Source organism: Zophobas morio, unplaced genomic scaffold, assembly GCF_036711695.1.
Source record: "Zophobas morio isolate AGI-343-1 ecotype UQ-CSIRO unplaced genomic scaffold, CSIRO_AGI_Zmor_V1 ptg000024l, whole genome shotgun sequence".
Taxonomy (NCBI): domain Eukaryota; kingdom Metazoa; phylum Arthropoda; class Insecta; order Coleoptera; family Tenebrionidae; genus Zophobas; species Zophobas morio.
Window position 1 is genome coordinate 11,793,621 of NW_026972129.1, and position 105,699 is coordinate 11,899,319.

At 33.3% G+C, this 105,699-nt stretch overlaps 6 protein-coding genes across 8 annotated transcripts; 1 reads left to right on the plus strand and 5 right to left on the minus strand.

Moving 5' to 3' along the window:
- Positions 1-6,593: 6,593 nt before the first annotated feature.
- On the minus strand, positions 6,594-8,785 carry LOC135135111 (cilia- and flagella-associated protein 100-like). Its single transcript, XM_064064104.1, has 3 exons — positions 7,409-8,785; positions 6,974-7,359; positions 6,594-6,871 (listed from the first exon to the last, which is right to left on the minus strand). Exons 1-3 carry the CDS (start codon positions 8,743-8,745, stop codon positions 6,642-6,644), a joined length of 1,953 nt encoding a protein of 650 aa, XP_063920174.1. The 5' UTR covers positions 8,746-8,785; the 3' UTR covers positions 6,594-6,641.
- Positions 8,786-26,081: 17,296 nt separating this feature from the next.
- On the minus strand, positions 26,082-29,091 carry LOC135135093 (uncharacterized). The gene is made up of 2 exons (XM_064064075.1): positions 29,036-29,091; positions 26,082-28,910 (listed from the first exon to the last, which is right to left on the minus strand). The coding sequence occupies exon 2, from the start codon at positions 28,908-28,910 to the stop codon at positions 27,291-27,293; it is 1,620 nt and encodes a 539-aa protein (XP_063920145.1). The 5' UTR covers positions 29,036-29,091; the 3' UTR covers positions 26,082-27,290.
- Positions 29,092-37,226: 8,135 nt separating this feature from the next.
- LOC135135187 (ADP-ribosylation factor-like protein 4A) lies at positions 37,227-57,089 on the minus strand. Its single transcript, XM_064064190.1, has 2 exons — positions 56,885-57,089; positions 37,227-39,321 (listed from the first exon to the last, which is right to left on the minus strand). The coding sequence occupies exon 2, from the start codon at positions 39,184-39,186 to the stop codon at positions 38,572-38,574; it is 615 nt and encodes a 204-aa protein (XP_063920260.1). The 5' UTR covers positions 39,187-39,321; positions 56,885-57,089; the 3' UTR covers positions 37,227-38,571.
- Positions 57,090-60,512: 3,423 nt separating this feature from the next.
- LOC135135094 (mediator of RNA polymerase II transcription subunit 29) lies at positions 60,513-76,849 on the plus strand. 3 transcript variants are annotated; one of them, XM_064064077.1, is made up of 5 exons: positions 60,513-60,641; positions 76,065-76,198; positions 76,261-76,322; positions 76,379-76,463; positions 76,517-76,849. In XM_064064077.1, the coding sequence occupies exons 1-5, from the start codon at positions 60,638-60,640 to the stop codon at positions 76,727-76,729; spliced, it is 498 nt and encodes a 165-aa protein (XP_063920147.1). In that variant the 5' UTR covers positions 60,513-60,637; the 3' UTR covers positions 76,730-76,849. The 3 variants fall into 3 exon arrangements, with proteins under 3 accessions (XP_063920147.1, XP_063920148.1, XP_063920146.1); XM_064064078.1 differs by lacking the exon at positions 60,513-60,641 and adding an exon at positions 75,908-75,987; XM_064064076.1 differs by lacking the exon at positions 60,513-60,641 and having other exon boundaries at positions 75,947-76,198.
- LOC135135061 (methanethiol oxidase) lies at positions 62,893-67,424 on the minus strand. The gene is made up of 6 exons (XM_064064005.1): positions 67,226-67,424; positions 66,902-67,053; positions 64,262-64,459; positions 63,744-64,210; positions 63,142-63,693; positions 62,893-63,092 (listed from the first exon to the last, which is right to left on the minus strand). The coding sequence occupies exons 1-6, from the start codon at positions 67,236-67,238 to the stop codon at positions 63,044-63,046; spliced, it is 1,431 nt and encodes a 476-aa protein (XP_063920075.1). The 5' UTR covers positions 67,239-67,424; the 3' UTR covers positions 62,893-63,043.
- Vha26 (Vacuolar H[+]-ATPase 26kD subunit) lies at positions 74,053-75,654 on the minus strand. Its single transcript, XM_064064158.1, has 4 exons — positions 75,499-75,654; positions 75,212-75,387; positions 74,988-75,156; positions 74,053-74,641 (listed from the first exon to the last, which is right to left on the minus strand). The coding sequence occupies exons 1-4, from the start codon at positions 75,529-75,531 to the stop codon at positions 74,339-74,341; spliced, it is 681 nt and encodes a 226-aa protein (XP_063920228.1). The 5' UTR covers positions 75,532-75,654; the 3' UTR covers positions 74,053-74,338.
- Positions 76,850-105,699: the final 28,850 nt, after the last annotated feature.

Here is a 105,699-nt window from a genome sequence, read left to right on the forward strand (position 1 = left end):
AAAATGTGAAAATACCCACGTTTCTACTTAATTATGATCAAATAAGAATAATAATAATCTTATTCAAAACATTTTGTTCTATTGTGGCTTAATTAATAATTTTACTCTTCTGTTTCGAGGAAGCAACTCATTCAAATTAAACAAATTTCTACGTGATATTCTTTCGATGTATAAACATAAACAGTCTAAGTTAAGCATCTACACTGATAATAACACACTCTTTTCTGTTGGTTATTTGATTTGAATACATTTCATATTGTGTGTATGTATATCTGCGAACGGCACCTCCTTGGACTTTGCATGCCCGTGGGGCAGGAGGTTCGAGGTGTCATTTACACCACTGGTTTTTACTGTATAAAGGTTATCAGAAAACACAAATTTTCTGATTTTTCAAAGAAGCGGAATTTGTTGGATTGTACTTCAATTTTTTAATTTTTTTATTTTCCGTCAATTTATTAATCAGGTTCACTGTGACTTTACAACTCGTACATGAAACGTCGCTTCTAACCTTACTTATTTGTTTTCTTACTTGTTGTTGCTCCCTGGATAAATTTCTACAATAAAAGTGGTTCTTTTCACAGCATTATTTGCGAATTGGAACTGGTAGATTGAGTCGTGTTTTAGAAATGGGCAGAAGGGAAAAGTTGAATGAGAGTACTCAATTCAAGCGGCTTGGTATGAATTCTGGGAAGAATTTCCCAACAACATCGAAGACTATATATTCATTTTTGCAACTCATTAAAACGATGTGTGACAAAGTTCCGAAAAACCTCGCCTCTACAAAAAAAGGAGGCAAATGGTAGGTCGAAAGTTAAGGAGACTCCAGAAACTATTGAAAATGTTAGACAGATAATGGAATTAGCGTATGGAACTTCTAGCTGGAAAATCAGCTAGAATCGACCATTGTCATATTTTTGGACACCTTTGATGATAAGAGGTGGTTTATCCTTTGAAGGCAATCATGGTAATACTTACACTTATGTATACAGTGTAATTCTCTTCAAGATAACGTAACCGCTAGATATCAGCAAAAAATAATTTTGGCAGATTTTATACCACAACTTCACGACAATGAAACGCAAGTGGGTCATTTTCAGAAAGACGAGGCTACAGGCATTCGCATAAGACCATAATAGCAATGTTACGGGAATTTTTTAACAACCGGATCTTTAGTTGAAATATGTACAGAGAATATCTCGTTCTCAAAATCTTGTAATCTTACTTAGTTAAAGAATACAATTCATCGAAGATCATAATTTGGAAGAATTAGGGTTAACAATAACATAAGAAACTAACGAATTAAACAATATGCAATGTAGAGATTTGAGGCAGTTATATGAAGGGCTTATATGTATATGCTTAAAAAAACGGGCAACATTTTCAGCATTTACTGTCATTTAATCTTTTTCTTGTAACTTTATACAATTTTATTAAAAATTAAAAACTGACCGCCATTTTTGCTTTTACATTTGTCATGCTAAATATCTTTGAAAGGATGACTCCATCACAAATTCATTTGATCGCCCGATATAACCTTATAGGTATATTGGGGTGATTTAGATTTTTTTCTACCAGCATTAAAACCATTCTGCATGCCCTTTTTGAAATGCTAACAAAAAGTGAAGTGTTGATTTGAAAACAAATTGCAAGAGTACTACTACACAAGAACTTTAACGTTCCAAAAATTACCAATTAAACTTTGTCACCGAAAACACAAATGTTTACCTAAAAGCTGCAATAATATTTGTGTTTCTAAAAAAGTACACTAATATTAAAGATAAATGTCAAATTTTATGTTCGACCAATCTATTTGACCTTGACTTTTTTTTACTTTTTGTTTATTTATTTTAATCAAATACGTCTAGAAGGGAGTGTTTATCAGAATTTGTCAATTTGTTGAGTGTGTGTATAAATATTTAAGTGCTATCTTGTGGAGCCAACTATTACATAACGGGTGTTCAATTGAAAAATCAGAAACATAACCTGTTATATGTTATAAGAAAGGACATGCCGTTTGTGTCAAATGAAATTCCAACGCCTACTCTTAATGAGTTTTCAATAACTGAACACCCGTTATTTGCATGTCACTCACGAATCTGGCAATTTATAGAAGGTATTAAGAAATATTTGCAACAAGATTATTGCGTTTTTGTAACATGTTCAATAGGTACTATATGACGTTGTAAAGCCCTACATACTAAAGTTAAAAATTGGCCTTATTATTGTATTACGTCTTCTGTTGTTTCTACTGGAGGCTATGTGCAGTGGTCAGTGATGTTATCGTATTTGTTACAGTTATCTTATCTTAAAAGTGTCAAAATTAAATATAGCATCTTTTAATTTGTGAAGTTTATAAGATATACAAGTGATCCATAAAGTTAAAAACCAAGGAACAGAATCTCTTGTATTATCAACACTAACACAGCATGCAACAAAAATGAAATGTTTTAGTATTATTTTTAGATGAATTCAGTTTTAAACTTGCGTATCCATTCGGCAACCACTTACGAACCTATAACGTAAAATTTCTTAGCTACATTTTACTTAGTTAGTTATTAGTTAATATTCCAACACAATCTACTTCACACATGTTGACAAATTTCTAACCAGTGTAATAGATGTTGCGCTCGCTAACAGCATCGCCAATATATAACGTGTTTACTAATATTCGCCTATTCTACATAATGTTGTCATAAGTATTTGGGCCACCAAAATTTAAGATTGTGGAAGACATATCGTGCGTCTACCTCTTATAACGTAGAATGACAATGACAGCTGAACATCCAGTACCAACTAGAGGACGATTTTTACTAATCACAAATTTTATCTACTATTTATAAATTACTAAATATTAAAAGTAAAGAAGAAAGTATTCGTTTCATGCATTTTCGAAAAACTTAATTTTTTAATTTTTTTTTAATTATGTTAACACGTCAGTTCTATATGATTAGTGTCGTTTTCTTTTTTTTAATATCAAAGTTAATTTGTTTATATACACTACATAATAATGACCCAATCTTGTGTGTATAATATTATTTTGTTATTTTTTAATATAGGATATTACAAAAAATACTACGCAAATAAGTTTGTCCATTATTTAAAATATTCACCTAATTTACCTAAAATTCTAAGGATGGAGGAGTCATGATTAATATTACATTGTAGATATAAAAAATGATATATTTATCCCTCCAAAATATCGGTGACGTCACCTCAAAAAAATATATTAGCTGAACAATTTGTGATTCTTTAAAACTGTGTGTCAACGTGTCTCAGAATTAGTATGAATGAATCGAACAAAACATTGATTAACTGAAGAAAAGTATATGATTTGTCTGAAATTTTGGAAACATGGCATTTTATGATTTACATTATATACATACATTTACAGTATATTATTTCAGTCAATTCGTGATGTTATTTTAAATAAGATTCTGATGCCAACATATTTGCATATACCTAAACATAAATCATGCATTGTCAGAAAGTTGTATTCGTGGATAATAAATTTTGGTGTATCGTACAGTGACTGTGCGATAACAGTAACAATAATACATAATATGAATTTATGCTTAATTTGATAAGGGAATAAGTATTGTACATACCTGCTACGTTGCACGTTTGTAAAAATTTTTAGTAGTTTTGACACTTCATAACCTTTGTTAATACGGTTAAAATTAAATTATGTTTTCTATATACACATTTATTTTAAGTTAAGATAATAAATACAAAATTGTCCTTAGCACCACATGCACAATGAAAATAAAAAATCTGAACGTTTACAAATATCTGTAGCAGAATATGGTGTACCAAAACATGTTAAAACAATTGATAGTCGTTTAAAAAAACAACTGAGGGCTCTGAAAGTTTTATGTTTAGAAAATTATCTTACGAAAAATAATGTTTTGATCTTTTAATGCATGATTAGGGCAGATAACCCGAAAAATTTAATAGTTTCGCTCAATCAATTGTTATTATTGGATATTAAATTATTACTAATATTTAATCACATCATTAATTCAACCAGGCAATCAATCGATCATATGATCAAATTCACTCAATTAAGTGCTCAGATCTTTGATTAATCGCACATTAAATTTTAATACGAACTAAATATTCGTTAGGGACCTTTGCGGCGCTTTTCAAAAATGTTTGCTTAGGTAACTGAATCAGAATGACTTATAAGGTCTACATTTTTTTTTTTGTAAAATCGGCTGTGAAAAGTTTAATAAAAGTTGCGATGTTAGGTTGTTACATGTGTAATTTTATGTGAATTTCAGTTTACTATTTCAACATTATTAACTGATAAAATTGATAGTTTCATTTTGCTTGTGTAACGTGTATACATGAGATAATTAAAGCACGGACATCAGGGGGCGTAGCTCAGATGGTAGAGCGCTCGCTTAGCATGCGAGAGGTACCGGGATCGATGCCCGGCGCCTCCAGAACTTTTTTTTTTTTATTTTAACAAATAATTTAAGACACATACTATAATGTAAGTTTACTTACACTTGTTTCATGGAAAACACATATTTTTAGGAAGCTAAAAACTTTAGATCTGATTTTTGTTTTAATTACTTGAGATATAACATAATTAGATAGTTAAGAAATTTGTTGTATAGTTAATTGGTTCCTGAACATGAAACGTAGCTACGTAAGAAGAACCAAATAAATTCAACGATAGAGTAGCTATTTGTACAACTATTCTATTTCAGTTTATTTCTGATGAAGCGTGACCGACTTAAAAAAAATCGTTTGAGAGAAAACCGGGAAATATTTTCATGCAACTTCATTTTAACAACAAAATAAATTGCTAGAATTTACTTATATTGATTTATTAAATTAAACTGAGAGTACGAGTATTTGGCAAGCAAGAGTCACTTGTAAAAAAATATTTAAAAGTATTTTTTCTACCGCCCACGTTTTTTGGTTTTCTAATAGAGCTATTAACGCACGCAAATGACGTCACAGCAGTTCGTTAATAGCGGAAAGGCGTTCTTTAATAGATCTGGTGTAATTTAGATCGGTAAGATTGGTAGCAATGACGAGAAATGTCAGGTGAATGTCAGTGGCAAATCTAAACTTAAAATTTCCCACGTTTCCGGACGCGTAACTTCTTCGCAAGACATTTTAACCAATTTTAAATTACGAAAATTCGAATTGATTCGAATTACAATTGTTGTTGTGAAAATTCGAACCTCAAATATTTCGTGGTTAGTGTCAGACCAATCCATCACCAACCACGACAAAAGTCCCCAGATTAAAAAAAGTGCAAATTTTAATTAAATTTTGGGAAAAAACGTGTGCGGTAGAAAAAATAGTATAAATAACTCGTTCATAAGGCCATTGAGGCACTCATCCTTTATATAACTCGCGGCTTCGCCGCTCGTTCTATAAACTTGGATTCGTGCCTCAATATTTGGCTTATGAAACTCGTTCTTTAATATACTATTAAAATACAAAGGTTTTTAAAAAGTGTTCATTTTCTTTAAAGTCGTATATAAAAGCAAACAATCAGTGAGAAATAAGAGAACTACTAAGTAAAATTAAAAGTGTAGAACTACCATATGAGCGAAAAAAATCTCTAGCGAGCTTTGAAATTTAATGTTAAAAATGATGTTGGCAACACGAACGCGGTCCTTGTTAAGCTTGACAGTTACGGTCAAATAATTGTCAAATGGATGGATAGCTGCCGTGATAACATCATTATTTTAAAAATGAATTTCAGGACCTACTAGAGGACTTTTTTCGATCATTTAATATTTATTTTGTAGTAGCTACTGCACGGAATTAAAACTTCATACAGATCTTTCCAACTTACATTTGGTGATTTTAAAGTATTTATTTATTCCGATTTCATTCTTACTTATGTTGCACACAAATATGATGCATTTATGGTAATTTTTTTGAACAATTTAAATCGAGTAAAAATCTAAATTATTAAAATGTTAAACTGACTGTTATCAGGTTATCATAGTGGAATTAAAAAATCATTTAATGTCTCGTTAATATATTTGAGATAATATGTGTTTTTGTACAGACAAGAATACATGGCAGATAATTACTGCTATAATCAAAAGAAAATTATTTGAATGTTAAACCAACATTTCATTCAAAACAATAATTGTTTATTTAGTTTAATGTAACAAATTAAATTACTTCATGTACACAAAAATTGTAAGGAACCTCGTTTATAATTATAAATTTACAAAACCTAAATATCTGCAAAAGGGTAAATTAATACAAACATTTATTTTTAATACAAAAAAAGAGAAAAGCATAATTTGTATGTGATAGCCACAACCTTTATTTTTATGCAGCATATCGTTAAATTAGGACAACCACAGGGGTAACATGAAAAAATGAGTTCAACAGGTAACGATGCATAATATAAATTATTGTTCAAATGGCGGACATCCGGCCATGTTCCACCGGAACCAGGAAACAATACAGAATAGCGAGGTCGTGTATCAGTACTGTATTGTCACGTAACGCTATTGCTGATACGAGAATGTTTTCAAATATCAAAGTAAATTTTTATTTAGCTTGAATGAAGCCAGATGTATCTCGTTCAGTGATATTGATATTTGCAATCAACTTAAATTTTTTTATTGTGTTTTGATAAATTGAGTATAATAAATTTAGTCATGCAGACGAAGTTTAGATACTTTTTCTGTAGTTTGTTTACTTTCCTGTTGTTGGGTTTCTTGTTCTTGAGGCGAAATATTAATCCCATAATCTTCTAAATTGTCCGTGTATTTGCAATATTCTGAAAAGAATTCAAGAAATTCTTTTTCTTCTTCAGTCAACATTCTGGGTTGTGGAGGCACTGGTTTTGGTGGATTTACAGGTGGTGATCTCCATTTAAGTTCTGCAACCAACAAATATTTAATTTGTACGCCGCAACAATGTTTAGTAGCGAGTATCAGTAATAATTAAACGACAACAATCGAGAAAATTGACAAGTTAATACCTCTACCACCTCTTCTATGAGGAGGTGAAAATACTTTCTGCAGTTTCTGGTAGAGCATCTCAAATTCTAATAATTGTCTGGCTGCCTGTTGCGCCACCTTCATCATTTTAGCCTCTTCTCTGTAGCAACTAACTTCCAATTGTGCCACTTGTTCTGATGGCATTTGATCCAAACTAATAAGTTCTTCGCGAAATTTCGATTCAATCATTTTCATCATTTCGCTCATGGTTAGATTAGCATCGTTTGGACCGATTCGCGTTTCGTATACATCTTCGACAAAAACGTAAAGGTTTAAGACTTCTTCGGCAACGACTAAATTCTTGAATTGGCCGTTAATTAGTTCGAGGGCTAATTCTTCCAGATATCTGGCACGTTCCTCTTCCCAGCTAATTAAAATATTTCTAATTTATTCATACAATACAGAAATGCACTTACGAAATTCCACCAGCAAGTTTGTCAATAAGTTCTTGAAGAGCGTTGATTTCAGCGTTAAATAATTCCTCAGCTCTAGCCATTCCTTCTTTTACGTTTTCCAAAGGAGCAGCTAGTTCTTCAGAATGTAAGAGGGAGTTCAGATTTTGTAATTCCATAAACCTAAACACGTCGAGGAGCTGATTTGGATCAGTAAAATAAAGAGCTGGTTCTTTTTGTTGAGCACAGTCGTTCCTAAATTGGGTAATGAGATCTTCCAGAGACGCGGTTTCGTCAGTCACGTTTAACCTATATTTGGCAAAAATTGAAGACACCTCTTGAAAAGCAGTTAAGTCTCCCTCTTGGATATAATAGTAATCGTACTCTTCCCTCCATGCCATTGGACTTACCAAGTAAAGAAATCTTTGATACAGTTTACAGCTTCTCCACTTTTCCTCGGTGCTGTACAGAATTGATTTTAACGCCCCATACTCCCTTGATAACTTTCTATATTCTTCATATTTTTCTTGAGCTAACATTGCTTCACGATCAGATTCTTTTAACAAGTTCATGGATGCTGTATGATCTTTATACAAAAATTCCTCAAACGTGTTAACATACGTTTGATAATTTGCTCTGATCCTGTCGATTTCTTTCTGCTCAAGAATTAAACTTTCATCTATAAGCATAATGTCGTCACCTCTGTATCCAGTAAGAATTTTAGTTTTTAAAACTTCGCGAACAGTTGCAATATATTTTCTGAGCCTTAACTTTTCAGGTATAGGTCTTCCTTCTACAATCGTAAAAAACTCAGGATCGACATCCGTGACCATTTTAGCGCTCTTTACTTGAGGTTCCTTCACATACAATCTGTTTAACATATCAGCCTGTTGCCGAGATTTGTAATTGTGCCTTTCATTATATTTATAGGACAGCTCCTTTCTTCTCAATTCTGATCTCCACGCCTTTGTCATCACTTTGTGTGCAATCTCCTCTTGATCTTTCGGATAGACAAAGGGAGATGGCTCGTTAAGGAGATCTCGCTGATTTTGATCATTGATTCCGCAGCCACTTGTAAAATATCTCGGCTTGATTCTAGGCAGTTTTACTGGTTCCTTGGTTCTGTGATGGGGTTTCGGTTTGGGTCTCACATCGAAGCGAAGTTTCTTTGAACGTGTGTCAAAATTTACTTTGAGAGATTTATTTTGTGAAGATTCTGCGCAGGATAAAGTGGCACCGCTCGAGAAAAGGTTAGGATTTTCAGAAAACCACAAACCACCCTGATTTTTTTCCGGTTCGAAAACCGGACACTCTGCATACTCTTCCGTTGAGTCTGCTTGTTTTTTCTGTTCTTCTGTCATGCTAAAAAATCACGAAAAAAGTCACACGTTTACAAGTGCAAAATTTTGTCAATCTGGCGTTGCTGTAGGCGGTTGCTATAGAGATAAATTATTTAATCGATACTTCTTATTCTTTCATATTATGATGTGAAATAAGGTCGTAAAACTATACAACACATGTCTCATCAGGAAATGCATTTATCGTTTTCCCAAGGTTTCTCAAGTATTATGTTTCCAGTAAACTAAACTAAAATTACTTCTGTTAAAAGTGTCTTGTTTAATACGACAGTTGTTTTTCACACGAACTCTTTAATTAAACAGGCGCAAGAGACACTAATTTGGGACGTTTTAAACAAATTGCCCATTGCTGACTGTTACGGAATTCATACGTATAAAATTTCTCTTGGTGCCTTAAGGAAGCGAATTTGTGTATACTGGGAACTTATTAGTGCCTTTGCGTTATCAGATCTTATGCTTGGATGTGGCTGGGCGTTATTTTATTATCACTCTCAAAGAACGTACCTTGAGTTGTAAAACTCGTAATAAAATCTATCGATAACTAGTTTAACTAGTATGGTGTTATTATGATATTAATACCACGCACCAACAATAATTACGCAACTTTTATTTTAAAGGATTTTACATAAAACCGTTGGTGTTAAAAATCTGACAAGTTATTTACACAACACTTCCCTATTTGTTTGCTAATGCTAATTGTCAGTAATTTGCTCACAAGTTTTATTATAAGCTATAACCTGTAACGAATTTTTTTTCGCATTTTGTAGTAATAATAATTTTAAAGACGTCTCAACAAATTTAAACTTAAGTTGTGTCTTAAATGTTACGCCTGATTAGAGTTGGCAGAAGTTAAGAAATACCACATTTTTCATGTTTATCGTTATCGTCTATAACTCTACATGTCGTTGAAACAACTGCTGGGAAGGTAAAATAGTAAGCAAACCACAACGTAATTGTATCGTGTAGCTTAATAATGTACTTTTACGTTTTAATTTAAATTTTACAGTTTAAAGCAATGGTTACACACATTCTTCTTTGGAATTTGGATTTCTTTAAAAATATGATAACGTCATTTGAAAAAAAAAAAAAATCATTAAGAGCAATGTCTTGACATGGCGTGTGGTTATAATATGCTTATTATGAAAATAATTACCAGCTTATTTCAGAAATGGTTTGCCAATTTCGTTGAATCATTAAGAATACAGTAATGTCACCATTACACATGTATAAATTAATATATTTATCTGCTCAAACAGGTTACAAAGTTACAAAATGTTTTCCTAAATTTCACAAAAAATATTTTTTCCAAAAACTGATACTATTTTGACTTTCATATCAATTTGTTGATGGTCTTCATAACTAATCAGTGAAATACGGTTTCTATCTACAATAAATCCATAAACTAGCCTTTCAAACTGTTTGGGGTCATCGAAGTTCTGAACATGTTTCTTAAATTTATTACAAAATTTATAACAAAAACATCTGTTTTGGAATATTAAAAATTTACAGATTTATAGTGTCATGATTTTTTTGTAATTTAAAAATATTTATTCCTTGTCAGAATATTATTACGTGTAAGCTATAAAAAGTTGGTAAAGTCAAGTGGTTTTAAGGCGGCAAAAGATTTAGATAATTTTTACTTCCCCAGTAAGTGGCGACTTTCATGTTGTCTTGAAATTTCATGACCCCTAGAATCTGTCAATCTGTCTGTGTCAATTTTCATTATATAGATAATCTCCGAAACCTAGACCGATTGTTGTCAAATTTTATACGTATTTTAGAAACATCGTGTAGATGGTAAAACTTTTACCAAATTTGTCTAATCACCCCTATCACTATAGAGGTTATCATAAAAAATAAAATCTGGACATGTTGTACTCTAGAGGCGAGGAAAGTTCAGTATAAACATTTTCGACATAAAACGGAATCTGCATCTTTCAATAAACGTAAGTACAAAATTTCAAAAAATCGGCCGAAAAATAATTGAGATATAAGCACCGAAAATCTTAGGTGGAACACCCGGTATATTTAAATGTATCAAACGCAGTAAACAAATGTTTATTTATTTATTTATTTATATTTATTTATTTATTTATTTATTTATTTATTTATTTATTTATTTATTTATTTATTTATTTATTTATTTATTTATTTATTTTAATATAAAATCCAGTTCTAAATGTCACTATTTTTATCTTTTTTAGTCAGTATGTACATGTAAAGCCTCACTAAGCAAATTACCCTTCGAAAAGACTGTTTTATAAATATTGAGAAAGCAACAGAGATGGAAACAACAAAAATGCGCCAAGGGTACCTAAACCTAAAATTATAAAAATTGGTTGAAGGTTATTTCAGCAGAACTTCCCGCGCTCCTGACATACAATCCAATAAATTATGCGTTTATGACAACCTCCATACATTAAAAAATATAAATAAAATGATAGAATGAATAATAGTGTAAGGAAAAAAAGGCCCATGAGATCTTCCCGTTCGAAGTCCGAAGTGGCCGACTCTTACCACTGCACCAGCGAATGTTCGTACGCGAGCTCTGGTTATACTTATTAGTTTATTAGTATAAAAGATTGTCATACAGTTTCAAGGCAGATTCATAGACCACAAGTACAGTGGTACGTTGTCTATGTAAAATTTAAATTCTACTGAATATGAAAAATATTGAAACATTATCATATTGTTGGTGGGGATGATTCGACGCATTTTGGTTAGCGTTTTACCATCTACACGACATTCCTAACACATAATATATTAAACAATTGGTCTGGTAGTTTCGGAGATTGTCTGTCTAATAATAAGACACAGACGGCGACAGACATACAAACGGAAACGAGAGACCTATTTTTTCATATTCTAGGGGTCATGAAACCTAGAAAAAACGTGAAAGTAGCCATTTGCCGGATGGTTATAATACTGTCTTAGCTTACCCAGAGGTGTTACGATGTATATATATTTTATATATGAATCCATTGATAGACACTGAAATTCAATTTTGGATGATTTTAGAGGAAAACGCTTGGAAAGTTATCAGATAAGAAAATAAAAAATGTATACGACATTTCTGTACCGACAATGTGAACATTAGCGATTAGAGAAGCTTAAAGTATAATGTTTTATATATAAAAATATTTAACCAGGTTTGCTTAACTCTTTTAGTGCTAAAGTTCAAACAAATTTCGAATATTTTTGGTTCATGCATCTCTAAACGACAAAAAAAAAACTACAAGGTAGAGTCATAAAATTTTGCACATTTTTGATAGGATTTGTCTAGCAATCTTTAAGTTTTTCGAGAATGTGAATAGATAACTTTTGATTAGCGATTATGCGTGCTCACGATGACTTAAGCCGTTTACAAGGTTTCGGAGCAATCGGCTTTTTATTTTCTAAGATACATTTTTAAATTTTCTTTTACAATTTTGAATTTTAAACGGGCGTTTTAGTGCAAGTACAGAAAAATATTATTTTATAAAATTTAAAGTTACTTAGCAAAATTTTGAAACGACTTCGTCTAAAAATAATTAATAATTACTTTTCTCATAAAATTGCCAACAAACGGACAATAGCAGAAAGACAGACAGACGACAAATTGACGGAAACAGCAGATTTATTTTCATATATACTAGGAGCTATGGAACGTTAAGAAAACATGAAATTGGCCATTCGTAAAATAAGCCCTGTTATAGTATTTTTCTAGATCGGGAAGTAAAAATATAGATTTATTTTAATATTGTACGTAACAGTCGACAATGTGAAGGCAACAACCTCAAAAACTTTTAACGCCACTTTTTCTTACACATTTTTTGATGTACTAAATACCCTAAACTTTTGCAAACGGTGTCAAAAAGTAGTACATCGGTAGCTCGCTTTTAATGTAACCGGCACGCGCGAATTTAAATGATGACGCCAACATCGATTAAAGTTTTATTAGATGTTTTTCTAATGTACTGAACATACTTGTCAAATCGGAATTTATGTATTTATTATCTGCAAATAATTTTCGCATTCGGGAACAGTCAGATTAGAAATATTGATAGCTAATTATGACATTAAAAATAAAAAAAAGCTCCCGCGCACATAGGCGGAAACTTTCTCTTTGAATTAATTAAAGTTAAATAGATATCTTAAGCCCATCCCCCTCGTTTAAAAATCGGATTAACTAATTTTCGACTGGATCAATAACCTCCCTAATGACAATAATAGGCAACAGATCCTCTCTAATAAAAGAAGCAACGACCGCGCACAGAGCCGTAACTGGCTTATTTTAAGGCTTGCTTTTTCCTTATTGGATTTACTCTTCTTCGTTCCTCCAAAAAACTGAAACCCACTTATAAACGTAAATGGTACGTAATCTGTACAGAATTAGCTTTGCCTGAAGTCATTTCGCCTTGACATTTTCATCGAATTTTTTGTTATCATTTTCATTGAACTAAATGTGTAAGTATAATTTTTCTTTGGAGCTCACATAATTTTGTGCCACAAAAAACTAGAAGAAGAAAATCGACGTAGATATGGCTGAATTCAACGCCACATGAAATCTAGATATTCACAAGCCGATAAAGCGTCAAATAATAAAAGCTCGTCACGTTTTTTTTTTTCGGCCGTTGATATGAAATTGTTTTCCGGCAGTGTCGATGTCAGCTGTTGCCTGTAATAAACAGCGTGTTTATTTTAATTTTAACTGCAGCTTTTTGACATTAGAACGAGGAAAAGTAGCTTTGTATCTTGCTTTGATAAACGACCTGCGATGGTGTTACATAATACACGTGTAGATGTCAAATTCACATTGAGTATAATTTATTTTGTTTTCACTTCCTTTAAAATCTAAAGAGTGTAAATAAATGAAAGGATTCAGATGGAATACTGCTGGTGCTGAGAGCATACGCGAAGAAATTATTGTTCGTGGTTTGTTCAACTTGTTTGATGGATGGACTTCATGAATTACAATGTGATTATCGATCAACTGTAAATAGGTAATACATAACAGCAAAAATTGGATTTAACGGTCAGGCAGCGTCAACAATAAAAGGGGAATATTTATCATATCTTATGAAAATATTATAATACGCAAAACGAACACAAAGGGGCATTGTTTGGTAGAAACGGTCGATCGGTTGGAAATATTTTTCTTGCTCTAATAATCATCTATTTACAAAGTTTTTGCATAAATTTGCCTGCATTAGGTTTAATTAGTCGCAATAAATGAACGCCAAAGAGAAGAGGAAAAAAATACGCCGAAAGATCCAAGTTAGATTTGTGGGTAAAGCGACGCATTATTGAGGCCCCCTTATACTATTTGCATGAGGGTGTTATTTTTAGATTTACTCAGAGGGTTGTTTACTTTGGCTGTGCCTCGACATTTCTAGTCTGAATTTATTTGTCTGCGATTTTTTTTGTATATAACGCCGTTAAAATAAGGCGGAGGAAAGTTCTCAGTTGATAATAGAATGGCTTCAGGCTGGTGTACTTTACATAAACCTTGGAAATCTCTGTTATGAACGAGTCGAGGGTATTTTTTAAAGAAAATAAACAATTCTCCTAGACGGAGTGTAGCCGCAGGCGCTACTCTACTTTAAAGTGTTTTAATGCTCCCCTTTCTAATCAAAAATTTACATTTGCAAGATGGGGGAATTAATGTTCACCAACTGGTGACAAGTTCGCAGCAAGTGTATCTATATTTGCTTTTATTGATCATAAATTTAGATACGGCTTAAGATAGTGGTAATTGCTTTGCTTTCAATGTTACAGCAGCTTTGAGGAGAAACTTAGTTGTTGGCAGTTTCGGAAGGAAAACTTTGTGCTGAAAACTGTTATTAGCGACAAAGTAAGTTTGTTGTTTTGTACTTAATCGAAATTTCTTAAACAACTCGAAAGTAGACGCGAGAGACGTTTTTATGTCAAGGAGTTGAGCTTTTTGTTTGCATATGATCTAAGTTATTCTCTCGTGATAGGATGGCTTTAATTAAATACATTTTTTATGGACTGAAATGTAACTGAAATGAAGGGAGTGCTTTAAGATTATTTTATCTTTAACATATAAAAAAATGGGAGAGTGGAACCAATCAAAAAACTAATGTAAAATTAAAAACTGTTCTGAACAGTGGATCAACCTAGATTTTTTCGTGCTTCTGTACTTGTGGTTTATGAATCCATCTTCAGTTTTAACCGTAAGCGTCCATATTTTCCTAAAAAATCAAAATCACACTTTTCTTACACTTACACTAGTATGTATTATCTGTATTTTTTCTTCTAAAAAACTGGATTATTTGACTGTAGTTCATGGGCTAGGGAAGTTCTGTCTAATAACATGAGGCCAATTTTTTATGTTTTAATTTATTACACATTAGGCTCTGTGTTTTTTTTGTATCAATGCATTACAATTTATTTTTAAATTTTTGTAATTCAATTTTTATGTGATTAATTACAGTTAAAATTTTATCAATTTTATATGCTGGTGTATTAATAAAATAATAAAGTTAGTGACTTAAAATAGTTACATCTAAAAAATAGTGCTTCGTTTTAAAATCACCCCCTGTATATGAAATAAATTAAACAATAAGAATTTTGTAACCTACAATTCAGAAACTTCAGTACAGATCAACACAAATACAATCACGACAATATTTATTGTAAGAGATTTATATTGACATTCAATTATAGTTTAAGAAAATTTTCACAGTTTCGAATTTTATCTTTCGCAACAAAATTTGCGAACGTAAGTTTTTCATTTTTTAAAATTTTAATTCTATGACGAGTTTGCAATTTACTTTCAGCTACATTTTTAAAGTTTCCGTTCCAATTTTTTTAACAAGAAAATTTGGAACAACTACCGAGGAGCATAAAAATAACCGTTGAAAATGTGACACCTACAATGTTAAAACGGCGCACAAATCTGTCTGGCAGCAGTACAGAAAATTCTGTTACGAAAGAGATTGCAAATAAAATCTGTTAATAAAAATCCGAACTATATTTCGACTGAATTTTGCAAAGGACGGATTCATTTTAAATATAAACTGAAATCTTATTGGCCATAAAACTATAAGCTTTAAAATTATATTTCTACAATGCACGCAACTATGTTGCTAAATTAATTGATTGTTATTATTGTAATAAGTATTGTACACGTCATGACGACATTTATAAATAGTTTTTTTATCTGTAGAAAGTTTTACTTTTTTAATTCTTTCTTTGTCTCTTGGACAAATCAATGCAACCAAAGACACATAATAAAAATCGACATCCGAAAAACGACCGTGTTACAATACCCTCACTTGTCGTTTTGGAACTAAAAATTCAAAATCAAAATATGCTTTGTTGTCTCGGTTAATTTGAAAAGTGGTGCAATGCCACTTCGAGACAAATTCAATATTATTTTTTTAATTATTCAGATTTTTGCAAGTGACTTTATTTTTCATCCTATATTAAGAGGGGAGACGTTAAATTTTCAAGAAATTTACCGACTTTTATGATTTTTGAGGTAAAAATCTTGTGAAGTCAAATTTATTTTTACGTAATTTCATCTTTTTATCTGTGAATAGGCTGTCTAGGTCAAGACTAATAACATAATCTTTGTATACGACAGATTGTCTCCTGATAAACTGTATTTACTATTTTATGAAAACACATTTATCTTAATTTATTTTGAAATATACGATAATAAAAAATACACTGAAGTAGGAACACATTTGAGTTTTTGTGTACATTATTATTGTTACAAATACAGGGGTTAAATAATCTCTTGATTGAAAAGTATTTTAATACTCTATCTGGATTTATTATTTTAAAATTTGTCTTCCACTTGTTTAAAAAATCTATGAAATTATTTCGTGTTTAGCGTTTATAAAACAATGTTTGTTTGCTTTAACATACATGTAACACTGCTCTACTGTGAAAACGATGCTACCAACATGTGTTTTATGGTTCTTAATGACACCTAACCATACTAAGTAAGCACCTCCTTTTAAATGTTAATTATTTTGTCACTAGTCAGCACACATTTTAAATTTATTATGATGAACTAACTACACTAATTAATGAGCTTTCACTTTATAAGGTGTACAAAATGAGTTCCACTGAATTCCATGGAATAGTAAATGCTGGTGTTCTTTATATACTGAAATGATTTTTTCTTTTAATTCTTCCAAAGATTCTGGGTTGATTATGAAGATCATTGATTTAAGGCTCCCCCATAAAAAATCAAGTCGCGTTCAATCTGGTAACCTAGCTGGCCGTTACACAGGACCTCTTTTTTGCCAGTCCACTGCCCCGGAAATACATTATATAAAAACTGCCTTGTTGAAATATGAATTTATTTTCTAACAAATTTGGATCTTGCTGACGGACTTCAGAAATACGCTGGTAAATCTAGTTTTTGCATAATATCTAGATAAATGTTAGAGGACAAATTTTCCATTATAAATAATCCTACGATATTGTCACCTAAAATTCCACTCCTACACGGAGTTTTTGAAGTCGTTGAGTATGAGCTTCGCAACAACCAGTTTCATAAATTTGTTCTTAAAGTCCATCATTTATTGCTATTTTAAATTTTTCTTCAGATGATTGTTATTAAAATTATGAACAGTAGCTCTGGCATAGTTCCCATTTTTATTTATACCTAATAAAAAGTAATAATCAGTAATTAATAGTAAGTCAGTAAAATTGTTTTAAGACTCTCAACACCGACAAGATGTAAGTATTATGCTAAACCATTCGATCCCTTTGTCTGTCAAAATTTTTGTATGGGAGCTGCCGGAGTGAAGGGGGGACGTGACAAACTCAGGTCCGGCATGAAAATGTGTCGTCCTAAAAATGGAATTTGACCTGCTTTTGGAAAATTCGCAAAATCAGTTGAGTTATTTTTTCTGGATAAGATTTGCTAAACAGAAATTTCATGTTTTTCATCTCGCATGATGCACATATTCACTAAGCTAAAACGGGCTCAAGACATGAAAATCTCTTTATTCCCGCAATGCACACAGCCAATGAACACAATGAAAATGTAAAAAAATGTTTAAAAAATAATTATCGACCTTTTCAATTTTGAACTGCTTCTTTGATAAGTAATAATAATAAGTATCCATAGAAATGTCAATGTATGTGTGTGCAAAATTAAAAACTAAAAACATTATTTTAACCTTGAGATATTTTTACTAACCGTCGTTCCCACATTTCTAAATAGTTGTAGAAAATAAATCTGTTGTGTATGTACCTATTTTTATACTTTATCTGCACTGTACAAAAGGCTTCGTACAACAGTAGTGAACGAAAACACTTCGCAGAATTGTGTTGCAACGCTGAAAATAGATATACTTACACTACTAATCTATTCTCATAATTGCAGCTAATACAGATGTAATTATAGAATTTCCTTTGTCTCTAAGGCACAACCGAAATACCATGTGTTAATGGTAACAATTTTTTGAAATGACGTCATACAATTTTTGGTGTGGATCAACATATTAATTTTAATACCACATAAAACCAGTCATAAGCTTACGTTCGCAGAATTTTAAGAAAATCATATTTATTTTCATTCTTTAGTGGTGGGCGGATCAATCGAAATCAGTTCACACATAAAAATAACATATTCGAAACAGATACAGAGACAAACTAATAACTGAAACCAATAAAAATATACAATAGTTATTTATGTGTTAAGGGCATAATTGAGATTATGGAACGCGGGAATGCCCGACGAAGGAATATACCACAACTGATCTATCAAGTAAAATTATAGAAGGTAAAACAATCAGTCTCATCGAGTACTATACTCTTAAAAAAAAGGTAAGTCGTTACTAAGGTACCTGCTGAATCGGAGTCACTACCACAACTGATCTATCAAGTAAAATTATAGTAGGTAAAACAATCAGTCTTATCGAGTACTATACTCTTAAAAAAATTGGTCTAAAGAGTTTAGACAGTACTTCCCTCGCTGTCGGAAACGTGACGACTGCATGTCTATTATGTTTTTTTTTCGCAGTAGATTTCATTTTTTTTTAGTCACCCGGTATGTGCAAATTCAAAAAATATGAATGGAATGATAAATTACAAGTACAGACTCATCATATTTTGTATATTATACAAGGTGACTGCGAAATACATGCAAAAAAAAAATGGGGAATAGCTCACAATATGATTATGTCACTGGGTAAAATTCACGGTCCTAAGTAGTAGCAGTGTCTAGAAAAAATTATTTGAAATTCGATGTAAATTGTTGTACGCGCCGCTGGACTGTTTTGTGACCTACATAATTACTACAATGAATGGAACAGAGCGAGTCGGTTAAAGAACCAAAAAAGTTACTTTATCAGGCACTTTTTTAATCGCAACGTGAAAAACACGAAAAGGGCCAGTTAGCATCGAGCGGTCGGTGAAATCGGTTTATGGTGCAGTTTTCCCATGCAGATTGTGTCGATATGGTAATGGGTGCATCAGTGGTACAGCATCTCCGAGATCATGGTACCTTCAACCTCAAACTCACGATCGTGGCCGTGATAGGACAGAAAGAAGAAGTTGGATTTTCACAGCTTGTAGTGCATCCTACATTAAAAGAATACGGCCACATCCATACCATGTTGACAAAGTGCACGGTTTGGAGCCCGCTGATTGTCCACCTTGTGTAACTCACTTTTTGTCCGATGGAACTCCACGTAGTCGTCAACAAGTACGATTTCAAGAGACGGTTTTCGATAAATGTGTAACAGTTGGATGAAACAGTTCGTTTGTGGAAATCAACAGTGTCCAGAAATTATCGAAGAGCTTCAACAAGTGAAAGTGACACCCGCTACTCCGGTGTTTTTTTACCTATCAACAAACCTCTTGCGACGCTCTGACGCCTGTATTGCTAGTCAAGGACAACATTTTCAACATTTCTTGTAAAAAGGTAGTAGCATTCTAAGTTGCTCTTATTTCTGTTCCAATAAACAACGTAAAATCGTTGTGACAAGGACCAAACATCCGTCAGAATCAAAATTACCAAAAAACTTTCACACTGACCTTTAACGATGAATGAGTAAATGAATGAACGAATGATAAGCAGCAAAAAGTCGGTTTTACTTTTAATTGAAACTGAAAGTGTTTAGGTCGTTTTTATTCAAACGTTTTTCCAACTCTGTTTACAAGGTGGCTCAGTGCCTTCGTATCGAGGGTGGTTCATGGGGGTTTTGCCCCATTCGATTTTTAATTTCTTTTTTCTATATTTCGGCTCTACTAGGGTGGGGGATGCCGTGGTTAAAATATTTGCACTTATTTCGCAGTCACCCTGAGGTGACTGCGAAATACATGCAAAAAAAAAATGGGGAATAGCTCACAATATGATTATGTCACTGGGTAAAATTCACGGTCCTAAGTAGTAGCAGTGTCTAGAAAAAATTATTTGAAATTCAATGTAAATTGTTGTACGCGCCGCTGGACTGTTTTGTGACCTACATAATTACTACAATGAATGGAACAGAGCGAGTCGGTTAAAGAACCAAAAAAGTTACTTTATCAGGCACTTTTTTAATCGAAACGTGAAAAACACGAAAAGGGCCAGTTAGCATCGAGCGGTCGGTGAAATCGGTTTATGGTGCAGTTTTCCCATGCAGATTGTGTCGATATGGTAATGGGTGCATCAGTGGTACAGCATCTCCGAGATCATGGTACCTTCAACCTCAAACTCACGATCGTGGCCGTGATAGGACAGAAAGAAGAAGTTGGATTTTCACAGCTTGTAGTGCATCCTACATTAAAAGAATACGGCCACATCCATACCATGTTGACAAAGTGCACGGTTTGGAGTCCACTGATTGTTCACGTTGTGTAACTCACTTTTTGTCCGATGGAACTCCACGTAGTCGTCAACAAGTACGATTTCAAGAGACGGTTTTCGATAAATGTGTATCAGTTGGATGAAACAGTTCGTTTGTGGAAATCAACAGTGTCCAGAAATTATCGAAGAGCTTCAACAAGTGAAAGTGACACCCGCTACTCCGGTGTTTTTTTACCTATCAACAAACCTCTTGCGACGCTCTGACGCCTGTATTGCTAGTCAAGGACAACATTTTCAACATTTCTTGTAAAAAGGTAGTAGCATTCTAAGTTGCTCTTATTTCTGTTCCAATAAACAACGTAAAATCGTTGTGACAAGGACCAAACATCCGTCAGAATCAAAATTACCAAAAAACTTTCACACTGACCTTTAACGATGAATGAGTAAATGAATGAACGAATGATAAGCAGCAAAAAGTCGGTTTTACTTTTAATTGAAACTGAAAGTGTTTAGGTCGTTTTTATTCGAACGTTTTTCCAACTCTGTTTACAAGGTGGCTCAGTGCCTTCGTATCGAGGGTGGTTCATGGGGGTTTTGCCCCATTCGATTTTTAATTTCTTTTTTCTATATTTCGGCTCTACTAGGGTGGGGGATGCCGTGGTTAAAATATTTGCACTTATTTCGCAGTCACCCTGTATAAGCGGATAAATACATTTTGATCAAAAATTTACCATATGGTTATCATAACTTTAAAACATCTCCAAGGTTTCAAAGCATTCGGTTTTGCAGATACAAAAATGCATTGCAGCATTGCAAAATATTGTTTTATAGTTTTGATTATTTTTCCAAAAATCGGGTAAAAACTCAACACGGAATCATCAACTACCTGTGTAGGACTATGTAATTTTATACAATTTAAAACCCATTTACTCCTATAAATACTATTTTGAAGTGACGCCGATTCAGTAGGTACCTAAGTAACGACTTACCTTTTTACTTCCCGAGCGTAAGCAAAGGAAGTATTGTAATCGAGTCCGTCGGCCAACTCTCTACTTTTACGTTTTCTCGATCTTTCATGACCCCTAGAAGACGAAGAAATAGGTCTTCCATTTGCGTCCGTCTGTCCGTCTGTCCGTCTGTCCGTCTGTCCGTCTTTCCGTCTGTCCGTCTGTCCGTCTGTCCGTCTGTCCGTCTGTCCGTCTGTCCGTCTGTCCGTCTGTCTGCCGTCCCGGATTTTTATTAAACAGATAATCTCCGAAAGTACCGGACCGATTGTTGTGAAATTTTGTACTTATATTTATATTAGGAATATCATGTAGATGGTAAAACGCTAGTCAAAATTTATCTAATCATCCCCACCACTAATGTGATGACGTCACTTCAAAATTGTACATAGTAAATGGGTTTTAAATTGCATTAAATAATATAGTCCTAAACATGTAGTTTACGACTCCGAATTGAGTTTTTACCCAAACCGTCCAGATTTTTGGAAAAAAAATCAAAATTATAAAACAACATTTTGCAATTTAGTTTTGAATCTGCTAATCCAAATGTTTTGAAATGTTGCAGATGTTTTAAGGCTATAAAGAGCATCATAAATCTTTACTAAAAATATATTTGGTTATCCCCTCCAAAAACTTGATGACGTCAGCTCAAAAGTTTGCCAAATAAAGCCTATGTAAAATGTACAAAATATGATGAGTCTGTGCTTGTAATTTATCACTCCATTCATATTTTTTGGATTTGCATATACAGGGTGACTCAAAAAAATTAATGAATGCGTAAATTTATTTTATTGATTTACTCAGGAACTACAAAACCGAATGCTTTGAAATCTTGAAGGTGTTTTAAAGTTATCATAAGCATGGTAAGTTTTTGATCAAAATGTATTTGCTCATCCCCCCTAAAAAATTTATGACGTCAGCTCAAAAGTTTGCCGAATAAATCCTATCTATGTATTAAATGGGCAAAATATGATGAGTCGATACTTGTGATTTATCACTGCATCAATATTTTTTAGATTTGCTTATACGGTATGTCTCAAAAAAATTAATGACTGGGTAATTTATTTTTTTGATTAAAAATCAATAATTGCAAAAGTTTGAAATCTTGCAGACGTTTTGAAGTTATTGTAAGCAACATTTTAATCAAAATGTTTCTGTTTATCAGCTTCAAAAAATTGATGACGTCATCTCAAAATTTTGCCTAATAAATCCTGTCTAAAATGTGCAAAATATGGTCAGTCTCTACTTGGAATTTATCATTGCGTTCACATTTTTTAGATTTGCTTATACAGGGTAACTCAAAAAAATTAATGAATCAGTCAGTTTATTTTATTGAATAAATCAAGAATTGCAAAACTGTTTACTTTGAAATCTTGCAGACCTTTTAAAGTTATTGTAAGCATAGTATATTGTTAATCAGAATATAACTGTTTGTGCCTCCAAAAATTGATGACGTCGTCATCTCAAAATTTTGCCGAATAAATTCTACCCAAAATGTGCAAAATATGATAAGTTTTTACTTGTGCTTTATCACTGCATTAATATGTTTTAGATTTGCTTAAATTGGTGGCTCAAAAAAATTAATGAATGAGTGAATTTATTTTATTGATTAAATCAGGAACGGTTCACTTCATTTTTCCAGAAAATTTTGAGAACACAATATTGTTATATTTAGTATTATACTCCACCAATCCAAGTTGATATACGTGTTCGTGCAAAAATGTTGATGACGTCATCACAGAATTGTGTAAAAAAAATTCAACTCGAAAATGCTAGATATCTTTCAATGTACTTTAGGTGCGAGGGAATTTCTGTCGAAACAACTTTCAACCATTTTTTTATAACTCGAATAACTTTTGTTTTTAACGTAAAAATGAGTGGAAGAGTGTTGTACAGTTGATGACAAAAAATCGTATTCCATTATTTTTTATGGTTCTCAAAAATATATTAAAAACATACACCTTTGGTTCCTATTTTTAATATCCTCAAAAGGGAATGATAAAAGAAAATGAAACTGTCTTATACATTATATAAATGGTAAAACCCTCTAAACTGTTTTTTCGTATAAGTACATGAAACAGAAGAGCATACATCGGACGGGCAACATAATTTGTAATCGAATCATCCTTGGAACTGAATCCGTATGTCTTCTCTGAAACGATATGTTGCGTCTAAAGCTAAGTCATAGAAATTTTTTTAAATTGCCGATAATTTTATAATCTAATATTTCAAATGGATACCCAAAAAGGCAAAAATTAGAATTCTCATAAACTGAGTTTTAACTTTCATTTAAATTTTTTTAACAGTCACAGCAGTTCTTATCGGGGCTTCATTGGCATATTTATGTATTCACTCCAAAAAGGCAATTCCATTGGCCAGAAAGCTCGTACTTTCGAAATGGACCGAAAGTAAACGGTGTGTGAGAGTACTCGATTCAAGCGTCTTGGGATGAATTCCAGGCAGAAGTTTCCAGCAGCATCATCGACTATGCCCTTTTTTGTAACGCATTATAATGATATGTGACAAAATAGCGGGAAACCTCGTCTCTACAAGCCTACAAATAAAGGAGGGAAGTGGCATGTCGGAAGATAAGAGAACAACAGAAAATATTGGAAATGTTAGACAAGGAATGGAATTGTCGTATGAAACTTGCCGAGCAATATTGTGAAAAGATTTAGCATTGTTTCCTTATCGAGTAACACGTGTGAAAAAAATTATATAAAACCGATTTTCTAGCTAGAATTGACTATTGTCATGATACTTGGACACAGTTGGAAAAAACCTTTTTTACAGCCGAACCCTGGTTTCATTTGAAAATATGAGAATATGGACCATCGAAAATTCACATGTTCATCCTCAAAAAGTTGGTGTTTGGGCTGCAATTAATCAACAACGGATAATAGCAGGGACTATATGCTTTGATGGTAATCATGTCAACAAAAATCATGTGCAAGATATCAGCACAAATTTGTGGCATACTTTATACCACAACTTCACGACGATGAAATGGAAGTTGGTTGTTTTTAACAAGACGAGGCTACAGCTCATTCGCCTAAGACCACGATATCAAAGTTACCGGAATTTTTTGAAAACCCGATCATTAGTCGAAATACATAGAATATCTGGCCCCCAAGATCTTGTGATCTTACTCCTACAGTTTTTTCTGTGATTATTAATAACAGAAGACATTAACCACATAAATGATAATAATAATGCACAGTTGGAGTTAAACGAAGAGGTAACTTACTGTAATTTGTGGTAGCTCAGCGGTTTATTGATAATAAGCAAACAATACAAAGCAAAAGTAGGGTATAGGTTCTCGAAGTGGTGGCAATTCTCGTCGGGGATGGTGGCGGCTCCTGGGACTCAGAGCGTCGTAGGGGATTACGGCAGCGATGTATGTAGTACAGGGCACCTGGACAGTGCGACCCCGGAGATGACGACGTCGGCGATGCGGCACAGGAGACCTGGACAGTGCGACCCTGGAGATGACGACGTCGGTGATACGGCACAGGGGACCTAGACAGTGCGACCCTGGAGATGACGACGTCGGCGATGCGGCACAGGGGACCTAGAGAGTGCGACCCTGGAGATGACGTCGTTGAAGCGGCGCAGGGGACCGTAAAACAGTGCAGCCCTGGTGAAGATCTCGAAGCGGCGCAGGGGACCGTAAAACAGTGCAGCCCTGGTGAAGATCTCGAAGCAGCGCAGGGGACCGTAAAACAGTGCAGCCCTGGTGATAATATCTCGAAGCAGCGCAGGGGACCGTAACACAGTGCAGCCCTGGTGATGATCTCGAAGTAGCGCAGGGGACCGTAACACAGTGCAGCCCTGGAAACGACCAGAAGGGGACCGAGACAGTGCAAACCTTAAGGTGGAGATGGTGGAGTTCCATCTGCCTGAAAAGTGGTTACGGTGGTCCTTTTATAGGCAGGGTTGAGATGCGTGGGAGTACCTGCACAATGAAGTAGCTTCAGGTGGCGTCAATGCCTTCTAAACTTACAAGCCACGATGTTACATTTGGCAACGCTGCAGTAGGCTGTTTAGGTAGTCCTACGCGCTAAATGTCGCTTGGTCGCGTGTATCTGCAGTGTTCGCATAATCGTTCAATATTTAATCTCCAATGCTGAAAAAGTTTAAAGCAATAAAAATATTACAACGGATAAAAAAATCAAAAAATAATAATTTCAACTGACGGTTGATATCTTTAAAATGCCTTTGTTTGTGAATGTTAATTTTACGACACAACAATGAAATTAAATACCGCAAAAAAATAATGTGAATGGTTTTTCAAAAGAGTGTGATTTCATATATGTAGGTACTTACGATATTTTTAAATAAGACAATTCAAGACCGTGACAAGAGTTAATTGTTCCACTACTGAAAACCGAAAATGCTTAAATTGGGCTCTTAATTCAAAAGCTTTTAAAAATTCGACCCGAGATCGGATCGCACATTGAAGGGCTTGAAAAAAATATAAAAAAATTAATAATCAGTTTATATTAAACAAAATAAATGATATTCAGTACACAAATACATAATATTGGTCGGTAACACATAACGCCTACATATCTATAATAGTTATAATATAAATGAAACTTAATTAAGACCATAATATTAAGACTTATTTTTGCAGAGTATCCAACTTCCTTTTATTCTTACTGGAATACACAAAATCGTTACAAATTTTAGAATAATTGTTTAATACAATATTGGCCATTATAGAACATACTTTTTTGAAAATATCTTGAAGATTTGTCCCACAAGCACAACCATCGTCAACATTTAAAAAAAAATCATTCTCCTGTAATCGACGCATGGTTAATTTAGTAATAATGTTTTTGTGGTTGGAATATTGAAAGAATTTTTTTTCATAATCTTCTGATGTAATGATAAATTGAAAAATGCTGGCCATTTGATTAAAAACATATTTGATTTCGTGTGAAGGAACAGACAGCCCTCCTCTCTGTAGGTGATCAAAATATACATCTCCAGTTCCACAACCTTTTCCTACTCTCAATAATTGTTCACATAAAGAGCATGACAGCGATTTTAATACTGAATGTGAAACATATCCGCAAATATAATTCTGAACAGCTTCATCAGATACAACTTCCTCTAGATGAAAACTGTCCTCTAAAATAACGGCAAAATCAGAAATATCTTCATCGCTAACTTCAGATACATCGTAATTTAATGCGTCCTTCAAAGAAATTGTACCAGCACCTACTGACTGAAAGAGTCTTCTTAGTCTACACTTTTTTTCAGACTCTAGAATCTGTCGGACAGAAACATGGTAATTGCTCCCAGATAATCTGCGATACAGCCCAAACCGTTCTTCCAGATTGTCTGTTTCGCATTTTCCTGGTAAAATATAATTTACTTTCAAAGTCGTTAGAGAATATTCGGCAAACTTTAACAAAATGGAAGTACTTCGAAATAATGCTGAAGCCGTATCCTTCGATAATCCGTCTTTATTTAAGGTTGACCACTTTTCTAACCAGAGCAAAAATTTTTTTAAAAACTGAATTTTTTCATCGTCCATGCTGTGAATAGGTCCTGAAAATCTGTTGCGTTTAGCAATTCCTTTTACAATATTCTTGGTGTTTACAATATCCCACCAATTTCTGATTATTTGCAAAAAATCAGCAGTTTCATGATAGGCTGGAATTGTTTTTAATGCTGCGATAGTGGTGTCGTGAAATACATTATCCGACAACTTAACATTTTGCCTCTCAAAGTTATTGGGATATAAGGTTTTCCTATTCAATTTGAAAGCTTTCTTAACCATTAATTCTTTCTTGATTATAAAATATCCTAATATGTTCTAAACGTGCCTGCTTAACATGTTCGAAATTATTAAAATCTGGGTAAGTGAATGTTTTCAAATTATCTTTTCTATTTAACCAATTATTATAAATATTTTTGAATAAATGCACAAAATCATACGTTAAAAATATAGGCATATTACTGTGTAACGGATTACAAAATGTATCACCTGATACCAAATTTTTAAAAAAATTTTGGTTCAATCGATTGTTATCTGTAATAATAAGTATTACTTTAAAGTCACATTTCTGAACCACATTGATTGTTTCCAATGCAGCATGTTTTAATTCTTCCCCAGTGAGATTATTTACAGGATACAGACGAACCACTTCTTTAAAATTTCCAAAAACTGCAGTGATCATGAATGTTACAACAGTTTTTGCCGCCTGTGTAGGATGGTTTTCTGCCATACCGACAATGTTATTATTTTTGAAACTTATATGACTATGAACATAAATCTCATCAATCAATAGGGCCACATATTTTTCTCTTTCAGTTAAATGGCTAGCTAAATGTTCAATATAATGTGTTGTACTGGTAGAATCATTTGTTGAAACATTGAAACCTGAAGACAATTGCTGCAAATATCGTTTATGTGGCAGAAAAAAGTAGTCTCTCAAAATATTGTATGCAGGCACAGATTGTGAATATATCATAAATGCAAATAATAATACTGATGAACTGTATTTGCTCTTCTTCTGACATAACATTTTAAGCTGCTGCAGAATACTGTCCAAATACTTCTTATATTTATATTCATGATCATCATTCAACAATGCATGTGCTTTTTCTAAAAAAATATATGCTTTATTTATATAATGTTCAGGAACAGTATCTTCTCTATGTGGTACATTTTTGTACCGCAACAATAAATTTTCAAATTGTGACCATTTGGTTAATTTTAGAGTACCAGTAAACAGCCACCGCAAGTCATTATAAGATATCTCATTACCTTTTACAAACACTTTTACTCCTAAATCGTTCCTTATATTAACACTACAAACGACTGTAAGTTCTTGAATTTCACAGTCAGTTTGATGATCAATGTTCAGCACATAACACCACACACCATCTTCTACCACTTTAAAACTCCACTCTGATAGATTTTGTAGATGATTTTTAAAGTTATTTACAAAATTATCGTAGCCATTGATATTGTCACTTAACAAAAATTGTTCAATTTTTGCAGCATGCTGTTTCTCCAACTGAATTCTTCTTTGTTCTGGATCTTTTCGCTCTGGCACTAAATCCACTGAGAGATATCCTGGTAAATTTTTGAAGATTTGGGGTACAGCATCCTTTGTAAGTTTTGGATATTTCAACAAGACTTGCTGCCTTTCCCCATTAGGCTTCACACAAACTTGATATTTAACAACATGTCGATCGTTAAAATGATTAATACAAACTGCTGAAGTAGCAGAAGGGGTCCAATCTTTACGTGGTATTGCTCGTATCCACACATTTTTCCGGGCAGGATCTTTCGGAAAGGAAAATGTTGTCACAGTAGTGTTGGTTTTTTTAATTTCACTGTCATAATTAGATTTGCAGGCTGGAACGCAACACCTACGAGGCATCTGCAGAAAATCAAGTTTTGAGGTTAGGTACATTAATCTGTTAATTAATAATGGATTTCTTGACTTGACAGCAACAACAATTGTAATAGACTTACAACTGGGTTTAAAGTAAAGTTAAAGCTTACCGTAGGGTGGTTTTAAATAACAGAAACTGTCTCAAAAGTAAAAAAATTCAAACACAAACTGCTCACGTGCATTGGATGACATCGGACTACCTTACAGTGTTGCCGATTTTCAACATCATGGCTTGTAAGTTTAGAAGGCATTGGTGGCGTGCGTTCCAGTGGGGGTGAGCTTGGTGGGGTTGATACTGGCGCTGCCGAGGACAGCGCCCTCGAGAGGGTACTAGCGGAGCGCTTTGAAAGCTCCGCTACAAATTGAATTTTATTTATTTTAATAAAATTACTTAATATTACACCATTTTCTCTGGCAACTACACACTTATTTTATCAAAAATCTTATGAAAAAATGTCAAGCCATTTTTGTTTTTAAGTTTTATTACTTTTTGACATTTGTCACTATGGTTTAATCACCGATATCCTAAATTTTTTCCAAGGATGACTCGATTACAAAATATGTTGCTCACCCGGGGACCCAGTATATCGAGCAGACGTTCATTATTCCCAACCTTTTATAAGCATTAGAACCATCATCTCTATAAGTAATTCTATTTACTCATAACAAATATACACCTTTTTTCTATAAAAAAATGTAGAAACGACAGGAATGATGACAAATCAAAATTGCCTGACAACTTTTATTGTGTGTAACCAAAATAAGTAGTTTTTAGGAATGCTGTAGATACAATATATTGCAAATGACTCATCACATACAATCTTTGCAAAAACGTCTTCACCAGATAAATGGTTTGAGTCTCCTGTGTCATCGACTATCGAGTAAAACTTCGAGTAATTGGATTGGTTCAATGTTGTTCATGACTTCTAACTCTCTCAGACTAAAGTAAATTATCTTAATTCTTCCGTTACTAACAACAAATGAATCATTAACAATCGAGTCTACACTGTCTATTTATGAATCTGCAGCACTTTTAGATTTGAATGAGTTGCACCGAGTTTTGTATCGTCTGCATACAACATAAATTCAGTTTATTAAAACAGTTACATAAATCGTCAATGAACATTAAAAGCGGAATCGGTCCTAAGATGGTGCCTTGGGGAATTCTAATAATTTAATTGACTGAGTTGCCAAAATTACAGTAAGTTAATTTATTTAGAAGGAAACTATGTGAAACACAATTAAACGTTAAATGGGAATTGGAGAAATTAGGCGATCGTTTTTCCGAGGGTAAGCTAAGGAAGTACTGTAATCGAGTAAAAAATAACATTACATACATATGTTTATTTCAACTTATAGGAGTTCTTATAAAAAAATAAAATTCGCAACATCAAATTTTATAGTTTTTCGAAAATACTGGATGTGGTTCCTTGTACTTCAAGTGCGAGCGAAATTCTGTCGAAATAACCTCCCCCAATTTTTTATAAATCAGAATACTTTGTGATAATTATATAAATTACACTTTTTATTATTTTAACGTTGACATCATAAGCATCATGATTACTATTATTTATGAAATTATTAGTAGCATCTCTCACATTATTAAATGAACTTCTTGAAAGATAAATTTACGAAAATCATTATTCGCTGAAAAATAGCAAATTATGTGTTAAACTGCTATCAAGTCATTTCAAAGTTTGATAATAATTTATTATGTTGCTTGTTAGGATTAATAATATTTCACATCGCTTCTTATTAATTAATAGAGTTTGCAATATATTATTGATTGCCTATCTAACAAAATTTCTAACAGACAGACAGGCAGACAGTCAAATTTAATTTATAATTTCGTCTGACATTGACTAAAGCTCAACATTACAGTCCTTTCCTTACCTAGTTTTACTTAGCTGCAATTCTTACGAAGTAACGTCTGAAATAATTCAACTTTTACAGAATTAAAAAATAAACATAATTTACAGTATCTTGTTACTGAGTCTTAAACGAGCAATTTTGTTTAATTCAGTTAAGGGATAAATCAGCAGTCATGTCAAAAACGTTCACAATTTCATCATCCTCTCCACGCTTAAATAGAATTAGCAAGGCAAAATTTAAGTCAACAAGGCCATTCCTGATTAATGTATCACCATCAGTAGCGTGACATGTCCATGGCCAAGGGTTGGTACGAACCTCGAACCTGGATCAGAGTGCGCTTTGTGCGGGTATTGATCCAGAGCCAACTGGGTTAGTGTATTTCTACAGGATAGGCAGAGAGGTTCCCACGCACCATCCCCTACCGCGACAAAGACATTCACAATTATCTTAACATGCCTCCAAAATGGCCAGCGACACAGATGTTGTGGGAGTCAGAACTCAAGAGTCAAGTGCGAGGGTGGCTGTTCAGGTTGCGAATGAATTTAATTGATCAATATAGGTGGCGTTTTGCGCCATACTGACATTTATTAATGGAACGTACATTTTTGGAAACGGTCTTTTCGGATTTGATCCGGTAATTGGATTAGTTACATGCGAAAAACTCCCTTCAAAATGATCTCAAGACAGTTCCACCTCTTTTTAAATATCCGATCGTTCTAGGAGAGTTGCCTTTTCTATAAAATCTCTATTGGGTAGGATTAAAAATGCACTTTTTAATTTTCTTGAAAATGGAGTTGAATGCGATCAATAATTTTTACCGTAGATATTTTAGTAGATCTTCACGCGATGATATTCCTTGTCTACGTTTGTATCGGCCTTTCGATTTCTCTGGACGTATTTTTTATTTTCCACTAACGGGGATTTCAAAGACGCTTCATCCAGTTGGAACCAAATTTGATGTAAGCAAAATTGGATATGGCTCGTTTCGGCTCCGTTTCGTTATCCTGTCACTTCTAATATCATATATCATCTTGAAGATTTTATTCTAACATTATCAGCAAAATTTAAAAAAAGTGGTTTGAAATTATCGAGATAGAACTTCCCGCCTCCGAAGCACAATCAGTTAAAAAAGTCCAGTTTCTTCGATAAATTATAATATTTTATTCTGCAAATTTAATTTTTTTATGAGATATTATGAAAGGGCGGGGGATAAAAAGTGGGGTGGTTTACGAAACTATAAGTGAAGGAGGGTGCTGTGTATGTTACGACTGATTAAATCGTTTTCAGATTAAGGTAGGTTATTGAAATATTTTTCATTTCTCTGGTAAACCTTACGCGCCAAAATTCAGACTTGTCTAAATTAAATTTCGGAAAAGGTTATGTTTGTTTTCCGACCCATAAAATAAATGATGAGCTGCTTAGAGCAAAAAGTTCGTCTTAAATTCGCTGTTTCGACATTAAATCACTTGAATCCTGGATTTCCATTTTGATTTTAACGTCTTCAATTTGTTGACACTCACATTTGTAAGGTTTACTGGTTTAATCAAAGAAGTGAAAACTATTTTTATCGTCTACCCTAATCTGAAAACTTTTTGATCACTAGTTATTTGAAATAAGGTTTTCTAAATAAATGTTTATGCTGATTTCATAAACTTTTTAGCAGGGATATCAATTTGTATAGGTACAGAATGCAATGCATAATTAAGTTGCTGTGGAGTGCTTGTGGCAAATAATTTAACTCTAGAAACACTATTTACCATAAGTTAAAAAAAAAGATTGCTAATAATAACTTAAAAGAAAATTATTCGAGAGTTGGAAGACCTAAAGGAGCAATAAATGAAGAATTCATTACAACCGGACAACAGATTGGAGATTAGTACTTACAAGTAATAACTACCATGACTATATAACATATAATACAGTGTCATGACTTATAATTATTATTACAAATGAATTACGACTATGCAGATGCCCACTCTGTCCTACAAATGTAACTTTAATTATTTTTGTTATCTACTTTGAAATGAGTAAAATTTTAATGCGATAGTATTGCATTCTGGTCAAATAGTAGATACCGTCGAAATTTGCCCCGAAACTTCCCGAGTGTAAGCTAAGGAAGTATTGTAAGACGGTCCATCGGACGGTTACTTCCGTGTTTTTTCAACGTTTCATGACCCCTTAAGTACAAAATAATAGGTTTTCCGTTTCCGTCTGTCTATCGTCTGTCGTCTGTCTGTGTGAACGGTAAGAATAGCGCGTAGTGTAGATGGTAACGCGCTAATCATCCCCAACAAGAATTTGATGACATTTCCTCATTATTTTGCAGTGTTAAGTTCATATAAATTTTATGAAATAATACACTCCTGTACTCGTGGATTATGGATCCGTCTTGATTTTTATTACAATAATTACCTAAAAAAATATTTGTGCAATATTTTGCACGTGGTTCATACAACCGATATCTTTCTTCTGTATTAAATGCCTTGTAGTCGAGTTTAAGACCCTGTACTGTCACTTGTATTGTCTATATATTTTTTTAATTATAGGGGTTGTCATAAAATAAATAAAACATTGCAGAAATAAATTTTATAATTTTTCAAAAAACTGGTGTTGTTCGATTGTATCTAAGGGGCGAGGATCTAAATAACTTCACACCAACTTTTTTTATATTTTGATTTGAATTGTCGCCACCACGTTGAATAAACAATTTAAACAAAAATACAAGCAAGTCATTTAAAGAAAAAATAACTGAAACTTAACAGTTCATTCTAAACGTTGAGAATTGTGGTAATTTGCACGAGAAATGGATTTTTAAGATTTAGTGATGTGAAAGAACGAACTAGTAAATATTGCTGACACCAATTTATTCTGAAACAGTTGGATTAAAAAGTGTCATAAGAATCTTTACAAGGCACTGGAGACTTAAAACAAACTTTATCAAGCAACAATTGATTTTCTTTTTTAATCTTTACAAATTTTTCAAAAAAATGAATCGAGGAATTTTTGAGAAGTAGTTTGAAAAGCTTAAGATCAATATGTGACGTTAGAACTTTTTTGTCTTAAATAAGTACCTAATTATGTAGTTAGTAACGAAAAATCCTGGACGAGAGCTTAAGCACTTTTTGTACATTTTCTATGAATAAAACTAGTAGATATCCGACATATCTAAATCATATCGTAAATGCAGCAATGTTTTACCTTTTATTTCCAGAACGTAACCTAACAGTCTGTCTGTCATCTGTCTACGTCGATTTTTAATGGACAGATGATATCCGAAATAGGAACATCGTATAGATGGTAAAACACTAACCATTTGTCAGTTCAAAATGTTGTAGAGTAAATGTTATTCAAATTTTGTAAAATAACATATTTATGAATCCGTCTTGACTTTTTGCCGCAGACGTCCAAATAAAAAACATAATAAAAATTACATAATACCAACACAAAGGACATTGTAAATTTAAATTTTGAAACTATAAAACCGATTGCGCTGAAATTTTGCAAACGTTGTAAGGTTATCTGAAGTATGGTAAATCGTTAATCAAAATGATCCATTTATAATTCCCTCACCATTGATGACGTCATCTCAAAATTTTTATCGAATAAATCCTGTCTAAAGTGTGCAAAATATTATGAATCTGTAGACCCAAAAATGAGAGAATTAATTTTATTGATCAAATCACGAACGGCTCGCCTCATTTTCCAGAAAATTTGGGAAAACATTCACTCGAAATATACGCACAGCTTGTTTCCCTGATGTATACTTTAACAGTTCACATTTTTACGTATCGACGTTGTCATAAAACCATAAAACTCGCAAAATTAATTTTATCTTGCAATGTCAAAAAATGTCAACTAAAATTTCACAAATACTACAAATACAACAATATTACAATTGAATAATAGAATTAATACGTTTAATAAAAATTTGATGACGTCATTATAAAAACAATACACAAATCTTTAGTTAAAAATACACCCTGATTTCTAGTCTTGTTTTGTCCTTTCTTCTTGTTAAATTTTTAATAACAATAAGAAGCAATTGCTGCGGACTGCATTATGTTTACGAATATTTTAATCATTTATTGTAAGTTGCGTTTAAAAATTCATAAATTCATGGTTTTTGTAGAAATATATTTACTTAATAACGATGGGCAAATATTTTTGGGATTAACATTCAGCATAAGTATTGTTTTTTCATTTATAATTTAGTGAAATTTCCACCCTGAAAGTATTTATTAAATTAAAAAAGTTCATGATATTAAATGCTCCGGAAGTATCGTGTTAACACAATGGTTTTAACTTTAATTTCTACATGCGGCGTCTGAATTATTTATCTTTGTGAGTCAACCCACTCCTAATTTTACATGTATGATTAAAGAAATCATAACACGTTATAAGCGCGCTCTGTTTATTATTTAACAAATTCGGCTTGTAAAACATAGACGTGTAATTGTGCTTTAAGCTTGCTCGTTTATTTTCACTTTCATTTATTGTAGATCCACTTCGTGTTATAGACTTGACCGTGCATACCCGCATGGAACTAACACAATCAAATTGTAACTAAATGAAATAAACTTCCATTCGAACTAATTGACCCCTTCATCCTTTCGATCTCGGGTCGCCGTAAACAGTCAATCTATACCCGATTAATTGTTAATTAATTCACCACCGCTGCCATCGTTGGTAAATCTGCTTCGTGACGCCATCCACCTCCACACCGACCATCCAGAGTATTAATTTAAAGCTGCCATATACGGACTATTAATGGGCGAAGCTGTAAAAATGAAAATGTATAATCTCACGGCTTCATGGCAGCTGTGTTATACGATCAAGATCATCCCGGATTCTTTTCCAGCGTTTAATATAACAAAAGCTGGCCGTTCAATCGTCAGCAAATTTTTAGGTTTCATCAGAGCATACAACAAATATTTGACGACCAGGATTTCTCCAATCAAATCACTTCAAAGGCTGAGGGTTCGTTCAGATCAGTGGCAGCTCGTAACCTTTTTCATATATCGAAAAACGAATCATTGATTTTATGATGCGTGAGTGTGGAGTATTGTTTTTAACTGTTTAATATGTCGACTGGATGAAAAATTGTTAACATAAATCTTTTCGAATGGTTGCACTTTTGTTCAAATTGGAATAGCTAAATGGCGGTGTTTAAATTACGGATGGTGCTTTTGTGAAATTTTAGGATATGAATCGCTGAAGGTCAATAAACAAATATAAATACAAAATGATAAAATCGGTAAGAACAAGTAAACAACCTATTAATAATCGCGCATGGGGTTTAATGATACACGTATCTTCTATTTGGTAAAGGAGAATTTTAGGTTGTTTTTTTTTTTGTAATCTGTATATGGCAATATATTTATGTTTGTGCTCTATACGTAGTATACACAGAATGTTTCGAAATGGTAATCAGATCTACCAACGGAAACTGATATTTTTTTATTCTACACTGCTTACCTCAATATGTTAACAATAAGTTCCACAATAAACTGACATATGCAAACAATTTGACAATTTCACTGCAATCCCTCTTTCGAAAAGATAGTAAAAATGAGAGTCTACGTTCACTGGACAATTCGTTATGGATACTTAATGTTCCCCAGAATATATTTTTTAAGAAATATTTTATTATGGATTATTGTTATCCACTGATTACATTTATATGTCAAGAGTGACATAAACATCAATTTCATTAGGTAAATAAATAATTTTGTAATTTTTTTATGTATGTCAAGCTTCGATAAAATGCCCAACACATCAAAATATAATATCTAATCAAAAATCTGATATTTTAAATCTGCGGTAATAGTACAAATCGGTAATTATGCAAATTGAAATAATTTCGTAGAATTAGAAAACATCTAGGAGCTTAGATTCGCAAATGTGTATAAACGATAGCAGATCACTACTGCAAATTCACGTTCATCTGTCACAATTGGTGAATATTCACGCCGCAACATTATCATGTTTCCTTCAATACGATAATCTTGACACTGTCAATAATAACAATAATCGCCACTTGTTGATATTTATAATACATAAAAACTTAAAAAGGTTCGAATAATCTAAAGAATAAACTCTCATCGAGCCCTTGCTATATAAATTGCGAAACTTACGAAATCACAGAATATGCTTTCAAAGTTTTTTTTCCCTTATAAATGAATTTATATTGTCTCTCATGAGCCGCCACTGGTTCCCATGCATTAATAAAGCTTTCTTGAATCCCATACCACTGAACGTCGTGATATAATATCCTGGGTAGAATGCATGGAGCAGATGGTTGGTTCTTGTAAAGCAGCAGGTAGTCAATTATTAAAACTTGTATTCTGACCGTGTTTTGTGCCTGACTAGCTCCAACGAAAACGCTTCTGCGTAAATAAAAATACGCGGGTGTGTGGAATTGAAACCCCGTTTTTTATAAAACAAATATGGTTTAATAATAATGTTTAGAAATTATATTACATTTAGGTACATATTTACAGATTTACGTTATATAAACATGGCGAGCAACAGGAATAATAATTCTAATTATATAATTCTAGGAATAATTTAACATTAATAGGATAGTAACAACAAAATAATTTGGGAATAAAGGACCGATAATACATTCATCGCAAAATTTAGGGTAAAGGCCGATATCGAACAGTTGGTGGTTTATATTGGTCGTTCGACTATTATTACTTCAAATTGAGAAATGTATAATATTTCACAGCAGTAATTGGATGGCTTTTGATGATGTCTCCAAATCGTTAATGATATATGTACCTAATAGTGGAAAACGTTTCAGTCATCGATATTATAATGAACGCCAAAATCGACCCCATTCTCAATTTAATGTAATAATGGAAATATACATGATGATGACGATAACTAAAAACTACTTATAAATAAATGAGCACCTTTGGTTCTGGTAATAATAAACTACTCTCTTGAATCGAATTGTCACAAGCTCTCGCGATGTATGAATGATGCTTAATGATAAGAAGATCTATCAATTTGCTAGATAATACACTGACGCAGCACTCAAGCTTCTCTCTCTGTGTTAATTTATTCTAATAGGCTTCTTATTGTCTGCTAATGAATGAGTGGAGAAGATGGGTGTCAATTCTATTCAAGAAAATAGTTATTTATGATCTAGAATTGCACATTTCGACGTAATAAAGCGTATGGGAACCATCTGGGTATTTTTTCACACTGCTTTCTCATTATACAATGATATAATACTCATCGTTTCACTTTCAAGCGTGCAAACTATAATTAAGGTAAAACCTTAACAAACTGCAATAGGTTTCTTGCACAGGAGAATACATGTAATAATTATGTTGATGCAAACACCTCAAAATGGAGAAATTGTTTCTTTTGTGCTTTTGTTGCTATGATCTATGCCATCGAAAGAAAACAGCTTACAAAAATTACCTATATCATTTCTTGTATTTACAGTTTAGAATTTATGTCGTCTTCATAACAAGGGAGATCAAAAAAACTATGCATTTTCGTTTAAATCGATATAAAACACTCACTATTCCCATATAGAGGCAAGCTTCTGGCTTGTACAACAGTGTTTTCAATAAGAATATCACAGAGGGGTTTTCCATAAAATAACAGAATGGACGTGTCGAAAGTCTCACTAATCTAATTTTGATACTGTATCGCTATTATTATAGAAAACACTGCACCGAAAGTTGGATTCACATAAAATCCTCAAAATTAAAAAAACTGTCTATTGACTACACAAAGCACTCACAGCGTGACATTTTTATCTCGTTTTTTTCTTGGACATTTTGGCGAGTTTTCTTCGTTTTAAAATCATCTCGTACAAAACTTCCAGTCCTTCTTGTAGGCCTTCTCCTGTGATTGCGCAGGCCGGTTGAACGTGCCACAAATGCCCCCCTCCGCTTCCCAGTTCGGTAAGTCCCAGGAGCTTCTCCAGCTCGCGCGGTTCCCGCGCCCCCGGAAGGTCCTGCTTGTTGGCCAACACCAATATGGGCACTCCGGAGTTTTCCGGCGCTTTGGCCGTCCTTATGAGCTCCATTTTCGCCTCTTCCATGCGCTCGACGTCTACGCTGTCCAAAACGAACACTATGCCGTCCGTGCACCTCGTGTACGACTTCCACAAAGGCCGTAGTTTCTCCTGGCCGCCCACGTCCCACACCAGGAAGTTGATACCTTTGGCTTTCCCGATCATTCCTTTCACTTTCTCGCAGTTGAAGCCTATCGTCGGAACTGTGTTCAGGTACTGGTCGAATTTTAAGCGGTAAAGGGCGGTCGTTTTCCCCGCCGAATCTAAACCTAGCATCACCACGTGGAGGGTGCCCTGACCTGATGGCAACGCATCAAGGAGCGATGTGTTCTTGCCCATGTTGGCACCCATTGGAAATTAGAGAGTCAGTCTTGGAGTTACATGGTGTCGTTGCGTTTATTCCTTCTTCTGCCACACCCCGACACTTCCAGAGGCGATTGTTGCGTCAATTCCATCCTGGAGCGTTGAGGGACATCGAGGGAGGATCTGAAAGCATAAAAAAATTCGTGAAATTTCATGCCGGCTTTTATTATTACGGCCTAAATCATACTCTAACGTGCGCATTATACTTTTTAATGATTTGCGGCGACATTTCCGCCCACTCAAGAATTGTTATACACGAATTTATAGTCCAGTCCTCTGGCTTTAATAGAGTATTTCGTTTTTAAGCTCCGCTGAAGTCGCCTATAACGTGCGTACTAAAATGATTATTTTCTCTTGTTGCACAAATGTTGCAAGGTTTACGATGCGTGATAAATTTTCTGTGACAGAAATGGAAAAAATACCTACATTTACATATTAATCCACTCAATCCGGCGTTAAAAAATTGCCAACCGTGCATTTTCAGTACGGAGAGAATTTTTAAGTTTAGTTGGGTAGTCAGTTGTGAATCTAAAACTAAGTTTTGTGGACTGAAGGTGATGTCATTAATTTTTTCATTTAACTCAGTAACCATGAGTCTCACAAAAATTTTTATTAACAGTTTTTCGTCATAACAAAAATTTGAGACGACTCTTCAACTATCAATCATAAAAAAATAATTCTTAGCTTAAAGATACATAAAAAATAATTGCACCTTTATTTTCAGGATGGCGCCCGAATGAGAACACTCCCCGGTCCGAAATCCGGAATTCAAAACACACGTTTTTGACAAACCATTTTGGGACACAGATAATGAATAAAGTCCTTGCACTAACAATAAACCCTTCTATCTCCTATCTAACGGTATCGTTTCTGACCCTTCGATCGTTCTCGATAGTCATAGTCGTCAAACAAAGGGCCACAAACTGTTCTTCGCTGAAGTCTTGCTATAATGGAAATGTAACGCTGATTGAGTAGAGTACTTTTCTCGTTCTTTGAATTACCTCCACGATCAATTCTTGCAAAATCATTAGTTTATCTCAATACAGGATAAATCCGCTAATAATAAAACATTATTAATTATTTAATAAAACGTTTTTTTTAATCGTAGTGGATAGAAGTTGTAATATTTCTTGTTAAATCATTGATATGTTAAAAATTATACAGTTCTTACCGGCATAAATTAAGGATTAGTGTTTAGTCTTGTGTCAGCGCATGGAACTTGCATTCTCAGTTATGCAAATGCGATTATGTCATCACGTATAATGTACCGTTTATGTAACGAATGTGATTTGATAAGAATAATTACTACGATGTGGTGTGGTGTTTAGTTTCAGTCCACTACTGATAGGTATACAGTTAGATGGGTTCGTCATGGCAATTGACCGACACAGGATGAGTTTTACTGTAATCTTACTGCAGTAGAATCGATTCTTGTAAATGATTTCGTCTGAACGGTCGGCAAGTTTCGAAATTATTATTATTATCATTTATTATGAAGGGTGATTCATGGATTTAGCAGAATGAAAAAGAAAGAATGCATTTAAAGCATGCACATTCGTTGAAATCATTACTGGGACGTTAAGACCTGACTAACTTTTTTTAAAAAATTAAATAAGTCCTCTGGAAATCTATGAAATTTATTTTTAAAATAATGATGTTGGCATTCGAGCTATTTGACGGTTATTTGACTCTATACGTCAAACTGAACAAAGAACGTTTTAAACATAAATTTCATGGCCTACTAGAGGACTTTTTTTCGAAAAGTTGTATGTGGCAGAATAACACACCGTGCATACTGGATCTGGAACAGTTTGAACATGCATCATGTATTGTTTTCAGTGTTTTTGTAGGTTCGCCCAAAATTTAATGGTAGGTACAACATTTTAGTCCTTCATAAGTTTTCTACTCACAGCCATTGCGTGATACCGTTGCCTCTAATCATGTGACGACTTGTAACTATTTAGTATTCTTTAAAACGAAAACTGGTAACTTTTCATCGCAAATGATAAACTGTTAACTGTTACTTCCATATAATTACAATAACCAACTGCAAACTTTTTTGGGTTGGAGTCATGACCTCTTATCTAAAATCAGCGTGAAATATCTGTAGTAGAACATCAGTGAAATGTGTTAATGTGTTGGACTAAACAATAGATTTGCGATAGTTTCTCAAAGTATTATTGATGGATTATCTCTGAAGGAAATTTTGTAGGTTGACTCTTCAAGCGGAGAAATTTTTAGTATTGGGGTATTAACAAATCAGAAATTATCAATTGCGAGATGATTGATTGCTTATTTTACTTTAAGAATGATTAGCTGAGTAGAATTTTTGTGTACTTTACTTACTCCGAAATTAGTGTGGATAAGGAAATATTCATTCATTTAGGGGGTGATTTTGGAACAAAACGGCATGGAAAGATTTCAACAAGAAATCGAAATCACTATGAAATATATTCCGTTCTAAACTGAAATTTATTTACAACCAAAACTGTGGAGATAGCAGACAGGAACGAGACTTCCGGAAATTACCGCAAATCAAAGATTTCCCAACAACCACTAAGTGACTAGACCGTAGACCGTACATCAAAAACACTCAAATCTGCTTGGTTTAATTTTTATATGATGTTTATTTCATTTTGTAGCATAAAAGAAATAACGAGGTTGTAAATCATCAGAGCTGAATTATTATGTGCTTACTAGTTATCGATTAACCGATAAAAACAAGTGGCTAATTATTCCGTTTGGTATGTTAGTCATACCGTCAGGTCAAAAATAAAACGAATTTAAGCACGTCATGGAGACCGTCGTTAAATTGGCATCACTGGCTAATGACATTAATGACCTGACTCCGTAGTCCCGTGCAGCTAAAACGACTATACTCCTTCGGAGCGTGAATCAACTGCTCCACAAACAAAGCGCTCGTTGGGTACCTGAGCTGAAAGTGTGGCTACCTTTAGACGTTTTGGTTGCACACCATCAAATGTCACTAATCAGTGGTGCCAACTTAAAAGATGATAGTAGAAAAATTATTAATTGAAGACAAGAATTTTTGTTTGAGAATGTATATGACACAGATAAATATGAAATTCAGAAAATGTTGCCAATACACTCGCGCACGATTTAGGCTTAGAACGATAAGATCGAAATTGTGGAAATCTCTTTAAAAGGAATAATAATTGAGCAATAATAGATAATAGATATTCCATATACAAGACCAACCTTATCAACTACGCTGCATTCACAACGACCTACAGAATAGCCACCGAATAGTAATATCTAATATTTATGTATTTATGTAAAAAGAAAAATAGGAGTATTATACATTTAACATGAAAGAATTTATTTTGAGTTGTTAGAATTGAAACTGTTAAAACCATTACGTTTCGGAATCGCAGTTAATACAAAAGTATATAATTTTTGCATTAAATATAACAGGTGGATATTTGGCATTTTGTACCACGCCTTTTTCATTAATGTTCATCAGTCTAGCAGCTATAAATAGTGACATTTGTTACCAATTTGCACCTTGTAAATTTATTGTAAACGTGGATAAATTATGATTAGGTAGTAAAACTCTATGATTTATTAGCAGAAATTATGGAATAGCTGTATAATTTGTATTTTACTGCAGTATGTTTCATAGAAAAGCAACGACCCGTTAATGAAAATTGACTACGCCATAAAATTGATCTACAAAAGTACCTTTCTAGTATTAATTTAACGTATCAGGCAAAATGTATCTATTATCAAAGTTTCTGGTGTTATAATTTAACCAGATAGAAAAATTGTGTTCCTACTCTAGCTGAAAATAGAATAGATTCACTTTCATACAACGCGACCTTCTGAAATCATCCTTGCAAATAATTCACCCCATGTTAGTTTAATTTTTTTTTAGTTATATTATTTCTAGATCTAGTCGATATTATGAATATAAAACTGTCAAGCTGACATATTCACATTAAAATGCAAATTAATTTTTCCCAGCGCTGGGCTTTGTGTACCCCTCGGAGACGTCAGCTGCGGTCACAGATTCTCGTCCAGAGATTTTTGCGGTTGGCTTAAAATACCGAACAAAAACTGCGGTAGACAATTTAATAGCGATCAGCCAACCCACTGGAAAATTTGTTGCGTCTTCAAATATGGGAATTCTGGGCTCAATCATTTCTCAGAATTTACCTGTACTTGGATTCTTGCGCGTTTATACGTGGTCAGCTAAAACAAAAGGTATACAATTCTACCCGGTCATTGTCTGTAATTACCAGCTAATTGTGTTAGTTAAAACGTGGAGAACAATGTTATGTCCCCCAATGTCATGTATGTGGTAACGTTGTCGGAAGCGGCGCAAATGGTCTTCTGTTCTTAATCTATTATTGATAGAGCCATAGACTGGCCGTTATTGTCCCCTCCTTTTATCGGTATTTATCCAAGGCGCTACCATAAATATTGAACGCAACATCCACCAACTGATAGCGAGTGGGCCGGAAAGTCAACCACTTAACATTATCAAGAAGTGGGTCGATCGTTATTTTGACTACTACTGTTGGTGTGTAGGAAATGCAGAAAAACGTAAGTGATGATAATTTTATTTATATATGAAAACTAATCAATGAAAGGATACATACCAAGGTGAAAACAAGATTACATGATAGTGTGAGTTGGTCGATACAGGTGTCTGGTGTACTTAAAATGGCTCGTGCTCTTGGTAACTGTTTCTATAAATAAAATACAAGAAAGTACAGCAACCTGTATCTTGCATTAACCGCTCACGCTTAGCTGTATTTTCTATGAGCTGATCGCAATGAGAGATTAGTTATAGTTGGGCGAGCGAACAACGAATCTTGGTGACGTGTTTCTTAATTGCTTGATTTAAGAAACTAGACATTATTACCGCATTAACAATGCTGCTCAAAACGTCATCATGTTTATGTAATTCACGTAATGCGCTCTTGAGCGTTCAAGGTGCCTTCTTTCACCACTTAATTTGTATTGTCTTTATTTCTGTCCCATTTTACACACATAATTTGTTACTTAACTAAACTTCACGAAAAATAGACTGTCCCCCGGATTTAAGTTTCAAATCAGGATAAAATCACGTGACTATTAAAGATCAACACGGGCAAGACCGATTTAGAGAGCACACAACAAACGCAACTGCATGGAGACCAGAGCATCACATATCAGAAGCCTGAAGAAGCCCACTTTGTTGATTAGTCCAGTAATAACTCGTAGAAAAGATCTTAAAATAGGTGTAGTAATGTCGCGAAGTACTTGGTGTAATAATTTTCTCGAAGTTATGCTTTATGGGTGGTATTACATTTTACTGTACATCTACATTTTGCAGTCTAAATGAGAGTTCCTTGACAACATTTTCGAGGGAAGAAAACTGTTTCAATGGTCGGTTCGTCCACCAGATTTAACCCTCTTGATTTTTTTGTGAGGGTGCTACAATAACAGATCAAACAATTTGGACGACCCCAACAACCGAATTCGAATACAAATGGGCAGTATCAATCACCTCAGATACCATTGAACCGGCAATATAATATAAAGTGTACACACGTGCTGGTATGTACCAAATGGTTGATGGATGGCAGTTTGAACATTTACGGTAGTTTTGTTGTTGTTTTACTGTAGAATTTCGGTTTAAATTGTATTCATAAATTGATTTTTTGTTTTTCCAAAAAATCTGTTAGCTGAGGTTACGTATCTGTTAGCCCCTATTTAATTTTTATTATTATTTCTATAAAACAAATGCATGTTACTGAAGTCACAAGCAATGAGATCATCAATTTTCTGGAGAGAATAACAAATAAACCGCAGTCCGTGTTTACGATCCCTGAATCAGTATTGGTTTAATTTCCAAGGACCCTGTCATGTAATTTGTAGCACAAAGTACGGAGTATGAAAGTCCAAATTTAGTTTTTTAGATCAACTAGTGCTTGTGGACTTCAGATTTGAAGTAGATTAAACCACTCTTAAAAGAGCATGCTAGAATTAATTTTTTAATAAATTGTAATATCAACTTGGGCAGAATCCGGACCGGATTTATGCTTTGTGTGGGATTCTGTGGAGTGTAAATCCGGCCCTGAATACAAACTAAGTTATTAGTGTTTATTCAGTATATACGGATTTGCAAATTATTATTATTTTTCGGGTAATTCAGTTACGGTTAAAATTTGAATATCTGACCGCTCATCAAATTACCGCTTGGAAGAATGGAAAAATAATTGAAATGATGAACTCGTGTCGCTTTTTATGGTGTTTTGTAGGATTTTACCAGATTTAATGTCATTACCCGTATGTATTTATTAACAAAAAAAAAATGGCCAAAGTTATTTAGACACAATCAAACAAACCCGGTTTTTTAGACAAATCATAAAGTTTGTACCCGCAATAAATGCAATTAAAATAGAAATGGGTTAACTAGAATTACACAAGCATGCCATGCCTACGTTTCAAGTGAGTTTTTTTGAGAACATTTTGTTATGACGTTATGGACTTTTTACAAAGGACAAAGTTATTAATTTGGATAAGTTGAGTATAACACTAATAACAACAGTAGGTACTGCGTTCCCAGAATTTCACAAAAATAAGGTAACCCGCATTTCTGCTTTAATTAATCAGTATAGTATACATGTATAGAAGGAAGTTATTCTGCTACTTTTACCATCTACATGATATTCTTAAAACAAATCTAAAATTTCAGAACTATCTGTCCAGCGTTTCGGAGATTACTTGTCTAATAAAATCTCCAACAGATGACAAAGAGACGGAAACGGAAAGTAAAAAGTTGGAATTATAGTATCCATCCATAGGTGCCAGTTTACAATATAATTGGATCAAACCCGTGTTTATTGCATTATCTGACGTGTAAATAATCAAATTTCCTTTATTGATGTGACGGTACTATCATTAATTACTTCCCTCGTTACGTGCAGCCTGCAATGCCCATTAATTACAGGGTACAGATTATCCACTAGGAAGGTGAATCCGTCATTGATTTTCCACTGACTTACTTCTGAAATTTACGAACGTCAGTTACGAATATCAGCATCCGGTGGGTCTCCAGTTAGCATGAACGTTCATTGGAAAAAAAATGTTTCATTGGTACCAAAGGTTTAAAATTAAAATATATTTTATTTTAACAACTTTTAGCGTAATCTTCGTCGGAGACTCTTGAGTTTTTGCTAATTCTTTCTTGCTAATCTTAGAAAAACAAGTAGTATTTTCTATTTACTAGTTATGCGAACCCAAATCTTTCCAAATCCTGTTCACTTTACTCAATCTTTGTTCGGGATACTTTGTGCATTCACAAATATTGATATTTTTATAACATACATTTGCGACAGCACATGGTTGCGGTGGACTGTACAAAATTGAAATCGGATTGCCTGAAATCGAGTAGTATCGCCTTAAAGGTGAACATTGTTAACAAGTACCAGAAATTTACCATTAATTTTTACGAATTACTATCAGCAAGGCCGCGTAATGTAAATGAACATTAGCAACCTCTCATTAGTTCGTTAATTACGCCTACACTATATGTGGAATATAATGAGTTTAAACATTAAAGTCCGTGTTTCATTCAAAATTGTATCAAGCACAAACCTGACGAAGGCGACAAGGAAAAGAATACGGAAAATAATTAAAATACAACAATTTGGAGCATAAAATGAAATGCTCGTTGTATCACCACCCTAAATCAGATTTAGATCATTTGAATAGAATGAATTCTATATTTACTTCTATTATAAGCACGACGAGAAAGCTTCTATGTATATTGACTAACGTCATCACCATCCGAGTGGATTCCACTGTAACAGGTGAATTAAATATTTAATTCGAATTAAAATCTAACGTTCGGTTAACCGGTGGCTCTGACATTTGATTGGTTGAATTTTATCACGTGATCGGGTAATTGCGTGTTGATTTAATTCACCTGTTGTAAACCGAAACCACGAATCAATAAAATTATTATATAATTCGATAACAAAACTATGTTGGAATTAAATGAAACATTTTGATAAATCCGTTTCAGGAGAGCGTAGAAGTCCGATAAATGCAAGACAACACCGTCGGATGAAGTGTCGTTGAGTGAACGTTAATGAGCAAAAGCTAAAACAATTTAATTTTTTGAACTCTTAGTTTTCATGGTTGCCGAAAAATGTGATTATATATTCCCAAATTTATTTATTTCTCATTCGCAATTAAGTTACTTAAGCTTGGTTGCACTTGAGATTTTGCACAATTGTTATACTCTATTTTTTTAGGATGTTAGAATGCATTACCTTTCAAATTTTTTAAGTATCGTTTGTTTTCTAATTTCTACTTGAGTAATACACGCTCTGAGATTATTACGCGAAATAATGACTTGACGTGACGGAAAATTATGTCAAAAAACGAAATTAGAAGAAATGTGTACTAAAATTTATATTTGCACACCCATGTAGCGTGTTCACATACTTATTTACATGTGCGGATTAATATTGACATGTAAGGGACATTTACAGAGTGATAACGATTAAATGCGCTCTAATTCTTGCTGCGATATATCACGGAAATCTCTGTAGATATGGTTTTCTAGTTTAAAAATGTTTGTTTTCATTCTCTATTTTGATCATGATCGCATATTAAAAAATAAAACAAAATTATCTGCAACGCGAGCTACATCTCCACTGGAAATAGAACGAACCTTTATTACACTTTCACCCATTTTTTGTTTGCATATTGCAAATAATAACGAAATGTAAATCATTGTAGACGTTTCTCACTTCGGGCGAAGAAATAAAACAAACAAAAAAATTCTCACGGTCAACTTTCCAACTGACTCAATTATCGATAATATTATTTATTCATACAAACAGATGATTCGATTAGATTGCCAACCATTGGACGGAAAGTTTTGTTTGCGAAAGAAACGAAAAACAATAATTTGAAAAGATACATTTTAAATTCATGAAACATCAGGCGGAAACGTGGTTTATATTTAATTTCTACATCAGCCAACACGAAATTCCAGTAAAATTCATAAGCCTGCCAAAATTGTGAATCCGAATCGTTCTGGTTTAGGAGCTTTGTTGCTTGAAAACAACGAGGAAAATTTTCACAGTTCATGCCTTTGCAACTCCAAATGAAAATGTATTTCGTCGAATAGGATCTCTCGTTTGTGTGGAGTGGTGGCAGTTGTTGATGGCACCACACATGTTGATGGCACCACACATTACGTTCATGTATAGTGTACATAATAGATGTAGTTCTATGATTATTTATTAACATACTTTAAAAATTACTCAAATTAGATTCTAAATTAACGGGATTATTATTAATATTTTTACATAGAACGTGTTCGTATTATACTATCACAGTATCCTTTAAAAAATACAATCACAATAACACCGCTTAAAGAGGTAGGTCATGGTCTACTAACATTGCAAAAATTACCTATCAAAATTACCTTCCACAAAAAAATCATGGTCATTCTATAGGAAATAATGATTAAGATAAAAAAAGTAACTTTTTATAGAAGTGAGTCAAAATTAGTCCTTGAACACAACATTTGTAAGAACATGATACACGTACAATTAAATTGTTGCCCGTACACACAAACATGTACAAATTATAATAACAATGTAATTAATACAGAAAGCCACATTTAATTATGTAAATGTTTTTTGGTGTGCAAAAAATGATCACGCTACATTTCTCTCGCAATTCAGTTAATTAATTATCGTGATATTGGTAGTGTTAAAAGTAAAATTAATTATACAGTAATAAAATTATAACATTTCTTTGTTACATAAATAAGTATATGGACTTACAACTATTTAAACGCAAAAATTACAATTTTAACTGTTGTGTATTTCATAGTACATATTATATTTTTGTAAAAACAATAATCCTTAAAAAAAAAACACGAAGGCGACAATTCGAATGACAGTTATCCTGGTGAAAAATGACGTTTCTAAAGAGACTTATTTTGTATATACAAAATTTAATAAGCAAATCTAAAAAATATGAATGCATTTTGGGTAAAATTTATTCGGCAAAATTTTGAGATGACGTCATTAATTTTTTGGGGGGAATAAACATACAAATTTTGATGAACAATTTACCGTACTTACAATAAGTTTAAAACGTCTGCAAGATTTCAAAGTATTCAGTTTTGCTATTCTTGATTTATGCAATAAAATAAATTGACTGATTCATTAATTTTTTTTGTGACCTGTATAAGCAAATATAAAAAATGAGGTTCTTAATTTTTTTATTTCGTCAATAAAACAACAAAAACAATCTTCTTGAATTAAGAAGAAACGTCTCAAAGTTTTTGTTCATAGACTTCAGACAAGCATGCGACAGACTCCATAAAGAAGGCATCTGTGAAGAAATGGAAAATTTAGGAATACTCAGTGAGTAGATTGATGACAATGACACTCGTGAACATAGAGAGCAAAGTAATCGTGAATGGACAAAATCGCAAACATTTAAAACCAGCAGGGGAATGAGATAGGGCCACATCTTATCAACCATACTATACGACATTGTAAGAGAAAATGTAATAAGACAGAGTTAACTTCATAGACAAGGGACATTAATAATTAACCCGAAGCACCAACATATAGTTCGCAGGCCACCCTGTTTTTCTAAAAAAAACAAAGAAAGAACTAAGGATATGACCAGAATGTAAAAAAGGCTGCAAAAAAAAATGGGACTGGAAAAGTCTCGTTATAGTGATGAGGTCTAGTGAAGGGACAGGGGAAGAAAAACTAGTAGTAAATAACTGTTCACCAGGGAAGACTTGTTGATTTGTAAAAACAAGATAATGTTACCTTTGTAGGAGTGAATATAAATAGCAAAAATGAAAAAAGCAGTGTAATCAAATAGAGAATAAAGGCAACACCAAAATCTGAAGAGACTAATCAGAATTGTCATAAGACCCTCTATGGAAGTAAATTCTGGATTTTTAATAACCAGCCCGAAGAACAAAAATTACAGATACGAGAAAGGCAAATGTTCCGAAGAGTATATAGGGGAATAAAAGAAGGAGAAGTATGTTTGAAAAGGACCAACAGAGAAGTATACAAACTATACAATAGCCCCAAGGTTAGAGATCAAATTAAATCACAAAGAATTAGATGGTTAGGATATGTTGAAAGACTACCAGAAACAAGAGCCGCTAAGAAAATGGCAAGGGTCTGGGAGGAAAAAGAGGACTGCAAGCAAGGAAGAATGAAGAACAATTGTCAATAAGCCTTAGACTTATAAGGCCTGTGGAAATGCAACATGTAATAAATAAAATTAATTGATTCACACTTACATGACAAAATTACATTATTAATGGGCAATCAACGTTGCCTCTCGAAATACATTTTCCGACATTTACTAAGTACAATTTTGTAATGATGCGATTAACTTTATAGAAAGGTTATTAATTAATTATAATCATTACCCTGTAAATAAATTAATATTGATATATTAACAAAATCACAAAAAAAGTCATACATTCCACATGTTTAGCTCAGTGTGAATATTAGGTAAACAAAATAAGTTATAAACTTTTTTAAATAAACAAAAACGAGACTAAAATATGGTTCGTTAATTCTACGTATGAAGAAAAATGTGGAAAAGTTCTGTTGAAAATTCGTGAAATGGAAGAATAATTTATTTCAAATAAATTACATTTTAAAAAATAGACAATGACGTACACAATTACTTATTTAATATTTAATTTTAACAAAATGTGTAGATGATGTAATAATGTTCATGCTAGTCGAAATAAATCTCAAACAATTACAGATTACTGTGGGAATATTCGTTTATTTTTAATTTACGGAATTCTAAATGATCTTTTTTTTCCTAGAGTGTTAAAACCTAACTACAAGCACTAAATTTTTATAAAACATCGAAACACTTTTTTAGAAGTTATTTTCACGAATAAAGTTTTGAAATTAATTTGCGTAAATATTTATACAACCAGAAGTACCAACATAGGAGCAAGCTTTTCACCGCATAGTTGTTAGTAACGTTCCTGAAACTCATATAAACACACTTAAAAAACTTTCATAGACCAAAACGTAACTACTTCATGGTTAAATTTATAAGGATCCATTAAAAGTTGTTTTACATAATTGTATTAGTTGCTCGAATAAAAGAGCTTTCTGATGTAGTAACTGTTGCGTTTGTGTAATAATTTGTATTCACAATGCGCTTTGATCTTAGTGTTATTGTGCTTTAAATTATTTTAGAGTATTTCATGTCAAACGCACTTGAACTTTACTGTTAAAATATACCAATATATGTAGCTCGAAAAACTAAATTGTTTCAATAACGCTGTAATATTTCTCTTTAATCTCTCGAATAGAAAATGTGTGTCATTTTTAATTCCGGCAGTTGTGAGTAAACTAGGCGTTAACCGAGTTAAAAAACAATTCGAGAATGCCAAACACTGAACACAAAACAAATTTCATTCTTGTATGTCAAACTACTACATTAATTATAGAAACTATTAATGTATCATTTTAGCCTTTTTATAGTGTTTTTATCAGTTCAATGACCCATACCCAAGTGCATACATAATTTCCATTTGCATCAACTTTAATGTACCTATTACGTGCAACACATATTCTCGTAAACGATGCCTCAGGCTGCAGATAGTCTTATGAAATTTAATGGCATTATTTAGCTTAGATGGTCCGATCTACAACCAACAAGTTTTCATTCTTAGAAAATAAACGTTCGCGAAATATTGACACGGATATACAATGACTACCTACCATTTCCTGACTGATAAGTGATAATAATGAAAGAGAAAGAGCAACAGTCTTGGTTCCCCTTGAAATTTTCTTGTCCTGTTTAACAGGTGTATCATCAAAGTTATTGACGTTCAGGTAGAAAATAACAGAATAGTATTTATTACCTGGACAAAAGCTAAGTATACTTTGAAGGTAAGGCAAGGTAAGCCAACGAAAATTCCTCGAAATCACCACGCCTAGCGAAGTAAAATAGTCATTAGTATTCAGCCGTACTATGAAGAAGGCGATTTAAATATACAATTATTTAAAACATCAATGACATTGTAAACTCAGCAGTATCAATAGCGCGTATTGTTTCAACTTGTAAGTTCTTTATCCTCATTCCTGGAGTCGAAATGGGTATGTTTGTCTATTAATCAAAGTGACACACAAACACAAATCATCTACGCAACAAAGGGAATTTTTTCCATTAGGTAATCAAGTGAAATTACAAGTACACCTTGTCGGTGTACATTTAGAATTAAAGTTTGGTTCATATTTTGACATATGAAGCAGTCTATAATTTCGAAGTGTTGTAATAGGATTCAAGACTGAATATATAATGGACACAACAGACAATAAATAATAATTACGTAAGTAATTGTGTAAAAACATAATTCTTTATTATGGTATACATGAACATTTTGACGTCCCAATTATTCATAAAAACGGTGCTCGTGCAATATACTTTACATAATTTACTTGTGGGATCCAATATCTTGTCCCACATATTGTGAGAATTTACATGATGGGATTGTTGAAGCCGCGATTAAATTCATCGTTACAACACCATCTTCTTCTATTCAAGAACTGGTTGGAATGCGTAAGCGAATGTTGTTCATCTCTTGCCGGAAGGTGTTTTCTTGGCCTTATAAACTATTTAATCATCTTGTTTCTTGGATTTACGAACTAACCGAAACGCCAAAATTCAAGAACCGTTTCGCCACGAACTCAACAAAAAGCCATGGCATGCGGTTATCTCAAGGTAGACAGATGATTCACTCTGATAACTCTTTATCAAACCCAGCTGATTGACTAGATCAAGGTCAAATAGCCGAAAACATTTTATTTTATTACAACACGCCGTACTTCCGTATTTCGGCCATCATCAATCAACTTTCGCAAAATTTCGGCGCTGCACTTTAAAGGAAGTGCCAATGTGCCTTCCAGCAACCGTTTAGAAAGTCATATTGTCAATAATTACAAGTCCACATCTAGTTCATTCACGAACTTCCACCCATTTGTTTGCAGTCTGAAAATGTCAGTTCTCAAGAAGCATTTGCTTGATTTCTACCAACTTTCTTGGGATACTCGTAATAAAACAAGTGGTCCTAATTGATCTCTTGGCGATTACAAAAGTGGAGCAAACGGACAATTTACAAGCAGAAAAGTGGATGCCGGTTTCTCGATGATAATCCATTTCACTTCACTCCAAACGACAATTTTTTGTCCGACAGCCTAGGGTTGCAGTTTTTCCTTCCATCTGAAGAGGGAGGGTTCGTTAAATCCACAAGAGTCGTTGGCTCGTGAACAATTAAAATGCTTTGCACGCGCTCTCGCTTAGTTGCGTCGTGTTACATCATGTTTAACATTTTAATTGAAGTTGCAGTGGGCACTTATCACGAACAGATGGGGGGGTTAACTGAGTATTTGCTGAAATTTCCCCCAAAAACTTTATTTCTTGCTCAACTTCTCTGAATGGAGAAATGTCATGGAGAATGAAGTCACTACAGTTTCGAGCATGCTTAGGGATCTCCGGTTCTTCTCTTCGCAGACTTGATGAGTCAAAAGAGAAATCGGTGCAATTAGTCAGCCTTGAATATTTATTCTCTGACTTCGTTATTATAATTTTTGTAGTTTTTTACTACGTATTACTTTAGAAAAAAATATATATACATATTTATGAAACAAATTTTACATAGCATTATCGTTGCACATTTTATAATATGACTTTACCCATGCCTAGCGTTATTTTATAATGATTACAAAAATACAACCAACTATACATTATATTCAGTTATCAGTCGCTTTGCGAGCACAACACGAATGTTCTGGCATATTTTATGAATTTCGATAATTTGTTACTGAAATTACTTAGCATAAAAAATGATGATAAATCTCTTAATTACTTATCGGTCATTAATTATAAGATTTCAAACTGACGTGGTACGAATTAACGAGCAACTTTCTTTTTGTAAATAATAAATGCCAAGAATTCTTTTCACCCCAGCTGATGCCAAAATCAATGTTGACGGTCAAACAAGACTCATCTATTATTAATTGTACAAGCGATGAACCTGACTAAATTAAATAAAGATGAATTAATTTTTATGATATTTGTAGAAATTTTGCGCCTTTCAAGAGGTGTTGGATCGTCACATTTTTGGACTCCAATCAAAAGGTTTACACAATTTCAAAAATAGTAGAAACACGTAAAAGTTGCTGAAGGATTTTTTTAAAAGTAAAGAATTTTGTAAACTTTTATAATAAAAAATTGTTACTTAATAATAACGTTGTTACAAATTATCTGTATTAACAACCTAATTGGGGTCTGGCAGGTAACAACATGAACATTATAATGAATTTAAATACTGTTTTTTGGTTTTAAATGTCAAAATTTGCATAAATTAGTTAATAGTAATATTTATTTGCGAATATGAGAGGGATGAGAATAAACACCGGAGGTTAGCGTAAACGCTGAAAATTTAAATCACGGAAAAATAAAAGTAAACAACAAATCAGGAATACCCGAACACACCTTTGGAAATTTAAAATCTCGAAATTTTATCGACTGTTAAGTCAATATATTTATCGGTTTGAAAGTGCAGTATAAGAAAAATGCGCAGTTTACCTAACAAATTACATACAAAAAGCTAAACAAGGACGACTGATAAAACAATCTGATTTAAAACAATGACAACAATCTTTGCAATTAATAGAGAAGTGATCAATTATCTATAATTTTATACCATGTTTCCTAGAATTACGTAATCGTACTGAGTAAAACTGTTAAAGAGAGAAGTTAGACTGCTTCATCAAGGTAAAGCACAAGTCATTTTATGTTCACGAATCGATGTTAGAATTTACTTGCGTACTCTTCAACAGCATAATAGAAGCTCACAGATTGAATAAATCAGGACTCTTCAGCTGAAATTAAATCGGTGAAATTTTTAAGAAATACACCTACATAATGAAAGCTCTTCTCAAATTTTAACAAGACTTCATTGTAACTATTGCTTTAAGCTTTCAAGGGAGATTTGAAGCAATACAAAATTAATATGATTTTACAATAAATCCGGCGTTAAAAATTGGTGCTGATATGTATAGTACTTCTCATACTTAAAAGCGCCCCAGAAATAATATTTAGGTATTAAACACTATATCTCGAATTGAATAGGTAAGAAAATTTTATACAAACACGATAAAATCCCTTTATCTCTAGTCCAAAAATATGGTTTGAATCCCATTTATCTCCCGATATGTCACACAATATGGTAGTTTAAGAAAAATTTGAAATTTTGTAAAAACGCTATCTCGGTTTAGCTTATCTTAAAATGTCGTAGGTACTTACAACTGCAAATTGGTAGCTTTTAAATTTTCGAGCCTAATGAAACGTTTTGAAAATCTCTATACTTCTAGGAGTATGATTGATGTTTAGTAAAAGTAACGAAAAATGGCTTACACGTCGACTTGTTGAAAAAGCTTTGATTTCTCCTATAATATCGACGTAATTTCTTTACCTCTTGCAGCACCTGTCGCTTTTTCTTGTCGTTGTACAACACTCGGAGAAAACAAGGCAAAAAGACAAAAAAAAACAATACGACTGCCGTAATTATCACTTCGATTATAATTATTATTTAACATAGTATTTCAACAATAAACGTCAATATTCAAAGAAAACCAAAACTGATGAAAAATGACCCCGTAATCCATTGCAATTTTAGCTTTCGTTGTGGCAATTATTACCAAATTAATTGAATGCATTGCTAAACCAGCCTTCACCTTCACCTAACTGTTAATTAAACAAATGCGAAATTTATGTGGACGTACCGTCAACAGTTGAGAAGTAAGATGTTATCAGAAAAGTGGCACGTTATGTAAATTATTTTTTAATAAACATATAATAATGTTTTGCAGTGCAATCATTTACAACTAATTATTCAAATATTATTCTGAAAATCTTAAATGCAAGGTTAATGGGTTATAACCGCAAGCTATAAACAGAACTTCCATGTAATCGGAAAGTAACAGGCGCAAATGTTTTTAAAAACCAGAAACCAAAGGAGATTAAATCTATTATTTACTTTGGACAGTTTGAGGACTAAAGGTAAACTAAACGGATCAAATTACAGTGCAAGTATTGATCTTAACATTTGAAGGGGTGAATACAAACACAAATTTATTGATCATTTTTGCACGAAGATACTCATTTTAAACTTAGGTGTGTTTTAAAAACAATGTTAATTGTTCTACGTAAACCTCAAAAGTTTTCTAGTAAATAAAAAGATACGGCAGTAATTAAAACAAACATAGCGGTACCTTGTGTAAGCTTACAAATCTTATTATTTACATAACTGCAACAATGGATAATTAAGCCACCATGCCTTCGTCCAGCGTACCAGAATAATCACAGATTAAAAAAGTCCACGCAATTTAAACAATTTTTTTAAGGCGTATATGTCGTTTATTGTGTCGATGACTTATTTGATTCGTCTTTTTATTTATGGAATTGTGTGTTCATAAAAATATCGATAATCTTGTTGCTTGTACAATTTCCTTAAAGAATATCTGCATTGCAGGACACAAGCATTTCTGCTTGATCAATTTATACAAAAATTTCTATTACTGTCAGTTGTATACCTTATCAGAAAAATAAAATAAAAATACGACATACTGACCTTTGAATGTATTACTCCTGATAAGAATATAATTTATTTGGTACCACTTTAGTTTAAATAAATGACCGCCACTTTATGTTTACTGTTTTTAAGAGGTCACATTAAAGGTCAGTTCATTATTTAAATAACGCACGCACCTCTTACTATACTACACACACCAACCATCCTTACTCGACTGACTGATCTGTAACTGATTAGACTCGGCTGGCTCACCGCTGTTGGTTCGGTGGTTTCGAACCATTTCTCCATCAGGTTTAAATTTAGTTCTTTATCATACATGTGGTGGCGCCACTACGCAGTCTAAATTTGACAACTGGTTTGAAAATCTACTAAGTAATTCTCCACCTAAGTGACGAACCTATTTGACACAGACCTTTCAAAGCTACAAAATATTGACAGTTGTGCCTTTTTTTGTAAGTGAAGTTGGCTATTATTTGACACATGACGAAAAGTGCTGAGAATTTTTTGAGAAAAAAATTCACCCAAATGAATGTTGAAACAACAAACGAATTAACTGAAAGCTCAGATTTAAAAATAATGGGGCAAAACTTTTAGGTCTATCTTTTAAAATTTCAATTCTATATTTTAGTAAAGTAATATTTTAATATATTTTTAGATCAACAGAGCTATTGATATAAAAAAGTATTCATAAAAAACTGGCAGTTTAACACATTTAATAAGTTCATGATAATGATAAGAGTAATGAGCGAAACTTAATCTCTCTAGAAATATTAAAAAAATCATCAATCACCATAAGACTCTTAAAAGCTTTCACAAGTCGTTTAGTCAGCTATACTACTCCAATCGATCCTTTCTGATACAAATCTATTGCGATTAAAGTGACCAGATTGTTCAGGATATTTCCATACAAAATTATATTTTTTTAAATTTTGACAATTACAATTCTTAAACTGTATTTAATACTAATTTAAACCTCTGTATGAGATAACTAAAGGAAAAATTGAAAATTTGTTTAAATTGTGTATTAAATAAGTATCTTCCATACAAATTATATATAATTTTATTTTGATATGTCGATATTACCAATGCCCAATGAGATGAGCTTTTTTGGTCTTGTGGAAAGCGATGAAAATATTACGGCCGGAATGAAGGATTTGAACAACACACATCCAATAGTTTAGTACTAGCTATGTACCTATTGGACCTGATTATTATCTTTCTTCATCTTCCATTATATCGACACAGTGTGTTGACAGTATTGTTTAGGTTTGTAAGTATTTTTCAGTTGGTTCAGTATGGTCAGTGTCTTGTTGATAAGTAGTTATAAACAATTTTCCTTGAGTTATCGTGTTCGTCTTTATTATATACTTAGTGGCAACAGATTACTAGAGAAAATGGTGCGTTTTTCTTCAACAATGGTGACAACAATCATAACTTCTTCGTGGAATTTTGACAATATCTTTTCTGTAATTCCTAGGGATAAGGTCAAAAAAGTCATCTATTTTTACATACAAATAGAATTTTTTCAATAAATTACTGTCAGTGACATATATTTGTGCTAATTGGATTTCCTTGCAAATCTTTAAAAATTTATCACTGTCTTTAACTGTCTTTTTTTTAAACCATTGTATTTGCTGTTCATTAGATGTTCGCATTTAGTTAGGTATTTAAACCCATGGACGACTGAATATAATATTATATTAGGTATATTCTTTCCTCCATGTTTAAAACTGTGGTGTCCTGAGCTTGAAATTTGAATTTCGCCTGAGAGAGAAAAAAAAACAAGCCTGTAAAACCGCATTTGAAAAATTAAAAATTAAAAATAATAAAATCATCCAATAACGTAAGCAGGCAATCATGCATTTGTAGAAGAATTTGATCCTTGGTTTCGGTTAGGAGCCACAGTTAACCTCAACGAGTGTAATTTGTACAGTATCAGTTTATTACTGATTCAATAATGTCAAATGAATAAAAGTTTGACTATTCCATTAACACTGTGGTAACCAGATTTGAATTAAAATTTCGCGCTGAAAAAAAACAACGGGGCGAAATCGCATTTGAATAATTTGAATTAAAAAAAAAATCATTAAGAAAATAGTTAAATTAACCATGTGCAAGTTTAGTGCTTTTTGGGTAGTTGGTAGCTCTCCTAGGGCATTTTCTGTTGGTAGAAGTTGTTTTGGTGGCTAGAGGAGTGAGAGGCGTCACTTCTGGTTTGTTTGGTGTGAATTAAACCACGTGGTGAGTTAGCTAGATTAAGGTTAGTTAGTTTGGTAGTTAATAAAAAGGGGAAGCCTTTGTGTAACGAAAATTAATCATAACGATGGCGACGACACAGTTTCCCCAACACACGTAGCTAATTCTTATGCTTTTTTGAAGCGGAAATATGCGAATTTTCGACCGAGGCGTGGTGTAAATTTGTTTATTATTTGTAAATTCACAGTTCATGTTAGGAGTTTAACCGTTACTAGTTCGAACACAATTTAACGGTCCTGAAATTTGTTCCGATAAAGCACTTGCTGGGAGATTGCATGAGATTCACTTAATCAGGACTCATCCTTTGTTTATCAAGTTATAAATAAGCTTTCTGGATAATTATACTTAAGTGTTACATTATAACACTTCTTAATTCCTCACACAAGATTGCAAATAGTTGATTTACGGCAGTTAAATCAATCTAACGTTATCCCGTTCTGGGAAAAGGACCGTGAAAGTACGATAGAATTCATAATATCGTGGACTGAGGGACGGAGGGATTAAAAATTTCTCCCCTTAGGCAGTTATTATTATCATATCTTCATCACATCATCGAGACATTTTTCTCGCAACGTTGAAAATTATATCACCGAGACGCACATTCCTCGCAAACACTGCATTTTGTGTTTATTTATCATGTGTTTTGTTTGGGATAAGCTTGGGACAGTCCATGCTCTCGAAGCTAATTGTGGTAAGTAACCAATCACTTGGATAATGGCATAATTTAGCATCATGTAAATTCTTCGTTTGAATCGTTAATAAAGTGTGGCATAATTTAACTTCTTGTAAATTCTTTGTTTGAATCGTTGATAAAGTGTGATTAACCTCATGTAATTTTGTTTTTTCACCTCATGCAATTTTTCTCTATCTCGAAATTTTACACTCAGTAATTTTCTTTGCTGTATAATTTAAATTGAACGTAAATTCTCATGCTCTGCAGTTTCTAACCTCGCGTAATTTTTTTGCCTGCACAAGTTTTACTTCACACCAGATCTTTTTTGTTTTTATAAATCTTTGCTATTTTTTTTTCTTGAAAATATTTTGTTCATTAACGCTTCCATCATACTTACATATAATTGTCTGAGGTCCAGTCTTAATCTCAGATAAGAATTCTTTGTTGTTTAAAATTTCACGTGGCTGTATGCCGAACTCAAATGTTGTTTATTGCTCTTTTTTAAACTTTGGCACTTGTTCAGTTGTAGTTTATTATCAGAGTCCTAGAATTTAAATATTTAAAGAGAATTGAGGTAAATAACATAGAAACACGTGGCGGAAAAGGAGGGCACGGTTCCTACTCGAGCTGGTGGGATTTATCGCGCCAACTGCATAAAAGACGCAGATTTTGAATGAAAGTCAGGGGCGGTCGGGATGACGTGACGCTGTCGGCTTCTCCCCATAGCCGGGACCCAACCACGAGTTTGCGACCGTACGGTATGTTCGTAATGTGTGCTGTGCGGCAGTGCTCGTTAGAGAATCACCGTCGTGGGGGGAGAACAGCCAGGAGACCCAAACTTCGCTCGTGCTACAACGCTCCCTATGGGTAATTTTGTTGTGCTCTAGAACTTAGATCATATAATAAATAGATACCAATACTCAAACTGAAAGCTGTGACTAGACATGAAGCTATCTGTTGTCGTTTTCTACGTCAAGAGGAGTAGTATAATGCTATCCTTGTGTGATCACCACATCTTCATCTTTGTTATATGCATTTCATCTGTATATGTCTATTTCACTTCCATCCTTGTACCGCACCAGCACAACAAATCGCTTTTGACAGATGTTTCTTCTAACCTCTCTTTCGAGTTGTTGTACAAAAAACAATTTTAGAATTTAGAACAAAGATCCTATTTTAAGTGATGTAATCATTAGAGAGATGCAAAAATAGTTCAAGGACGCGGTTATAACTCCCACTCCTCATTATCATTGCCACTCCAGTGTCGCGCGGCGAAATGCAATCAATTAATAATTAAAAATTACAAAAGGAAATAAAAATTCTTTTCAATTAACCACAAATAATGTATAACTAAAGCGTAAAGACTGCCAAACCCTCACGTATTGGTGAATCAAACCCTTCAACTGCGATGCCTGCTATCCCAATCACCAATATTAAAATGAGCGAACATGCACCGACGGGCGAAGCGAAGCAATAACAGCGGACGCTGCTGACGGAAAGTGGTGGGAGGCGCCTGGCCTAAAACTGCATCTCAAGAAACACGGTATGGTGGTATCTATTTATTATATGATCTAAGCTCTAGAATGAAATTGATATAGTTCGATCGCCACACTCTTATAGCGCTCTGGTGCCGCTGTCGCTGTGCGCCCCGCTGCATAGAGTTTTTCGTTAAAAATGTGTTCTCTTGTTGAGTGCCATAATTTAAATTTGCCGCCGTACGTTTGGAATTCGCACCAAACCTGATGGATTTTTGATATTTAATATTTGCCTGTTTGTGTGGTTTATTTTCGGTCCACCACGATGTACTTCTGTGAACACATTTTTTATTTAATCATTAAACTGAATTAATGAATAATTTAACTCATGTAAATTCTTGTTGTTTGAAATTCCTGGTAAAGTGATTGTGGCATAAATAAATTTTGCTTGTTTCCTTTCTTGTAATTATAATACTCATTTTTCTGTTATCAAAATTCAAAAAATTTAAACTTGACTCGAAATGAAGTCACGGAATCGCTTGCAAAGACCCCTCCTTGTTGTTTTCAAGTGAATGTTTATCTGCAATACCTGATTTTTAACCCTAGTGAGCCAGGAGTCTACTCGACTGCCCCATTTACGAAAATAAGCCTCAGGAATGCGAGTGCTTAAAACCCATAGCGCTTGTTGTGACTGTAGTTAAAGTAAGTAAACCTTCACGAGAAGACACCCTTCGCGCAGCTGTCGCTATGCTGTCCTCACTCTGCATAGTTTGTTTTCACTGGCGTGGTCCTTCTCTTGCTCGACTGCCATAATTTAAATTTTTTGCCACACCATCGTAATAACTTGTACATTTGTATTCAGTTACTTTAATAACGACTTCTTTTCTGTATTTTTAGAGTTGTGACATTCAAATATTTGTTTTAATTTGCAACATTTGATTTCTCTTTAGAAAGGTGGAGAGGTTTTTCAACAGTTTTTCTCACTTAAAAATGGAGGAGTAAACAATTTTGTACTCCATATTTTATTCTGATCACTTTGCGTTTGAACGTATTCCGCCAAACAAACAAAAAAAAAACAACGTAGGGTTCCACTTTATTGACTATCACAGTTCAAGCCAAATGTTTCCAGATTTTAAAAATTTTGCCCATATCTAGTTTCGGTGCGATGTTTGGGTTCTCACAATTTCAGCCTTCCTTATAGGTATTGTTTTTTAATTCTTTTTGGTTTCGGTGTAGTCAACATGAAACAGCCAGTGAAACCCAGATGTTTGTAATATCGTCCTTGCCTATGGACATTGATTACTGTGTATTGTATAAGGAATTAATTCTTGAATAGCTCATCTGGATTTTACACCTGTCAGTCCTAGAACAGATTTCTGCATATAATGTTGGATTTTACGAGAGTTGGTCACTGACCACATGCAACCCTTTTACTAGGAGGACCAACTTTTGCTATCCTGTAACATTGAAAATTCGACTTTACTTGTTCCGTTATATCATATATCCACATTGCTTAATGAAAGCTATAAGCGTTTCTCAGAGTTTTCTTGTAAATGGAAAAACAAACAGCATTTCTAGCTATCTCAGTAACCTTTCATTCTGATCTTTTAACTCTCTATATTTGCTAGTAAAATATAAAATAAATCTTTCGACCTATTACTTTTATTAACAAAAAATGTTATGATATAAAATAATTAGATTAATAAGAAACATTTGAAATTGTAAGCATATTTATATAATGTACTGTTATGTTATACACAAAATATAAAAAACAAAGATCCCCTGCTTATAGTATTAATCTTGAGCAAGCCAAATATCAGATGTGCAATCACCTCCAGGGTATCTACAAAGCAAGAAATAGCAGTGTCCATAAAATTGTTGCAATTACAAACCTCATTTCGTGGGCTAATAGGGGACCGTCAGGCCCTTTTCCAAAATCTACCAAAAAGTTTTCGTCAAGTTTTAGGCCTCCATTTTCAGTACCGACATCAATCTTTACTATTGTAGAGCCATTTTCTATTGTTTCTGGATAAAACTGGCGATCCCATGGAGAAAATAAACTTGAGCTTATATATAGACGTTTTCCGTCAAGAGATAACTGCATCATTTGAGGTCCACCCAAGATGCGCCTTCCTTTAATGTATACAGGGGACGGCTGTTCTTTCAATTCCTTATCTTCCAAAACCTTGACATCTGAATCTTTCAAAATTTTGCCTCCCAAAAATAGCTGACCAGTTAATTTTGGATGAGCTCGATCTGATATGTCGTATTGTCTAACGTCGCCATGAAGCCAGTTGTTGAGATAAAGATATTTGTCATCTAGCGAAATCAAGATATCTGTTATCATGCCGTTGATGTATTCCCCGTCCCACCCAGAAACTTTTTTAGGAAGTATCTCTACAACTTTATCGACAGCCCAAGTTTTATCCTCTTTGAGATAAAATCTTCAAAAAAACAGTTTATGCAAAGAAAACAAAAAAATATAAGTAGTAACCTGTATATATTAGAGTTTAGAGCACAACCTACAAACCCTTGAGGTTCTTTAGGGTCGTGCAAAAACCTTATTTCCAAAGGAGTTACACCTTCGAATCCTAGATCGACGCTTTGGATGAGTTCCCGTTTAGACCAAGAATAAAAATTAATCGACCGGCCATAAATTTTAGTATCTAGAGGATCTGAAGAATCGAATCCACGTTTGAAAATTTTAGGAGCACCCCATTCCGACGACACCATTACGTCAAAGTATGGTTGGTACCAAAAGTCGTAGTTGAAAGCCCCCCTTTTATTTTTCGTCCAAGTTCCCTTCACTTCGTATGTTTTTCCATCTAACAAGATAAATTCGTTTTGCCCATTTCCGTCAACGTCTCCCATTGTAGATATCATGACTTCTCCACTTGCCAGGCAGTGAGCTGTATGTGGAGTCGAGCAGTTGTAACGATGCATTTCTTCAGCTTCGACCACCTCCAAGATAATAAGATTAATCTAAAGTGATGAAAGACGTACTGATCTTACCTTGTACATAGATGGGGCTCGTGGATCTTTACCAGTATCTACTATATAAATTCTGTCGGAGTTTAAAGCAGGCAAAATCAACTTATCTCGAACTGGAACTTCGCAACAGCCTTTAGTATCATAACAACTTGAACAAGCATTCCAACCACTGTGATGAAGCTCATCGTTAGGTCTTTGGGTTGGAAGTCTATGGATTATCTAGAGAAGTATTTTTCTATCAGTTAACCTACAGTGGACCAGAAACATCATAAAAGCATAGAACAAACCACGACAGCCCCAATCTATCCAGCAAAAAAAGGTAGCTTTTGTATTTAAAAGGAACTACAGTTTTTTAAGAGTATTAATGTCTTAAGAACATTTCCGACAAGTCTGTTATGACAATCTACAAAATTTGGTTCTATAAATTTTATTTTATTTAGCATTACCTCTACTCTGTGCGTAAATTTAAAAACAGAGATGGGCAAAGAAAGAACATGTCCTAGCCAAGTTTTGAGAAGATGTTAAAATAGTACAGGATGAATTTTTTTTTCAAGTTTAGCTTTAAGAATGTGAGAGGTAGATCTTCCGTTCCGTCTATTTGTAATTTTCATAGAGAGATTAACTCCAAAACTACTGGAGTGATTGTTGTGTAATTTTACGCGCATGGTTAGTGTAAAGTCGATTTAAAAAAATCAGTTATAGATAATAGTGTAACAATAGAATAAAAAAAATCAGGAAACGTCAAATTAAATTTGTAGTGTTATATTTTCTCTAAGCTGATGACCAAACACGTACAGATAGAACATCTGTCAACTTTTCTTTCCCATAATTGTATTATGTTTGTTGTGTTTCCAAATTTGTGTACACTCGTTGCATATTGCAACATTAGAAACAAAAACATATGTTTAAACACCACAAAATATAACAGGTTTCCAATAAAATGCATCATTTAACTCCATATGCTCACGTTTCAAATTCAAAACGTGATAATTAATTGTACACAAACACTGTACAGTTCTGACCTACTCGTCTAATTTATTCCTTTAGCACCTATACATGAAGTACATACATTATTAACTTTTATAAAAGCTCTATTTTTGTGTTTTATTAGCAGCTTATTAAATTAAATGATGTAAGTTCTCATTATCCCGACGATTGTTGTTAACTACTCAATTAATTAGGATAACACATTTTGAAATTACGTAACAGAATAATTACGTAAAGTATTGAAACCGTTTGCATGTAACGTATGTTTATTTTTTATTTCTAGAACATAAGCTACTAACACTAATTTAATGATTACAAAACAATGACTAAAATATATTTATTAATACCCTCTAAAATGTTAATGACGTCAACGTAAAAATGTACTAAATAAATGTTTGTCAAAATGCAAATTGTATGCGCTTTGGTGCTGTATTTTTATTATTTTTTTAATGTATATTTAAGATGTAAAAAAAAAGTAATAAATTAATTGTTTAATTTTTATTTCAAGCATTATCATAAAAAAATAAAACTTGCAGAATTAGCTTTCATAGTTGGAGCACTTTAACCAAAAAGTGAACAACTGAAATTTGGTAAAACTAAATCAAACGTCCATTGAAAATTGAAAATGTTCTTTAATATCAGAACAAATTGTTGCTTCACAAGGGTCAGACCAAAGAGTCGGTTCAGTGATGCTTTTTATATTATATATATTTTTTTGATAAAAAGATAATGTCAGATATCCTAGAAGGCCCTTACTTCTATCATAAACTACCATCTAAAATATTTTGAGCAAAAAAGTTGTATACATTGATTTTTAACAATAAATTCTGTCCTGTGTAATCTTTAACTCGTTTTTTGGCATTTGGCGCTTAGTACCTTTTTGGTTAACTGGAGTTTAAGTACTTCGGGAGCGAACGAATTTCTGTCTGAATACCTATAGATTGTTTTTTTTTTTAATTAAATAATATTTGTCTGTCGAAAAATACTTATTTAGAAATAATATTACTTTTTATGATATTCGTGAAATAAGTAATAAAAGTCCACACAGGTGTGATTATGAGTATTTTCTCACATGTTAAAATCAATACAATTTTTATTGGTTGTTCATTTTCGAAATGAAATTCTCAATATGTACCTCTCATTTTAAATTGTCTCCTTTATTTGCTATGTACAAATAATTTTCTGTAGCGATAACTAAATTTGTTCACAAATACATTTTGATAAAAAAAAATACTAAATTGATAAGATTGTCAATAGTGCATAAATTTTCAAATGATTTACGATCACTGCTTTCATCATAAAGTGAAAACTAGGTAGTAGTTTACATTTGTGTTAATCATATTTCATATGTGGAGTGACCTGATCTTTTCTCACTCGTGGGAGATGTTACAGTTTTTGTGTGGTAATACAAAAATTCAGTAGGTTAATAATTTTTAAGTAGTGGCAAATTTATAAATTTTATGAAGTAGCAAATTTGAAAATTAAAACATACTAAACACGATCTTGAATTCTTTAAAGTCATATATATATGACATCTTTGTTATGTATTCCTCTGGAGTACTACCTGGATCCAAATAAGCTATCTACCAGTTAATTTATCGAATCAATTAATCAAGGATATGCATTTAGCGAATGCGCACATTGTACTTAAAAAAACAGCTTCAAAAACACTACCTGACAGTAACTAGGTGATAATGGATTGACGTCTACTGTTGCTAAAAGGTCCGTTTTGTCCTTCGTTTGATTTGGTTGAATGCAGACTACATAGAGAAGTTCTTCTCTAGGGCCATTTTTCATGGCATCTAAAGGGGTAGCATATCCAGGACCTGACAGTAAAAAAATATATAAAATATACAAAAGTATACCACACGTAATCTATGTGTAGCACCATTAACCGCTAAATAATCACCAACGTTCATGACCTTAATATCTACATTTAAGGTCAAGATTAAATTTTATTAAAGTTTTACAAAACAAATAATAGCTGCTATTACTTACCGCTTGGAGGCATGGTGGACACTAAATTAGAATCAAATGTATTCGTCAATTTAGTATTTTATTATTCCGTCCACGTACGAGATGAGATACGTAAACAAACACGACTTTCCGATCAGTGCGCTTGTGTTTAAAGTGAGTCTAGACTCGTCTAAACACAAATACTGGTGCTAATATTTTCCCTGCACTCCTGCAGCACGATAAATAGAAAAAGGACAGAGAACATCAAATATTTTACTTGTTGTTTAAATATTTTTTTAGATTAAAATATCTAAGATCACGAACGCTGCAATTACGCAACATATCAATTAAGTAATATTAAAAAACAAGCAAACCAAAAGTAAACAAGACTTTTTATTAATTATAATTATATATTAATTTAGGGTTTGCTTAAAAAATAATGAAATATTTATTAGCCAATGAAAAGTTTTAACAAAAATAACTAGTGGGTATTGGAAAATTTTTAAAGTTCGTTTGTGAAAATAAATTTATTTATCTTCCAGTAGGTACTTATCATGTTGCTAATGTTTTATTGCCCCAGTAACAGTAGTAAATTATGTGACATCAGCGCTGAAATTTGTTAAGTAATACATTTCAAAAATAAAATAAAGACTATATAATTTAATTTATATATATAAATGCATCATAAACAAGGGAATAATCGAAATAATTACATTACAATTATATCACATTTTATTATTATCTATTGCAAAAAACATACTCATCCAAACAGCCTTGTTTTTGCGCATGTTAAACTTATATTTACCGATGTACAATTTTAGATTATGCTACTTTTAACGGAGTCTCTAACATAGGTATACTTAAGCAATTAGCAAAATCAGTTTTGCATGACAAATTAATATTTCGACGAAATTTGTAAATTGTAAATTTGTAGTTGATGAATGCCTTACTATTTATCAAAAGAAGTATTTCACAAAGAAAATGACAGAGCAGTTTTAATAATCAAAATAAATGTGTTACTAACGGATAAACTTTGTTTTTCTTAGAACCACAATTGAGTAAAATTCTAATTCCTCCTTGTTCCATTTCAGATGGATCACAAATTACTATGTAAAATTGTTTAATCAGTATAAGAAAAAATGTAACTCATATCTACAACAGACAATTTAAAAAAAACACATCGTAACATTAATTTAACTTTTTTGGAAATACTAATTGTGCAATGCAACGCAAAATTTACAGATTACACATAAATTCTTTTCGTAATAAATGAAAGAATTATTATCAGAACTATTAAAATATTCACGGGATGATAATATTTTCTCTTTTCTTTCTATCTTCAGTTTTAAATCTTCATACTTGTTCCCACCCTTTTGCATTTACGATTCCATAGTGAACTGCCACTGCTCCATTGCTTTCCAAATCCATTCTCCTTCTTCATCATTTTCTTTGTTGTGCTTTAAGAATGTCCACACTTTAACTTCTGCTGAGTCCCTTAACGTTCTCATTTCTTTCTCTTTCTTGTCTTTTGTTCTTCTTCTTTGTCTCTTTTTTTCTTTCATCAGTCTTTTGCTATTTCACCCATCCTTGTGTTAAAATCCGAAGTCAAAAAACAGACGGAAAACACATACTAACCAATAGATTATAGACATACTCTATCTCTTTAATATAGTGACAAATGAACTGATGCTTTGCTATCTTAACAGTTCTTTCTATTAGGATTTACTTTTATTAACCTCGAAATTGTTCACGTTACACCATTCAAAATTGTTGTCGAGAGATTTTTGCAGCCGAAGAGAATCGTCGTATGAATTTATTGTACTATAAATTTTTAGATCATCTGCAAACAGATGTGATTGCACATCTATGACTTCAACAATATAATTGACAAAAACTTTAAACAAAAGGGGACCCAAAACCGAACCCTGAGGAACGCCAGTTTCTTACTGAAATGACTTTGAATTGAACCCTTTTCCTTTTACAAATAGAGATCTGTCTTCTAAATACGATTTTAGCAATAAAAATAATGAATTCGAAAATCCAAGACATTCCAGCTTTTGCAGTAAAAGAGGTCACGATTAATTTTATCAAATGAAATCAGCATAAATGACGTCGACTTGACGCTGGTTATCTAATGAGTTACATAAAAATTGAGTACCTAATTGAAACAAGATTAAAAAGCATCTGAGATATATGATTCGAAAAGAAATTATGCAATACTATTTTTAAACACTTTTGCAAAATTGCAAATAATAGCTAATGGCCTGTAATATTCCACATTTGCTTTCTCTCCCTTTTTGAAAACCGGACAGATTCGAGAGATTTTCAATTTTTTTGGAAAAGCACATGTTTGAAGAATAAGATTAAAAAGAATAGTCAACGGGTCAGTAAACACATTTGCACTCTCTTACCACAAAAGCCGGTATTTGGTCGGGTCCACTGGTCATTTTAGGTTTCAATTTTTTGATAGCTTTGTGCATACATTCCTCACTAATGCTCCTAATATTTAATAAGTTTTTATTTAAGCTGGAACAATTTAGGTTAACAGATGGATTCCTGTTAATAAATGATTGAGCAAAGTGATCGGCAAAGGAATTAACTCTATCAGATTTTTTTCTGATTTTTTTTCGCATTTACAAATACCCAGAACCTTTTAGGATCGGATTTAACACGATTAATTTGTTGCATGTACAACTTGCAAGCTTCCTTACAGTTTCAAATGTGGAATAATCGTATGGAGATTTAGTTTTATTCTACTTCTTCCAAGCAGAAATTTTCTGTTTCGATTCCCTAATGACATTGCCGTTAAACCAAACGGGATAATTACATGAAACATTTTTTTTTGGAACATAAGCTTGAAAAATTTCATCTAATATCTGGTATAAACTAGAAATAGCATCATCAACCTTGGTATAACTGTATAGAAATGACCAGTGTACTAACAATTTTAAGAGCGGGGTGATCATCGTCTTCCGGTAATAAAGGATCATCACATCGACGTACAATACATTGAGTGTCATTATTGATAAAAATAAAATCCAAAAGTCGATTATTTTGATGCATTGATACGAAGTTGACAATGGTATTGTATTTAAAGTTGACTGTACAAAATCTGGACAATTAAAATCTCAAATGATAATAATTAATTGAGGCTCATACAAAAAAGATAAGGACAAAAGGAAATCGAAAAAATAATATAATCATTGCTAAGACACTGAGGAGGTATGTAAATGACTAGAATGTAAATAGTACGAGAATTCAGAATAATCTTTACCATTAGTAAATCAATAAGGGGTAAAATGTCATAGATGTTATTGTAGATAGAATTATCACATATACTAGCAGATATAGTAGGTACGATCTGCAGCTAGAAACACTCTTAGATCATATAATAAATAGATACCACCACGCCGTGTTCTTTCCCTAGAAGAGCCTGTGACGACATCCTCCTGTCACATATCTCTCTTGTGCATGGAGGGATTACAATGAAGCTATCCTTGCCTGATCACTATTTGAATTTTGCGCGCCTAAATTTGAGGAAGTGTGTCTGAACTAACTTCGTACGAAAGATGTTGACAGCTTGATTTTATAAATAATTCACAGTAGATAACGAAAGGAATAGTAAATTATTGGGCAGCAATTGTGATCCTTTATGATTACATCACTTAAAACAGGATCTTTGTTCTAAATTCTAAAATTGTTTTTCGTACAAGAACACGAAAGAGAGGTTAGAAGAAACATCTGTCAAAAGCGATTTGTTGCGCTGGTGCGGTACAAGGATGGAAGTGAAATAGACATATACAGATGAAATGCATATAACAAAGATGAAGATGTGGTGATCACACAAGGATAGCATTATACTATTCCGCTTGACGTAGAAAACGACAACAGATAGCTTCATGTCTAGTCACAGCTTTCAGTTTGAGTATTTATTATATGATCTAAGGAAACACTCCACCACCTTTGAGCAGCGGCATGATTTAAAATTGCGATCTTTACGAAAAACATTATACCTTGCCATATCAAATAACTCTGCATCATGTATGTTATCGTTTAACCAAGTTTCGGTTAATGCAATTAATTTAAATTAATATGATGAGATTAAAGATAAATAAAATTCTCCTGTTTTACCACCCATATCATTTTGGTAATAACAAAACAAAAATGACAAATTAAGCGAACTACTGGATAAAGAGGGACTCATAATCGGTAAGTAGTAGTAGTAGTAGTAGGAGTGTTATGCAACTGAGAACTCTGTGATTGCTATTTGGTACCCTGTATTATAGACCTAAGCTTAGTAAGTTGATTTTGAAACACAGGGCATTGATATCATAAGATTCATGAGACGCGTGGTTATCACAAAGATCAGGGTTCTTTTCTTTAAGAGAATTGCAGTGAGTGCACTTCAGAAAATCTGGCTCACATTCTTTAAGTTGGTGAGGACAGCACATTTAGGCCATACAGGAGATTTAGCTGAGCAATTAATTGTCAGACATGAATAAAACTTGAACATTTGTAACAACGACGTACTTCAATTGCGTCCCAAACTTTACAATAGTCATATCCAATAAATAATTTACCAACAGCCTTAATATTGTTGTAAGAAGTTAAATCTAATTCAACTAGAGCTTGCATACGTTTGTTATTATTTTTCAAAGGCGTATATTTTCTTACTATACATGTTTACTTATCAGCACTTAAGAGATTTCTATTCTCATGCACAATATCGTTATCAATGCCAGTAATTCTTATCCTCGGGTTTAAGGTTGGCAACTCTTTAACGTTATAATCTGATAATTTTTTGGTAAATAAATTTTTAATTTTGTCAGAGTCAACTTATGATAAGATTCCCATTTCGACCAGTTTTAACAGATGAAAATTCAACAGTAGATTTAACAAGATCAACATGATTTAATAAATCTTTTTTAGCAGGTAACATATACCGATTGATTACAGTACTATGTTGTAATATAACAGAAGATTTATTTTTATTAACAACACTTGCGTATGAAATTAATAGCCTTGCTTGCTGAATTTTCCGAAGGAAGTGTTTCTTGTTCTTGTTTTAATATTAAAGCATTATGATCGTGTTGTTCTTCAATAAGATTTAAACATTAATTATCAACTGAATCTTTTAATTCATCAATTTTTGATGTTCCCTCTAAAATGAGACATCCATCACATAAAAATCTAAAATTGTCATATTTACACAGTATTTTGAAATCTGCACCATCAATTTTTAAACATTTAATTAGTGTGGTATTTATTGCCACAAGGGAAGTTTTTAAGGTTTACGTCACAGATTTTGTACACTGGCATTTTATCAAATTATAAGAGATTATTGATGATAACAGATATATAGCCGCCTCGGTACAAGAGATACCGAGCGACTAGAAAAAGAAGAAAAAAAAAGGTCTAAAGAGTTTAGACAGTACTTCCCTCGTTGTCGGAAACGTAAAATTTCAAAAAATGGTCGAAAGATGTTTCCACACAACTTCCCTCACTCTTGAAGTACAATGCAACATATTCAGCATTTTCGAGTTGAGTTTTTTCTTTACACAATTTTGTGATGACGTCATCAACATTTTTGTAAGGGCACGTATATCAACTTGGATTGGTGCAGGGTAATCCTAAAAATAACAGTACTGTATTTCCAAAATTTTCTGGGAAAATGGAGTGAGCTGTTCCTGATTAAATCAATAAAATAAATTGTCTCATTCATTAATTTTTTGAGCCACCTGTTTAAGCAAATCAAAAAAATATTAATGCAATGATAAATCACAAGTAAAAACTCATCATATTTTGCACATTCTGGGTAGAATGTATTCGGCAAAATTTTGAGATGACGGCATCAATTTTTTGGAGGGAATAAACAGATAGATTTTGATTAATAATAATTTACCATGCGCTAAAACGTCTGTAAGATTTCAAAGAATTCAGTTTTGCAGTTCTTGATTTATTCAATAAAATAAATTAACTGATTCATTAATTTTTTTGAGTGACCCTATATAAGTAAATCTAAAAAGTGAGGTTCTTAATTTGATCAGTAAAAAATTGATCGAAGGCTGTAAGTATAATCCGACAAATACAGCTCTTTAAAAATATATAAAATTTGATTTTACGATTTTCGTTTTGTGATAAGCGCTGTAAAGTAAACCTGAGGCATAAATAACACCCCTTGTTCTTCAGCAGTAGGTAATAGCAATCTGAAGCTCAAGTGTTTATTTATGTTTATACATCAAAAGAATGTCACGTAGAAGTTAGTTATTTAAATTATTAATTAAACCACAATCGAACAAAATGTTCTGAATATTATAATTCTTATTTTTTCATTATTATGTAAAGACGTGCGTATTTTCCACATTTTCGAGAAAATGGGGTGACTCGTTCTTAATTTGACCAATAAAAAATGTCATCAACATGGGTAATTCTATCAGTTTTGGAGATTACGTGTCTAATAAAAACGGATACAGACAGACAAACATGGATAGCAGATCTATCGTTGGAGCTGAATTATTGGTTGCCTACCTATCAGGCTAAATTACACCGAAAAAACTGAGTAGTCGTTATTCAAATCAATCATCAGGCGGGAAAAGTTATCGAAATTTGAACGCCAACTTGATGTACGAACTTTTATACGCAACTTGCAACTAGGTACTTTCAGTTTGTTGAAAACATTTGTAAAGATATAGGTATCGTTATCGAAAATGTAAATTCATTTCCGAAACTTAGCCAAAATTTGGAAAAACTGATTTCCAGTTTTAGTGCATGTCATTAAAAAAAAAAAAGCATGCTTGTTGCAAGAATCTACTAGGGACTATTACTGAAATGTTTAATTTTACTTGGAACTTTACTATATATAAAGAAGCTTTGTTTAAACATATTTATTTATAACATAAATTTTGCTATTTACATATGGGGCTGTAAAATCGCAAACACAGTTTTACCAACCACCACATAACATTGTTATTGAAACCTCTAATTTCACCTAAGCAAGAAATGGAATTACATTTACAGTTTGTTAACCTATATAATTTAACACATGACATACACGAAGCAACAATTTATTTTACAATTATGGAGTGGTAATTGTAATGCTTGGAATCAACAGTAAAAATGTGTGTTTTTTTTATGAAATGAACCGCAATGTCTCATTTAGTCAGTGAATTTACGGTTAACATTGCGCCCGAATAGTGCGGTACGGATTTCGGGAACCAATTGCTGTGCAATTAAATCCAGACGAGCTTCCAAAGTATTGTTGATCTTGATTTTTCCCTTTTGGGCGTAGAGTTCAATCCCACCGGTGGTGTCAGACGGAAGGTGACTCTCATCATCAATTTTAAGATGCACATCTTTCCCTGTTGCATCCCTGTATTTTGTGGCAACTACAGGCAAAATTCCTTGCAGCAATGCTCTGTCCTGTGATCGGACTCTCACTGTTATAGTGTTCTCAAACAGCTACGAATAGAGAACTATTTTAGTATTATGTTGATACCAAAGTTAATAGATGTTATACTATATTATTGTCCTATGCTAGCTAAGATCTAAATTTTTAAGTATAGAGTTAATACTCGTGGACTGCCCAGGCCCCATGCTGGATTAACCTGCTATAAAGAATTATGCTAGAGTAGTAAAACTATGGACGATGTGAGGAGACAAACTAAAGTTGTCTATATTAAACATGGAAAAAAGGAAAATATAAAGTGATACCTTGTCTTTCATTCCCAAATACTAAAAAAATTGAGAAAATAATAAGAAAAAAAAGTAGAAAAGGCATATTCACATCTTAAGTTAAAACATATACCTGATAAAGACTTTGAAGAATGAGTGATTCCAGCAGTTGAGTGTACCTGGTTTGATCGTTAGTAATATCACCAAGACGCTTGCGAGCGTCATCTAGAACACTATGGACGTGGTCTTCACGCACTTTTAATACTTTTAAACGGGCTTGGTTCAACATGTTTGATGATTGACTGTAATCACATGACAGCGTCAAGGCAGCTTATTTACAGACAATTACATACATACATCTTCTTCTGCAACTCAACCTGCTTTTCCTTTTTCTCATAGTATTCCATAATCTTCAATCTTTGTTGCTGAACAAGACGCCCCTTTTCGATGTTAAACTCTTCTTCAGCTTTAGCATCAATTTCTTCGGCTTTTTCATTGGCTTCTTGCTCAATGAAAGCCATCATATGTTTAATCTAAATAAATTAAATACATATAACATTTAGAAATCTGATCCAGACGAGAAAGAGTAATTTGAACAGGCGTATCCTGAGCAAAGTGTATGTTGTCGTAAATTAAATATTTACCTGTTTTTGTACATCCATATCGCTTAATGCCATGGTTGCAACTTTTTTTGGCCTTTCTTTCCAAAAATTGAAGACTTTAGTGAACAAGCACCCACGACAACGCCTTTAACACAGAATTAGTGTTGTCAGATGTATGCCAGGCTGATTGATCATATGATTTTGACCTTATGATACTCAAATTCGAAACTGCAAATACCCAACATGAGCGATTCACACTCATAATTGAAACGAATAGCAACATTTCTATTATTATAATATACGATCAATTTTACAAGTTGAGCTCTCTTAATTTAAAGTGATATAGAAAAACAAATTTTAGAAAAGTTGCTGTTTTGGTGCATATATTTAATATTACCTCCGTCCATCTATTGTTGTTTATCGAAACTAGATACAAGTCGCTCACTGTTTTATCGATCATCGTGACAATTGTGACAGATGACAGAATAATGTAGAACAGCTGCCATAATAGCAATTGAGTTTATGACATAAGTAAGGTTGTGTTTATAATTTTTTTTTAATAGTACAGACATTTTTAAAACAAGTTTACTAAAAAATGAATGTGGTAGGCATGGGAATGCTGCAACAACCTCCCAATCCACAGCAGCAGCAGCAGCAACAACAACAGCAACAACCTCCTTCACCTTTGGATAATATTTCGAAAATAAAAACTCTAGTGGGCCCCCTCAGAGAATCTCTGTCTGTGAGTATCACTGTCCAATGTGCAAGCTGTCGTTGCTTACATAAAAATCTTTTCTCTTGTAGAATACTATAAAAACAGCAGCGCAAACACTAAATCACAATAGTCAAGTGGATGCTGGATCATTGTAAGTTACCATTATTTGTGCTTTATTGCAGCTTGAACTTGTTTTTTTTTTTATAGGAAAGGGTTTGATGTATCTATACCACGTTTTGATAAGAATTTAGAGGAGTTTTATTCCATCTGTGACCAAATAGAATTACATTTGGTAAGTATTATGGTTTGTAATATAAATATTTTATTGTGGTTTTGATTTTTTAGAAAACTTCTATAAAGTGTCTTGGTCAAGCTGAAAGCAGTAATCGATATTTACACATACCTGTTGCTCCTCACCGTAGTGAAAATTTGGGTATAAATGAGAACATGTTGACTTACCCTCAATTTCTTGCTACTGCTAGTGCTCAAGTGGCATATGCAAAAGAAATTCATGACACATTAGTAGCAGCAGCACAAAATATTTCCCCTTCTGATTGACGTTTTCAACAATTCTAAGGACTGTGATTAATTTATAAAATAAGTGTATGTAGTGTATTTTCACATGACTGTTGAAATTGATATTCAACATGTATTAGACTAGATATTTGAAGGTGATAATTGTTTTATTAAAAAATAACTACTTCCTGTTTCTCAGACTCATGTTTTTTTTTATAGGTATAAAGGAAACTGGTGAAAAATGCATGTGCTTTATTTACTGGTTTATTAATTCATACTATTGTGTATAATGTTATTGACATTCTGACTGATATTTGCAAATGAATTTGAAATTTTGAATTTAAAAGTAATTGCACAAAAGCAAAACAAATCTACAGGAAGAAGTAAGATTAGTTGTTGATAAAAGCAAATTTACGCTTTAATGTCGATTTGAAGTCGTTTTTGTACGGCATAATACATACAGTAAATAGTATGTTTGTACATATTTACATGTACCGAGACTATCGAGTGATCGAATGATCGTGATTCTTTTGTCTGCGTGGAAACACCTCACTGTTGGAAACATTTTTAAAATTTTATGGATGGCATTGCTGCAAAAAATTCAGAATTGCCAAGACAAAAATTTATTTTAATCATTTATAAATAGTCACACCAACTCGGTTTGTTCATTGCATTGTTCATTGTTAGGTCATTACCTCATTTGTAGTCTGTTCTGTGGTCATTAATAAATATTTTAATTTCGTTTTGTAGATATCGTTTTAATTGTCTGATACAACAAGTTAGTAGTTTTCTATTTCAATTTCATCCTCTTACGTGCTCTTACCACGCTCTTATCGTGCCCTTACGTAATAATTATCACAACGAACGAGTAGATGGCAGCATCATAATAAATTCGAAATTGGCTACAGTAATCCGAGATGAAATTACAGCAACCCTGATATTTTATTTTTGAATTTAGAGACTGAAAGTAAACTATAATTTATAGATTATATTCTAGATTTTTTTCCTAAGCGGAAGCTTCGTGCGTATTTTGGGAATATCGTGTAGATGGCAAACGCCAACTAATTTTTGTCTAATCATCCCCAGTTTCCCACCAATATTGAGACGACGCTGCCTCAAAATGTTGCATAGTAAATGTAATATTTTTATAAAATAAGATACTCGTACACTTGTTGTTTATGGAGCCGTCCTGATTTTGTACTCTCGACATCCAGATTTTTGGAAAAAAAAACAAAAATTAAAACTACATATCTTAATATTTTACAATTCTATTTTATTTTGAAATTGTAAATCTGAATTCTGTGAAATTTTGAAAACTTTTTATGGTTATCGTAAGAATGGCAAATTGTTCATCAAAATGTCTTCCTTTATCACCTCCCAAAAAATTGGTCTAAAGAGTTTAGACAGTACTTCCCTCGCTGTCGGAAACGTGACGACTGCATGTCTATTATGTTTTTTATTCGCAGTAGATTTCATTATTTTTTTTGAGTCACCCGGTATATGCAAATTCAAAAAATATGAATGGAATGATAAATTACAAGTACAGACTCATCATATTTTGTATATTCTAGAAAGGATTTATTCGGCAAACTTTTGAGCTGACGTCATCAGTTTTTTGTAGAAGATAACCAAATATATTTTGACTAAAAATTCATTATGCTCTTTATAACCTTAAAACATTTGCAAGATTTCAAAACATTCAGTTCTGGAGTTCCTGATTAAATCAATAAAATACATTTACCCATTCATTAATTTTTTTGGGTCAACCTGTATATGCAAATCCAAAAACTATGAATGGAATGATAAATCACAAGAAAAGACTCATCATATTTTGTACATTTTAGATAGGATTTATTTAGTAAAATTTTGTGGTGACGTCATAAAGTTTTTAGGGGGGATAAGCAAATACATTTTGATCAAAAACTTACCATGCTTATGATAACTTTAAAACACCTTCAAGATTTCAAAGCATTCGGTTTTGTAGTTCCTGATTAACTCAATAAAATAAATTCACGCATTTATTAATTTTTTTGAGTCACCCTGTATATGGAAATCGAAAAAATTTGAATGGAATGATAAATGACAAGAAGAGACTCACCATATTTTGTACATTTTAGATAGGATTTATTCGGCAAAATTTTGTGGTGACGTCATAAATTTTTTAGGGGGATGAGCAAATACATTTTGATCAAAAACATACCATGCTTATGATAACTTTAAAACACCTTCAAGATTTCAAAGCATTCGGTTTTGTAGTTTCTGAGTAAATCAGTAAAATAAATTTACTCATTCATTAATTTTTTTGAGTCACCCTGTATATGCAAATCCAAAAAATATGAATGGAGTGATATATCACAAGTACAGACTCATCATATTTTGTACATTTTACATAGAATTTATGTGGCAAACTTTTGAGCTGACGTCATCAAGTTTTTGGAGGGGATAACCAAATATATTTTGAGTAAAGATTTATGATGCTCTTTATAGCCTTAAAACATCTGCAACATTTCAAAACATGCGGATTAGCAGATTCAAAATTAAATTGCAAAATGTTGTTTTATAATTTCGATTTTTTTTCCAAAAATCTAGACGTTTCGGGTAAAAACTTAATTCGGAGTCGTAAACTGCATGTTTAGGACTATATTATTTCATACAATTTAAAACCCGTTTACTATGTACAATTTTGAAGTGACGTCATCACATTAGTGGTGGGGATGATTAGACAAATTTTGGTTAGCGGTTTACCATCTACATGATATTCCTAATATAAGTACAAAATTTCACAACAATCGGTCCAGTACTTTCGGAGATTATCTGTCTAATAAAAATCCGGGACGGCAGACAGACGGACAGACGGACGCACAGACGGACAGACGGACAAACGGACAGACAGACAGAAATGGGAGACCTATTTCTTCGTCTTCTAGGGGTCATGAAAGATCAAGAAAACGTAAAAGTAGAGAGTCGGCCGACGGACTCGATTACAATACTTCCTTTGCTAACGCTTGGGAAGTAAAAATGGAAAATTTTGCCGAACAAATCCTATCTAAAGTGTGCAAAATATAAGTCTGATGGTTTATCAGTACATTAATATTTTTTAGAATTGATTATACATACAGAATGAGTCAAAAAAAATCGTAAAATCAAATTTTGTAATTTTTCGAAGAAATTGTATTTTGTCCGACTGTACTTCAAAAGCGAGGGAAGTTTTGTCTAAATAATGTCAATATAAATTTTATAAACGTTTGACCTATTCTAATTTTATTAAAGTATAAGAAGTTTTGTGTTTTTTAATTAATCGTTTTAATATAATTGTTTTCAGAACAATACCAAAGAGAACTCAAACATTAACTATTATTTTTCAGTATATATGTGTACTTTTTTATAAAATACTAAAGTCATTTACACCATTGTTTAACACTTTTTCGAAATGACATTATTAACGTTTTGATAGGAATAAATTTGTTGATTTTATTATCCTACACACAAAACTTTAAGGAAATTACGTGACCTGTGTGGAATAGTCTATAAATCGATATTAATATATAATGATACGAGTACCATAATAATTTGTAATAAATATTAGGTACGATAAACAGAACTGTACTGTATTATATTACACACACACAGTGTTGATAAAGTTCTACACAAAATTCATAACTCCGTTAATTGACGTTTTCTTGAACAATGCGCGGAGCCCATTTCTGTTTAAATTGAAGTCATCCAAATTGTTTGGTCTGCTACTGTAAATCTTCGATTTTTAAATACGAGAAAATCACAGTACGCTAATTCTGGCGAACGAGCCGGCCACTCAGCCATTCAAACAATTGACGTCGCCGTATCCACCATTTCTTGAAAATGTTGTCAAGAAACTCTCATTTCCACGTCAAAATGTGGATGTACCCTATCTTATTGGAACCAAATTCTTTAGTTTGAGCCATCCACTTTAGCATAAGTTCGAACTGTCGTAAAATGGTGGCAGTCCTTTGTTTCACTCAACATTTATTTTGTTTTGTTTATATAATAAATTTTATTTTTTTTTCAAATGAAAATGAAATAAATATGGAAATGTTGCATATCATTATTATTGTAATCACAATTTAACCGTGTGTAAAAATCAGTTAAAAAATATACCTGCTGTATTAAGGTAATATGCTTGCTACATATATTATTCAAATATTTCTATCCGTTCTCAAGATATAAATAAGACCGGGGAGTTTTAACTGGGGCAGCTGTATTGTCATACTATTATAATCTCGGAAGTAGTAAAATTTTAAATCAATTGAAACGTCAGTTTTCTGTCTTCTGAATACTGTGATAGGTATATTTTTACAGGACTAAGGGGACAATCGTAAATCGTTTGTCTTTATGCACAGTGACATTTACACAATTACATTATTTATGTAAGTCATTTTTGAATTCTTCGCAGTTCAAAAAACTGTTGAACAAAATAAATTAAGATAAATTAAAGTTTAAATGGCGGCCAAATAATCGACTTTTTTTAGCCAAACAAAATATGTTAAATTGCGATAATGATTGCTTTAATTAAAATATGTCGAAGATTCAGTGGTGATCACTCCAACAAAAATGAGAAAACATCGTTGTTACAAGTATTTCGTCAATTAGTGTAAGTAATCGTTTAGAAGAATTATGATTATGACGTTTTAATTAAAGATATTCCTCGTCGATTTAGTTCAACTAATCCAGTACTAGTTCAGTTACATGCCTTGTATGTATAACAATGAACATTTGCAGAATGTATAACAAGTACCCATATTTGATCATCCATATTTTAGAATGTTCATTAATGCGGTGACAAGCTGCGTACTCTTCGTGGACCGATATATTCATGGGAGATTCAACATGCGTTAGCTAATTCATCAAATTCCTACCACATAAAGCCCGCCATAATTCGGCGTCCGTAACATATTAAGCATTAAAATTTTCAGGCCAAAGAATGAATCACGTACTAGTATAAATTCTATATTTGATATTCCAATTGTCAATTGTGAAAAGTGTTAATTTATTCAAATCATCTCCGCTTCTTGCTTAATAATCCTTATTAGTAAGTAGCATAAACTGTGGAAGATAAATTTACTTTACAAATAAACTATTTATCAAGAAACGATTGTTTTTAGAGTGCATATTATATTTATTGCGCGATAGTTTTTTACAATACTTATCGCATTTGATGGCGTAAAGTTGAGGCACAGAGTTGAAGTTTCCTAAGGAACAATGACAATGTCAATTTGTGGAACGTCTCTAGTGGCAAGGAGAGACAGTTCTTTGTCGATTGCTTGCATATAAAGTAGGTATTTAAATTTAAATCAAACTTAAAATTAATTTCTAAATAGAACACTGTAATTGAATGAAATGATAATAAGTAAGGTCCGGATTTTAGGCGATTAAAATTTAACATAGTCCTTCAAAATATTAAAAATAGTCATTTATAATCCGAAATGAAGCATTTTTAGGCAACAAAAAATTCCTCGTTTAGTTTGTGTTTTTTATTTGTTTATAATTATTACATTTGTATACTAGATATTCCTCTAAATTTTTCGCTGTAAAGCTTTGTTTTCAAATAACGTGGGTAAACATATTAGCAAACTTATAATTATACAGGGTGATTTTGAAATATATGCAATAATTGTAACACACGTGCCGTAGTAATGTGGAAATATAGTAAAAACAAATTAAATGTCGAATGGGGTAAAATCCTCATTAACCACCCTCGATGCGATTCCACTGATCCACCTTTTAAACAGTAGGTGGAAAAACTATGTAAACACTTTCAGTTTTAACTAACAGTAAAACGCATTTTTTGCTGGTTATCAATCGTTCATTCATGTATTCATCCATCGTTAAAGGTGAATGCGAAAGATTATTAGTTGTAAAAATAAGTGGTGGTCCTACGAAGGACCGATTTTGGTAATGCTTCATGGTGATCGATTTTTTATTCTGACGGATGTTTGGTTCTTACCACAACGATTCCACATTGTTTATTAGAACAAAAGTAAGAGCAACTTCGAATGCTTACTACCTTTTTACAATAAATATTGAAAATGTTGTTCTTGACTAGCAACACAAGCTTCAGCATGTCGCAACATGTTCTCACGAATACGTAAAAAACTCTAGGATTTCCACGAACTGTAGTGGCTGCCACTTCCACTCGTTCTTGAAGCTCTTCGATAGTTTCTGGTTCTGGACACTGTTGATTTCCATAAACTAATTGTTTCATCCAATCCGCAGACAAAAATTACACGGATTGAGATCATGTGAACGCGGGGGGCAAGTTACTGAGTTTCTACCGACTCACTGGTTAGGAAAATGGTTGAATAACCATTCATTTACTGCCCTAGCAAAATAGGGTGGTGCTCCACTTGTTCACTTTGTTCAACTTGTTCACCTCGAGGCACTTCCGCATCTAGCCGGTCTTCCAACGTATTGTTTAAGAACTCGAGATACCGGCTCACACATTTATGGAAAACCATTGTTGAAATCGTTCTTCTTGACGAGCGTATGGATTTTCATCGGACCAAATGTGAGTGTTATGGCTGTTGAAAACAGCAACATTGTAAGTGTATCCTGCTTCAACCGTAAACAGAATGCAATTTAAAAAGTTGGGGGTTCACAACTTTGCTGTAACAACCATTCGTAGTAAATTACAGGTCGTGGAAAATCAGCGGGCTCCAAAGTTTGCATTTTTTAATGTACGATGCACTACAAACAGTAAAACTCCAACTTCAGCTGCAAGTCGGTGAGTGCTGATGTCGGGTTCTTCTTCGATGCATTCCAAAATTTGTTGTTCAGCTTTCAGTATAGCTTCGGTCCTATCACGACCACGATCGTGAGTTTGAGGCTTCAAGGTACCATGATCTTGAAGATGCTGTACCACTGATGTAAATGTTCGCGCATACGAAATCGCGCGATTTGGAAAGCGCTCGATCTACAATTTTCGGGCCGACGTGGCGTTTCCATTAACCACACCATAAAGCATTACCATGTCCACATGTTCTGAATTGGAAAAATTCACCATTGTCAAAGACGTTAACCGTACACACGACGGCAACCAATACATGACTGGCTCTGATCGTGTTTTTGCATATAGTGCGTCGCTTTTTTGGTTCTTAATCCTAGCCGTTCTGTGCCATTCATTGAATATAGTTTGGGTAGGTCAAGGAACACCACCAGTGGCGTGTATAACAATTTATATTATAATTTCAAATATTTTTCTAGACATTGCTACCACTTAGGAACGTGCACTTTACACAGTGCAATATATTTTATTGTGAGCTATTCCGAATTTTTTTATTGCACACATTTCGAATGTCTTTGTATAATCAAAATTGCTTACATTTTCAGCACTGAAAACTTTTGATAAATTACTTAAATAATTGTAGGTGTAATTTTTCTTTAATGTGTCTTCAAATTCTTTAGCACAGATTTTAAAATGATATACAATATACATTAGAGAAGCTTTTATTCCTCACCAATTATTTACTTTTTGGGATCGCTTTGACGACCTTTCGTCAAGTGACAAAATAACCTGTCAAAATGTTTAAATTAATTATTATAGGTAGTGATACAAGAATACTTTACTTATTTCCTTGATAGAATCGAAACGTTCACAATAAAACATAGATGTCTCAAGCTATGTTCCCCAGTGCGTTAAAACAGGTTGGTGGCAGTGGCACTTTTTTTTAACTTTTCCTTATAAATTTCCTTCCTTATCTTTAAGGCTCCTTAGTGTTTGACAAAAATGTTTGGAATAGTCGAATTCTTTCAAAGTATAAACATAAATAGTTAAGCATGTATTGAGAATACATTTTTTCTCGTTGATTAGTTATTTTAAACATATGTATTTCGTATTGTCAGCATTTGTAGAAAAAAACCCTTAGAACTTGTACCTAGATAATCCTGTGAAGTATTACTAAGATACCTCTAAGTACTAGGTCTCCAAACCTAAATGATGATTTTGCGAACTAATAAGTTTTCAAAGTAATCAATCTTTTTGGAGAGGTATATAAACATTTTTCGATACTGTCGTACCGCATTTCACAATTTTTGCAATAAGTTAAAAACTGCTGATGTCGGTTTATTAAACTTCCGCATCAAATGCTCCCGCTGCGACACTTTTTTGATAGATAACCTTGGATTTTTATAGCCGATTGTTGTCTATTATTACATTATCATCTGTCATTTCAAACTTCAACTCATTGAATTTTATAAAAATTTAAAAAAATCAAAATTCTAGTGTAACAATCCAAAATGCAGTTCGACTTTTTTGATCTCAAGAATTACCAGCATCCTCCATGTATGTTCACTTTATGGTACCTCTTTTTACTCATCAATTGTGCTGCAACTTGTATTGAGGAATGGATAGAACAATCGAAGAAAGAAGGAGAAGGGGGACCTGGAGGTGAAACCGCTGAAGGTGCTGGCGCTGCACCTCCACAAGGCGAAGAGCAACCGGCCGAAGCTCCACCTGAAGAAGCTGCTGTGCCTGCTGAAGAAGCTGCCCCGCCACCCGAAGAAGCTGCTCCGCCGCCTGAAGAAGCTGCTCCGGCGCCTGAAGAAGCTGCTCCGCCACCTGAAGGTGAACCTGCAGTACAAGCAGATGAAACAGGCGCTGGTCCCGCAGAAGGTATGGGTGACGAAGGGGCTGAAAAACCAAAGGATGAGTGATTTACGATCCAGATAACATAAGCTTGAAAGAAACTAATAGATTAAGATCATCAAAATAATAATAATATTTAATATAAATAAAAATACACATTTTTTTCAATCGAAGCCTTTATTTTATTATATGAAGATGATTATAGTGTAATGAGGAGTGTATATTGAAGTAAATGACTCGTTCTAACAGACAGTGGTGAAATGACAAAATTTCTTAATCAGTTAAACATACAGGGCCTGGACGACCACGCATCATCCCCACCCTCACTCAGCATCCCCTACGCGGTACCAAATGAAGAATCGTGATCTTTCTCTTGACCCAGCCACCGCAGGGGAAAGATCGGGAGTCAGTTACAAATATAATGTATATACGTTACGAAATATATAAGTGTTAAAATTTTCTAAAGGTTTTTGAATACGAAATAAAATTATCATTATCAGCATTCGACGTTAACGAGTCAAAACAGGCAGGGTTTTTGTAATATAATTGTTATATTAGAGTCATATTAGTTTGCGGTATACAACATAAATGATAAGCCGTTGACATAAATTAAGAATAAGAGACGCCCAAGTACTGATCCTTGTGGTCCACCATGCGTGAGAGGATTTAAATTTGAAAATGAACTATCAAGATTAACTCTGATATAGTTGGATTCATGTATCTTTTGACACACGTGACCGAAGTATCATACAAGCTCAGACAGCACCTACCATAAGAATCTTTGTTTTAAGGATTACAAAAACGAAGAGCCAGACAAATAGTATGTCTACCGAAATTAGGCCAAATTACGCTCTACGTCAGTTATTCTCTTCCACAAAGTTCCTTGAATTAGAAAAAGATAAAATACGTAATAAATGCGTCCACATAGTGCGACAGGCACTGATGTAGTCAATCTAGTGACTGAATTCATCGATTTTTCATCAAACGTCACTGTCATTTTTGGTTTTACTCAGAGTGGTTAATCGCAGTTTTTCGTTGTTCTATTCAAGTTTTCTATTCAGTTCTTCGTAAAGTTCGTTGGTTGTTAGGATTCTTCTTTCGTTGTCCTATTTTTTATGTTTTGTTATCTTATTTCTTGTTCGTGTTTGGTCTACAACATGACGGGCAAACGTTTGAGTTCCCGTGCCCAGGAGATCGTGTCCAACTTTATAGAGTATTTTGCTCTTGAGAAGAAAAACGGTGGTCCTTTAATCTCACTAAATGGTACAGAACGAGTAAGTAAAAACCGTTTGAAGGTTCATGGTTAATAATTTCGCTCAAATTTTTAGCGAGTTGCAGATGCTCTAGGCGTTACTCGCCTAACGGTTTCGAAGATTAAAAACTCGAAAAGAAAGACTCCGCGTCCTTCCCAGTCCGGCAAAATCACGACCCAATCGGAAAGCACCGAAACCAAAAGACCTGCCTGAGCTTACACATTTGTGTCATGTTGACGTTATGAACATTGTCATCTTTTTGACTAATTACTACAAAGTAACAGTTATTAGTTCGGACGTTAGCTTTTGGTCACGTGTGTAAAAAGATACATGAATCCAACTATATCTAGAACTTAAATAAGAATTTATTAATTCTATGATACTGTTTATGAAGTTGTAAGGATTTTTAGTTTATAAAATTTAGTTAAATCTAAGAACATTATTAAGTAATTTTTTTTCAAAAGCTTCAGTAATTAGAGTTATAAATTTCATCACTACTTCTGAGGTGGAAGACCGTTGTCTAAATCCAAATTGTTTATTAAATAAAAGGTTATTTTTCTTTAAGTAAGCCAATAGTTGCTAGCCGATTATATTTTTAAAAATTTTCGAAAATGTAGGCAGTAAAGATATAGGATATGGCTATATGACATACCTCTTTTTGTAAATTAGCATAAGTATTAAGGATATTTTAAAATAATTTGAAAATATGCACTTCTCTCAGCTGATTCAGTTGATGAAAGAAAAGATCAAATACATAGCAAAAACGGAAACCCTGCGATTCAACAAAAGTTTCTCCTCTGCTTCCGAATTTCTGGTTTCAGTGAAAGCTATACTTGATAACATCGAAAAATTGTGATACTTATGGAAAAAACTACTGGGAGCTCATCGTGACTGTTCTAAAATTTTTTGGAAATAATTAAAAACTAAAAGTGAGGTTATAAATTTAATTTTAGTGTCACCTAGAGTAGGAGAAACGTATGGTGGGTACGAGAGATATAGTGGCTTTATGATTTTGAACCATCCGCAAACCTTGCCAACGAATAATTCAGCTTATTAGATGCAGATTTATGACACTATCAGGACCAGTTTATCTTTAGCAGTATCAGTTTAAGATACCTTTTGGGGACCGCAGAGTCAGTCATAAAACCATTATACCGAGAGATCGAAAAAGAAATTAGTCAAAGTTGGCCATGCACGAAAAGTCGTTTGTCTTAGTTTAAAATAATTTTGTATTAAACGTGACGCTGACAAAAGTACTTTGCAATGTTATCAAACGAAATTAAAGCTTTTTTGTTACAATCTTACTTCATCTTACTTCAGAAATGGGACAAAATTGGAAAACGGAGAGTTTGATTAATTTTTATGTGTTTCAAAAGCAAGTGTCATAATTCTAATTTTAAACTGTCAATTTGACAGCTTTGACTCATTTCTTTTTCGATCTCGTGATATTTTATTTTGTGCCAGTATACTTAACAATTGCTTGTTTAAATGTCACTGGAATATCCATCCAAAGCCGGTTCACTCGAACATAGGGTTACCAGAGTGCGGATTTTCCGTCTAGAACAAGGTAATTCGTTACTTCAGAAAAAAAGTCATTAAAATCTTGGTTTTTCCAAAATCTTGTGTCAAATACAAAACTTATTTAAAACCTTGATTGATACAAAAAACGTTGCAACATAGCTTAACTCAAATAGAATTACTAAAGTTTCTAAAATATGACCAAAAATCGTTTGATATTATAATCTATCTAAAACTTTGTTACAAAATTTACATAATATCAGATTCATTGATGGAAGGAGCAATTGAGAACATAAAAAAAGTCGTTGAAAAGTCACAGATTTTTGATTTTTCACTTCTTCTAAATGAAATTCAACAAAATAACTTATGACTAGGTTTATTAATTCGACGAAATTACAGCAAAGGTTCTAAGAATCACTGAATGTGATGTTAAATTGTTAAGTTTATATGACATAATGACAACTGCTAGAGTAATTTGATAAATTGTTACCCTAAGTACTTATCACTGCACAAAACAAATTTTTATTACCATGGTAACAAACAACAATTTATTAGAAATGTCACTGTCAAATTTGAAGTACAAGCATTGCTGTGCACGAGAATTTTGGAAAACTCACGTCTAAAGAAAATATGGAAATCAGTAAAACTGAATATAGATCGATTATTAAGTACCTGTGTTTAAAGGGGTTAACGAGTAAAAAAATTTACGATGATATGTCTAAAACACTTGGTGAAAGTTGTCCTTGCGCCACTGTAAAAATTGGGTTGTTTCTTTCAAAAGGGAAAAGTTTCGGCTGAAGATGACGATAGACCAGGAAGACTGATTTAGGTATCTATCCACTCTTGAAAATGTTGACGCAGTGCACAATTGTCAGATCGTCGAATTTCCATAAAACAGATATCTGAGACGATTTCCTGTGAACGTGCGCCGATTTGGACATGAAAAAAATTTCCGCAAAATGTGAGTGGAAACTTCGCGCTGTTTATGTGCCCTTTTTGATGAGAACCCTGACTTTTTAAACCGTATTATCACCATGGAAGAAACCTGGCTGTATTTCTACGATCCAGAAACAAAGCAGCAGTCCATGGAATGGAGACATTCTGGTTGTCCAAGGCCCAAGAAGTTTCGGGTGCAAAAATCTGCCGGAAAAGGACTCGCTTCAGTTTTTTGAGACTCGCGTGGGCTAATTGTGGTTGATTATCATGAAAAGGGCAAATCCATAACAAAAGAATCCCGCTCAAGCTTATTAACAACGCTGCGCGAAAAAATTGTGGAAACGAGGGGCAAAAAATTTTCCAAATGTGTTCTGATTTTGCAGGGCAATGCTCTGACACACAAATCGCGCATTGCAATGAACACAATTCATGATTTGGGGTTTAAAACACTTGACCATTCTCCTTATTCTCCGGATCTAGCTCCCTCGGTTTATTATTTGTTTCCTCAATTAAAAAAAATCTTCAAAAGGCCATAAATTTTCTTCAAACAACGAGATAATAGAGGCTGTGGAGACTTGGGTTGAAGAGCAGGAAGACATTTTTTTTAAAGGGTTGGAAAAGTTGCAAGATTGCTGTAACAAGTGTATAGCTTTGAAAGGAGACTACGTACTATGTTGAATAAAAAAATAATTTGATTTTCAAATTGTTTGTACTTCTATGGTAGGCTAAGATCTTATCAAATTACCCTCGTAAGAAAGTTTAGAGTTCATTGGAATTTTAGATGAAGAAACCACAAGGTTCACTTCTAACAAAGAAATTTAACAATTATTTGATTTATTAAATAAACAAAGTGTTTCGATACAAATTAACTAGTGAGTAATGTAATATGTTTCACCAGCGACAACAGACTTGGCAGAGATCGGGTTTCGCTTCGGGTTCGTTGCATCCTCAACCCTTAAAAGCAATCTAGCGAACTCTTACCGACAAATAGTTACATAGTCTGTATGACATGTTGCATATAATAAAAGTTTTTAAGAAACGTTATTTCAAAAATATTGAAGGGCTGGATGCTAACGTAAAAAACAGAAAAATAGTAAAAACAGACATGCTTCATTCAGTGTTAGACAAAGATTCCTAGATTTTTTTTAAAACAGGACGTAACACGTGACAAATTTAAAAATTTTCAAATGACGGACTAATAAAAAATCATGGTCGCAACTCAATATGTAATTTGTTTATGATGGATCATAATTAAGTGTACTGTAGTGTCCTGATTTTAAATATTAAATTGTGCGCCGCGAAACCGCATTTGAAAGAAGTTCATGTTAAGATTTTTAACTGTTTGTAATTCTAATAAAATTTTACTACAATAATGTACATATGAAACACGTAGCGGAAATTCAGTTATTCAGGCTGGATTTATTTTTTTGTAACGATCTATCTAAAAGTTCCGGATGTTTTTATTATTTTTATTATTCACACTTCATATCAAGGTATAATTCGAGATTCATTTATGGCATTTAAACTAATCTTGAACTGCACATCGATCCATTTTGAGACAAAGGATTTTGGAAATTCTCATCTGTTAAATTATTTAGTATCATCGTGGATGTAAAAACGAGAGGGCTTTAATATTTTCTTACAGATTAAATTATATTTCTACAGATTGAATTTGAACACATATTCATCTTAGAGCTTTGTAGGTATAGAAATAACGTGTGTATTAATGGAGTAAAATCATCGAGGAATAATCGTAATAACTTGTGTATTACCACTGAGTTACTTTAAAGACGATTTTTTTCTGTGTGTTTAAATTTGTTGTATTCAAATATTTCTATCGATTTGTTACATTTGATTTCATTTTTGAAAGCTAGAAGTTCTTACACGCGGGAAATAGGTCCGCTTACTTCACTTTCCAATCTCTAGAATGGAGGAATAAATAATTTGCGCTCCATGATTTTGCTTTTGAACGCGTTCCATCATAAAAAAACACAACGGAGGGTTCTATTTTGTTGACGATCATAGTTCAAGACCAAATTTAAATTTTCGCGGGTTTTAAAATTTTGTGCCCATATCTCAGTTTTGGCGGGTTGTTTGTGTTAACTCAGTACATTGTAGCAAAAATGATGCAGAGGTTTCACAATTGTTACAAGCAAGTTTTTTTTTCAGGTCAGTGTTTAGAGATAACTGCTTAGTTGATGTTGGAAATTACGTATCTTCTAGTAGAGTACATTTGTACCACATAGAAACACATATAAACTATGACTGCTATAACTAAAATGGATATAACTATTTATAGTTTGTTCAACAAACTATCCAAAAAATATCTGGCAGCTTGTTTCTGTGAGCGGAATCAATATAGTTGCATCTCATCGTACATAATAGTTCAACGGTTCTTCCAATTACAACTTCATTTGCGGCGTAACTAAATTAAGCCTAGTTTTACTCAACTCGGTCAATAACTTGAATGGGTGGTAAAAATTAAAATCGTTAATTCTGCACCTTGCCAAATAAGTGGAGCATTTATGAGCAGCTGGAATGATCAGATCAGCTTTAATATTTCTCTTCTATGACTCAATGTATCAGTGCATAACAAAATTCCATCAATAAGACTAGCACCTCGGAATCATTTTAAAATTGTAAATTTATTATGAAAATCTGCATATCTGATATGTCTTTCCTTTTCCAATCATTCGACACTGCATTTATTGGATGTGTCGTTAGATTTGTGAAAATCGTTCAAGCAAAAATTAAGTGCCAACAAGTGCAAGACATTCCGAATGAGACCACGATTTCTCCACAAATCTTGTCAAGTTCATTGGTAATGTTCGTTGACAAATCTGTATTGATTATAAAAGCCATAATCTTTTCTTCAAAATATGCACCACAGCTGAGTTTCTCAATGCGCGACATCCTAATTTGGTCATAAGTAGCTGAATAACTATTAGACGAGTATCTTTTAGTTATGTTCATTTTCGAACAATGTTGTGAAATTTTAGATCTATTTTAAGAATATCGTCTAGATGCTAAAACACTAACCAAAATTTGTACGTACATTTGATTTATACTGTTTGCTGCATTTGTGTACTACACTCACTGAAGATAAATCTATTAGTATTATTATTATTATTATTATTATTATTTAGACTCACCGTTGACCCAGGTATTCAGGCAAAACTTTTATCATTACGGGTACTAAAATCAAGTAATGATAAGCATTGCTCATACATAAAATAAGTTTTGAGATCTTAGAATTACAGCATACAGTTTTTTTATATATACACTTACTTATTTAAATGAAAATTTCGGAGTATCCTATAAGCACTCCATACAATTTGGATTAGAAGTGGAAGGGAACAGAACAGATTTCTTGTTTGAAGATTAAATCTCCACGAATGCCTTAGTGATCTAATTTATAAAACAATTGCTGGTGAGGAACTCGTCAAAAGCGGGGGAGAAGTCCAAGTAAATGACATCTGTGAGCTTATGTTTGTTTAGGGAATTATCTAATATATTCAGGAACTTGCGGTAAGCAGACTCGTTACAAATGTATCGAAGTGTCGGAAAATCTGCACCCACAACTTCAGTCTGTTCCGAATCTCTTTTGTAAATGTCCGGACTGTACGAAAAAATGTTTCAGAATCTTTAAACGACTTTTTGGGTGTTAAATTTGATGAAATGGTCAGCAGCCTACGAGACGTATTTTCCTATTTGAAAAAGCAGCTAACTGAAAGTACTGAATCTCGTATATTATGTGCACATCCCGAACCTAAATCGATGCCCTCATTCTTCTCAATTCCGAAAAACAAAATCAAAGCAGTTATTGCAATAGAGTCTAAAAATCCTGAACAAGGTATTTTCAAAGAACTTATAATTAATTAATAGTTGCTGTGTAACACGTGCAAAACACCGCATTGTCGGATAGAGTCTTGTCGCGTTCATAAGAGGCAGCCGTCGCGTTTCTGATGGGAATTTTTCCAGAAAACGGGGATGCCATTTCTGTTAATAATGGTTTATTATGCCGTCCCATCTTATTATCCAGAATTCCTAAATTTCCTTGCAATATACATCCGCACCATAAAGTTTCCTAAAAACGTCCATAGATCGGACAGGTTTTCGATTTGATGCGCTTTAGACAATAGGCCTCAGCAATAACGTGGAACCCCGTTGTTTAGAGGTATAAAATTGAATTTGATCGAAAGCCATTAAGCACCAAATATGTCAGTCTTTGACGCGGAATTATTGTACATAGAAGATAAGTTTTGACAAAAGAGCTTTAGTTTCGGCCGGACAGATTGTCCCGCTTCCGGATTTGTAGAGGTGTGTTTTGTATTGCTGCCTCGGGTACGGGCCAAAGAAATTGGCGAGTAAGTTCAGAAGTGGGATAATTTTTATTAGGGTTCGAGCATAGGGTGGGAATTCTCACCGTTGTCAATGGCCGTAGAGTGTCCCTGTAAACTATGGATATTTTTCTGTTTGATGTGTGTAAGCCTATTGTACGGGAAGGATGCTCCTATGAATAATTGTAGGAATTTCCCGACAGACCATCCGCTCCAAGTCATTGCTCTTTTTTTAGGCCAAATTATGGGAAACTGCTTCCCAGAGAAACCACCCCCGAAAGGAGATGATTGGCCAAGAAGTATCTCATCTAATCAGAAAGGTACGACTTGGCTGCCAAATTTTGTCACACATTTTAGTTACTATTTTCCCCGCGGGTTGTTTTTGCTTTTAATAATCTTTATGCATTTTTGAATGTAGAGTTTGGAATTGTCTTAACTTTCTTTTTTTTTTTTAATTATTCAGAATTCAGAACAGCTCCAATATTTCTACACTAGTCCCAGGAGTATTCCGTTGGCACTTGCAGAATTTGTTTACAGTTATTGCGTATCAAACTGTTATAGGAGTCTTTCGATTGTTGTCCTAAAATTTGTCGGTTTTTGTAAATTGCTACAAATGTTGAAATTTCCCGAACTAACTACCTGCCGTAGTACCATTTTATCCAACTTTGCAAGAACAAAAGGTGTAAAATTCAGTAATTAGTGACAAAAGTAATGAACTGTCACATTTCTTAGCTAGTACCATTTTACCACAAATACTGAGTACTTTTTTCTTTTTATTTCAATACCATAAGGCGTTCCAAAATAAATAAAAAAAGATTTCGATACAGCTTTTTATTCTCTACAATTTTTGTATTTAATGTTTTGCTCTAAAGTAAATAGGGAATTTTGTCAAGTTTTAACATAACCTTCATTTCTGTTGATAACTGTACATATTTTGAAATTTTGGTGTGGTATTATATTGTTCGTGTTAGAAATATAAGTCGATAAGAATGGTCTCAATGCCTTGGTATGTTTTTTCATAAATATGATAGGTCTGTTGGTTGTAATGTTTCATCAATAAGTATTTTACGATCCCAATATTATTACTATAGTCCGGAATTTTATGCACGAAATTTGGCCAAAATATGTGCATATATATATGCAGAAAAAATAAGAAAATATGTTTTAATTTTACGAAAATATGCAAATTTTTTATAAAAATATGCACACATTTTGTACTTTTTTTTATTGAGCATACAAGCAATTGGTAGTGTATCCATAAGAGTCTAATAGGTTTAATTTAAAACAATAATGTGCCATATTTTAACAACTTTATTTTACAAAAAAAACAACTAAATAACAAATATTTGTAAATAAAACGAGTACAATGATACATCAAAAAACACTTAAACGTCTGAATTAATGTGATAACTTGCAACTATATGTTTTTCAATGTTGTCAATTAGAAAATTACGTCGCCTATCAGACAAGATTTGTTTATAGGGTAGAGAAATTCCTCTCTACGTCCACTGATGTAATTGGTGCATACTTACGAGCGCTAATTAAATTTGGTTCTATGTTAACGCCACTACTAGAATTTCCATTATGTATTTTAGCTACTTTTGATAACAAAATATAACCTTGATTCTTTTCTAGTGGTTCCTTAAACCTTTTATTTATTTTTTTCTTGTCTGGAATTATATTCAACAGAAATAAAATCGTAAGAATGAGAACAGCGACGTTGGGCGGGGCTAGTAGGTATTTGCTAACATATAACTCTGTAGTAAAAAGTTAAATTTAGTAGCTGCTAAGATAAGACTGATTTTGGCAAATGTGATGCATCTAATAAAATAGAAGGTGGGTGGGCGGGGCTAGTACCTGCTAAAATAAGACCGATTTTGGCAAATAACATGCCCTCTAATAAAAGAGAGGGTGGGTGGGCGGGGCTAGGACCTTTTTGGCAAATGTAACTTCCACCATTTTTCTAGAATCACCAACTGAAATGTGGCAACTTTTAAGAATATTAAAAAAAATTAAATTTCAAACCGGATATTTCTAAAATCTCGTTCCAGTATCATAAACACGCTACATTTTTCCAATTGGCATGTCAAAATGTATATCTCAGAATTGTTTGGGGTATTTTAAGCAATTTTTTCAAAAATTCAATTTTTCAATACACCCCATTTTAAAATTTTCGATTGTTGTTGACAATTTTCGAACCAAAGACATTGTCTTGTAGATTTCGACCTTCAGAAGTTAAACGCCGACACTTGCAATAAAGTTCGCGTTATGCTTTGAAAATTTAAAAATTGTCAAAATATGTGAAAATATGCAAAAGATACGCAAATATGTGAAAAATCTTGATATATGCAAAATATGCAAAGTTTAATATACGTCAATTAATTCCTATTTACCTAATTCGCCTAGATCTGAAAGTATTTTTAGTTGTAGTATGAACAGTCATCAATATGCAAATCTCATAAATTCCGGACTCTAATTATTACTATTATTATTAATATTATTATTATTATAAAATCTTTTTATGTGACAACCATTTCAATGCAGCGGCCAAACTTTAATTGTTCTCGTTTGCTTGAATTTCCAAGTTGCAGGCAAAAATAAATGAACTGAATTCCGTGTAACAACCCAAAGGATTGATATTTTGGAAAAAAACACACTTTATTACTGTTTTTTATTCGCGTTATGTGTTGTGATAGCGGAATGTATATTCTAATAAACAATAGAGGTAGGCAAATCAAATTAAAAACAGCGACAGCATTGCGAGACCGTCACTATGAGATTTTAGTTATGATACGTTTGCAGCAGTTTGTGTCTCTGTAGGCGTGTATTAGTTACAAAATAACAAAATTGGCGAGGATTCAGTGTGTTGATATATTTTTTTAACATAACTAATTAGTAATTACATATTATTATTAGATAGTTATCACCTCGGGTCCAGAACAAGTACAAGAACCTAATACGAGCGAAATCAGAAAAATAATACGACGTAAAAAAAGTAATTTAGTATTTCTCGTATCGTAGAAAAGGGTATGACACAAAATAACTTTCAAATTTTTTACGATTGTAGCAATCAAAAGAATGTCAGCATAAATGTGAAATCTTTGACGTTGAACAATTTGAGGATATTTGATTACTATCGATAAAATTATTGCTTGGGTTATATTCGATAACTATATTTCTTATACCGGAAATAGCTTTCCTACACATTTTTTATATGTTGGCATTTTTGCGGCTTCAGCACTTCGAAACATATTCTCAGGATATATTGCGCTCGTTAAAGGAAGTGAACGTGTTGTTCCTTTGCATAAATTTATGAAAATGAATGATTTTTCTTCTGAAAGCACCAACCTCATATGTTTTATCATTAAAAGTGACTGTAACACGAACATTTTTACGACTGCATGTAGAGCATACATACTTTATGATTTAAATTTGTGTGGGTTATAACATTTCATTCAGTATTTTTGTAACGAAAAATATGTGGCTGTCGATGTACAAATACACTCTCATTTCGTGTCAGGTTAACGCAAATGTGTGTAGGTAGGAAATGACTGAAAATGTTTGGAAATCGTCTATACGACTGATTGACGGATGTCGATACTGCGAAGAACCGACGTAATAACACTTTCCGTAATAATATATGGATTAACTTTAACGAGGGGCCAAGATCCACGACCGTCACTACTCGTATTTAATATACCTACAAAAATTATATGTACTTTGAACTTGTTAAATGGATTTTTAATGACGAGGCAATTAAAGTATCCCGAGTTGAGTTTATTCCAGTCTTTACAAAAAAACATACAAATGGAACTTGATTTTTATCATCAATATTATTACAGGGGGTATTTTAATCGTAATACTTATCTTCAAAATCTTGAAAACCCCGAAAGTAAAACGAGGGAATTTATTAACTGGATAAATTGAAAAATTAATGAAAATGTAATTTAAAAGAACACTGCCTATTTGTAGCAGTAGTGTGGTAAATATCGAAAACACTCATGTGCGATCAATATCTAATTAGAACCGGATGTATGTATGTAAAATATTACTGTATATAAATAATATATGCATATATATATTTAGGGAATTTTGTTATTTGTAGATATACTTATGTGCCTTGGTTACAAACTCAACACATATTCGTAAACTACATATGTAAAACACCTTTACTATGTACAATTTTGAGATGACGTTATCACACTGTTGGTGGGGATGATTAGACAAAGTTTGGTTAGCGTTTTACCATCTACATGATTTTCATAGCACACATATAAAATTTGATAACAATCGTTCAGTAGTTTTGGATATCGTCTTTCTAACAAAAATTCACACGGCCGGCGAACAAACAGACAGACGGAAACGGGAGACCCATCGAGAAAATATGAAAGTAACCAATCGCCCAGTGGACTCGATTATATTATTTCCTTAGCTTACGCTCGGAAAGTAAATAATACAATTTGTAAAATCAAATTTTATAATTCGTTTTAGAATATACCTACATAACGATTTTTTTAAATTTTGATACTATAGTAACAGATTGAATGATTCCAGAACATCAGTTAGAATTCATTTTTTTTATTACACACTACGTACAGCATGCAAAACGTAGAAAAAACTGTTATATCTACGGAAACATAGAAAATGCAGTGTCCCTATTGGCGATTCTGTACGTTAACGGATATTACGTTGTACATACGGAACGTAATTTCGCAAATTGTCTGTTTTAGTTTTATTTTTCTATTGTTTTATTACGTACAGAGCTACTCTGCAAATATCATAACAGACAATTAGCGAAATTACGTTCCGTACAACGTATTATTTTCCGTTAACGTACGCAATCGCCAATGGGGCACTGCATTTTCTATGTTTCCATAGATTGTAACGAAGCGAATATTCGTGGGCCGGAAACCGTGATGCGTACCGCGAGAGCCGGGGGTAAAGCCGCGATCGCCGCGCCGCCGCGGCGGAAGAGGATTCTTGCCTGAAGCTTCAGGTCGTGTGGAAGTGCTGTGGCTGTTTCCAAAAAAATGTTTTTGAATTGCAGTGTGACCCTCCGATCACCGTAAGTACCTGGGTCGTCTGTTCGTTGAAGTACCGGTTTTTGGAATCGTCTTTGCGCGATTTCCAGCTTCAAGGTCGCCGCCCCCAGGTCCAGGAGGAGCCTGTCTTGAAGGAAGTCGCCACCCAGGAGGAACGACCGTGCCGGACATTAAATTCTTTTCGTTTATTTTTGTTTGTAAAACCGATTTGTAATAATTTTATTTAAGTTTAGCCGTAAGATTATTATTTTAGCCGTGTAGCTGGTGACAGGAAATAAACCCGATTATTATTTAAAATATTCCTTGCCGTTTTATTTTATTCTCTTGTTTTCGCGGGCGCTCACCATCTGATATCCGTCTCTCCGGCTTTAGAGCAACCCCGACGCTCCCTCCCCCGGAGAGGGAGCTGGCGCCCGAGCGCCCGCCACTCCTGATCGAAGGCGTCACCCCCGGCGGCGTGAAGGTCGCCGCATAAGCTTAGGTCGGCCAGATGTGTTTTTTAAGTCAGCGACACTAGTCGGCCCAAAGCTTGGGAGCCAGGTACGCCGCCACCACATGTTATCGGAGAGATTCCGGACCGTCACTGTCCGTCATACCGGAATTTCGTTGCAAGATATATAACAGTTTTTTCTACGTTTTGCGTGCTGTACGTTCTACGGAACCTGGTTTCGCTAATTGTCTATTTAGTCCATTGAAATGTTACATGAGCTTTGCATTTTTTAGAGGACGCAATTTTATTTTTGGGACATGTGTGGGGGGTCAATAGAAGCTTAACCTCAAATTTGTGGGGTCGCCACCCCTGTCCCCCGGCCGCCATCTTGGAAAAAGGGGTGAAAACACTTTTTTCGCGATATCTCGGAAACTATGCGTCTTACAAAAAATTTGTTAAGTCATAATTTGTAGCAAATTGTTTTGCCTACAAATATGTTTATATAACTTTTTGCCCTAAATTAAAAATTAAAGAAGTTATAAGCAAAAAAGTAAGAAAATTTTTATAAAAATTGCTCTTTGCCTTGTCATCAGAACGCATGAGAAGTTGAGTGTTTTTTTTTGTACCTTCATGACGTACATTACATATGAAAATACTGACGGCTTTGACGCAAATCACTCTGATTCTGGAATAATTCGCCGCAAATAAAGCAATAGTTTGAGAAATCAAAATCAGTATTTAGATTTTCTGATACTGAAGATGATGAACTGCTACAGCTGAGACGACGAACAACATTATCTGTTCGACTATCACTATAATAATGATAGCAGGGAATATGAACAGTTACTTCAGAAACACTTTGTAAAAATAATTCATTATCCACATCGTTTTTGATTTTTGCTCGCTCAAGCAAAGTTTTCACTCCTCTAGCTTTCACAATTCGAATTTTGATGTCCCCAAAAGGTTTTTTACATATGAAACAATCACTCATGATTTACGCTTTAAAAAAGTCGCAACGTTTATAACTAAATGTACGTAATGTACGTGATGAAGGTACAAAAAAAAGCATTTTGGACCTTGTTCGCAAACGTTCTGATGACAAGGCAAAGAGCAATTTTTATAAAAATGTTCTTACTTTTTTGCTTATAACTTCTTTAATTTTTAATTTAGGGCAAAAAGTTATATAAACATATTTGTAGGCAAGACAATTTGCTACAAATTATGACTCAACAAATTTTTTGTAAGACGCATAGTTTCCGAGATATCACGAAAAAAGTGTTTTCGCCCCTTTTTCTAAGATGGCGGCCGGGGGACAAGGGTGGCGACCCCACAAACTTGAGGTTAAGCTTCTATTGATCTCCCACACATGTCCCAAAAATAAAATTGCGTCCTCTAAAAAATGCAATATTCGGTCCTTAAATTGTAACATTTCAATGGACTAATTATCAACGTCCTTAGAGTACGCGGCCCTCGGCACCGCCTGAAGCTAAATGGTTAAATGCATCCACTTTGCTCGTGGAAGACCTTAAATTTGATATTGGGCATCTATATTTTTATTATTTTATTATTTCAGGAATGGTTTATTTTATTTCTCCAATTTTAGATTTTTCATGAATCCCGCGAGTTTTTCTGACGTTTTTACTTTCCGAACGTTAGCGGCTAGATACTTTCATGTTTTCTCGACGCTTCATAACCCGTAGAGTCCGGAAAAAGTGATCTCTGATTTCCGTCTGTATGTCTGTCGTCTCTGTACATTTTTATTAGATGGACAATTCCCGAAACTACTTGACCGATTGTTCCCAAATTTTATATGCATGTTAGAAGTATCATTCTGTAGCCATTTTCTGTTTTTGTCTCTTTTTGTATTCGCCTTTCTGTATTGCATCTTTATCCTTTTTCTGTCAATTTTGTAGTTATTTTTTTGACCTCTCTTTTTCGATTTTTTATCGATTTTTATGTGAACTTTTGATCCTTTTTTTCTTATTTTCTTTTTTGACTTTTTATTGTTTTTTCTTCTTTTTTTGTGGCCTTTTTTATCTTTTTGCATTCTTTGGTCACGTTTTCTGGTGCCCGTTCCCAGCAAATTTTTATTGTGGCTCTTTCTCCCCATTTTACTTTATTTTTTCAATGCTTTGTTTTCGCATGTGTTGTAACTTTTTTTTGTAAACTATAGAGATGTAAGTAAGTGTGGCAGACCTATGTTTTTCTCCCACTATGTGGATTTAACCGCATTCCTCTAAATTACAAATTATTTTTACACCGAAGGCTAGTTGATGGTTCTTCAAAATAACGCGAATGGAGGACCTTTCGGCATAGCACATCCTTAGCACATAACGAAACACATTGAATACTAGACAACTCGGTGGAATGTGCTGTACTGATGAGATCAAACAAGATCGAAACCACAGTCTACAGGTTTCCAATGGGTTGTTTAGTCTTTGGTGTAAAAATGATTAGCAATTTTTTGTGAACTTCCATCCGTTTATTATTTTCTTTTTTGTCATTTCTTTTTTTGTCTCGTAGTCGCCTTTTCTGTTTTTTTTTGATCGTCTTTTTCTGTTACTTCTTGAAGTCAACTTTTTTTTGTTATTTTTGCTCTCCGATTTTGTAACATTTTTTGTAGACTTTTTTTGTTGTTTTTTTGTTCTCTTTTTTTCTGACCCGTTTTTGTAGTAGGTTCCCGTTTTTACCTTTTATTTTTTAGTTTTTGATTTTTTGACCTCTCTGTTCGTATATTTTGTGAGCATTTTCTTCTTTTTCAAATTTTTTTCTTTTTTTATATCTTTTTTGTATTACATCTCCTTTTAGTCATATTATTTGGCCATTTTTGTCCTGGATTTTTTCACATTTTTTGATGAACTTGACCAGTAAGACCAAGCAGAGTAGCCAGACCAGGCAGAGCAGCCAGACAGGTAGACCAGGTAGATCAGGTAGACTAGGTAGTCGTCTAGGCAGAGCAGCCAGACAGGTAGACCAGGTAGATCAGGTAGACTAGGTAGTCGTCTAGGCAGAGCACCCAGAGCAGCCAGAGTAGCCAGGCAGCCCGCCAGGCAGAGCATTCAGACTAGGCACCCGGCCAGGTAGACCAGACAGCCGGTCAAGCAGACCAGGCAGGACCAGGCAGACAACACAGCCGGCAAGGCAGAGCAACCAGAGCAGCCAAACCAGCCAGAGGAGGCAGCCAGACTAGCAAGAGCAGCCAGACCAGCCGGACCAGGCCGACCAAGCAGACGAGGCAGCTGGTAAGGCAGAGCAGCCAGAGTAGCCACAGCAGGTAGCCGGCCAGCCGGTCAGACAGACCAGGCAGACCAGCCAAACCAGGTCGAGCACCCAGGCCAGGCAGCCGGTTAGGACCAGGCATCAGGCCACGCAGACTAGGCAGGCAAAGTAGCCGACCAACTAGGGGGAGGCCAGGGGATGCTGAACCAAATGTTAATTACAATATCGAAACTCAATATAAATGCAATATTTTATTTAACAAGAGGAAGTCAGAGCAATAAAAACGTCTGGATTATCGGCATTGTGATTCGGTTATTGCAATTCGTAGAAAATGTCTTTTAGTTTAGTTTCTCTGTTTTACTCTCACGTAGACATCTCTATAAGCGTTATCGCAATTTGTCTTAAATTACGATGAGTACTAAAAATGATTTTCAGTTCACTCTTTAGTCGCATCTCTGGTATTACATACATATATGATTGCGTTTTTAGTTAACATTTTTTCGGCAAAAATGAGATTTTAGAAACATTATGTAATTTTTCTGTGCCAAAAAATCTATCAAGTTTCCCTCAGATTTCCTCAAAATTTTTCAGATCCTATGAAATTTTTCCATTTAGTTCCTTTCAGATCACTGCAGATTCTTCCAGTTTTTTTTAGATTCTTCTAAATTCTTACAAGTTCCCTCAGATTCCTTCCAATGCTTTCCGAATCTCCCAATTTCTCTCAAATTCTCTTAGATTCCCTCAAATTTCTCCAAATTTTTTCAGATGCTTTCAAATTCTTTTATTTGCTTTCTGATTATCTTTTTCTGATTCTTTCAATTTTTTATTTATTCTTTCAGATTATTCCGGATGCTTTTCAATGCTTCCGGATTGTTTCAGATTATTTCGAATTTTTTCAGATGCTTCCAAAGATACCATCATGATTCTTTTAAAGTTTTCAGTTCTATTCAGATCATTTCAGACCCTTATAGATCCTTTCAGATCCCTGCAGATCCTTCAAAAGCCTTACAAATTCTTCCAGTGTTTTTTAGAAACTCTTAGATTTTTCTAAATTTTTCGAAATTCCTCAAAATTCGCTCAAATTCTCACAAGTTCCCTTAGATTCTTTCAGATTCCTTCAGGTTATTTTTGAATCTTCTAATTTTTCTTAGATTCTCGCAGATTCTCGCAGATTCCTTCAGATTCCTTTAGATTCTTTTAGATTCCCTCAGATTCTCAAGAATTTTTCACGTTTCAAATCGTTTCAGATGCTTCCAGATCCATTCAAAATTTTCCAAATCGCTTCCGATTCCTGCAAACTGGTTCAGATTTTCCCAAATTATTTCAAATTATTTCATTTTCTTTACGACTCTTCCTTCTGAATTGAAATCCTCAAGATTCTTTAAAATTTTTCAGTTCCGCTCAGATTGTTTGAAATCCTTACAAATGCTCAGATCCCTGCAGACTCTTTCAAATTGTTCCAGATTTTTCCAGATTTTCCTAGATTCTTTTAGGTTTTGCTAGATTTTCTCGGATTCTCTCATATTCTCTCCGATTCATTCAAATTTAACCAGATCATTTCAAATCCCTGCACACTCTTTCAGATTCTTCTACTTTCTTCTAGGTTGTTCGAAAGAGCCACCAAGATAAGAATAACTATAATTTTTTACATTTATTTTTTAAATATTAAAAGATATGGGCGGAAATGTATTGGTGACAAATAATAAAAATATTAATACAGCGGAAATTCATTGCTGAGGCATTGCCTCACCTGCTTAAAAGGACAAACCGCCCCTGATGGTAAACGTGGTAAAATTGTTTCGTTATTTTATTGATTATAAATCAAGATTCAAGAGGACTCACTCCATTTTTTCGAAAATTTGGGAACACAATACTTTTATTGTTAGTATTACACTGCATCTATCCAAACTGATATACGTGTCCTTGCGAAAATGTTGATGCCTTCGTTACAAAATTTTGTGACAGAAAAACTCACTTGAAACAAACGCGTATTATATATTATTTTAACTTACAATGGATGTTATAAAAAATAGAATTCGCAAAACAAATCTTTTTAATTTTTTGAAAGAGTTGGATTTGATATTCTGTACTTTACGGGTGAGGGAAGTTTTGTCGAAATAATGTTCCAGCAATTAATTTTTTCAATCGATTAAATCAAGAATGGCTCACCCAATTTTCCACAAAATTTGGGAATATACTTGTACTACTGTTATTGTTAGTACTGCACTCCCATTATCCAAGTTGATATACGTGTCCTAAAAAATTTTGACGAGTTATTACAAAATTATTTCATCTGATGTTTCAATTGTACTGTTGACGTACACCTCATGGTCAACTAGAGCTAAAATTTAGAAAATCACACAGTATTAGTCATGGCAAAGTAAACGTAGAACTAACTTTGGGATCATTATTTTTTCATCCAGCGATAGTTCGCTTGGACGTTATGGAAAAAGAATTTTCAAATTTAACTTTTTGAAAAATTCTATTATGTATACTAAATACTTGAACTTAAATAATCACCACAGTAATCATATTATGAAGTGTTGTGAAAAAGAAAATTTTCGAAATATTTTATTTTTAGCAACAACATAAAGACATTTTTAGAATTTTTTGAACAATTTATTCAAGTAGAACACACTGTCCTTAAATTAATTTAAGTACAGTGTGTAATTAAATAGTCCACATAATTTTATGGTGTTGCTAAAAATAAAATATTTTGCAAATCTTCTTTTCATAATATGATTATTGCGGTGACTATTTAGGTTTTTACTTCCTGAGCTTACATTAAGGAAATATTGTAAATGGGACTATCCGGCGAATGCGTAGGTACTTCTACGTGTTTCCACATTCCATGACCCCTAGAGTATGAGAAAATAGGTTCCCTGTTTTGGTCCTTCTGTCTGTGATTTGTGAGCAATTTTATTAGACAGATAACCTCCGAAACTATAGAACTGATTTTTATGAATATAATGTAGATGGTAAAACGCTAATCAAAATGTGTCTAATCGTCTCTAGCAACAATGTGAGAACGTCAAATCGAATTTTTTGCACAGTAAATGTTTATTTAAAGTTCAATCAAATAAAAGGTACTTTTAATTTAGAATTACTTATGCAAGGAGACGCAAATTAATGAATTTATTTAATATATCAAATGAAGAACGGCTAACCGAAATTCCAGACTACTTAACCTATTAAGAATTGATCACAAAAGCCCAAAAATTACTGCAACCATTATGAATATAAATTGATAAGTGTCCTTGCTAAAAGGATGATGACGCCAACAAAAAATCATGTCATAGAAAAACTCATTTAAACCATGGTATATGTACTTTAATAGTTTACACATATCTTTATTTTAAGTTATAGGGGTTATTACAAAGAAAATCGCAATTTCAAATTTTATAATTTTTCAAAGAAGCTGAATTTTTTGCACAGTACTTCAGGGGCGAGGAAAGTTCTATCTGAATCTTTAAACAATTTTTATAAATAAACTATGAGTTGCACAAAAATATCAGTGAACCGAATACGTGTTGAACTTAATAGTAATAAAAATGAATTCATAGATATTGTACTACAGCGTGAAAAAATAAATAGTGGTGGCAAGGACGTTAGTATTCTCCATAGAATTTTAGTGTCTGTGTTGCCATATTTGTGTAA

What these genes read in the sequence shown, in the direction of transcription:
- Vha26 (XM_064064158.1), bottom strand. Translation starts at nt 75,531, where the DNA reads ATGGCATTAAGCGATATGGATGTACAAAAACAG. An exon ending in ATATGGATGTACAAAAACAG is followed by an intron (nt 75,388 to 75,498) that starts GTAAATATTTAA and finishes TAATTTATTTAG; the next exon opens with ATTAAACATATGATGGCTTT. An exon ending in TTCTTCAAAGTCTTTATCAG is followed by an intron (nt 74,642 to 74,987) that starts GTATATGTTTTA and finishes CTCTATTCGTAG; the next exon opens with CTGTTTGAGAACACTATAAC.
- LOC135135111 (XM_064064104.1), bottom strand. Translation starts at nt 8,745, where the DNA reads ATGACAGAAGAACAGAAAAAACAAGCAGACTCAACGGAAGAGTATGCA. An exon ending in AAACTTGCTGGTGGAATTTC is followed by an intron (nt 7,360 to 7,408) that starts GTAAGTGCATTT and finishes TATTTTAATTAG; the next exon opens with CTGGGAAGAGGAACGTGCCA. An exon ending in TCATAGAAGAGGTGGTAGAG is followed by an intron (nt 6,872 to 6,973) that starts GTATTAACTTGT and finishes TGTTGGTTGCAG; the next exon opens with AACTTAAATGGAGATCACCA.
- LOC135135061 (XM_064064005.1), bottom strand. An exon ending in CTAAACTCTAATATATACAG is followed by an intron (nt 63,694 to 63,743) that starts GTTACTACTTAT and finishes GTTTTTTTGAAG; the next exon opens with ATTTTATCTCAAAGAGGATA. An exon ending in CTATTAGCCCACGAAATGAG is followed by an intron (nt 63,093 to 63,141) that starts GTTTGTAATTGC and finishes CTTGCTTTGTAG; the next exon opens with ATACCCTGGAGGTGATTGCA.
- LOC135135187 (XM_064064190.1), bottom strand. Translation starts at nt 39,186, where the DNA reads ATGGGTGCCAACATGGGCAAGAACACATCGCTCCTTGATGCGTTGCCA.
- LOC135135094 (XM_064064076.1), top strand. Translation starts at nt 76,052, where the DNA reads ATGAATGTGGTAGGCATGGGAATGCTGCAACAACCTCCCAATCCACAG. An exon ending in CCCTCAGAGAATCTCTGTCT is followed by an intron (nt 76,199 to 76,260) that starts GTGAGTATCACT and finishes TTTCTCTTGTAG; the next exon opens with AATACTATAAAAACAGCAGC. An exon ending in CAAGTGGATGCTGGATCATT is followed by an intron (nt 76,323 to 76,378) that starts GTAAGTTACCAT and finishes TTTTTTTTATAG; the next exon opens with GAAAGGGTTTGATGTATCTA.
- LOC135135093 (XM_064064075.1), bottom strand. Translation starts at nt 28,910, where the DNA reads ATGCCTCGTAGGTGTTGCGTTCCAGCCTGCAAATCTAATTATGACAGT.